At 39.9% G+C, this 138,560-nt stretch overlaps 1 protein-coding gene and 1 non-coding gene across 5 annotated transcripts; one reads left to right on the top strand and one right to left on the bottom strand.

The window, feature by feature from the left end:
• Nucleotides 1-30,046: 30,046 nt before the first annotated feature.
• Nucleotides 30,047-92,389, bottom strand: EDNRA (endothelin receptor type A). 4 transcript variants are annotated; one of them, XM_029235543.1, is made up of 8 exons: nt 92,293-92,389; nt 85,553-86,039; nt 57,679-57,806; nt 44,416-44,614; nt 40,053-40,205; nt 35,591-35,724; nt 34,820-34,928; nt 30,959-32,559 (listed from the first exon to the last, which is right to left on the bottom strand). In XM_029235543.1, the coding sequence occupies exons 2-8, from the start codon at nt 85,970-85,972 to the stop codon at nt 32,419-32,421; spliced, it is 1,284 nt and encodes a 427-aa protein (XP_029091376.1). In that variant the 5' UTR covers nt 85,973-86,039; nt 92,293-92,389; the 3' UTR covers nt 30,959-32,418. The 4 variants fall into 4 exon arrangements, 3 of the variants coding, with proteins under 3 accessions (XP_029091376.1, XP_029091374.1, XP_029091377.1); XM_029235541.1 differs by lacking the exon at nt 92,293-92,389 and adding an exon at nt 90,229-90,571; XR_003795616.1 differs by lacking the exons at nt 35,591-35,724; nt 92,293-92,389 and adding an exon at nt 90,229-90,571 and having other exon boundaries at nt 30,047-32,559.
• On the top strand, nt 80,297-80,403 carry LOC114903312. Its single transcript, XR_003795699.1, has one exon. It is a non-coding gene; the product is annotated as a U6 spliceosomal RNA (small nuclear RNA).
• Nucleotides 92,390-138,560: the final 46,171 nt, after the last annotated feature.

The raw sequence follows: 138,560 nt of genomic DNA, 5'->3' as shown, positions 1-138,560 counted from the left end.
CTAAAACCAGCACCTGGGTCTCCTGCCCCATGAAGTACATGGCTGTGTGCAGAGGGCGGAGGTCACGGGTGGGGGAGAGCTCTGAGCTAAAGACAGGACAGTGATGTGATTTTCCTGTTCACTATTGTTAGAGAATAGTATTTTTAAGTGGCAAAATCATGCCTCTGATACAAATGTTAAGATGAACATGCATTATAGATTTTAACTCATCAGTTGTTGAGGGAACCAGTAGGATGTTATAGGCTGAAAGAATTCAAAGTAACACACATATACAAAGACGGATAAGAAATGCTGCTGAAATGAATTAACAAATAAATGCAACATGGCGTAGATTTTATTGAACTCATTAATTATTCAGGGAACTTGATAAGAAGCTACAACTGGTTGAAAGGAGAATTCAAAGTACCACACACTTATACAGCAACATAAGGAATGCTGAAATGAATTTTAACATTAACAAACACATGTAATATGGATCTATCCACAGGCAATAATCAATTGCTTCTATCTGACACAACTAATTTGCATTTGTGTGGACAAGAATCGTTTGTATTGTTTTCAGCTTTCTACAAATTATAGAGTTGTATAGCTCAGAAACAGTAAAGGGCAGATATAATCAGGAAAGGTACAATGAACGGGACACACAATAATCTTACTTATTTTTTCCAGTCCAAAGTCTTACATAATTTCTCCCAACAGAAGTGTATAATGGGAGCTGAAAAAGATGCTCCTTCATCTCTTTCGGCTTGCAAAATTATTAGCAGTGATGAAACCAAGCTGGTAACATGGGAGGAGTCAGTGCTCCAGTCAAGGTCCTGCTGCAGGCGCTTTGGGTCAGGGTGCTGCCGCCGCCACTGCCGCTGACGGACCTTGCCACCAGCATTGCTAGATGACCCATATTGGACTACCCCTCAGGATTTAACGTCTAGGGCAGGGGCATCAAGTTGGCTCAGGTTCCACACTCTCACTCCTGCTGCCACGGGCGAGGGAGAAGGAATATCTTGTCATTTGTTTTCACTCTGGCAAGCCGAGGCTCACAAGTGGGGACTTCTCTCCAAATAGGAAGGATATGTGATATGTTGGATAGTAAAAAAAAGGCAAATATTTATTGCAATTACTATACTAGGGATACACAAAACAACTGGAGAGGCTCTAAGCTTTTTCTGGAGAAAGATAATACAATGAAGTAGAAAGAGCAAGGGTGTGAGACCCAGATGTACCTTGGGTCTATGCTGGGCTCCACCATTTACTAGCTAAGTTATTGTAGGAAATTTACAAACCACTCTGAATTCCAGTTATCTCATTTACACCACTAGTACTATCTGTCTCACAGATACCTAAGACTCTACATGATCTGGTTAATTGCTGTTTCAGTGACCTTATCTACTACTGCTCTTCCCTTGCTAGCTCTGCTCCAGCCCTACTGGCTTCCTTGATGTTTTTTGAGCATACAAACACCCACCTGCCTCAGGCCCTTTGTGCATGCTGATTCCATATATCTCCCCATATGACTTGTTTCCTCACCTCTTCATTCAGCTCTGTTCTCAAATGTCATCTTGGCTACAGGAATGCTTTCTCTGACAACCCTATTGAAAATTTCAAAAATTATAATTCCTTCCACCTAGTACTACCTATCCCTTCTTTTTGCTTTCTTTTTCTTGGTAACATTTGTTACTTGTCTGTCTCCCTTCTCCAAGTCTGTGTTTACACGGCTCTATCCCCAGCACCTTGAACAATGTCTGGCACATAAAAAGGTGTTCAGTAATATCTGCTGGATGAATGAATGACTGCAAAGTGCGTGGCATACAATAGGCACCAATAGGCTATTTTTTTAAGTCAGGCTTTTCTTTCTTTTCCCTTTCCTTGGCCAGCTACCCACAAGCTGACCTGCTTTCCCAGAGGGCTTCTGATCTAGTAATAGAATTTTACCAGTCCAGGACCTTAACCTACAAATTTTCCAGCTAATCAACGTAAGACAGCCAGAATATTACAGTACTCATTTTAGCAGTGATGTCTGGGGGTTCATACTCATTCTGCCCCTTTGTCCATTAATGTATCTGAACTATGGTGGTGGTACCAAATGGTTTATATGGAAGCTGTGCAAAAGCTTGTAAAATCACCTGAGAGACACAACATCTGAACATTAGGAAAGCTCACTTATTAGTCAGGATTCTCCAGAGGAACAGAATCTTTCTTTCTTTCCTCCCTCCCTCCCTCCCTCCCTCCCTTCCTTCCCTCCCTTCCTCCCTCCCTTTCTCTCTCTCTCTCTATTTATTATAAAGAATTGGCTCGCATGTTTATGGAAGCTGACGGTCCCAAGATTTACAGGGTGCGTTGACAAGGTGGAGGCCCAGGAGAGCTGATGGTGTAGGTTCCAGTCTGAGTCTGAAGGTCTGAGAACCAGGAGAACCAGTGGTGTAGTTCTAGCCTGAAGGCTGGCAGGCTGGAGACCCAGGAAGGGCTGATGTCTCAATTAAAGCCTAAAGGCAGGAAAAAAGCTGTTGTCCCAGTTCAAAGGCTGTCGGTCAGGAATTCTTTTCTTAATTGGGAGATGGTCAGCCTTTTTGTTCTTTTCAAGCCTTCAACTGATTGAATGAGGCCCACCCACACTAGGGACAACCACATGAGAGAGGACAATGTACTTCCTTCAGTCTACTGATTTAAATGTTAATCTTATCCAAAAAATTCCCACAGAAACCCCCAGAATAATGTTTGACCAAATATCTGAGCACCCTATAGTCCAGTCAAGTTGACATATAAAATTAACCATCTAAGTCACTCTTTTATATCCACCATTAATTCTTTTTTTTTTTTTTTTCGGTACTCAGGCCTATCACTGTTGTGGCCTCTCCCGTTGCGGAGCACAGGCTCCGGATGCGCAGGCTCAGCGGCCATGGCTCACGGGCCCAGCCGCTCTGCGGCACGTGGGATCTTCCCGGACCGGGGCACGAACCCGCCTCCCCTGCATCGGCAGGCAGACTCTCAACCACTGCACCACCAGGGAAGCCCCACCATTAATTCTTTAGTGTCATGGTACAGCTGTTATAAAGAAACTGTGATGATGACAATATCCCAAGTAAAAAGAGATATAGGTCAGCTACCTTATGTAGATAAACCCTATTTAGTATAGTGTAAAGGCTCTTAACGTTGAAATTAGCACAGAGAGACTAGAAGCAAAATAAAATCAAGATTGCAACAACTTTATTCTAGTTACTAACTAGAGATTTGGTCTTCAGCAATTCATTTCACCTTTTGGGAATTTGCTCTCTTCTTTTGAAAACTAGGTGATTTTTACTTTTTTATTTACTTTTTAAAAACCCCCATTTTATTAATTTATTTCATTTTCTATTTAAAAATTTTTTTGTTTTTAAAAAAATTTTTTATTGAAGTATTAGTTGATTTACAATATTGTATAAGTTTCAGGAGTGCAGCACAGTGATTCATTCATACATATATACATGTATATTTATATATATTCTTTTTCCCTCATAGGTTATTACATAACATTGAATAGAGTTGCCTGTGCTATACAGTAGGTCCTTGTTGGTTATCTATTTTATACATAGTAGTGAGTATATATTAATCCCAGCCTCCTAATTTATCCCTCCCTCCCACCCCCCTAGGTGATTTTTAAAGATCCCCAGCAGCCCCAGGATCTTGGGTTCTTGAAGAATGAATAAAAGGGGTAGTCTTGTGTGTTGGCCAGCAGTGTCACACACAGTGACACATCCTTGAAGTTGTGTGCATGGTGTTACCTGTATTTGCAACCGAATGACAAAAATAATTCAGCCTGGCCTTTATTTGTTCCCAGTCAGTGGAAAGTAAACAGTTCATCCTAGGAAATATCATGTCTTCTTTATGAATGTCCTCACCCCGAGTCTCTTCCTGCCCCAGTTACCCTGCCCTCACACGGAATCCGAAACGGCTTCCCACCTCACCTGATTAACTTTGATCAAAATGTATTTATGCCGCAATATTACCTCAGCCAGACTTTGGAAATTTAATCTTGTCATTTCCTTTTTTGAAGTGAAAGACTCAGCCCTGGTCTGTAAGAAAATGTGGAACTCTCCAGTCCCCAGAATTCACATTTTATTTAAATCAATGGATCAGGAAGACTTGAATACCAGTTTTACTTTGCAGAATGAGAAGAAGGAAGGTCAGAAGGAATGGGGCATAGCTTTCCCACACTGCTTTCCCCAGCCCCACAGTGAGGATGGGGGTGAGGAGTCAGGTCCAGATTGCTGGTGGGAGTGCAGGAGCGCCACCTGCAGGCCCTGGGAAACCACACCCTGGGGCAATTGAGCCACCCCCCCTTTTTTTTTTTTTTTTTTTTGCGGTACGCGGGCCTCTCACTGTTGTGGCCTCTCCCGTTGCGGAGCACAGGCTCCAGACGCGCAGGCTCAGCGGCCATGGCTCACGGGCCCAGCCACTCCGCGGCATGTGGGATCTTCCCGGACCGGGGCACGAACCCGCGTCCCCTGCATCGGCAGGCCTACTCTCAACCACTGCACCACCAGGGAAGCCCGAACCACCTCTTTTAACTGACTCTGTCCTCCCCTGCCTCTCCCCAGGGTCCTCGGATATGTTCTGTGTTTTCTGATACAACAAAATTCCTTTAGTTTGAGTTTGGGATGGTAACTTAACTGTTTTAAAAAATGCATCCATGGATCTCTTATATTATTAATCCATTGCTGCATAGTTGGGTCATTGGAACATATTCCCTTTATCAGGAAAGATGTTTTTGCCATATATAGAAAGTCAGTGCTGCTAAATCCGCTAAAGAAGCCTGATTGCTAAGAGGAGTCAGAGTTCAAAATAGAGTAGTGAATTTATTGAAAAGTTTAAAAATTGGCCTAAAAGTTTACACAGCGTATTAACAGTGGTTGTCTCTGGTATTTTAATTTTCATCTGCATTTATCTTCCCCCCCCCAGTATGAGCAGGTGTTATTTTTGTAAACAGGAAAAAACAGCATTAAAACATTTACAGAACAAACCATTTTATTTTAAGCAAATGCACTTCAGTGAACACCAGCACAATGAAACCTTTTGGGAAAAAAATCAAGAATAAGTTTGCAGTTGAGAAGACGTTGCACGTCCGTTTTCACAGATCTGCTGCCCAAGAATTGTGAAAAATTTTGTCCCCTTGAGTAAAGCTTACATCTCACCTCAGTTCTGAATAAGATATTTCCTTATCACATTTGGAATATTATTAATTTTATTGCTTTTTTTGTTTTGCTTTACGTAACTCCTTAGAAACTAAATATTGTATTAAGTGGGACTTAGTTTGCAAATTGTTTTCCTTATTAGGAGAAACCCAATTTCCTTGAAATAATAAAGCAATTATCAGGAAGAAGAAGAATATATTATTTCCCACATTACTGTAACATAGTTATCTTCCTTGCTTTGGCTCATTTATTGTAGAATTGTCTAGATGCCCAGGATTTCCGATGAGTTCAGTTTTACTGTGTACCAAATTTCTGAAGATGGTAATAACAACAAGGACATGTGATTACAACAGCAGTAACATGTGCTTAGTGTTTTACAGTTTACGGAGCACTTGTATACATATTCTCAGATGATCCACAGTATTGTTATATCCCAATAAGGAAACTGATTCTGAATGGTCAAAAGGTCGGCCCAGTGTCAGCAATGCATGGTAGGCTGAAAAAAAATTGTGCACTTTAGAATTAGACAGACTTGGATTCAAAACCAAGGCCAGGCAGGGACTAACTGGCAAACAAACCATTTCTCCACTTAAAGACCCGTTTTCTTCCTTTTTCCCAAGGACATCTTGAGATAATCAACGTTAAGTGCCTACAGTAGACTTCCAGGCACAGAGTGGATTCTCGATAAATCTTAGTTCTCCTGCCTCTTTCCTTTTACCAACTGCATCCTGGGTTCAGATCATCATTTGGGAAATCATTTGGGACCTCTTGGTCATGGAGTGTCTGGCCTCTCTGTTCTTTCTTGTTAATTATACTGAGGGACTCTCAGGCACCTTCATGCTCTGGTAGACCAGGACCCTAGGAGAACCAGGTGCCTACCCTTGGCACCTTGCACAGTACCTAGCACATAGGTCCTTGATACACGTTTGTTGGGTGAATTATTGAGCTATTGAGCCAATGCATGTTTAGCTCCTGGAAACAGCACTTGGGACACCCTAGGGTGCCTGACCCACTTAGGAGTTTGCTCTGGCTGGTTAGCTGCACAGTGGCCTGTGAAGCAACCCCACCCCCTTTCTGCCTGCTTTCTGCCTTTCCAGTAGAGGTCAGATAATTTCTACCCTCCATTCCGTCTCCATTAATTTGAATCTCTGATACTGGTGACAACGGCCCTCTTGCCCATGCCCCAGGGATGGTAGTCCCTGACATGGTGGCAGAGGTGGGATAGATATGAATGTCCTCCATTAGAACAGCCATGAGCAGGAGCTGTAAGAGTAGGGGTTTCTGAGGGTATGTTTCTTCATCCAGGCCTGTTGCCCCTTGTAAGCACTGAGGAAAGGAGAACGTTTTTTGTTGTTAGTTCAATGCAAATCTTTCTTCATTTGCCAGTAATCTCCTCCCATTTTCCACTTCAGGACCATTTTATCAGTTTTGAGACCTCTAATTGAATTACGTCTGCTTTCAGCACAGGGCAAAAGGAGTTGGCACAAATACTGATGAAGTCTTGACAGGGACAACCCAAGAGAGAGACCACTAAAGAGGACAGGCTTTATACAACTTGTTTCGAGATCCTTCTGTTGATGTCTTAAATCTTGCCTCTCTATTTAAAAAAATGTATTAAGACTTTTGGGACCACTTTTCAGGCTTCTGTATTTAAATATCTATCATAATAACAGATTTCTATAGCACATTATAACTTATAGTGTACTTTCATACACATTATCTTGCTTATTTTTTCACAGCAGCCTTATGTGTTAGGTAAAGCAAGTGTTACAAAATCTTCACATCGTAGGTGAACAATCTGAGCTTCAGAGAAGTTGGATTAGAAGTTCATTAGAATTAGAAGTTCATTCCACTATTTTGTAGTAGAGCTTAAATTTGGGTTGAGGTATTTTTCTCCTAGAACCAGGATTACACATCATGCTGTCTCATGTAGTATATAGTACTCATGATCTGTGTTGTTTTGAGATGGCCACCCTTCCTTGTCTTTCTGCCCAAAGTAAAACTAAAGAAAAGTGATAGAACTTTTGAAATCATAGAGAACCTTGTGGAGGAGTTCTGAATCTGGGGGGGCTGAGTATGCGAATGGGGAAAAAACTGCAATTTTATATTCACTCACTTCAAACTAGACAATAAGCATTTCCTTCAATTATGAACATAGGCAACACACCTCCGTAGTTAGCCAAACCTATGATTTTGTGATCAATAGAAATCATGGATATTTTCACATCATATTACAGTTATTGGTAGATCTTTCAATATATCACCTATACTCATCACTACCTTGAAGTGATGATTGTTATTTGTCCTGCCACTAGATCTTATTATTTAATGTGTTAATACAGAAGACATATGTTGCCTTATCACAAATTTGTTTTTAAAAAATATTCTGTATTTTAATGTAAATGGTATTCTTGTATTGTTTTTTCTTTTTAGGGGGTGCAGAGTTGATCCCTAAACTAGAATTCTACATCCAAGTAATGTTTACTGTCATATGTGTGGGTGAGGATATGTGTGTGCATTCACATACACAGGCATGTATGTTGTAGCTTTTCTATTCTCCCTAGAAATCCATTCCATGTATTTCAAAACTGCATTTAAGAATATTCTTCACTGGCCTCCCAAAGGCGTGCATGATCCCCAAAAGATTAAGAGCCCCTGCTGCGGTCTGAATGTTTGTGTGACCCTCCAAATTCATATGTTGAAGCCCTAACCCCAATATGATGGTATTTGGAGGTGTAGCCTTTGGGAGGTAACTAGGGTTAGATGAGGCCTAGAGGGTGGAGCCCCCGTGATGGAATTATCGCCTTTACAAGAAGAGGAAGATGGCCCTCTCTCTTTCCACCATGTGAAGAAACAGCAAGAGGGTGGCCTCAGCAAGCCAGGAAGCAACTCTTACCAGACACTGAGTCTGTGGGCGCCTTGATCTTGGACTTCTCAGCTCCAGAACTGTGAGAAATAATTGTGTTGTTTTTTTTTTAGCCACTGAGCCTATGGTATCTTATTATAGGAGCTCAGAGCAAGACAGCCCCTTGCACCAAAAAGAATTAGTCACACAGGTGGAGTTGGTGGCACAGCGTTCATTGGACAAAATATCCTGTATTCAGGTCTCACAAGATTCTTGTAATACTACTTAGCAACATTTTGATATCAGAATTGTTCCCAACTAGCTATTAGCCCCATATCAGACTCAGCTAGTTCTAAGATATGAGAATTAATAGGTTAAACTATTAAACTGTTTAATACTACAAATTAAAGTGCTTTCTTGGGAGCATGACTCTAGAAAAACTTAACCGAGACCCATTGCCTCATAGGCCTTGGCATCTTGACAGATAATTCCCCCCTTTGGTAAAGACTCTAAAGCCACAGTGAATGGCTTATGTCTCACTTTTTTTATGTCCTGTGGGTTTGTGGGGAGGGATGTTTCTTCCTTTAAATGTCATTTTATTTATTTTTTTCTCTGCACATAAACATTTCTCTTTGGAGAGATCAAAAGATATAAATTATATTGATTTATTTACATTGAATGCTTTTATTTGGCCTTGTATGCATGCTGAGTGCTCACAGAAGTTATTAAATTAATGAGTCTGGAGACTAAAGTCTTCTGTTTATCTACGTATTTGGGAAACAGAAGATCTCTAAGACATTTAGTGTAAACTTGCCTGCACTATGTAGCTAATTGCCTCAAACTCGACCCAGGAAATTCTGGAGCTTCATCTATGAGTCTATCATAGGGCCATAAAAACACTAGTTACCACTCTAAATCATTGTATAAGGAGGCCCTTCCTTTTCCTGTCATCCTTTTACCCTCTCCCCTGGTGTTACCAAGAGGCCACAAATTGGTATTTTGTGACTTTCCCTCTCCCAGATACTTACGGTGGCCATAACCATCTCCTCTCCAGCCCTTCATAAATTCATTTTATTCTTCCCTTTACCTCTTCTCTTAGTCCTCATGTAGCTATTTTCCTCTATATTCATGGTATTTATCAATTGCTTCCTGAACTAAACAGAAAAGTAGAGAAGTGCCAGCTTACCCATAATAATAATAATAAATAGTTAACATATGTTAAAAAAAAAAAGTAGACAAGTGGATTTCCAGTAACATTCTGTGAAGCTCCTTTCCCCATAATCTGATCCAGGATGAGGAGACCCTGGTCCTTCTAGCTCCACTTCTACCAGAGAAACTTTTATCTGTTATATTTGTCTGAACACTCCTAGTAAAACTTCATTTGAACAGAGGGTTCTGTGGGTAAAGGAGTTTAGAAACCATTGAACTAGAGAATGTTCTTAGCAAAGTTTACCACTACACTTTGACTCTGGTACAGGCTAGGGGAAAACTTTAATTGTCCAGTTATCCAATGATGTACACCATGATAAGTGTGTAGTAATACCTACTATGTTGGCCCCTGAAGCCGCATGTCTATGTGGACAAAAGGACAGAGCTATCTGGTTAGTTATTCGTCTTTGGGGACTGTACTGGGCTGAATAGTGTCCCTCCAAAATCCATGTCCACCAGGAACCTCAGAGTGTTACCTTATTTGGACATAGGTTTTTACAGATGTTATCAAGTTAAGATGAGCCCATATTAGATTAGATTGGGCCCTAATCCAACAACTGGCATCCTGATAAGAAGATGGAAATTTGGGCACAGACACATAGACATACAGAGGGAGAACACCATGAGAAGTAAAGATCTGGGGAAAGAAGGTGGATGGACCTATGAGTGTGGGCACAAAAATCTTTGGACTTACAACAGTGTCTACTAGGAAGCATTTATGGCAGAGAAGGCACCGGGCAGTAAGTTGGACAAAATGATGCATCTGGTGGATGTCAGCCAGACGCTGTTGGTGCTTGTGCACTGGGCCCATGAGTGCAGTGGCCGTGTGTTCCAATGATCCTTTGCGATGTAACAAACCACACCAAAATTTAAGGGCTTAAAACAACAATGATTGTTTTGTCTTTTAATTTTTCCTGATTCTGTGGATTGCATAGCTGGTTCTTCTGCATGATTGACTCCGGTTGAGCTAGGCCTATTGTCTAGGGAGCTTCGGAGCTCTTCCACAAAAGCCCCTTGATTTAGCCAGAGCGGGCTTCCTCATAGCATGATGGTCTCAGAGTATCTTCTGGCTTTTTAAATGGTGGTTGGCTTCTAAGAGAAAGGATTCCCAAGAGCGTGAAAATAGAAGCTACTGGCTTCTTGCTGCTAGTAAGTCATCCCAAAATTTAGTGTCTCAAACTAAAAGTGATTTATTGTTTTTTATCATCCTGTGGGTCAGGAATTTGGGCCAAGCTGTGATGGATGGTTCTTCTGTTCCCTGTGGTGTCAGCCATGCGTTTTGCTGCATTCAGTGAGAAGCTGGTCTGGTTTTGTGGTCCAAGAAGTCTTACTACTTGTCTGGCACCCCAGTGCTTTTGTGCTTCTCTGTGGTCTCTATTTTAGTTCAGGCTCATCATTCATTCGCCTAGATCAAGTTTTGTTTAGCAGAAGATGGGTTTTCATTCACTGCCATTAGTAGTGTCTTATGACCTACAGTACCTGATTTACTGACATGGATTCTCCATGACATTGCCTTGGACCAAGTGACCTAATTTGGGGGCAAAGGATGTGTGTCCATGGGCTTATGACCATAAGATCCATGAGTACTACAATAGACCACATCACTGGGAAGCAACGGTCTGATAAAATGTTGGAAAAATGTATTACAGGATCAGATAAGATGAGAGCTTGGAGACAACACCCTGTGGGCTTGGGGCACTGTCCCCCAATTCTGAGATGCATAATGCCACGTTCTTCAGAGGGTCTCCAGCAGGACCAGATTCTAGTTACCTACAGATGTCATGAGCTTAAAATAAACCATTTGCTGACTTTTCTTTCTTCTCTCTCTTAATTTTCCGTCTCCTATATTATGTTTCCTAGAGTCACCTTTCAAATAAGCCACCTGTCCAAGTCTGTGTCTCAGGCGCTGTTTTAGAGGGAAGCCGTATTCAGACCCTGCTTAAGATGTATTACTTTTTGCTAGCATGAAAAAAATGGAAATTGACATTGTTGGTATACAACTTGCTTTTCAGATAACTTTTTGGGTAGATTCCCAGAATTGCAATTGTTGGATCAAGATGTGTAGATTGCACTTAAGGCTCTTGCTATGTCCATTGAAAATAGTGTTATTTCTAGAACAAATTTGATCTGTTATGTCTCGCTTTCCTTGTCAATTTTCATTTCTGAAGTTGCAAGAAAAAGCTTGGGAAATCACTGGCTTGCTTCAAAAGTCATGAAATAGGAGTACTTGAAATAATGGTTCTCATGCCATGTTTCATTAGTCAAGTCCATTTCTCACTAATTGACAAAGTACAGCTAGAAACAGCTAAATACAGTTGTCCTTCACAAAAGAAAAGTCTCAGAAAAAAATATGTTCATGTGAAAGGAAATTCTGGGACTCTGAACACTTTCTGATAAATCATTTCAATAAAATTGCTGTGGGTGTTAGGGAAACAAATGAAAGTCTCTTCTTACTTAAAGGCTTTACCAGGTAATAAAGTATCACTTAAACCTTTCGTCTTTTGATGGGGGTGGAGTTTATGAAGATAGAAAGCAAAAAATAATAAGCTAAATCAGAAAATTCCTTTCCCCCCTCAGATTTATAGTGTTCATTTATCTCTCTATATATAAACCACATCCTTTGGCTCAAGAAAAATGGACCTTAAAAATAGTTGACTTTCCTGGTAAGTGATGTTTGTTAGTGCAATGGAAAACTCCACTAACTTTGAAGATTGAGAACTTAATTGATATCAAAGTTGTTTTTAATATGAGTTCACATAAGAAATAATGTGAAATTTTTAAGGGGAAGTTCACAAGTGCCCCAGAAGTGTATTATGTTAGTGTGTAACTTAAGCTCTGGTGGCTATGACTAAGGTTAACAAATTATAGGGGACCAGATTGTTTTAAAACCAGTATACCACTCACATATTTCTGATTACTTAAACATTTGTCATTAAAAGAAACCAGATTTTGGTTCAAATGGACACTAAGTCCTCTTCTTCTCAAAGTTCCAAAATAATAGAAAATATACCTTACAAAAGAATAAGACCAAAAAAATCACTGAAAAGTGAGGACAAGTACCATTAGCAGCAAACTAGAAGATCTGGAGAATTCCTGATTGAAAGCAGAAGGTGTTTTATTGATGGAAAAGGCACAACAGAGGAAAAAGAGAAAAATGCAATGGCAAAGAGTTTAAGGATATTTATTGGTAGAAAAACTTGGTAAAATGCCCAGTGGGGACTCAGGGCTGTCTCAGTGGGCATGTGACCTGTACAGTGGCAAAGTGCCTATGCTTGGAAGAGACCTCTACTTGGTTTAATGCTCTGACATTGTCTTGAAATTCTTAATAATTTTTAAACAAGGGACCTTGCATTTTTGTTTTACATCAAGACCTGCAAATTATATACTGGGTCCTGTTACTACTGTTCTTCCACCCGCTAAATTGGGGCCATGAGGAGCAGTTGCTTTACTCTTAGGCCCAAGTTAACCATGGCTTTTAGTTAACAATGGGCTTGCATGAGGCTCCTAGAGAGATCATTCTGAGCAAAAAGTAGCACAGAATTTAAGATAACTGTCGACTTGTGAAACAAAACAAGATGAAGAAGAATGAGGAGGAGGAGGTAGAGGAAGAAGAAGTTTTCTAGGAGTAAAATAAACTAAAGAGTCCTTCATAATTTGATATTTGAAAGTGTTCTTGGCTGCTCACCCATATTGGCTGCCTGGAAACACCCCTCTGTCCACTTACCTACTGTCAGATTCCAAGGGAGAGCCCCCTGGAGAAAGGGACCCACACAACTAGAGAGAAAAACTGTCTCAGTTCCCTATGTTAACTAATGTCATCCACCATTGATAAATATGAATAGATAACAGCTCACCAGACACAGGAGGAAAACAAACAATGGGCAGGGGAAGACTAAAGTTGAAACAATAACCAATCCTGGAGAAAACAGATAATTCAGGGAACAGAAGAGAATTTTCTAAATTCTAAAGACTATCCTCAGAGATATTTAAGAAAATATTGTGTCTGTCAAAACCAGGTTGCTATATAAAAGGAGAAAGCAGAGTTTAAGAAAGAATACACGTAAATTAGAGAAAGAATGCCCCCCCCCAAAGTGTATGGACTAGCTGAGTTATAAAATTAATGGGGAAAAAGATCACGTTGATAGTTTAAGGATAAAATGAGATAAGCTCTTAGAATTTAGAACCAAAAAGAAAAAGAGATGGAAAATATACGAAATCTTTTCCTTTAACTCCTATGCCCTGCTTTCTTGAGTAAAATAAAAATACGAGTAAATTATAATCAATACATTTCCCTGAATCTTAAGGCTCTATAGTTTTCAGATGGCAAGGGCTCACAGAGCTCCAAGCAAAGAACAACAACCAAAACAGAACAGAAAAGGACGTTAATCTGTTTTGTTCCCAGCTATATTGCTTGCACTCCTATATCACTTGTTTGGTAAAAACTTGTCGAATGAATGAATGAACAGATGAAAATATCCCCATAAAGCCTCAAAATCCCAAGGGAAAAGAGAAGAATCTCGACTGTGACCAGAGAGAATAAAAGAACATCTTACTCCAAAAGAATAAGCATTTGATTGTTAGTAAATGTCTCTTCAACATCTATGGATCCTGATGACACAAGCAATACCTTCAGAATTTTGAGGGAAAAAGATTTTGTACCTAGAGTTCATTACACAGCAGAATTATCATTCCAATATGAAGGAAAAATAAAGACATTTCCAATACTTTCAAAAGAAAGACATTTTCTCCCATCTGAAAAAATTACCTAAGGTTATTCACTAGGAAAAAAAAAAACAAACAAGAGGAAGATACAGAAGCAGCAGAAGCCAGGAGTTCAATGATAAGTGATTGCAGGATGGCACTTGTATAGAGGCTTAGAAAGCAATAATCCGTAACAGAACAGGAAGACAGAGGCTCTGTAAAGAACATCTTTAAGAAGAAAACTATTTCTAACCACAACTGGTGTTATGAAAAACACAGAGCATCTTAATATCATGAAAGCATATTTCTCTTCAGCTGTCAAAATAATAAAAGACAATTAGAAGGTAAAATGCTTTATCCCATACATAGTCCAATTATATACCGAAGCAAATTTTACTCCTCTTTTGGCTTGTAGGGCAATTTCTAGATAGTTCTGCCTGGTCCCATCTTGGCTGGAAGATGAGGCTTTCTCATTATGTTACTGTCATCCCCCAAAGTATTAGTCTCCAAAGGTTGATGAGCATTATTGCAACTGGATAGTCACTGATGATGAACGGCGAATGCTCCTCGGTTCATGGCCTGAGTGAATTCATTTTGCTAATATTCTGTTGAAAATTTTTGCGTCTATGTTCATCAGGAATATTGGCCTGTAGCTTTCTTTTCTTGTAATGTCCTTGTCTGGCTTTGATATCAGGTTTTGCTGGCCTCAGAAAATGAGTTTGGAAGTGTTCCCTTCTCTTCAATTTTTTAGAAGAGTTTGAGAAGAATTGGTGTTGATTCTTTAAGTGTTTGATAGAATTTCACCAGTGAAACCAGCTGATCCTGAGCTTTCTTTTGTTAGCAGGGTTTTGATGGTTGATTCAAGCTCCTTACTTAGTAGTGATCTGTTCAGATTTTCTCTTTCTTCATGATTCATTCTTGGTAGGTTGTATGTTTCTAAGAATTTATTCACTTCTCCTAGGTTATCCAGTTTGTTGGTATATAATTATTCATAGTCATCTGTAATGATCCTTCACATTTCTGTTGTATTGGTTGTAATGTCTCCTCTTTCATTTCTTTTTCTTTTTTTTTTTTTGGCCACACTGCAAGGCATTCAGGATCTTAGTTCCCTGACCGGGGATCGAACCTGTGTCCCCTGCAGTGGAAGCATGGATTCTTAACCACTGGACCGCCAGTGAAGTCTCTCCTCTTTCATTTCTGATGTTATCTACTTGAATCTGCCAAAGCTCACTCTCACTGCTGTTGTGAGCATGCACAGGGAGCTGGCCATGGGGTGGAAGGTGCGTGTGTGGGTGAGGTGTGTGGCGTGAGGCATGCTGGGGGTGTCTGAGGGCCACTTGGGGACATCTGAGGCAAGGTGTCCCCAGGTGCTTGTGGGCGGGCTTCCTGAAGGAGTCTGTGACATGGGTGGTAGGATCTGCTTCCCTTTCATGCCCTCTGAGAGTCTTATCTGCCTCTCTTTCTGTCACTCCTCACTGCCCCCAGTCGTACATCTCACGATTCAGTACTCTTTTGGTGTGAGCAGGAAATGGGCCTCTTTGGCAGCATCCTGCACAGCTGGAGAAGCCAGGTGCTCACTCACACATTCCCTCTCCCTGCACCGTCCCCTCCCACCCCTCCCCCACCCCTTGTGGGAGGAGTCACAGCCGAGGGCTCTCAGGGCCTTAGGCTGTGCTATTTTTCAGGAGGGGTGGTGCAGATAAAGTCAGGCTGTTCCTCTTACCCTCTCCAATATGTCCAAACTCGGATTTTTTTTTTTTTTTTGGCTTCAGTGGTGTGCTGGCACTTCTCTGCTGAAAACTTGGACTTCCACGAAGACTCTTCCATCTGTGGGTGGCTGTCTAAGGCAGTGTTCTCCAGGGGCTCCCAGACTGTGTCTGAGAGTAGCTGGAGCTGGTTCATGGGCCACTTCAGGGTCCACAGCTGGGACCAAGATCTACATGCCTATTACCCAATGCAAAGTGGTGGGAGGTGGGGCAAGAGTGTTCCTGGGTCCCTTGGCCTATGGTGCTGAATCCCACAGCTCCCACAAAGGCACTTTTGTCTGAGGGTGAGTGCTACATTGTTGTTGGAGTAGGCACTAAGAGTGGGGGATGGGTTGTTTGGCCATCTTGCCGAAGTCATTCCTAGTTTGAATAATTTTGGAGAGCTCTGGGGCTTAGGGGCTGTCCCAGGTGGTTTGGTACTTGGCTCTGGGGTAATTAAGGCAAGGAGTTAGGGTCCCTGAGTTCCAGAGCCAGATAAAGGTGGTGGTGGAGTGTGGGCTTGGGATTAGTTGGCTCGCATATGAAAGGTGTGCTTTGCAGGCCAGTTGTTTGCTATTTTAGGAATTAGCTAATGCTAAGAGAGGCAGTAGGAGGAGAATAAGAAACCTCTTTTATTTTACCCAATTAGGTTCATCCTGTTTAGTAAACTGATGAATTCATATGGTGTTGTTTGAGTCGTGGGCCTGGGTTGGGGAGGAAAGATAGACTTTAATTTTTCCTTTTATAATTATTATCATGTTCATGTATTCCTTTTATAAACCAACAGGTATCACTTCAAGAAAAAAGATAATCTTGCAAAAGAAAGCGAAGAAAAAGGTTGTAGAATCCATATTTTTGGGTTTCCCAATGCAAAAGACTTCATAAAAATTGCTACTGTTTGTCTTGGATGAAAACTTTGCATCTGATCTTTCACCACTATTTAATTTAGCATTTATCAAACTCTCTGCAGGATGCAAACTAGTTCATTTCTTTTGCTCTCTCTCTCTTCCTCCCTCCCTCCCTTCCTTCCTTCCTCCCTTCCTCCCTCCCTTCCTTCCTTCCTACCTTTTCTGCTATTTTTCACTTAAGCAGATTTCCAATGACCTGAGTACCATTGGAAGTAGATCTATCATATCTAGAGTGATAACTAGGGTTATCATTCTTAACCAGGACACATTTGAATGTGAAAAGGAGCACTATTAATTAAGAATTACCCTGGGGCAACAGGCATAAACGGGAATAGTCTTGGTCAAAGTGGAACATATGTTCACCCTAAGCAAAGCTCTTCTTCATTGGATCCCCCTGAGTGGAGGAAGAAACTTCAAACTCTGCAGAAAGGCACACAGCCCTGTATGATCTGGCCATAGGCTATCTCTCATGTCACTCTGTGCTTCCAGTGCCTACTTGGGCATCATATAACTGCTTGTAGAGCCATCTCTGACCATGTACCATCCCCACCTGCAAGCTACACTCAACTCTATGCTTGCTTTGGGACTTTGCCCATGCTGCCCTTCTCCTGGAATGACCTCTCTCTCCCCACCTACGATGCCTTTTCCTACTTTAAGATTTTGTTAATTTCCTTCATAAGAGCTTTGAGTGGCCTCCTCCATGCTACAATGTGCTTATTTATTTATTTATTTTTATTATTGTCTGCCACGTTGTTTATACTTGTCTATTGGATTCTTTGTCCCTACACTAGAGTATGAGCTCCTCCAGGGCCACAGCTGACTTTGTCTGCTCCTGACACACTATTAGACACTTAAATATTTGTTGAATGAATGAATGAATAATACACTTCAGATACACTTTCTTAAAAGCACAAGAGTCTTTAGAAGGCAGTGTGACTTATTCTTGCCCAGAAATCCATGGCTGTATCCACCTAGAACATCCTTTTTACTTTTTCTTTTGATCTTAATGATATCATTAATGTAAAACATGCTACTCAGATTAAATAATTATTTTGGGAGGATGGGTATTGGAAGCATTGAGATTTGAGACCTAGTTTTCAAGATCAGTTCTTTCTTTCATATATCTGTGTTCTTTTCTGGTTTCACTTTTTCTTTTCTTTTCTTTTTTTTTTTTTGGCCACACTTTGGGGCATGCAGGATCTTAGTTCCCTGAACAGGGATGGAACCTGGGTCCCCTGCAGTGGAAGTGCACAGTCCCAACCATTGGACCGCCAGGGAATTCCCTGGTTTCGCTTTTTCTAGAACCCTTTCAAACAGGGTGACTCAGGGCTGGGACTTTGAGTTTTAATTGTTATGTTTTTTCCTGACATCTAGCAGTTTGAGTTGCAATATGCATATATATGTGGACTGAGTTAGCTATGCATATATATGTGGACACTTCCTGGGTTTAAAAGAAGAAGGATTAATGATTCTATAACTGCTTATGGAAGTTGTAAAGATAGGAAAGGAATTATCATAAGAAGGGTAGAAATAACTACCTTCAGTTTAGAGTAGGGGGAATATTGCCATGTTGCCTAGCCTCTGATTTTATGACTCAGGGAAATTAAAATTCTGACCTGATAGAGTACACAGTCTCTAGAAAGAACAACAACCTAAATATCTATCAGTAATGTGCTAGCTAAATAAATTATAGTAAATCCATACAGTGGAATATTATGGAGTCATTTAAATTAATAAGCTATATCTTTAAGTGCTGACTTAGAAATAGGTATGAATACAAAATGTATTAAACGGAAAAATGTAGATAATATGTAAAGTATGACACAATTTTTGTTAAAAATATATAAATGTGACAAGATACAAACATTCAACTCTTCAAGTTATTTTTTAAAAATTTTCATTTTTAGGTTACTGTAGAGTCTTATGCAGTTGTAAGAAATAATAGAGAGGGACCCCACATGCACTTCCCTCCATCTTCCCCAATGGTAAAATCTTGTATAACTACAGCACAGTATTGAAACCATGACATTGACATCAATACAATCCACTGACCTTATTCAGATCAAACTATTTAAAATTAATTTCTATTTTAATGAAAATTATACATGTACTTTTAAAAAATTGGCACTAAAGACTCGCTACTCTTTAGTACTAAAAGACTTAGGTTCTAGTTATCTATCACTGTATAACAAACTACTCCAATATGTAATAAGTTAAATCAACTGTAATTTTATTATGTCTCATGATTTTGCCCATCAGAAATTCAAGCAGGGCTTGGCTGGGTGAGTTTTCTGTTCCACATGGCGTTAACTGGTTGTGGTCCTCTGGTCTGGTCTGGTCTGGCGGTTTGAAGACAAGCTTCATTCACGTATCTGGTGTCTTGGTGGGGTGGGTAGAAGGCTGGGCTTAGCTGGTTATTTCTCTCTTAGTGCCGTCTCTGGGCCTCTGTATGTGGCCTCTCGAGGGAGTGGTTGGTCTTCTTACATGTTGGTTCAGGGGTTCATGAGCCACAGTGGAAGCTTCTAATCAGTTATAGGCCAGCCCAAATTCATTCATGGGAATGTGAAATAGACTCCACCTCTCCATGGGAAGAGTGTCAAAGAATTTGTGACCATCTTTAATCCACCATAGCTAATAATGAAGAAAAGAAGATCCCTGCCCCATCCTTTACCTCTCCTGAGACCTGCTCCCCAGAGGCAACCACTTTCAACTTTTTAACTGTTTTTACTAGTATTTAACTCCATATTTTTGAACAATGTGGTTACACTGCATTTCCCTAGATTTGTCAAATTTATACATTATCTTTTGGCTTCTTTTCAGGGTAAATGAGATCTTACCTCAATCAATCTCCCCAGCCCCACCCCGCCCCCATCTTACACACACACACACACACACACACACACACAACTATATTTTTCCTTTCTCTGATTACTACAATGGAGCAAGGTCATAATTTGGACAATATTAGATCATCTACTAATTCTGTCTTTTTCCTCTGGAGACAAGACCCCCTTTCTGTCCTCCTGCTGTCATCTGGACTGGTTGCTCTAGGCCAGCTGCTGCTCAGCTGTCATCCTGGGACTTCTCTTCATCTTATTCTGGGACGTCTCTTTGTCTCTCTACAGTGTTGGAGCCTCTGTTTTTCTGGATCCCACATTTTATCTTGGTTAACCATCTTGTTTTACTAGCGTCAATCTCTCTTGTTCACCAAACTGTCTTAGGTTTATCTTTTCTATTTGGCATTGGTAGAAGTCATTTGTCTTTCTGGGGATGGGAATGTTTGCGTGACCTTCTCCAGCATGGGAAGCAAAGCTCTCTCTTCCCTTCCAGGAATGGGAGATCTGGAAAAACTGTTCCTGCTCCTGAAAAAAAAAGAACTGGTGCTATGGGACCTAGGTTCAATGGATGATCATGACTCTACCTATTAGCCATTAATACTGTGTTAGAAAAAGAGAAGAGAGAACTTTTCTGTAGGGGCAACAGGAGAAGAGGGAAATAGGTTTAACTGGGAGAGGCTAAGGAAGGGAGAAGAAGTATATGGGGGGTGTGGAGGTGAACACAGGGCTTGGAGAGCCCTGATCACTGCCAGAGAAGTTCAGGGTCACGCCATCAATGGTCCTGGTCATTGGGGAATTTCATATTGCCGGCCTCAAGTGTCCTGCCCGTAAATCACACAGCCACTGTGGGTGTGGAAGCAATGCCCAGCCGAGTCTCCTCTCCTTGACTCTACAGCACATAGAAGAAGCAACTCTCTTATCTGCACCATACCTCTGCCTCCAGGACAAGTAAAGATCAAAGGAATCCTCGGGCACCCAGTGAGGAGGTTTGTGAGTTGAACTAAGCATGCTTGAGCTTCTCAAGCTGGAACATTAGGAGGGGACACTTGCACTGTACATACAGAGTATGGTTAAACTGGAATCAATCTAAAGTCACTGTGTGACAAGTTTAGCTTCTCTGTTTCTATACCTGACTTCATCTTCCTCTGCACCTACTTAAATTGCTGGTGATTGTAGAAAATCATTTTTTAAAGCTTACAATCAGAAGGTAATTTATACTCGTATTCAAGCAATTTAAAATTCAAACTCCCTCCCAGAGTTGTTTCTCTTCTGGAGAGTTTCCCTTCCTTCTCCTTATACCCAAGATGGTGTCTGGGTGCAAAAGGGAGCTTGTTTATCTTCATAGCTTTGGGGAAGGTCTCCTTGCCCAAGTGTTACCATTCTCTCTGTTTTCCTATTGCTCACCGCTTGAGACACAGCCTCACCTCTGCAGGGAGTGACCTCTGTCTTCACTGCATCCACTGCTGAAATGTCCAGCCTTGTCCTCCTGGCTCTCTGGCAGACTCTGTCTCACCTGTGGTCTTCAGTGTCATTGCAACTCTCTCTAGTGACCCAAGGGCAAGCTCCCTCGTCTTGACTCTTGGCTAGCTTTCATGACATTCTCTGGGAGCAAGTGGAACTTCTGTATCCTTTCTGCACTACATAGGAAAGTATGGGAGACTTGAAGATAGTACAATCCTCTCTCTCTAATAACTCATGCTTATTCCTCCTTTGCTGCAGACACCCATGTTGATTTAGGTCAGCAGACACTCTGTGAGGTGGTCTGTTTATGTGTTCCAAATAGGAGCTGTAATGCACTGGACCTTTTTTCTACATAGGGCACGATTCACCATCCTGAGGCTTCTAGCTTGTCTCTCTTGGCCTGGTTTCTGTCTCCATAATCAACAAACCCCTCAACTGGCTAAGTCTTAGGAGTGTAGGGTAGGAGCATTGAAACCCTGAATAACCCAGGTGGGGTGTGCACATAGTTGCCCCCAGACTTTCCCACTGCTCATCAGAAGAGCATGTATTCTCCCCACTCTGGTAGATACTTCCCTCATCATGTCTTCCATGTGGACTTTTGTTCTAGATGGTATCTGCTATCACTTCCCTTCAGGTGATTAAGCCTTAATGGTGGAAGGAGCTTCAGGGACAAAGGAAAAGAAAAAAATCTGGAATACTACAAAGGAAAATGTTCTGGGAGGCAATGAAAATGATTTCTCTCATGACCTCTTTTTAAACCCACTCTGTAAGTTCAGTCCTATACCTGTTCTGTTGAAATCTTGGGTCAAGTCCATAATTTTTTGGGTCACTCTTCAACAGTTAAAAAGCCCTTTGTTAACAAGAACAGTCTCATATCAAAGTAAAAATGAACAGGCCAGTGTAATAATCAAAACCTTTTTCTTTTTTTTGGCCGCACTGTACGGCTTGCGGAATCTTAGTTCCCCAACCAGGGATTGAACCCAGGCCCACGGTAGTGAGAGTGCCAAGTCCTAACCACTGGACCGCCAGGGAATTCCTGTACTCTTATCAAATTGTCATTATATAGGTTTTAACTCAAAAATCGTCTCCCCAGAAAGACCTTCTCTGACCATCCTATATTAAAAGTAGCCTTAAGGTGGTCTCCTAGCCATTTTTTATTGTTTCGCCTTGATTTAATTCATTTAACATATACATACCGGGGGCTTCCTCTGTGCCATCCAGAATTATTCCAGGCACTGGGTATATTACAATCAACAAGATAGACCAGATCCTTTTTATATAATGGAAGGGACTAGACAGTAGACAATCTTAAATGAGCAGGAAAAATAGCATTCAGCGATATGTGCTGTGCAGAGAATTAAAACAGACTGGACGATAGAGTGAGGGGGTGACTAATTTACATTGTGCGGTCAGGAAAAGTCTCTCTGAGAAAGTGACCTTTAAGCAATCAGAATGACAACCTTTTTCTTGTTGCATTCTGTGTAATCAACAGAGGCAAGAGCTCGTAAGATCCTACGTCAGGCAGCATCAATTTCAGATGAGAGTACTCGAGTGTTACCACACAGTGTTCCCTGGAGTACTGAGACAACCTGGTGGGATGATGACTCATCCCAAGTGTGGTCAGAAGTTACGCCATTATTTTGCCTGAACTAATTCATTGTTCAGTAGAATAGTAAGTTCCCGTGACCCTTCAACTTTTTGATTGTAAGAGACCATGGGATGCTGGGCTGATGACAAAAGCGTGTGGCTGTACCAACTAACTAAGCCCAAGGTATTGTGCAATTTACAGTATAGAGCAATTGCTGAATACCTGCAGGTGATGCGGAATCTGAGAAACAGAGGGTCAACGTGGAAGAAGTACTGAACTCCAGGTCGAATTAATGAATTGTGGAAACGGAGCATTCAGTGGAGTGGGAGGAGTTACAAAAAGTCTAGCATTTTATAGATTCTCCATGGATACACAGATGAAGGGGAGGAAAATGTGTTAGACCACTTCAGGGTTTAATCTCCACCAGCCATCCTGACTGATCTATTTGGAAGACTGAGAGAGACTCTTTAATGTGGAACAGCTATGAGATTAGGAAATGTTTGTAAAATAAAGGCTTTAAGGCATAGGTATATGGATAGTATTATTATCCAGCTTAATGAAAATTTATTTTCCCTGATAGATTCTCTGAGAAGGCATGTAATAAAATGATTTTAATTTATCTTAAATATTTATTGCATAACTGTGATGATTAATTTTATTTTTACTTGATTGGACTAAGGGATGCTCAGATAGTTGGTAAAATGTTATTTCTGAGTGTGTCTGTGAGGGTGTCCCTGGAAGGGATTAACATTTGGTAGACTGAGTAAAGAAGGTTGCTCTCAGCAACGAGGGAGGACATCACCCAATCTGCTGAGGGCTTGAATAGAACAGAAAGATGGAGGAAGGGTGAATCTTTTCTCTCTGCTTGAGCTGAGTGATCCATCTCTCCTGTTCTTGACCATTGGAGGCCCTGGTACTCGGGCTTTCAGACTCAGGCCAGGACTTATGCAATCCCCCTCGATTCTAGGGGCTTTGCACTTGGACTGAATTATACGACTGGCTTTCTTGGTTCTCCAGCTTGAAGTTGGTAGATTGTGGGACTTCTCGGCCTCCATAATCATGCAAGCAAATTCCTGTGATATATCTCTTATATGTAGCTATGCGTGTATGTTGTATTGGTTCTGTTTCTCTGAAGAACCCTGACTAATACAATTGGTAAATTGAAGAAAGTTTAACACTATCATCACCAAAAACCAAAGATAAATTTTCTCTTTCTATGTATATGCTGTTTACAGAGCAACACATGTTCATTACAGGAAATTCATACAGTTATGGTTTCCACTGGCAGCTATGGACAGCCTGGAGTGTGGATGAGATGGTCTGACTCTAGCTGTAGGTCAGTCTTCCCTGAGTCCATCTAGCGAGGAGGTGACCCAGCTGAAGAGTTCATTCAGACAGTGCACTTGGGTGGGTATCTTTCCAGGATGTTCCTGTAAGGTACGATTTAAAAGGGACACTCTTCTACCTATAGTACAAGCAGGCCTTTCCTTGTTCTTAATATGGACAAAGGACATTCATGAGTAGAAACTCATAGGAAATCACATGTCTGAAGAAACAGATGCTGTTGATTATTCAGTGAGGAAGAATCCTTCTTCCTTTCCAAGGCTGCTGTTTGCTTCTCCTCTGGGACCTTGATCCATCAGTTATCTTCTTTTTTTCATCCATCTGTGATCTCTTCCTATCATGGGCCTAATTCTACTGTCCTAAAAATGCTGAGGTTGTCTTTCCCTTGAAGAGATAAAAACCTTTCCTTCGGCCCTGCCTTCCTCACGCTGTCATCTTAGCTCTTAGTACTCTCACGGGAAAACCCTTTGAAAGAGTGGCCTGTGCTTGTGACCTGCATTTCCCAACCCACAGCTGACTAATCTTGTTTCCCATCTCATTGATTTCCAGCTTCATAAATGACCTAAACCTTCCTTTGGCGGCCACTTGGGAGAGGCACGCTCTTCTAAGGGCAATAGCAGTGGAATTCCGATATGAGGAGTGTTTGGATACACAGAAAAACTTAACAGCCATGCTCCAAAGAGCCTGAAATGGAGTTCCTAAAGTGGTCAATTGGGCCTTCACAGAAAATGGGGCTGAGGCTGAGGAAGTCTGGATTGCCAGTTAGCAGAGAGCTCTCATACACACTCAGGTGCCCCAGACAGAGAAAACCTGAAAGAGTGGTTTCAAATCCCAGATGCCATTTAGTTTGCTAAAGAACCTGACATGTTCAATGTCTGCAATTTGCCATTTAAGTTCAGCAGTGAGATAGAAATGTGTGCCGTCTTTGGTCAGGTTCTTCCAGAAGGAGACCTTGAGCCAGGGATTTGGGTGTCAGTGGTTTGTTAAGGCACAGCCCCCAGAAGAAACCAGTGAGGGAGTAGAAGAGGCAGCCTGGGGAAAGGGAATAAGCTCCCTCACCTTTCTTAGGGTGACGTTTCAGGTGAGGCTGCTCTCCGGGCGTGCTTGCTGTTTACCCCACCGGAGACACAAGAGCTGGGCTTTTGCACTCACACGCTGGTAAGTCCTTGGCCACAGGTCATGGTGGTGATCGAGGTGGATGTAAAATTCCCAGGCTCCTCTTCTTCTCCTTACAGGCTAGAGGGCTCCAGTGTCCAAAGGCAGGCCACTGAAAGTTACAGGAGCAAATACTAGCAGAAACACTGAAGGTGGGGATGGGTGAACAGAGCTGGTATAAAGGATCCAAGAGAATCTGGTCAGGTCTCCAACAGTGTCTGCTACAGAGTCCTAGAGGTATGTCCCCCTCCAGTGTGATGGCGACCGTGTAAAGAGGAGCAATATCAAGGCACCCAGAACCCTGAAATCTTTAATAATGGATCAACCCAGGACTGGTGGGGCCATTGTGGAGACAATCTGGCAGGATGTATGATTCAGCTGCAATCCTGCTTCTCTTTAATTTTCCTAAAGAAATCACACACGTCTCCATGGAGACTTGTAAACAGATGTACAGTCAGTGTAGCTTGGTTGTGGTAGCAAAGAACTGGATAAATTAAATGTAAGATATTGAAGGGTAAGACATTATATATATATAAAATGCCCCATGTAGAGGGATTTCTCCCCTTGCATATATGGATCATTCATTAATTATTGTTTTGTTCTGTAAGGACTTTAAATATATCCTACATCCATTTTATATATTATTTTTTATAATTTGAACAGCAAAAATTATTTTTAGAGAAAAGAATAAAAATCAAGGGATTAACTGAGCTAAAAATGTGAAAAAGCAGCAGAAAATAAGGAGGAGCAGGATATATGAACAATATCCTTAAAGATGGAGAAAAGAAGTGGTGCAGCTGTTCTCCTTTCCCCCTTTTTCAAAATTAATTAATTAATTAATTAATTAATTTTTGGCTGTGTTGGGTCTTTGTTGCTGTGCGTGGGCTTTCTCTAGTTGTGGCGAGCGGGGGCTGCTCTTCATTGCGGTGTGTGGGCTTCTCATTGCGGTGGCTTCTCTTGCAGTGCAGTACGAGCTCTAGGCGCGGGGACTTCAGTAGTTGTGGCACATGGGCTTCAGTAGTTGTGGCTCACGGACTCCAGAGCACAGGCTCAGTAGTTGTGGCACACAGGCTTAGTTGCTCCGCGGCATGTGGGATCTTCCCAGACCAGGGCTCAAACCCGTGTCCCCTGCATTGGCAGGCAGATTCTTAACCACTGCACCACCAGAGAAGTCCCTCCTTTCCCCTTACTAAGGCCACATGGGTTTTCCTTTGGGAAGTTACTCCCCCCTACCCTGTCCCAACTTCAGCTCCAGGAGTTGTCCCTTCTTGGCCTAAGCTGGTCAGCAGAATTCCATCCCTCCCAAGAGGGGTTTGATTGAGAGTGAGTGATCCAGGCCTAACCCCATTGGGCTGCCTAAAATAGAGAAAAGACTGGACCTGGGAGATCAAATTTTCATTATGCGCAAATGTTTGCCCTGAAAAGCCTAAAAAGGCACATATGTTCCCTTTACTTGATCGCATTTAGTAGATTTTCTCATTTCAGGATCCTTTAAAAGACAAGAATTTAATTGTAGTGAATCCCAATTGTCATACTCTGAGAGAAATAGAGAGGTATATGTCATGGAGAAATGGCTTATTCTGTAAAAACTTGTGTCAACGGAGGGAGACAAGCTGTGCCTTGTAGGTGCCTGGGGCCTGTGGTTTGGCTGATCACGTGATACTACATAGTCTGGGCAGCGTCCAGTACTCTCTCCCATCTGGGACAAATCTGTCACACAACGCCAAGCACACAGTTGCATCCACTGTCATGGAATCAAATTCAAATAAAAGATGATCAGTTCCATGTACATAAATTAGGTAAGGAGACTGTGTGGATTAGGACCAAAAAGGAAAAATCTGTGGAGTTCTCTACATTCCCTTAGGAAGATTCATGACTCTTCTGATTCTATCTAGGGTGGCATTGCTGTTCCTAATTTATTACCTCCCAGGAAGAAACACGGAATCAACTGAATATTATTGATGCTAAAAGCTTGGGAATCCATGAGATATTAGGACTTCTGGCTTCATCAAATCAAAAGTGAACTCTGTTAGCATGCTTCATGGGGAAAGCTGGCTTTGCAGTTATAATGTTATTTTCAGTTCTTGATTATTCCCTGATTCTAAGAGCTGTGGCCTGTCTCCCTTCAGTTTTAGAAACAAAAAAGTAGAAGTATCAGTGAGGACCAAATATAGATGCTGGTTTTTCTTTGTTACTACTTAGAGAAGAGTGTGACAGAAGCTTCTCTAATGTAGGATTATTAAAAAACACTGGGATTTTTCAATGTGAAGACTCCATTGGAATTTCAGAAAAGATCAACTGCATGTGGTGGACTTGTACCTTGATTTAACTTTGCTTGTTTAAAGTATGGAGAAAAATCAATAAGTACAGTACTGTGCTAGGTTATGTTATAGACAAAGGAATCAGAATTTCAGGCCAAAACCTAAAAAGGTTTTGGAAGACTGACTGCATTTTCTTCACGCTACACATGTATAGTGTTTAATACACTCTCATGGACTAACAATACTACTAAAAATAACAATAGAGGTAATAGACTAGTGAAAGATTCACATGTGTCTTGGTTGTTTCTTGGACTTAATCTCCAATTCGTTTCGCTACTGTAATAATTTAAAATATCCTGGGTGAGTTTATTTTTGGATGGTGAATAACGTGTATTTACAGACTTTTAAAAAGCTCCTAATGTAGAGACAATGCTATATTGCTTATCGTAATGCCATTGTCTCAGCAGTGACATGATTACATTGGCTAAAATAAGAACTGTAGAAGCAAGAGCCCTCACACTGTGCTCATTGATGTCACTCGCTGAAGTTTAAAGAATTTTGACTGCTTTTGCCTTTGTGCTATTACCGTCCCCGATGCTGTTGGCTACAGATTCACCACTAAGCACTTCAGTGCATGTATTTATTTATACATCCGGTTTTACATTCCCAGCAACTAGCACAGGGTAATATGCTGTTGCTACATCTGTGTTGAGTGAAAAGATAAATCAAGAGGGAGGGGAGGAGGGAAGGGAAGGTGGAGCACAGGGGATTTTTAGGGCAGTGAAACTATTCTGAATGATACTATAATGGTAGATTAACTGTCACTCTCCATTTGTCAAAACCCATTGAATGTACAACACAAGGAGCGAACCCTAATGTAAACTACGGACTTTAGTTAATAATATCGTATCAATATCGGTTCATCAAATACACCACACTAATACAAGGGGTAGAGAATACGGGGGACTGTGTATGAGGAAGCAGGGAAAAGAGGGCATATGGGAACTCTCTGGACTTTTCAATCAATTTTTTTTGTAAACCTAAAACTACTCTAAAAAACATAGTCTATTAATTTAAACAACAGCAATAAGAAGAGATAAATAAAAATAACTTAGATGAGATGTTCTTAGACCATGTGATTGTAAGCAACAGAAAACCAAATTTATCTAGCATGGGCACAAAGGTAAATGTGTTCGTTGGCTTACTCAAGCCACGGAAAAGCAGCAGGGCAAACTAGACCCAGGGACTTAAATGTGCTTTTTCATCTCTGTTACACTCTAGACTGACTTTCTGCACAATGCCCACCCTCCCAGGCTTGCAACAGTGAGAAAGGGCTCTTTCTTACTATAGTTGTTAGTAGAAAACTCCCTAGGGGTTGCTGATCAGCCTAGCTTGGAAATGTGAACACCTTTAGACCACTTATGGGGGTTGAGAGAGAGGCTCCAGTTAGAGTATGGTGTTTCCAAGGCTGGAAACAAGTAGGCATGTAGGATCTGATTGCAGTTATCCCGGCAAGAGATGTTGGTGGCTCAGAAAAGGGAGGTGGGAGGTGTGTGTGTGTGGCGGTGGTCGGGGTGGGGGGGGGAGAGAAAAAGAGGGAGAGTCAGATTCTGGAGGTAGTCTGAGGATGTGCCTGTCACAATTTTTATTGAGAAGTTGGGTATAAGCTGTGAGAGAAAGAAGTGGGACAGGACTTTTGCCCTGACACCTCAAAAGATGGGCTGTGATGGTTCATTTTCTGTGTAACTTGGCTGGGCTAAGGGACAGACACCCTGTAGCTAGGAATATATTCTTTCTGGGCGTGTCTGTGAGGGTGTTTCTGGAAGAGATTAGCGTTTGAATCAGGAGACTGAGTAAAGCAGATCTGCTCTCACCAGCATGGGCAGGCATCACCCATCAGTAGACGGCCTGGAAAGAGCAAAAGGAGGAGGAAGGATGAACTTCCTCTGTCTCTTCTTGGGCTGGGACATCCATCTTCTCCTGCCTGTGGACACTGGTGCTTCTGGTCCTCCGGCCTTTGGACCCTGGGACTTAACACCAGCGAGCTGTTCACGGTTCTCAGGCTTTTGACCTCAGACTGGGAGTTTTACCAGCAGCTCCCTTGTTCTTCAGGCTTTAGCATTTGGACTGAATTATATTCCTGGCTTTCCTGGTTCTCTAGCTTGTAGATGGCACATCATGGCATACATATCTCAGCCTCCATAATCATGTGAGCCAATTCTCACAGAGAATCTTCTACGTATGTATGTATGTACGTATCTATCTATCTATTCATCTATCTATCCTATTGGTTCTGTTTCTCTGGAGAACCTTGACTAATACATGAGCAGAGGAATATTACAGCAGCACAGGTTAGAAGGATATCAGGACCTTAGTTTCAGATATAGTAAGTCTATTAGTCCTCCAGTTGGAAATGTCAAATAAGCAGTTGTATGTAGACGAGTCTTTCCTCCAGGTATCCACCTGACACATTGTTTATTGATCCTAATTGTTTATTGTCCAACTCCTTCTTCTAGAACACAAGCTCCACGAGAGCAGGCATTTTGCCTGTATTGTTCCCTGCTATATCCCCAATACCTAGAAGAACTCCTGGTGCATAGCAGATGCTCAGTAAAATTCACAGGAAAGATGAAGGAAGGAATGAATGGGAGAGTTAAGTGTTCAATACAGCAAAGTTGGTTGAGAGTAGAATACAGTTAGGAAGCATCTGTTTGAAAGTAAAACTGCTCACCTGGCTATTACTAGGCAGAGGTTTGCGATAGGTATTGTGTAACAAACGTTTCCTACATAGAACTATATACAAATGAAGAGACACCTGCAAGGCTTCTGTAAACTTTTATTTTATATTTATGGGCCACTGCCAGTGCAGGGCCTTGGCTTCTGGCTCATTTCTACAGATTTACTTGAAAAGATGTGATAAAGGTAGAAATTGGAAATATTCCTACTAGTCAACCACGGTCACTTACTGGTCCATAAACAAAATGCACATGGAAGCCTGTGTGGTTATTCAGAAATCTATGACTTTTTGAACTTGTAAAATGCATTTTTAATATGCAAGAGACAAAGCATCTTTAAAAAAAGACATCTGTCTAAACAAAATGGTGTGAACATATGGCTTACATTATAGGGATATATCACTGCATGTGACACACCAGTGGGCTAATGGAATTTGACTGCTAACACGTAAAGGAGCCCTGCAACTGGATGGCTGGAATCTGATATCATTTTATACATGACTGTGCTAAAATACAGCCCAAAGAATCGGCTGAGCTAATTTATTATCAGCAATCTTTCTGGCGAAGTCTGATAGAAACATCTGCCCACTTGTCAGTCTCATCACCACGCTGAGTTGGGAACTGGGACAATATAATACTTCAAATGTTAATGACTTTTGCTCCAGCACAGGAAAAAAATATAACCCCAAATACTGCTTTTTCCTAACCAACCAACCAACGAACCAAAACCCCATTGTCTACCCATGGCTCGTCCTTTTTCATGCTGCCTGCCACGTTCCATTTGTAATAGTAACACTGTCACAAGATTTATGAACACAGACAGATTAAAACTGACTGAGGCTGGTTGTCGAGAGGAACATCTACCTAGATTCCACTTAGAGTGTGTGCTTTGGCACAACTGCTGGGCATTAGTATTAGATTACATGAAGTCCATACAACCGTCCCACCACGTGCAAACACCACACCCACGAGTGCATTCCATAGAGACAATCACAGAAAAATTGGCTAAAAGAACTGTATGGTTGTTTATATATATATATATATATGTTTATATACACACAGTAAAAGATTTTCTGCTGTACTCACAGTCTGTAAACATCGTGGAAAATGCCCAGCAGAAATCACTGTGGGCCTCTTGAAATGGTGACTATGTGAGGAGTTGGGGTGAGGGAGGTGTTTATGTGCATACTGGAAATCCAGAGAACCTTAAGTTCATGGTGGCAATTATATTTCACTGACATGATAAACTCAGCTGGCCTCTTTGAAATTATGTTTCCTATATTCCTATGTGAAAAAGGGAATGACCAAAAAAGTCTTACTGCCAGTTAACATTTTAAAAGCAATCAAGAGACTATGAGGTGGTTTGTATACATATATATGTATATATGTATGTACATTTGCATACATATACACACGTATACATGTTACTAAAACCAAAAATAAACCTCAATGAAAATTTCCAAATCTTCTAAAAATACTCAGTCCTTTTCTCCTGGCTGTGCTTTGGACTTCTGTGCATTGCACTGAAAGTCTTGGGCATAGTTAAATGACACATACATTTAAATTTTAGTATATATTGATTTTACATAACATGCTTCCATTAAAAAAATTGGGCTCATGAAAAATAGAACTATTTCATTCAAGCATTATTTTTAAATTTAACATAAAAATATGCACAAGGTCTCCTGTAATGAAACACCATTAAAAAAGAAAATATAGATTCTTAAAAGTTGTTTGAATAGCAGCTATTAAACTGCCATATGTGGATATCGGTCTGTGCTTTAAGTTCTTGTAAGCTCTTGCAGCTTGAGAATTTATGTTTTAAAAATAAGCCAGTGACATGAGAAACATTAACCTAATTGCTCACCTGAAGTCCATTTTATGTCTTCTTCTTTTTTGGGGGCAAAATATATGTAAATAAGCTCAAATCATCATTTGTATAGGCAACTATGCTGTTAAAAAATACTGGCACTGAATGACATTTCAAATAAAGGAGACTTAAACCCATACCATGTTTGGCCAAAAAAACAAAATTACTTTAAAAAAATAGAAAACCTTGTTATAATTTCTAAGCTTTTCATGGTGACCAGTTCTTATGGAACGTTCTACAGAACCGCCATGAAAGCTAGCCACGTACTCGAAAACTCTATTTTCATGCAAAGATAGTGTATATCCTTCTGGTTTAACTGAACAATCTCCTTTCCCCCGCCAACTCCCACCATTTTTTAGGGCTGAATATAACATGCAGAATATGTAAATTAGGTAAATCAAAGTAAGATTCGTTGAATTTGTGGGTATAAACCAGTCAACCCTTCAATGTTTTGGAAAACATTTTTCCAGGGGGTGGTACTGAGTCATGGGAGAAGGATGGAAGAAGAGATTTCTGGAGATGCAGTTGTTGTGTTGATTTTTTTTTTTTCTCCAATAGTATTTGAAGTATATTGATGAATGTTCCTTAAGATGTTTAGTTTATACTGTCCTTGTGGCTGCTCCTCTCTGTGTTATGGTTGTTTTGTTCATGGTTCTTCCATTGGATGCTTGTTCCATTCATGGGGACTGAGGTCATCAGACTCTTGGACTGGTAACAGCAGCAGCAGAGGCAAGACTGGGAGAAGGAATAGACTCGAATTAAGACGAGGCTACCAGGGCTTCCCTGGTGGCACAGTGGTTAAGAATATGCCTGCCAATGCAGGGCACATGGGTTCGAGCCCTGGTCTGGGAAGGTCCCACATGCCGTGGAGCAGCTAAGCCTGTGCGCCACAACCACTGAGCCTATGCACCTAGAGCCCGTGCTCTGCAACAAGAGAGATCACTGCAATGAGAAGCCCACGCACCGCAACGAAGAGCAGCTCCCGCTCACTGCAACTAGAGAAAGCCCACGCTCAGCAATGAAGACCCAACGTAGCCAAAAATAATTAAAAAAAAAAAAGATGAGGCCACCAACCTGTTCCCTGCAGAACCTGGAGGCCTACCAACAAGGGGTGAATGTCTGTAGGCATTTGAGGACAGAGTGTGAGCCTTACTAGTAATGTAGGGTAGGGAGTTTGTAACCTCTAGGGAGAAGTTAAACAGTTTATTCTAGTGCAAAGCAACAGATCCCTTGTTTCTTGTTTTAATTTATTCACCAAGTCAAAGAAGAAGGGAAGGCAGTGTTGGTGGAGGGAGAGTGTTCAATGATTTGGGGTGGGCATGAGTGGAAAGGGCTGGGAGGGTCCTGGCATTTCATTTTTTTAAGTGTTTTTAAAAATCATTATTATTTAAAAAAAAATATCTATTTATTTGGTTGTGCTGGGTCTTAGTTGCGGCACACAGGATCTTTCAGTTGCGGCATGTGGGAACTAGTTCCCCAAACAGGGGTTGAACCCAGGCCCCCTGCATTGGGAGTGTGGAGCCTTAGCCACTGGACCACCAGGGAAGTCTCCGGCCTGGCATTTCTTCAGTGTGTACCACCTACTTGGCTCTCTGCATTGGCCACCTCACCTGATGCTCTTAACAGCTTTTGGGGGTAGGTGCTATTTTCCTCATTTTATGAATGAGAAGAGGGAGGCTTAGAGAGGATAATAAGAGGCAGAACTGAACTTAGAACCCAGGACTCTCTCTATTGGGCTCTTCCACCTGGGTATGCTGCCTTTTTATGAAGATCAGTCAAAACTGTGTTTAATGTCTGAGGGTTTGCACCCTGATTTTTTCCCTTCCCCTCTAGTTAATGTGTAAACTAATTAGAAACTGATATTAACTCCAGATTACATCATGTATCTATTATGACCTGCATTTTAGTCAATCTTTCTTAGGGCAGAATCTTTCTTAGGGCATTTCATGACTTGTAAACATGACCCACTCGACTTCAAAAGTATGGCAACAAGAACTTCCACACCAGGTTTCATCAATTTCTATGATTTTGTAAAAAAATATTTGTCTGTTTCCTTCTAGATTATAAGTTCCACAAGGGCAGTCGCTTGTGTTTTTCCTCTCTTCTATCCCTAATAATAAGAAGCTCGTAATGAGCACTCTGTTGTCTCAAGCACTTAACATATATTAACCCACTGCATTCCACCTTATGAGATAGATACAGTGAGCATCTGATTTTACAGATGAGCAAACTGAGGAAGCAGGAGGGGTACCACTTGGAACTGATAAGACAGTTAGCTAGTGCAGAGCTGTGATCTAAATCAAGATTGTTGGCTTCCAGATCCTGCACCCTTGAACTCTATGCTACTCTTTCTAATACATACCATAAACTGAAGTTAAACATCCTGGCCAAAGATAACAGAATCCAGTTAGGATTAACTTTATGCTAAAATCATTCTAGGAACTGGAAAAATGACACCTCAATAAGAAGTGCTTGGAGCTTTGGGAGGACATGGGTTGGCTTAGCTATGGGGAACTTTGAAGAACGGAAGGAAATTGATTTCGAATTAAATTACGTTAGTTCAGATTTCCAGATCCATAAACATTTACTTTCCTTGAAAAGGCTATTATTAAGTGTACTATTAAATAGCGTTTAGCAGGAGATTTCTTAACAATGAGTTTATGTTTTGTTGAGATCATGAATAAGTTTTATCTATTCTGTTGGCCTAGAGCTCAAGTTGGAGTATTTCTTTTTAAAGCAGGACACTAAATTGGCATGTTATTAAGTTAGCTCTTTTTGCTTTAACCTCTGAATATGTTGTTGTCTGAATAGATATTGCTTTTCTGTTATGCTGACAACTTGACCCTCTTTCTGGGTAACAAAATGTGATTTTTCACTTCTCTCCTGAAAAGTACAGCTAGCGAAAGTGATATTTACAACTGGAATGAACCATGCCTGTTGGTTACTTAATATGCTCATTTGGTTGTTGTTAAAAAATGCTTGCAAAACGTCTTACCTGGAAACAATTTTTAAATTTCTTGCTCACAAAATATAGAGCTATTGGGTTTATACATGAATTCATGGTTGCCAAGTTAATACCGATGTAATCCATGAGCAGCAAGAAACTAGAGCAAAAGAAAATAGAGGAGATAGATTAGAACATGTTTTCAAATCTGCTAACTAGCATTTATCTCTAGAATAAGCATTTTTCTTGCCCAGAAGCCATTTCTTATAGGTGGCAGTCAGAATTTTTTTTTTTTTAAGTCCTTGTTTTTTTTGTTTTTGTTTTTGTTTTTTTCTTCGGTACGCGGGCCTCCCACCGCCGTGGCCTCTCCTGCCGCGGAGCACAGGCCCCGGACGCGCAGGCCCAGCAGCCATGGGCCACGGGCCCAGCCGCTCCGCGGCATGTGGGATCCTCCCGGACCGGGGCACGAACCCACGTCCCCTGAATCGGCAGGCGGACTCCCAACCACTGCGCCACCAGGGAAGCCCTTAAGTCCTTGTTTAAATGGTAATTTCAGTTCTGCAGAACATTTACACATATACCCAGCACTTGGTTAACCCAAACTATTATGCACAGCCCCAGGAGGGGAGCAGCAAAATTACTGATACGGCTTGCGCAAATTTTTGAGATCAGTTGTGGGCTATGTCAGCTAAAGAAAAACAATCAACTTTGCAGTTTTAATTTTCAGGGCTATTGAAAATGTAGAGTAGGTGGTTTTGTAAAAGTCTTATAAATATGAAATCAGAGAAACTCCAGTTTCCTCCTGAGTACAGAGGATCATACCTAAGTAATTCACATCGGTTCGTGTCCATTTCATCATACACGGTTTTCTTCAAAATACGGCTTAAATGAAGAGGGAACCAGCACAGAGCGAAAATTACGACCAAACAGAAAACTGTTTTTGCCACTTCTCGACGCTAAAGGAAAGTGAGGGAAAAAAAAAAAAAAAGACAATAAGTTTAGTGTTTCTCTACTAGAGGAAAGAGCTACACAAAAGGAAGTAGTAAATTGGGGAAGAGTAACTCGAAGAAATGCCAGAGCAGCCTGCCCCTCACCATGCCTCCACCTCTTCAAGATTTGGAGTCCAGGGAATTCCCTGGAGATCCAGTATGTAGGACTCTGTGCTTCCACTGCAGGGGGCACAGGTTCCATCCCTGGTCGGGGAACTAAGATCCTTCACACAGCACAGTGTGGCCAGAAAAAAAAAACAAAAAGAAAAGAAAAAGAAAACATTTGGAGTCTAATTTCTAAGCAAGGAGCTGCTAGTGATTCTTTTGGGGCAGCTGCCAGGAAGGATGTTGGTCTCAGGCTGGTCAACAGGGCCAAGACAGAGGTTCGATGGTGGGCAGAGGTGGGGACTGGCTGGGGTTGAGCCAACACCGTGGCTGGGTCTGTGTGTGTGTGTATGTTGAATATGTGGGGTGAGGGTTAGTTAAAAGTCTCAATAGCAGTTAATTCACCAGCATTAATGACAGCATGGCAGTCAAGGTGACTGACCCTAGCATGATAAAAAATGGACAAATCTAGGGAATTCCCTGGTGGTCCAGTGGTTAGGATTGTGTACTTTCACTGCCGAGGGCTGGGTTCAATCCCTGGTTGGGGAACTAAGATCCCGCAAGCCGTGCAGCATGGGGGGAAAAAAAGGACAAGTCTAAAAAGATATTTGGAAAACAAAACAGGAGTAGGAAACAGAAAAGAAAAGGGAAGAACAACGTGTTTTCTCCATTTCTTGATCTTGGAGAAACCTGGCATTGGGATTTTTTTGCTTTTAAAATTCTTTCATTAATGACATGGGCATGTAGTTTCCAAGGATATATTGTTTACAAATAGAGGGATGAGGATAAAGGATTATCAGCAATGACGATTAGAAAAACTGGGACATGTTGACCCTGGCTTGACTCCAATGGCAGGTTTACATGCTTTGCGGTCTGCATAGGATCAGCAAAACCATAGGTTAAGAATTATCTGCAACCAGTCATTTGTGTGCATTGTACTTGAGTATTACAGGGCATGCGTTTGGAAGCCCCACTGGGAATGTAAAATGCAACTTGTCTGTAACTGGAATCACTTAATGTCAAAATAAAACTGATTGAAAACAGGGTTTGGAAGGGTAATGCTGGTTCAACCTGAAGCATATAGTGTTAAGTATGGGAAGCCTACAATAAACCCACATGATTAATAGAGCCATTTAAAAAGATTTCAGGGCAGTTGTCACAAATTGTGGCTCTAGTCCCAAGAACTGGGAGTTCTTTAATCTTTCAGAGTTAGCTGGCTAGTTAGCTGGGCTATGACTTCAGAGAATGTATAAACTGAACGATGATTGAGAGAAATAAAGGATTCCTTTATTTATTAATCTACAGGAATGGGGGATCATTTTAAAGGGCCAATTTTGTATACACAGAAAGCCAGTGTGCCCAGAAAAATAGAAAAGGAGGGTATTGGGGAGAGGTTACATCCCCTGTGCACATCCTCAAAGAGGATAACTTTTTAAAAGGTAATATTAATACGTTGCCATGACAGTCTGATGTTTGGTTAATCAATATCCATTCTTCTGTTTTCCTTACTATCAGTCAGATCCTTGATTTTGTCACGGCAGCACGGGAGCCTGGCCTCCTTATCCGCATAGTTCTCACCAATTACACTAAGTAGAAACCGTTGTGTGCAGTTTCTGGAAAAGTTACTTAAAAGTGGGGGACAGGACTTCCCTCGTGGTCCAGTGGTTAAAGACTCTGCTCTTCCAGTGCATGGGACACGGGTTCATTCCCTGGTGGGGGAACTAAAATCCCACATGCCGCGGGCCGTGGCCAAAAAAAACGTGGGGTATACTCCTTTGGCGCACACACACTAATGTGATCAGTGTTCTTCCCTTTCTTGTGCCTGGATAGAAGATATAATGGTAGAGCTATAGCGGCTGTCTTCCAATAAAAATGGAAAGGTCAGTACACCAGCAGAACCCTGGCTTCTGAGTCCCTGGACCACTGAGCCAATGACATCTGAACTTCTTGCCATGGGAGAAAAATAAACCCCTACTTGGTCTCCTCCCTGTTATTTTGGGTTTTCTGCTACCAGCATCCAAACACAATCCCTAACCGATAAAAGGTATTGTTGGTATAATGAAGAGAAATTTGAGAAAACCACACAAGAAGCAAGACCAAAAGCCATATTGGTTATTGGACAGGGTGGCAGGGTCTTTCACTCTGAGCTAGCTTCCCTGCCATCCCACTTGAAGGCCTTCCAGCCAGGCTTGCTCTCCTGCTGTTAGAACCTGCTCTAGCTTTGAGTGAGACACGAGGGAATATCTATTGCATGGGGACCAAGTCTTGGGTTCTGATCTCCATTTGGTTGAGTCAATCTCTTAAACACCTGTATAATAAGGGTAATGCCTGTCCAGTTTATCTCACAGGGTGTTTGGAGGAATCAAATACCAAAAGGACATGGAAATGCTCTTTAAAAACTTTAAAGAATGCTATGAAAATGTGAAGCAGCAGCATCTTATTACCGCTCCCAATCCCCATTCAATTATTTTTAGAGCAGTTGCCACTCGTAGCTTAAATAGGCTCAATCGTGGTGCTTGTGCAAAATCAACATTTTAAAACACTGTTTTTCATAAATCTATTCTAATTAGTTATCTTCATTGCAAGAATGAGCCATAATAATTGCTTAATATGTTTCACATCTGGAGTACTTGAAACATTCATGCCTGGATGATGTCATACTAAAGTTTCTCAAGATAATTTTCCTGTTAAATTATAAAAGATAATAGCTACCATTTGTATAACATGTTAGATTTTATAAAGTATGTGTATGCACATTAATTCCTTTGATTCTCATAATAACACTGGATCATGTATTATTATGTCCAATTTACAGATAGGGAGCTGACGCTCAAAAAAAATCAGTCCTCTAGCTGAAAAGTGTTGCCAATGAAGAATGATGCTTGTTGTATGGTCATCATACAGGGCAGATTTCCAGGCTCCATCAACAACTCACATTAACTTTTGGTGTGGTTCATCATCCTTATATACTTGTCTGTTGAAACTGAAAACTTACCCATAGTCCTAGTTTTACTCTTTGAATTAATATATATCAACATTTTCTGACTAAACTATGAGTTGGGTTCTATTAGACACCGCACATGCATTAGGTCATCCCTTTGATGTATTATTATATACATTTCATTTAAAATTTTTAAGACTCAAAATTAAGTTGGTATTTGTACAGAAAAGTGCAGGTATTATTATATACATTTTCTGAAGAACTAGAAGTTCAGAGAGATCAAGCAATTTTCCCAGTGTCACAGAGCCAGCAAATATAAGCATCACAGTTTTATCTGTTCTGTTTCCTGCCTGGGAAGGACCAGTAGCGTCCTAATGACATGTTCAGATTTCTTCTAGAACTTTGAGCCCTCCAAAATGTGGCTTCTTATGTACCCAATCCCGTTTCCTATCATGAGTCTTACCTTAGATGTTGCTCTAATGAGGTCCATCTTTTTTTTCCAGTTCCCCAAATGCACGGTGCCCATGCTGTGTTCTACTAGACCCCTGTCCACCCACCTGAAATGCCCCCTGTCCTCTTCTTCTTCCCCATGGAACCCATTTATCCTCCATGAACAGTTCAATCCCCCTCATACAATTTCTCCATGACTTTACTCATATCCTCCTTGGCTTTCTATAGCAAAGGCTACTTTTTACCACAACTTGTGATTCTATTTTCCAATTATTTCATGTTTGTGTTTAATTTCCACAATAAGACTGCAAAGCCTGCCCGTGGAGAAAGACATATACTTCTTTTTTTGTCCTGGCACAGTTCCAACCCCAGTTCAACGTACTGCTAATCACAAACACGCATGTTTGATACACTCTAGGCAAAATAAATGAATAGTTTCTCTCTGTTTGGGCCCTGCCCGCAGGGCCACCATACAGACAAACAAGACAGTATTTTTTTTTTTTTTTTGCTGTACGCGGGCCTCTCACTGTTGTGGCCTCTCCCGGACACGCAGGCCCAGCGGCCATGGCTCACGGGCCCAGCCGCTCCACGGCACGTGGGATCCTCCCGGACCAGGGCATGAACCCGTGTCCCCTGCATCGGCAGGCGGACTCCCAACCACTGCGCCACCAGGGAAGCCCTGACAGTATTTTTATTTTTAGGAAATCAGGCTAAATCTGCGAAATACAGTATTCATAGGCCTTTTGTTGTCAAGGACAAAACAGTGTTGGCCACATCTTCACGATCTTATTAGATTTACCTGTTTCAGGTGTTCACTGAGGGCAATTCTCAGGCTGCCGTTCCTTCTGTTTAACATCTCACAAGTCATGAGGGTGTAGAAGATCGCGGTGCACACCAGGGGCATGCAGAAGTAGAACCCAAACAGCCACCAGTCCTTAACATCTTGGTAGAACTGGAAAGAGAAGAGAAGGGAGAGAGGAAGAGGAGCATTATAATGAAAATTAGCTGTACAGCACCTCTGGTGTCTTCAACATTTTCACGCTTGCAGATATGTTTGTATATTCATGCTCTCTGGTTGTGGTAATGGGCTTGGAGGTGGTAGTCAAAACAACTAAATTGGAAACTCCAGACATTATCTTGGCTTTATAATAGCACACAAAGAAATTGCATTAAAAATTGTCCTGACAAACAGCGCTATTCACCATAGCCAAGACATAGAAGCAACCTAAATGTCCATTGACAGATGAATATACAATGGAATATTGCTCAGCCATAAAGAGAATGAAATAATGCCATTTGCAGCAACAAGGATGGACCTAGAGATTATCATACTAAGTGAAGTAAGTCCGAAAGAGAAAGACAAATATCATATGATCTCACATGTGGAATCAAAAATATGATACAAATGAACTTATCTATGAAACAGAAACAGATTCACAGACATAGAGAACAGACTTGTGGTTATCAAGGGAGGGGAGGGAGGGATGGATTAGGAGTTTGGGATTAGCAGATGCAAACTATTATACATAGAATGGATAAGAAATAAGGTCCTACTGTACAGCACAGGGAACAATATTCAATATCCTGTGATCAAACATAATGGAAAAGAATATGAAAAAGAATGTGTATATATGGATAACTGAATCACTTTGCTGTACAGCAGAAATTAACACAACATTGTAAATCGACTATACTTCAATAAAATAAATTTTAAAAATTATCCCAACAAAGATATTTTGAATAAACTGAAGTTGGTTTTAATTACACAGGGCAAGAGCCCTAATCAATAAAAAGAGCTCCCTTCCAAAGCTCATAAAACATGATTTTGAGACATACAGACAGACTCTTATCTTTGTTGGTGATTCTCAACATTTTGCTAGTGCCTGGTTCCCTTCTGACTATTGTGGTTAGAGTGTACTTAATGTGCCTATCTAGTTTGGAAACAGTGAGGGTTATGACTGGCTTATCTGTGGAGTTCTGGTTACTGGGCATTAACCCTTTGTCTGGTATGTCTGCTATGTGACCTCGCAGCCAGCCAGTTTGAGCCATCAATAACTGTGCCCTTTCTCGCTCTCTTTTAATACTTACCACCTGGAAACTATTGAGGCCGTGTAGTTTATCTGAAGGCATACTGAGCATTATCTCCCTGAGGACAGGATTTGTAAATACCAGGATTACTCAGTTTTATGAGTTCTTGAAAGAGAAAATATAATACCCAATAAGAATGGAAATTAGAAAATTACATCTAAATTCTTCGTCCCACTAAATTAATCACCAGTTTGGGAAGAAATGCTGTTCCTTTTCTTATGCTGTTTCTCCAGATTGTTTATTTACTAAGGATAACGCAGCCTCCTGTAATATCTCAGTTCCCACAGTAAAAAGTAATCACACTGCTCTGTGAAAAACTGGAGAGTTTCTGAATATAGAAAGAGGCCCAGTGGGCTGCATTTATAACATGTCTATTAAAATATTCTGTAAATGGTTCCTGAGGAAAAGAAGTTCTGGGCAGGGGTTCTTAAATATTTTTATGCCATAGATCGCCTTCTGGTGTAGACTATAATTCTTTCTGAGAATAATACTTTTATGTGCATGAAATAAAATATGTAAGATTACAATGGAAACCAATTACATCCAAACACAGATATCAAAATATGAAAAAGAAAGTTCTGATGTAGTAATATATGTGTTTATTAACAAATTAAATCACAGATCTAATGGTGGTTCTATCAGAATGTAGAAGCAATGATGAATGTAAATGATATTTCGAGATTATACAACTGTTATGTGGTATGAAATGTCTGTTATTTCTATTAGTGAAAAAATCATGGTACTGCTAAATACTACTGTGGTTTGTTGCCTACTTTCATATTAGAAGGAAATGATAAATTTCAGTTAGAAGTTAGTGAAAATAAACATGTAATTTCCTTTCCATTCAAGTTTACAAACCTCTGAATTCTAGCCTCAGGTTAAGTGCAGACTCCCAAAGGAGTTGGTTTATTCAAATCTGTTTATACAAATATATTCCTATTCACATCACACTGTAGAAAGATTTTAGCACTGAACTTAAAAAAACAAACAAAAAATCAGAAGGACTCTCTCTTCATTTAAGTGCAACACAAACACTCCTTGGAGGACCCCCTTCCTTTGTACCCCCTTCTTCTGGGTGCATTGCTGGCTGGGTGTGACTGCCTAGAAGCAGCTGCGGAGGGCCTGGAAGCTGACCCTACCTGGAGGGGACTGGATGGAGTTCCCTGCCCCTTCCATGGTAGAGGCCTGTTGAGAATGGGGTCACACATTTCTTTTGAACTGATGTCACCAGCAAGGGTGTGAAGGGACCTCCCTCCAGTCTAGGTTAGAGCAAAGTTGAGGAGGAAAGAGTGGAAAAAGAGGGGGAATCACATTAGAGAAAAAGAACAGGAGGGGAAAGAGAATCCTAAAACTTTAGACTTGGAATGAAATCTTCAAAATCATCAGTTCAAACTCATACCCTGTACTGCAACCCTCCGGGCGCCCGCCAGCCACAACGCTCCCGCCAGCCTGAAGGGCAGCTACTCTTAGCTTCACCTCTAGAAAGGATATGCATCCTTGTGAAGAAACCCGTTTCATTTTGTCCAGCTGGAATGGTCAGTAAGTTCCTCTTTTTTTTTTTTTGGCCATACTGCGCGGCTTGCGGGATCTTAGTTCCTTGACCAGGGATTGAACCCATGACTTCCATGAGTGCTAATCACTGGACCGCCAGGAAATTCCCAGTGAGTTCCTTCTTATGTTGAGCCTCTTCTCTCTAATGTTTTAGTCAGGGTTTTCTAGATTGCTCATTCACACTGCCCAAATTCTGATAGCCTTCTACTACTTTGCTTTTCACTGTGGAGGTTGACTTCATAAAAAAGTCAGTGGCTCAGCAGAAGACTTTAATTTTAAGGTTGCTAGTTTGGCTGTGTTCATGAGCACTTTTAATTTTGAAACAAGAATTTCCAAGCAGGATAACTGGTCAACTGTAAAACCACTAATTGTGTGAATTTTCCATGGAAGGAAAACATACCTTAAGAGGTCTGTAAATGATTAAATGTGGAATCTGAACTGCATGAAACTTACATCAAAGTACTAAATTATGCTGATTTAAGAGAAATAGTTATTCTTGGTTTTCCTCCTCGTTCTACATGTGACTAGTTTTGCAGAGGAAATGTGCATTTTAAATGTGTTCCTAATACTCTCAGTTATGTAATTAAGCTTTTCAGAAACATTAATGCGGTCAGGTGTATTAAGCAACAGTTGAACTTGTTACACTAAAATGCTTTTTAAAAAGTTCTGCAAATTTATATTACTTGGGGCTTCCCTGGTGGCACAGTGGTTAAGAATCCGCCTGCCAGTGCAGGGGACACGGGTTCAAGCCCTGGTGCAGGAAGATCCCACATGCCGCGGAGCAACTAAGCCTGTGAGCCACAACTGCTGAGCCCGCGTGCCACAACTACTGAAGCCCGCGCGCCTAGAGCCCGTGCTCCGCAGCAAGAGAAGCCACAGCAATGAGAAGCCTGCGCACCACCACGAAGAGTAGCCCCTGCTCTCTGCACCTAGAGAAAGCCCGTGTGCAGCAATGAAGACCCAATGCAGCCAAAAATAAATATTTTTTTAAAAAGAGAAAAGAAACCAAATAAAATAAAAAATTTTTAAAAATTATTTATATATTAGACAGAATCTGTACTAACATAAGCACACATGAGAATGACTTCCTACTTTGAATTAGTAAATCTGTCTTTAAAAACTGTGTGAGCAATGTGCATTTCCCCAAGTAACATCAAATAAGCATCAGCGTGTCTGTCAGATGGAAATGGTGCTGTACTCCTTGTTATCAAAACAAATAGCACTACATGCATACACATCAATCTCTCTTTCTTAGTAAATCAGTTTCAGAATTCTGAGTTGTTTGGTGCAGAGCAACAGTTGTGTCTACAGTTGTGCTATAATACAAGAGTGAAAACAAAATAGTTGTTTTATTCAAGAAGCTAAGCCCTGGTTTAACATCTGCTTTTCATGCAATTAAAGAAAATTTGACTGAACTAACAGAGTAAACCACACTCGGCAGTGTAGAGATAGCAACAAATCTTGGTGATGGTAAATGAAGACCTTCTCCCCTCCCCAGTTAATTTCCTTTAAACTTTTCATACCTCCATGAATTTTGACGTGGCATTGAGCATACAGGTTTTGTGCTGTTCACCCTTGTATTCAAAGGGCACCATGACGAAGCCGATTGCTTCGGGGATGGCCAGGATAAAAGAAAGGATCCAGATGGAGACAATCTCAATGGCTGTGACCAAGGGAATCCCAATTCCCTGAACACGACTCCAGGAGGCAACTGCTCTGTACCTAAAAAAAAAGGGGGTGATGGCACCAAGTGGTTAGGAAATTTTAAGTTTATTTCAATTAAATGAAAATTATAAATGCTGGAAAGATCCTTCCTTTGGCCAGTGACCAACCATTAGCTTTTTAGGAATTTTCTGTGAGTCCTGGTGTGAAAAACAAGTGGGGCTATTAAAGGTTCTACCCATTTGGAGTTCAACTGGCTGGCAGGCCTGAGTCTGAGATCTTCACTTGGGGCCCATCGAAATCTCCTGAGAATTTAGGATGTGGCAGCAGAGATGGGTGTGCTATGTTTATTAAGCTGGGGGGAAAATTGGATGATGGAAGGGGTAGTGAAAGCTGCTGGTACTTGTTATGGTAATGTCTTATTTCTGTTTCTATATTAAAAAAACTTGAAATATTATCTATGAAGTGGATCTAGATATCCTTAAGTGAATAGTGACCATAGATATTCCATTGTTTTCTCCCTTCCTCTACCCTCAAAATATGATCACAGTGGGCTTGTACCAGGTGGCTGTTTTAGTAAATAAATATTTCTAATAATTATATTTGAAAATGTCAAAGAATAACTATATCTCTCCCATATGACCCTGTGCTAGACTATATAAAACTGAGCTAAAGATAGCTTGGTTCCTAAACTTTAGGGTTTACAGTTTAATAGGAAAGAATGGTTCATACAGAAGCATAAGATATAAATATAACTGAACAATCATGCCAGTCAAAGCACTAACTGGGGGACTTCCCTGGTGGCGCAGTGGTTAAGAATATGCCTGCCAATCCAGGGGATACCGGTTCGAGCCCTGGTCCGGGAGGATCCCACATGCCGCGGAGCGACTGAGGCCGTGCGCCACAACTACTGAGCCTGCGCTCTAGAGCCTGCGAGTCACAACTACTGAAGCCCGTGTGCCACAATTACTGAAGTCCATGCACCTAGAGCCCATGCTCTGCAACAGGAGAAGCCACCACAATGAGAAGCCCGCGCACCGCAAAGAAGAGTAGCCACCGCTCACCGCAACTAGAGAAAGCTCGCGTGTAGCAACGAAGACCCAACGCAGCCAAAAATAAATAAATAAATACATTAAAAAAAAAAAAAGCACTAACTGGCATTAAGAAATTGTGTTTGCCTTATATTTTACCTGAATATTTTATGATAATAATCACATTTACATGTTAAGTCTAAAGAAACTTTGGTTTCAGAAACTATGCTCTTTGACATGAGATGATGGTCTGGTGCTGCTTTCAGACTTACTATTAAGAAGGGACCTGTGGTACAATATTTTTGTGACTTCATTCTTGAAATTTTTGCTGCTGTTGTAATGGAAAGGAAACATTTTCTTTTAATAGCTTTCATTAGACAGTGCCAAAAAAAGACTGCAAAACAGACCAAGGCGTTGAGACAGGTGCACATGGGTTTGCAGGCCAGGCAGCTTAATGGGAAAGATTAGTTAGCAGCGCCAAGGCAAGATACAAGCTACCCATAGCCACCAAAATGAGCCCCTATCATTTATAGTTAGTGTTCTGTCTCAGTACAACTAAAACGTACACCTGTGAAAACACAGCTCCTAGGAATTATGCTACCTGTTCTTCACTGTAGATTAGAAACTATAGTTTTGGTATGCACGATGATGCCACGTGGCATATATACAGCACATTTTGCTGGAGAAGTGTTTTGCAAAAGATTTTTAGGATAAATAAGATTGGTGTACAATAAGAATCTCTGAAAAAGTCCAGATTAGTTCAGAATGGAATAAAATACAGCTATGCAAACAGACCATGAAAATCCTTTTACGATGTAGCCAACACTGCATTTGAAAATTTATGGTTATTGCCAGTTGGATGAAGACTGCTATATATTCTGCTTTCTATTTCTGTTTACTTTTCTTTGCTGCCTTATTAGACTGGCAGCCTGATGTCCAGTAAAAGCTAAAAGGAACGGAGACAGAATGTCTATATCCCAAGGCTGTCAATGAGTTATATCTGTTTCTTCTCCCCTCCTCTTATCAGGAAAGGTGATGTAAATAAAACACTTTATCTCTTAAGAGAGAAAGCCAGATTTCTTAGGCAGGATTGGAGATAGAAGGTGGTTTAGTAAGAAAATGTGATCTACACGTTCTAATGATAAATATATTCACAGACCAGCTTCATTTTATAATGTGCCCATGAGTTCCCAGAATATGACCTATCTATAATCCATTGTGAATTCAACATTTAAAAATAAATAGAAGTAATTTTTAGTGCCTAGTTGAGCAAATGATTCATAATCAGTCTGCTCCTTCATTAACCCACATGACTGAGAATTAGAATATTTCCCATTTGTAATCACACTGATCTTAATAACATCTCCATGAGATGAGAAAACAACCATAAGAGCGGTTGTGATGCTGGAGGTGCAGAAAGGTGTGGAAAATAAGAAATACTGGATGTTCCCAAAATGATTTTTATTTGTGTGATGATGACACAACAGATCATACACAATATGTTCTCCTTACTAGGTGTGATTATGAACAGCCTGCCAACAAAAACTATTCCGGAAATAATCCCTCCTCTTTAAAATGCTTTCTTCACTTGGCTTTGACCACATTCTGCTAGTTTTCCTCCCGCTGATGGGATTGGCCACTCCATCTCATCTCCTTGGCTGGATCATGCCCATGCCTCAAATTCTTAGTGTTGGATTTCTCCTTGGTCCTCGCACCTCTTTTCTTTTCTATCTACACCCTCTCTCTTTGTGATCTCATCTAGTCTCACGGCTTTAGTATCATTTAAACTCTATATGCTGATAATTAATTCTCAAATTTATAACTCTAGCCTAGAGCCTCACCTCTAACTCTAGACTTGTATATCCACCTGCCTACTTGAGGTTTCCACTCGGATATCTAATAGGCACTGAAACTCACCCAAACCAGACTCCTGGTCTTCTTCCTTGCCCCCTTCCTTGCCTTCTCTCTAGTCGTTACCATCTCAGGCCCAGAACTTTGAAGTTAGCCTTCCCTCCTCTTTTTCTCTTCCACCACACATCCAATTCTTTAGCAAACCTTGCAACCTCTTCCTTCAAAACGTATCCAGATGCAACCACTTCTCACCATCTCGCCAGTTACCACCTGCCTGGATTATTGTAATAGCTTCCTAACTGGTCTCCCTGTGTCCACTTCGCCCTCCTGCAGTTTGCCCTGAACACAGCAACTGGGGTGAGCCTGTTAAAATGTAAGCCAATCATGTCACCCCTCTGCTCAGATCCCCCAGTGGGTTCCCACCCCAGTGGGAATGCCTACAGGTGTCCTCAGAGCTCCCTCCTCACTTCCTTCAGATCTTTACGCAATGGTGTCTTTTCACAGAGGCCTTCCCTGAATACCCTATTTAAAACTGCCAGATTCCCCTCCAGATGTACCCTGTCCCACTCAGCCTGATATTTTTCTCCATAGCACTTACTACTATGGGACCAATCAAATATGTTACTTATTTATTTTGTTTATGGTCTATGTCCACCTCTCCCTTTTGAATATAAGCTCCATAGGGCAGACATCTTGCATGTTGGTCACAAGACCTACAACGATAGGTGCTGAATAAATATCTGTTGAATTAAGAATCTTTCTTTGTTCATTTCCTTACCATGCATTTGTCTTTATTGGCCAAAGCCAATATACATTCCAAAGAGTTTCTTATTTTTCAAGCCAGCCCTGAATCAGGCAACAGATAAAGAGCTAATACTTTCAGAATCCTAGAACACAATAATTTAAAACCAAGCAGGACATCTGGGCTGAAATTTCTCCCTTTGTGTTCTCGTTGGGAACCTGAGGAGGGGTGTGTCACCAAGTCCTCTGCCTGGTCTCCAGTGAATGTGGGGCGCCTGGGCCAGGGCTCTGGTCTGCCAAGTCCCAGGGGAGTCTTTTCCCATGACACCACCGTGAACTCTGTCATGTGACATGCCAAAATACAAGAATAAATTACATGTTTTGTTTATGTAAAGATGTTTGTTACTGTATGTGTCTATAAATAGATTTTTACATGTTTTCAAGGCTAGAGGCATTAAATGCATGTCTTTCAATCTTTAAGGTACGATCTGGGAAACTCATTAAACTGAAAATAAATATTATTGAATGTACTTTAAAACAGTGTAAAAGAAAACTTCCATTCAAAAGATCACTTCAGCAAAATCTATTTTCATTTCTTCTTATTCTTTGCCCATTTCTATTCTCATAAGTGTAGTTTGAATATAATTATAATCTTGTCAGTTACAATTTTGTTTTTGGCTTTATTTGCTTTTCATGTTTCTACATAGGCATGGCATTTATTAATTTCAAAGCTACCCAGTATAACAAGATATTGATACCATTTACCTAAATCTTCCTCCTATGATCACATCATTTCTAGTGTTTCAAGGTTGTGAATAACATGCCTATAAATATGTTTGCACGTACAGATTTTTTTTTCTTTTTGAATTATTTTCCTGGGTTAATTATCTTGAGTGAGATTACTAAATCAAGGGGATGAAAAAGTAGCTTAAGTACCTTTAAAAAATGTTTCTCCTAAGTGCCTGTCAATGCTTGCCTTCATTAAAATTTATTTTTCTTCAGTTTTGCCACTTCCATAAGGTAAAGTGGCACTTATATCCTTATGTCTGCATATCTTTTTATTTTATTTTATTTTGCGGTACGCGGGCCTCTCACTGTTGCGGCCTCTCCTGCTGCGGAGCACAGGCTCCGGACGGGCAGGCTCAGCGGCCATGGCTCACGGGCCCAGCCGCTCCGCGGCATGTGGGATCTTCCCAGACCGGGACACGAACCCGTGTCCCCTGCATCGGCAGGCGGACTCTCAACCACTGCGCCACCAGGGAAGCCCTGCAAATCTTTAATTGAGAAAACGTGACCCTTTGTAATGTTTGTTTATGATTTGTGTCTCCTATGTGTTAGGCAGACCAATTGCCATACAGAGGTTTGGGAGCAAAATGCCAGCAGGAAGAACTTTAAAGAGAAGCCAGGTGAAGTGGATTAAAAGATAGCTGCAGGAAGGAAACCATAAACAAGACGAAAAGACAACCCTCAGAATGGGAGAAACTATGTGCAGACGAAGCGACTGACAAGGATTAATCTCCAAGATGCACAAGCAGCTCATGCAGCTCAGTACCAAAAAAACAAACTACCCAGTCCAAAAGTGGGCAGAAGACCTACATAGACATTTCTCCAAAGAAGGCATACAGATTGCCAACAAACACAGGAAAGGATGCTCAACATCGCTAATCATTAGAGAAATGCAAATCAAAACCACAATGAGGTATCACCTCACACCGGTCAGAATGGCCATCATCAAAAAATCTACAAACAATAAATGCTGGAGAGGGTGTGGAGAAAAGGGAACCCTCTTGCACTGTTGGTAGGAATGTAAATTGATACAGCCACTGTGGAGAACAGTATGGAGGTTCCTTAAAAAACTAAATAGAATTACCATATGGCCCAGCAATCCCACTACTGGGCATATACCCTGAGAAAACCATAATTCAAAAGACACATGCACCCCAGTGTTCATTGCAGCACTATTTACAATAGCCAGGACATGGACGCAACCTTAATGCCCATCGACAGACGAATGGATAAAGAAGATGTGGCACATATATACAGTGGAATATTACTCAGCCATAAAAAGAAATGAAATTGAGTTATTTGTAGTGAGGTGGATGGACCTAGAGACTGTCATACAGAGTGAAGTAAGTCAGAAAGAGAAAAACAAATACCGTATGCTAGCACATATATATGGAATCTAAAAAAAAGAAAAAGGTTCTGAAGAACCTAGGGGCAGGACAGGAATAAAGACGCAGATGTAGAGAATGGACTTGAGGACACGGGGAGGGGGAAGGGTAAGCTGGGACGAAGTGAGAGAGTGGCATGGACATATATACACTTCCAAATGTAAAATAGATAGCTAGTGGGAAGCAGCCCCATAGCACAGGGAGGTCAGCTCGGTGCTTTGTGCCCACCTAGGGGTGTGGGTTAGGGAGGGTGGGAGGGAGACGCAAGAGGGAGGGGATGTGGGAACATATGTATATGTAGAGCTGAGTCACCTTGTTGTGCAGCAGCAACTAACACAACGTTATAAAGCAATTATACTTCAACAACAAAAAAAGAAAAATTAATAATAATAAAAAAGAAAGATAGCTGCAGATATTTGGACATTTCTTCAGTTGGGTCCTTCATCTGGGCTGGCCTGCGGCTCCTTTGACCAGCTGGGCACAGCTGGAACGATGCTTTGTCAGTTTCATGCCTGGCCTCTGAATGGAGCAGCAGGTTCCACCCTGGAGCCCTGAGCCCGCTGGAGGGGTGTTGGACAGCCCTGGACTTCATGGAGAGGGAGATGGGCTCCGCTGAGCTCAGATGTCCAGCTGTTCTTGCCAAGGGGCCAGTCATGTGAGTCTTGGACCCATGAAGCAAGCTCAGTGGCCAGCTGAAATCCACCGTGAGACCACAGTCGAAGTAACAAGGAGCGGAAGAACCGCCCAAATCCCTGACCCACAACATGGTCAGATAATAAGTAAATGGTGGTTGTTCTAAACCACTAAGTTTGGGGGTAGTTTGTTATCAAAGAAAAATGAGGTAGCAAGATTAACCAGTCACCTGATCTTGACAATAGAAATAAGATAAAAGAACGAATAACTATGTGCGACAGGGAACAGACCCCCAAATGAGATCCCAAGTTGCCCTACACCCAGCGTGAGAGGAAAATCATAGCACCAGGAGAATAAGGAGGAACCAAGCCCGAGTCTAAGTAAAAATGAAGTTTTTTAGAAAATCACTTCCATGCTTTCTTGAGTTAGGATAAACCTTTGAGAATATCATAGAGACCACTAAGCAATTACTTGAAATGAGGGATGAAGACCTGGCTTTGAGTTTGAGGCAAATCAAAGTGCATTAGTAATGGATCCTTACCGCTTTCCCAGGTATCTAATTACACATCATCTGGAGTAGTTGTTAAAAGAGTTATATCTGTTTTACAGCCTCTTTCCCTAGGCAACTTTTAGGTACAATCTGGAGCTGTACCCAGACCTTTTTTACTGGTCTGACCCCCATCATTTTCTGCTTTAAACATGACTGTTAACCTTACAAGGAATAGCACTGAATTCCTCTTCCCAATCCCTGCCGCTTCTTTTTTTCCCCCTGAAACAAACTCAGAGTAACCTGTAAAGCTTGTCACTTATGGCAGGTAAGAATACCTATTTGCACTATTGGTAATGGCTGGTTATTCTTGTTTTGTTGGGAAAAATTCATTCATTTTAGAAGTATACTGCTGTAGCATTAGACAAAACTATTTCACTGCTAAAGCTTGGATAGAGGTCAAAATTTGTTTCTAAATTTCCCCAGTCTTTTTCTGAAATTCCTGTTTTATCTTATTCTTAAGTAACTAATGATGTGAAATAAAAATAAATAATAGATTTGAGGAAGAATTAGTGAAAAGCTTTAATAAGACAAGTCCATAGTTGAAATGAACATGGGAAGTCATCCATTCTGGTACAAGGGATGCGCTTTCTCTGTCTTGTTTACCTTATTCAGATTAAAAGCCTGGAGTAAGGAAGCTAGACTTTTTCTTTGATCCTAAAATATTAGTATTCACTGAGCAATCAATGAAGTAATGGAGAAATTGTATAAAACTTGGATGAATAGTTACGTTCATTATTTTCCCTCAAAAACAACAACTCTGAAATGAGACATAATCATCATATTTAAAAAACAAAACCAAAAAAATCACGGGAACTCTTCCTGGGCCGTAATTTGATTCAGCTCATAGAATGAAAGCAGGGATTCCCAAATTGCAAATTGTTTCATAACAGGTTCCAATTTCCCTCTTTTTACTCCTTGCTTTGTTTTTGTTTTTTTAAATAAAGGCATTTTCTTATTTTTAGAAGAATATAATGCAACCGAATCAAGATTCAAAGCAAATTGTATCTTATCTTCAGAAATCAAGTGTGAATGATTCATTCTCTAGTGTGAAAGCTTTTGAAATAGAAATGGCAAAATAGATTCCCTACATACTGGTCCCAAAGTTGAGAGTCAGTACCAAATGAAATGTAAAAATAATAAAGAAAGGACCCAGGGAACAAAGGACGGTGAGTTGATTACCCAGAAAAAACCTCCTGGATTCAGGCAGACTTTTGCGAAAGTGGAATTTTAAAACGGTTCTTCTCGTTGATCTAAAACTGAGGTTAAGTCTTAATGAAATAAACGCTTGACATTCTTTTTTCTTTCTTTTTTCAAACCAAGAACATTTCATGTGCTACATAACTGACAGCTTGTGATTGAACACTGAGTTAATTTTTCTCCATGCATGAGGTAGGGGAGGACATGGTGTTGGTGAGGTATTCCTACACCAGAAACAGGAATCTATGACCTAATCCCTCCATTTCCCCATCCCATCATCTCCCACCACCCCCTTCTCCCTGCCTACACGTAGGGTTTATACTGGGGAGATTGAAGCTCAGGAAGATCATCCTCTGAGGTTCCCCCAAGGGAGAAAGAGGCAGCAGAACAAGGTGAGCTAGAGAAGGAATGGAGGGTGTTGATGATTTAGGTGGCTGGGGAATCCAACTGCCTGAACACTTCCCTGTGCACTTCTTTCTCCCTGGTTCCCAGGTCATTGTCTTCACAACCATGGAAACTCCTAAAGAACAGCAGCCAGGCCTGATTCTTCATGTCTGTACCTCATACTCTTCTTGCCAAGTCTCTCTGTTGAACTATATTATGAATTATGCTTCTCAATCTAGGGATAATTCATGATACAGTATATCACTGAGGAATAAGTGCCCTAAAGTATTTTTCAATCAAGAAAAAAATTTATTAAATAGATTCATACGAACTACAAAAGGGACCACTATACCATGGCACGTAACACTATTCAGAGCATACACTCTAATTTTTGTAACAAGAAAATATATTGCAGGGATGAAAAGTTGCCTATATTTCTTATCAAACCAAGCAAATTCTTTCCTCTCCTTGGCCTCTCTTTTCATCAATGCCTCTCTTCTCAGAGGATTATACCCAGCTGCCTTAAAAAAGGTTTTACTATTTATAGGAGCCAAGCATCTTCCTTGTCTTCCTTCTCCTGTTTTTCATTCTTGTTTGTCATGGGCTGTTCTTGTCTGGGTTTGGTTAGATGTTTCCTCGGAGGTGCAGTTTTCTTAGAACACTGAGTGGCCCTTTCCTAAAACTCGTTATCATCCTATTTTTACCTAAACTTTGGGACAAAGTTTAATTTTTTAAATAAAATGCTGTTTTCCCAAATTTGATGGTGCTTTTGTAAAGGCAAGAGTAGGCATGGAAGTAACTCTGAGCTGGGCATGTACCTGTATTTCTCCACACACACACACAGGCCTACATATGCTTGCGTTTTAGAGCTACCCAGTCATAAGAAATTAGTGTTAATTTAAAATAAAGGTCATAGGAATGAGCTGGGCAGATGAGAAAAATAAAATGTAGGGAATAGCATGAAGTAAATAAGGAAAATGGGTCACAGAAAATAAAATAAACTTTCATAAGTCTTTTTCTGCTTGCAGAAGAATGTTACATCTGTTACTCTATCCCTTGACATAACTACTACTAATATTTATCATATTTCTTTCAAGGAATTTTATATTCATATACTTATACATATAAATTGCATTTAACATCCCTATCCATTTCCCTAATACAAGGCTGCTTTCAACTTTTTCTTTAAATGATCTTGTAAAGCATGGGTTCACAACCCCTGGGCCACGGACGGGTACCAGCCCGTGGCCAGTTAGGAAGAGGGCTGCACAGCAGGAGGTGAGTGGCGGGTGAGCGAGAAAAGCTTCGTCTGTATTTACAGCCGCTCCCCATCGCTCGTATTACTGCCTGAGCTCCGCTACCTGTCAGGTCAGCGGTGGCATTAGATTCTCATAGGAGTGCAAACCCTGCTGTGAACTGTGCATGTGACGGATCTAGGTTGCACACTCCTTATGAGGATCTAATGCCTGATGATCTGAGGTGGAGCTGAGGGGGTGATGCTAGCGCTGGGGAGCAGCTGCAAATACAGATTATCATTAGCAGAGAGGTTTGACTGCACAGAGACCATAATAAATCAATTGCTTGCAGACTCATATCAAAACCCTATCAGTGAGTGGCAAGTGAAAACAAGCCCAGGGCTTCCACTGATTCTGCATTATGGTGAGTTGTATAATTATTTCATTATATATTATAATGTAGTAATAATAGAAATAAAATGCACAATAAATGTAATGCACTTGAATCATCCCCAAACCATCCCCCCCCACCCCGCCTCAGTCCATGGAAAAACTGTCTTCCATGAAACCGGTCCCTGGTGCCAAAAAGGTTGGGGACTGCTGTTGTAAGGAACATCTTTGTACCTGATTTCTTTGTTCAAATTTTGGATCATTTCCATAGAACTGATCGTGAAAATTGTAATTACGGGGTCAGAAGGCAAAAACATTTGTAGGACTTTAGTTTCTGGAAGGACTGTTCAATTCCCTACTACCACCAGATTTTGAGAAACATGCTTTTTAATGAGAATTTCTTTGATAATATGAACATGATTCATATGTTAGTCATTTTAATTTCTTCTTTGATGATTTTTATACTCATGCCCTTTTTATATGGAAGTAGTAAGATTTTAATTACTATTTGTATGGCTTCTGTAAATACCAAGAATATTAACATGTAGTTTTGCTGCAAATATTTTCCCTGGATTATTGCTTTATTTATTTGTTTTTTAATTTTATGAATGTTTGATATTCATGTTTTAAAATTTTATGTCCTGAAATGCATTTATAGTTTTATTCAGATTTTCTACCATCCACTTTAGGTTCAAAAAGTCTTCCTTTTCTAGAGATCAAAAAGATATTGGTTTATTTTCTTCTATTGCTCTATGGTTTGAGTTTTTGCATGCTTGTGCATAGTGGTTAAGAACACACACTACTTTTGATTATGGCTCCAAAACTTAGTAGCCAATTGGCCTTGATTAAGCCCTTTCGACCTTGGCTTCCTCATCTGTAAAATGGGGATAATTATAGCACCATCACAGGTGTTGTTATAAGGATTAAATAAAATAATTTCTGGAAAGTGTTTTTAACAGGGCCTGGTACATACTAATACTCAATAAATGGTAATAATTATAAATATTATTACTGATATATAGTACAAAATAAGGCTTTAACATGTTTTTCCCCCACATGGTACATAGCACTGTTTATTGATGAATCTTTCCTTTCCCCATTAAAGTGATTTCAGCCTATAATATGTTCTTGTACACTCTGACACCTGCTTCTGTTTTTCCCATTGATTTGTCAATGTGTTTATGTGTGTGTACCACATTGTTTTAAAGCTGTAGCTTTATAACATTTAAGAATATCATATAGGAAGAATATGTGTATAGGAAACGTAATTCTTTTAAAAATTGTCATGATCATTTTCTTATTTCTTTTCCCCATATGGGTTTTAGAGTTATATTATAATTTAAAATTTTAATTGGATATTATAATGAAAATACCTAGCTACATCTCTAAATATACAACTTGATAAATACGGGTAGGAAAAAATTTTTCATGTATTAGTAATATAATAGATATAATTTAATGACTTTAATTTTTAGATAATACAATACTTTAGTTACAAGACGAAATGATATTATTGGGGTGCTAGGAGTGGGAACAACAGAATGAGAATTCATTAGTGAATAAAGTCCAGATTATAAATGCTTGCTCAATTTTTTAGGACATGGTCACAAGTAGCATGATCTATTATTTGTCAAGTGAAAGTGATACAGTGGCCATCTATCGTATGTAAATATTTTTATGCAGCAGCCCTTGACATCTGATATGATGCAGAAGAAACCTATGTAGACCTCAGGTTTTCCTGGGAATCACTGTGAATCCTACTAATAGGTGATGAAATTATTTCTGATCTTTGTGTTTACCACTGCAGTGGTAGCATTTTTGTCAATAGCATTACTGCAATTTAAACTACTAATGGAATTTTTTTGTTTTAATTTCAGCAATAAATTTATTTTTAATAACACTACTAAACATTTTGTTTAGTGTTTCACAATTATTATAACCATAAATTTATAACAAGGATACCATTATAATTTTCTACTACCAATGGAATGAGTATTTTTATGTTTTAACAATAACACTTTTGGTCCTGAAAATTAATTGTCAATGATAAATAATGAATATCTGTAAACACTAAAATGTTCTTTAAGAAAGTGGGGCTTTTATTTCTATTATGATGGGACTTAGGTCCTCTGATAAAGTGATTGTCAGAGTGTGAAAGGAAAAATGAAAACCTCTTGTTTGTAGGTAAACCACCTAAATAAGACATTAAACAGCATTTGCAAAGGATTATTTTCAATATAAAAAAGCACCACAAAACGTGTTATAGAGTTCCTAACTTCATTTTTTATAATTCCTGCTATGAAAATTAGAAGGTATAGAAAATACCTTCTAGAAGTTCATGGAATTCAGAAGGACTTCTTTCTTGACGCCTTGACATCCATGTTTGAGAAGAATTCTGGAAAGACTCTGAGATACTTGATGGTTTTTTTCAGAGTTGGATCAAGGGGTGCTTCTGTTGTCCTCTTTTTAAAAATTAGGAAGCATTTCAGGTATTCAGAAAAGCATAGATTAGAACATAATTCTGAGTACTCACCACTCAGTTCAACTAATCAAGCATTAGAAACACAATTGAACAGTATCTTCTTTTTCCTAATGAGAAATCTACCATTGAAAATACAGAATGTGGATGTCCTAGAATTTCCTTTTCCAACATTCATTCCATCTAACATGTTCCTTTTTCCTTCGTTGCCATAAGGATGTCAAATGGATATAGTTGGTGAAATGCTCTCGGTACAAGTTGCCTGAACCAAAGATGGCTGGTAATCAACAACTGTGGAAAGCAATTCTAAACAGTAGAGCAAGATCGCTAGTATTTTCATTGCTGGGAACTAATGAACAACTGTCTTGAACACCAGTTCTCAAGGCTCCTCGAGTTCTCTTCTTTCTGACAAAACTGCTTTTCTCAACCCAACAACAGAGTAAAGGGAAAGAACCACGTTACCTGTCAACACTGAGAGCGCAGAGATTGAGGACGGTGATCCCCACTGAGGACTTCTGCAAAAAGGGGAACAACTTGCAGAGAAATACGCCAAAGTCATTGTGATCAAAAGGCCAGCGCCCAGCCAGCAGCTGAAAACAGGAAAGAGCATGGTAAGAAATGGCAGAGCCAGCATGGGGTACATGGACACTTATATTTCTAATTAGGCTTCCAAACTTCTAAATTGTATCGTTCACTATGCTTTTCAGTTAGTGTGGTAGCAATAGAGTATGATCATCATTTTTTTTTCATATTTTAAAGCCTCAGCAATTTTTTAATCCTGAACAATGTGGAGAGTAATAAATATCATAACAAGAGATAAAACTTTGATCTTATAGGAAGTAGTCGTGCCGCCTGATTTTCAAAGAGGAGCAAGATTTGGGGGTTTGGATGACGGCTTAACTGAGAAGCAGGCAGTCATCTCTGATCAAGTCTTACTAAATCATGAGTGAAATGAATCATTTTCAGCTAGTGGCATTGGGAGATTATATTATCTCCTGACAAGCAGCCAAAGCTCTGAATAAGATGTTCTGGAGAATACTGGGAAAGTGAAGTGGTTTAGAATGTACTGGCCTTGCCAGCTGGTTAACAGCTAAAGCCACTTGAAACTCACCTTTTCCTCCATGCTTAACTTGCTGCCCTGCTTCAGCAGGTGTGACACCAGTGGCCTATCTTTATTTAGGCTCAGATTTTCCTCTATCATACAAGAAAATGTGGTTACTGTGACCTGTTTGTAGCATTCGCAGGGACATCTATTCTTCCATGTTGACAATTTGAAATTTTTGCTCCAGGGAGAGGGTGATGACCCCCTAGTGGCTGTGATGAGTAGCAGGAACATAAATCCTCTGTGAATTGCTGATATCTAATTAGAGATATCTAATTAGGTATCGTACTAGAAGCATGGCCTTAAATAATAGCTCAGCTACCTAAAAGGAGGAAGCCTCTGCTGAATATCTATGATGCCTTTTCAAGAGTAAAAATGGTATTGATGTCCTTTCTTATGTTTGCTTAGTGACTCAGAATTTAAACGTACTCCACTCAACAGGAGATAATACTGTACTAACTTGACAAACTTCTTTTTTTTGCAGAGTACCTATCGCCATAGTAACTCTAAGTTGACCTTCCAATTTCGTTCTACCATTTCTAAGAGAGTAAGGTTTAATTTCATGGTTGGCGTGGTCATTCATATGAGTCCATGGAAAGAGGATAGGAAACTATTACCCGAGAAATACAAAATCAGAACTTATGCATTTTGTGAGTTTAGTAACATAGGGCTATCTATAATTCTATTTTTTATGGCTAAGATCCTGTTTGATTTAATTTCTGATGTTCTCTCTTTTTGGTTTTCAAACATATTTCCCTTCTTCTGAGTAGTTTTCTAAAAGACCTTTTCCTTCAATCCAGCCCTACTGCTGGTCTCTTCTTCCTCTCACTCTAACTGGTCTTGGTTGGTGTCTTCTCAGAATTTCCATAAATACCTTTGTCCAAGGACAAGCAGTAGGCTCTTCACAGAAACACTGCCCTAAACTCTGACAGTTCTCACGAAGCTAAAAAATAATTATACCGTTGCTGATTGCTACTTATGAATGCCTGATGCAAGTAAACACATAAAACATTATTTCTGAGATGCAAGTAAACACATAAAACATTATTTCTGAGATGAATCACCCCCTAAAAAGAAAACCTGAAAATTACTTTTTACACAGTGGGAGTTTAGTATTTTGTCCCAGAACTGTAATTCTCCACTAAAGACTAGAGAGATGTAATTAAAATGTGTAAGGATTGTTATAGGATAAGTTTTGGAACAGTTGAATTGTTATGGTTGGTTCATTCCCAGAGACAGAGGATCCTGAAATCTACGTGGATGGATTTCCCAATTCACACATCCAACAATGAGGGAAAAGAAAAGGATGTTTCTGGCTTAACAAGGGAGACTCTGAAATCCTGTGCAGGTCTAAGTAACAAGTGCTAAGAAAAATGATCTGGGAGAACCCACAACAGAGCATGTATTGTTTCAGGCCCTTCCAATCTCAACTGAAATTTTTTTTTCATGCTTGCTTAAACTTTTAATTAGGATTAGGTATAAAGGAAGCACCCAAGAGAAAGATATCATGGAGTTGGTGAGCACCAAATAGATCACAGAATTGTCTTTCTTTGACACAAATAGGTGTTTGGTTATTTTTGTTGTTCTTTTTTTTTTTTTTTTTTTTTTAGTTTGCCAGCATTGATTCTTCTTGGGAATTACTGACAAAGGAGAATGAAAGAAATCATTAGAAAAAAATTTTAGGTACAATCACAGTGTAGACATCCCTGACGTATATCCACTTCATTCTCAAGGGATGTATGGATAGTAACTGTTCGCATGCTGCCAGCAGGAAATTAGGGTCCTACCTGCAGGCAACTTCTCTTTCTGGTTAAAGCTGGCTTCCTCAAAGAGGCCCTGCTTAACTACTCAATCTCAAGTAGGACCTGCTTGTTAACCTCTTTAATGGAACCAATATTGGAGTAATCTTAGATTCAAAGACTCCTTTCAGTCCACTCTGTCTTAGCAAGAAAACATATACAAAAGGAAGACATCAAAGAGACATAGAGTATAGCTCACCTATTTTTCTCTTATTTAGAAGAGGCATTTTGGAGCTTATGAAGGACTACGGGAAATGTATCCTTTCTGTTATTTACTAGCGTTTAAAATGGAAAATACAATATTTAAAATGGTAAAAGTTAAGCTGTATAAAAACTTGTATAATGAAAAGTTAAGTCTCCCTTCTATTCAAGACCCCTTAATTCCCTGCCCAAAGGCAACCACTGTTAATTATAAATTGTGTTTTCTTCCGGAAAACTCCCTATGTACATAAATCCTGTTTTTTTTTTTTTAAAGTCAGAACATTATGGAAATAATACCTTCCAGCAGTCTTTTATGATTTTGTTTCCTAGAGCAGACTTCTGGGAAGCAGTTCTATTGCCTAATTAAAATGTTTTGATTTTTTTAAAAGCACGTTGAGGAAAACCACTTAGACTAGGATAGGAAAAGATAAAGAACTACTTAGCATAAAGAGACCATGGTAAAAGAACTAGTTGATTTCATTATTGTTAACAAGCTAATATCAATTCAATGAAAGAAAAACCAAAGCATTCTGACAAACTAACAAGTCAGATTGGTTCAGGGGTAAATCTGGCACCTTGGAGCAGTCATAGCTTATTTTTGCCATAAGAGGATCTGTGCTTTTATGTAACCCTCATATTTATAACTGCCTCATATTTATAACAGTACCTCGTATGTAGTAGGTGTTGAACAAATTAATGATTTCAACTCACTAATTCAGGGAAATATTTTCACATTTTGAAATTTGATAGCACCAATTTTCCACAGAAAACACATTCATCTTATAATTTACTTTCTATTTAAAAGTCATTTAAAAGTATCTGAAAGTAGTATTTCCACTCTTTATGTTGAGACAAACAATGCACCGTTCAAGTAGTTGTTGGAGGAGATGGGAGAACATAGTTCTGTTGAAAAGTCCACGGTAAAGAGGGGCTGCCAAACACTTTGCTTGGAGAGCCCTCCCTTTGTGCTGAGACAGTCCAGCTTGATAAGAGCCGCAGAGCAGGCACCTGAAGATGACGCCCGTCCTATGGTCCAATCGGGTTCTCAAGTGGACCAGGAACAGCCCAGGGCAACCTAGGCAGCAGAGGCTCATCTGCTGAGCATGGATTTTGCTTTAGGACTTTTCTGAGGGGACTTTTCTGCAGCTGAAACATAATTAAAGTCCTGATCTCCACCTGAAAACGAAAGCACTACTAAATGGCACAAATTAATGGAGAAATTCTGTATTTGTGTGGCTGATTCGGATTGTGGAAAAATCAACATAAAATTGATAGGATGCATTTTTTAACCTGTCGAACCAAATTTACCTAAGGACTTGTACCACATGATCCACCAATAGGCACCCTGTTTTTAGAATGACTAGATCCAAAAGCAGGATGTCTGGCCACTACTATATTTGGTACAAAGCAATTTCTACTTAGTTGTGATCTTTTATCGATGGTATGTACAACGTACCTGCTTATGTCAGCTTTCTGGAACATACCTGACAACCAGAAAGTAAGCAAAAATGTAAGGCGCCAAATGGTTGCTGTGAAATTTATGCCCTGAAGTTCACGTCCTTGACTTATGGGTGAACAGTCTGAGTCTTCCCCGCAGGTTGATTTGTTTTTACTTTACACCCATTTTTATTGTTCTTTTTAAATGGTTCTGTTATTTGTGCATTGCACATCCAAAGCTACTCATTAATACGAACCCTCCTGAGTAACGGTTCTCAGCCTTGGCTGTACACTAGAATCATTGAGGGAGTTTTAAAAATACCAATGCCCAGGCCATGCCCCTAGATGACTGCTCTTCATTGTGGGGTGCTTTGTCTCCCAGGGAACATTTGGCAACATCTGGAGACATTTTTCGTTATTACAAATTGTTGGGAGGCTACTAACATCTGGTAGGTAGAGGCCAGGGATGCTGTTAAATATGTTGCAATGCACAGTCCAGGCCCTCTAATGAACAGTTATCTAGCCCAAAATGTCAGTAGCGCTGAGGTTAAAAACCCTGTCCTAGGGCTTCCCTGGTGGCGCAGTGGTTGAGAGTCCGCCTGCCGATGCAGGGGACACGGGTTCGTGCCCCGGTCCGGGAAGATCCCACATGCCACGGAGGGGCTGGGCCCGTGAACCATGGCCGCTGAGCCTGCGCGTCCGGAGCCTGGGCTCCGCAACGGGAGAGGCCACAACAGTGAGAGGCCCGCGTACCGCAAATAAACCCCCGAAACAACAACAACAAAAATCCTGTCCTAGGCCAATTAAATCAGGATCTCTGGAGTTGGGACACAAGCCCGGAAGTTTTTAAAGCTTCCAGGTGATTCCAATGTACAGCCAAGGTTGAGAATCACTGCTTTAACACACTTGTTTTCAAGCTTCAGCAGGTTCAGCATCATCTGGAGGGCCTATTAAACCACACAGCTGCGCCCGCCCCCGCCCCCCCCCCCGCCCCCCCCGCCCCCCCCGCCCCGAGTTCCTGATTCAGTAGGTCTGAGGTGGGGCCTGAGACTTTGCACTTGTTTTTTTTTTTTTATTTTGACTGCGTTGGGTCTTCACTGCTACACGCGGCGGCTACTCTTCGTTGCAGTGCGCGGGCTTCTCATCGCGGTGTCTTCTCTTGTTGCGGAGCACTGGCTCTAGGCACGCGGGCTTCAGTAGTTGTGGCTCTTGGGCTCAGTAGTTGTGTCTCGTGGGTTCTAGAGGGCAGGCTCAGTAGTTGTGGCACACGGGCTTAGTGGCTCCGCGGCATGTGGGATCTTCCCGGACCAGGGCTTGAACCCGTGTCCCCTGCATCGGCAGGCGGAGTCTTAACCACTGCGCCACCAGGGAAGCCCGTGGCTTTGCACTTCTAATGAGTTCCCAGGTGATGCTGATGCTGCTAGTCCACCAACCCCTGCTTTGAGAACCTCTGCTCTAGAGATGCCATGATCAGTAAAAAAATGATAGTGACAGCCAGATAGTGCAGGATGAGCAGAAAATAGAATATAATATAGACATAAATAAAAAATCATAATGGCTTGGGGCCACATAGTTTGCATGCCTCTCATGCCAATAGTGCCTAAAGCCATCAGTGTAGAAAGGTACAGCTCAATAGCAGGTGCCCTAACTGGTGTGCATGACTCTCATGTCCCAGGCCTCACCAGCTTGGCCTTATGAAATAAGGCTGTTCTTTCCTTAAAATCAACTTAGATTGTCATTTCATAAGACTTAGGTTCAAATACAAGATTTATCTGTTAGCAACAGTGACCTTGGGTAAGCCACTTACCCATTGTTATGTCTCATTCCTGTATTTGTTAAATGGGGTGGCTTTCATACCTGCCACAATGGTATGATGACCAGCTGGGAGGCTCAAATGGGACAATGCTTATGAGAGAATCCACAAGCTGAATGTACACTGCACAGACGTTAGTTATTTTGAACTGCTATAGTTTGTAATTATAAACTGAAATGTACCAATTATTCATGACCATGAAGAAAAGGATAATATAAATGAATTTACCCCCTCTTTTTATCCATTCCAGATGCTAATGCCATTACTTGGATATTATCTTTGTTATTGTCATGGCATCTTAATAATGCGATAAGTAAAACCAGCGGTGCATTTTTCTTTGTGCTAATTTTCTTTCCAGCCCATCCGGTGAGGATGAGGGCTTCTTCTCCTTCCCTTCGTCCCACCCCACCCATCTCAGGAAGGAATGAGGGATTTATGAATATAGTCTGTAATAGCTGGAACCCTCAAAGTAAATAAAATGTTCTCTTCCCCCTCAACATGGATTATTGTTGGGTCATTGAAGCTGGACATGATGGACCAGGTACCAGTCTTCAGAAAGTGGGGTTCTGAGGTTTTCTTTCTTTCTGGGGCAGGGGCTGGGATGTAGAAGTTGGTACATAGTCGAATCACCAGTAAAGATGTTCTACATCTCCCAACAGTACAGACTGGGATGGTAATAAAGCCTGTGATGCCCAGGACAGGCCTTCCATGAGAACATGTTTTCTGGCTGTTGCAAATCTCAAATTGGTTACAATAAAATAAATCACTTTGCGTGACTGAGAATGAATTTTGCCTTTCCCTTATGCTTTAATTGCTTCCGGATTGAGGCAGAGTTTTCACAGAAATCAAATCAAATAAATAAAACAAAACCCGTGGCTTCCACCCTACCCATACACTTTTTCCTTTGACAGGTTCCTCCTGCCTCCCAACCAGCCCAAGAATTTGGAAAGCATGACATCCTTAGAGCAGAGCAGACACTCCACAGATGTTCTCGACTCTGGGTGCCCTCCGTGACCTGGGGGGATGGAGAAGCACTCCTTTTAATGAAAGCAAGTGGCTTGGTGTAGTAAAGAGCGTGGGCCCTGAAGCTCGACTTCCTGGGTTGGACTGAATCCCAGCTCTGCTATGTTTCACACCATGTGACCTTGGCATGTTGGTTAACCTCGCTGCTTCTCAGTTTCCTCCTCTAGAAAATGGAAATGGTGATGGCAGCTACCTCACAGGGTTACTGTGCGTGACAGAAGAGACAATCCATAGAAAGCAGTTAGCAGAAGTAAGTATCTGGAAGTGTGAGCTATTTGCACGGCCTGTGGTTATCAGTCTCTACTTTCTGTCTGTTTTTTCCAGTGAGATTGTGAAGGATGGTCATCCAGGTTACCAGGTACAGGGGGGTGGCAGACCCCACAGGTACAAAGGGCCCCATTCACAAGGAAATGACTACCCAGAAGATGAACAGATGTGACGGTCCCTAAAGAAGCTGCAAGCAACATTCTGTGGGAACTCAGCCAAAGAAGGCTCCGGAACCCGGCTGCCTTGTACCCTACATGACTTATGCAAGTGAACTGTGCCTCAATGAAAACTGGAGATGAAAACTATGCCATATGGTTGACGGGAGTGTGAAATGAATTAATCCAGGAAAAGCCCTTAGAACAGGGCTCGACCCGTCGCAGGCTGTAAATGTTAGTTCCTGTAAGAGATGGGTTTTGAGGAACTGCTCCAGCTACTCTGCACTTAGATTAGAAAACTTGAGGTTGTTGCTACTACCCACTATTCATCTATTTCACCGTTGAATATTCAGTGTTTCGGTGTTGGCTGAGGTCTTAACTTTTTAGAATCTGAAATACATAGATGTTAATAACAACCAGGTGAAGGAGAGAAAAAAAAAGAGGAAAAAAGACTTTTAATTTTTTAAAAATTTATTTATTATTTATTTTTGGCTGCGTTGGGTCTTTGTTGCTGCGCACGGGCTTTCTTTAGTTGTGGCGAGCAAGGGCTACTCTTTGTTGCGGTGCGCAAGCTTCTCATTGCAGTGGCTTCTCTTGTTGCGGAGCACGGGCTCTAGGCGAGCGGGCTCAGTAGCTGTGGCTCACTGGCTCTAGAGCACAGGCTCAGTAGTTGTGGCATGTAGGCTCAGTAGTTGTGGCGCACGGGCTTAGTTGCTCCGCAGCATGTGGGATCTTCCCGGACCAGGGCTTGAATCCGTGTTCCCTGCATTGGCAGGCAGATTCTTAACCTCTGCACCACCAGAGAAGTCCCGAAAAAATACTTTCTAAAACCAAGTTCCAAACCCAGGAAGGTTATTTCATTAGAGGAAAGATGGTTCACCCAAGATATGGGCTTATTATCCCCAAGAATCTCAGTCACCTGAAGGCTGGGAATGAAAAGAAATGTCTCTGATAAAGCTGCTGTAAGGATGCCAATCTAGAATCAAGGGATTTATGACTTCTACTTTTTTGGTATGCTTAAAACCAAAGGATCATTGGATGGAGAAGAATTAAATGTTTTTCAAAAAGAAAAGTTAGAAGCACTCAGTATCAAAATTGTATAGGTTAGTGCCAAATGTATGTGTCAGTATTTTAGGATTTAATTCATAATGGAGAGAAGAGTTACACTGGAAAGAATGAAACCGGCTTTTCCTGGATGGAGAAAAGATAGTTAATTATAGAAAATAAGTGCTCTGACCTGGACACACAATAAGACCCAAAACCTATTGAAAAAATGTTACTGTTTATTTTAATCAGCACTCTCTATGGTAGTACATGCTAGTGCTTATTTAAAAGAAACATGCAGGCGAAAACAAAGCAGAACAAAACAAAACAAAAAACAGACTGGTAATGATTTCCACATGTAGATTTAGGTAGTAGCCCCAAAGAACTTATCAGGAAGGTGGTAATAAGTAGAAAAAAGCAAAAGCCAACGGCATATTTGAAAGCATGCTGCCTATTTAATGATGTAATGTGTGAAATCTTAAGAACTGAGGTTAGTTCTTCATTGTAAAGTATGTCATGTGGTCACAATTATCCTGTGTTGATGGAAACGATGACCCAACTAAGATACGGTACGCGGCACGAAGAAAGTGATACCATGTGTGTCTTTTGGGGAAAAAAGAACACTATTGATGCTGAAGCTGATGTGTTACAGTAAATAAGGTTGAGGTGATTTTGAATATTTAATAACAAATTCATTAGGAAATAAGACAATTTGCAATAGCTGAGGTATAAAGTGAATTAGGAAGACATGCTCAAGATGGCTGAGTTACCAGTCATGTAATGATGCTTCACATAAGAATGACATGCATGTAAACAATTCACCCACTAAAGTTTCAGAAGAGGGAAGGATGTAATATACTGCAGGGAAGTTAGAAATTCTGGCTTCCAGCTCTAGCCCTGTCAGAAATCTTTGGGCTTTGCCTTCCTCCTCTGCCATATAATCTCGTTCTGGCCCAACATTTCTTATCTCTAAATTCTCTGCCAGCTTTTAAATTGCATGATTTTTTTTTTCATATCAGAACTCCAGTCTACAGCTGGTTTCTCTGAAACTATTATCAACTCCATTTATCCCTAAACTCGCTTAACCTCAATCCCTCCCTTCATTTTATATGAATAATTTTGTCTTCCCAATTTCTCTTTTATTCTTCCCAACTATGAATATTTTAGTCCTTTTTGCCTTTCTTTTTTCTACCCAATAGGATGAAGGATGTCAGTACCTGTGAAATCCCATAGGTGAAGTCCTGAGACTATTTATTTACCTCGAATGTATGAACAGTATTTTATTCCTCTCCAGGGAGAAGCTAAAATATACAGAAAATTTGCCCAGTGAGCTATAAGCACCATACTGTAAATCCGGACTATAAGTAAAATGCAGGAAAAAACATTAGGTAAGTGGCTATTTTAAGCTTCCAGTCAAGGGTCTGTTATAAATCATAGTGTAACATTAAGAATTAAAAGATTTGAAAATGAGTTTGATCCTACTTTGTCTTATTTCCAGTCATTTGGAAATGAGATAACATTAAATTGTATAAGTCAAGAATAATAGATTTTAACCTAGTTTTACTTCTCAGTCTTGATATTCGACACATACTGTATCTCCATTATAAGTATTTTGTTTATTTTTAGTGCTACCTAGAACAGAAAACATACAAACTTGGGGTCTAATGTAATTAGCCTACTAATTAGCTGGGCTTCCTTTCCTAGACACTTGAGTACTGAGAGAGACTTGTACCATTTCCTTGAGATTAGGGCCAATGTTCTATTTCCTTTTCATCTCTCTCAGAACACTTGGTACATTGTTTTACATGCAGCAATTGTCTAAGGAATAGTGACTGCCATGAAAATCAGTGACTTAAGCAAATGTTATTAAGACAAGTTTGGTAAACAACATTTATCTTAAATATGAAAAATTATAGCATTTTAGACTTTGGACAGGTGCTTAGAGACCATCTAGATCAGTGGTTCTCTAAGTGTTGCCTGAGGACCCCTGGAGATCCCTTTTCACGGTTCAGGAGAATCTTTCATAGGACCTGCAAGATCAAGATAACGCTGAGATGACTGCCTTTTCTACTGGTTGACATTTGCACTATTGGTGCAAACTGTTCTGAGAGTCATTGCATTCTTCGCCATCACACACTAGCTGTGGAAACAAGTTGATGCTGCAAGTGTAATGGTGAGGACTTCAGCAAGGTCATAGGCTACCACAGCAATATACAAACATTGGTTGCATTTGTATATACTAGAAATGAAAAATACAAAAATGAAATTGAGACAATTCCATTCAAAATAGCATCAAAAAAAGAATAAAATACTTAGGAATAAATTTAACTAAAGAAGTATAAGACATGTTTGCTGAAAGCTACCAAATACTGGAGAAATCAAAGACCTAAATAAATGTTTTTGCATTGGAAGGATGAGCATTGTTAAGATGGCAATTTTCTCTAAATTCATCCGAAGAGTCAATACAATTCCTAGGTAAATTCAAGGAAATTAGCAAGTTGATCTTAAAATTTATATAGAAATGTAAAGGACCCAGAATAGACAAAAATTTTTTGAAAAAAAAATCCAACAAAGTGGGACTTATAATACCTGTTTAAAAACTTACTATAAACTACAGTAATCAAGGCAGGATGGTATTGACATAACAATAGACACATAAGTCATTGGACTAGAAAAGAAAAGAGAAATAAACCCTTACATTTATCATCAATTAAGTTTTAACAAAGGTGCCAAGGCAGTTCTTTGAGGAGACGATAGTCTTTTCAATAAATGGTGTTGGGACAATTGGATATGTATATGCAAAAAAGTGAACTTAGAAGCTTACCTCATATACTACACAAAAATTAATTGTGATCATAGATCTAAATGTAACGGCTAAAATTATAAAACTGTTAAGAAAACATAAGAGATTTTTTTGTGATTTTGGCTTAGGCAAAGATTTCATAGATATGACACAGAAACATGTCCATAAAAGAAAAAAATTTGATAAGTTGGATTTCATCAAAATTTTAAAATTTTGCTCTTCAAAAGACACCATTTAGAAAATGAAAAGAAAAGCTACAGAGTGGGAAAAAATATTTGCAAATCATATATCTGATGAAGGATTTCTGTCCAGAATATATAAAGAACTCCTACAATTAAAAATATAAAGAGAAATAATTAAAAAGAGTAAAAGATTTAAATAGACATTTCATCAAAGTAGAAATACAAATAGCTAAGTATATGAAAATGAAAAATGCTCAGTATCATTCATCATTAAGGGAAAAGTACATTAAAGCCACAATGAGCTACCACTACACATCATTAGAATAGCTATAATAAAAAAGACTGACAATAATAAGCTGGTGAGGATGTGGAGAAATTGGAAGCCTCATATAATGCTGGTGGGAATGTAAACTGGTACAACCATTTTTTTGACATTGATATGATCCAGTGATATTATTCAGATTTCTCCCGTGTTACTCATTGATTTGTTTGTATTCATGCAATTTTATCACATGTGTAGGTTTGTGTATCGACCTCCAGGCAAGACATGGAATAGGTCCATCACCACAAGGACCCCTTATAATGACCTCTTATAACCACACTCCCTTCCCCTCTCCCTTGAACTCCCTAGCCCCTGGCAACCATTAATCTGTCCTCCATCTCAATAACTCTGTCAGTTCAAGGATGTTATATAAATGGAATTATAGTATGTAATCTGTTGAGATAGGCTTTATTTTTTCCACTCACCATGATTCCCTTGAGATTCATCCAAGTTGTTGTGTGTATCAATAGCTTGTTCCTTTTTATCACTGAGTAGTACTCTATGGAATGGATGTACCATAGTTTATTTAACCACTCACCCACTGAAGAACATCTGGGTTGCTTCCAGGTTCAGGCTATTACAAATAAAGCTACTAAGAACATGCCTGAACAGGTTTTTGCATGAACATAATTTTCATTTCTTTGGCATAAATGCCCAAGATTGCAATTGCTGGGTCTTATGGTAATTGCATGTTTAGTTTTATAATAAACTTGCAAGGTCTTTTCTAGAGTGCTTCTACAATTTCTCAGTCTCACCAGTGATGTATGAATGATCCAGTTTCTTCTCATCCTTGCCAGTATTAAGTGTTGTCACTATTTTTAAATTTTATCCATTCTGATAGGTGTGTAGTGATATCTCACCGAGGTTTCATTTCTGCATTTCGCTAGTGGCTAATAATGATGAACATCTTTTCATGTGTTTATCGACCAGCTTTATATCCTCTTCAGAAAATTTTCTGTTCATGTTTTTTTGCCCATTTTCTGCCTGGATTGTTTGGTTTTTTGCTGTTGAATTTTGAGAGTTTTTAATATGTTCTAGAAACTACTCCTTTGGTTAGACATGTTGATTGCAAATATTTTCTCCCAATCTGAAGCCACTGTAATGAGAAGCCCGCGCAGCGCAACGAAGAGTAGCCCCCGCTCGCCGCAACTAGAGAAAGCCCGAGCACAGCAACAAAGACCCAAGGCAGCCAAAAATAAATAAATAATAAACTTAAAAAAAAAAAAAAGTAAAAACAGGGCCAGGGCAGCGGGTGAGATGCCGCAGGGGTGGATAAACTTTTTCTGTAAATGGCCAGATAGTAAATATTTGGGGCTTTGCAGACCATCTGGTATCTGTCGAAACCATTTTTGTAAGCAATGGGTATGGCTGTGTTCCAATAGAACTTCATTTATAAAAATAGGCTTTGGGCCAGATTTGGCTCATGGCTGTAGTTTGCCCACCCCTGGGTCAGAGAATCAGACAGGATCAAGCCAAAGTGGTGAGTACTCAGTGCTTGCAAATTAGGCCCTGGAATATTACCTTAATGTGCAAACTTCCCCCTGGATTTACTTTCCCCCCTTTACGGTGACCCAGGAGCTGGAAGCATTTTAAGGTCACTCCATGAAACCAATAAAAATATTACTGTGAAGGTAACTATTTCCTCAGAACAAAAAGCAGGAAAAATTTCAACAAATCCTCTAAGTTTAAAGGCACAATCATAAGACTGCAAAGCCCAGTGTTCACAAAGTTCACTTCTTGGCAGTATGTATTCAGGGTCTTGTAAGACCGCCATTGAATTCCATTTAAAATCTACTCAGTGGTTTTGGTACATAAAATTTCTTTTATGTGATGTTGAAATGCAAATTTTGGTGTTGATGTTAGGAAGGATTTTCTTTTAGATCTGTCTTCATATGCTACAATTTGGTAAATTTCTATAACAACCCTCCCTTACCATTTTGTCTTAGAATAATGTGGTAACCAGATTACAACTAAACCTCCAAGTTTTACCTAGCAACTGGCATCCCAAAATATGTCATTTAACAAAAATAACCTCAGAGAGATTGTCTGGAAAATTTCATCAATCCAACTTAAACTCTCAGAACATTTACTGTCTGAAATCAGTGCTTTTTAATCTGTGTTTCATGGGGTGTTTTAAAGTTTTAAAATAAATGGCCATTTACTGCAGCAGTAATGGAAAATGCTGAAACCTAATTTTATTTCTGTGTCTCTTGAGATTAATTTGATTAATTTTGGTTTAGCTGTATATATTACTTTAGAGAAGGAGAGATGACAGTTTTTCTGTTTTTAAAGAAAATGTTAATAGGTGTTTTACATTCAAAATGTTATTTTTTTCAGTAAAATTGTGTTCAATGGTCTCAAAAATTTCAACAGAACACTGGACTATAACATTCGCCTGGCATTCAGGCTAACTTGATGGAATATATGTATCCTCACACAGAATGCAAGCCACTCAGAGGCACAGCTGTCCTAGATTTCTTTGTGTTTTCTATAGACACTTAGTAAATGTGTGAGATGATTTGGGGATTATCCAATATGAAGGCAGATAATAGATTTGCTTGAAAGGCCAAGAAGAATTATAATGAACAAAGTTCAGACATATGCCACACAAGCCTTTAGAGCTTTTAGAAAAGAATTCCGTCTAGGAAATTCTGCCTAGTTCCCAGTACTGTACCATGCCCTGGTGGTTCTCCAAAATTACTGATCAAAATATAAAAGGATTATGATCAAGATTTATATTAAAAGCATTTATTTAGTATATAGGTATATATGTTGATATTTAAGTGTTATATATATTTATATATACATGTTAAGTTTTATATATCTGTATATATTTATTTTTTCAGCAATCTATATGCACACAAAAAGATGCATGTGAGAAGGTCCATAGATGCACTCTTCATATGAGCTCAAATTTGGAAACTATTTAAATGCCTACCTAAGTAGAATGAATAAACACATTGTGGCATATTCAGACAGTGAAGTGCTATACAATAATGAGAATGCATAAGCTACAACTAAACTCAACAGCATGGGTTACTCTCACAAACATAGTGCTGATCAAAGGAAGCCAGACAGAAAAGATCATACGTCATATGGTTCCATTTACATAAAACACAAAAGTAGGCAAACAAATTCATGCTGTTAGAAGTCAGGAAAGTGGCTGCCTTGGGAGTTTGGATAATTAGTGACCGAGGGACTTCTGGGTGCAGGTAATGTTCTGATTCCTGATCCTGGATACACAGATGTGTTCATTTGGTGAAAATTCATAGAGCTGACACTTAACGTACATTTTTTTTTTGCATGTATATTACACCTCAATAAAATGTCGAAAATGTTTACAAAGTATTATGGCTCTTAAATGATGTAACACTACCCTAAATTTTCATAAATTTACCTTCTATAAGAACATCAAATTTGTGGAAACAAAGGAAATAGGCAGAGAAACACAGCATTTGTGACATACATGACATCATTTTGAAAGAAAAACGCTGGAGTATTCTAAACATTTTTGTTTTGTGAAACTAAGCTAAAAGTTCACAGTGGCCAGATTTTTAAAAATACACAGACATTCTACAGAATTGCTTTATCTGACATAAAACTCATGTGGGATGGGGCATAGTATGCTATTCAATATTTGGCAAAGAGATGTGTGCCCATTACCTTTTATATTTTGAAAGGAATGATTTTGGATATTTTGAACATGTTCAGTATAGTTTGCTTTTAAAATTAGGGATATTAGGGACTTCCCTGGTGGTCCAGTGGTTAAGACTCCACACTTCCAATGCAGGGGGCACGGGTTCGACCCCTGGTTGGGGAACTAAGATCCCACATGCCGTGTGGCATGGCCAAAAAAAAAAAAAAAATTAGGGATGTTAATAAAGTTCCTTATTCAAATAGCTTCAGATTTAATGAAACCATTTCATTAAACTTCATTGTAAATTTTTTTTTTAATTGAGGATTTCTAGCTTATTTTATTTTATTGAAGTATAATTTACAATATTACATTGGTTTAAGTTGTACAGCATAGTGATTCAGTATTTTTATAGATTATACTCCATTAAAAGTTATTACAAAATAATGGCTATAATTCCCTGTGCTATACAATATATCCTTGTTGCTTATCTATTTTATACATAGTAGTTTGTATCTCTTAATCCAATGCCCCTATCTCCCCTCAAACCACTGGTGACCACTAGTTTGTTTTCTATATCTGTAAGCCTGTTTCTGTTTTGTTATATACATTCATTTGTTTTATATTTTAGATTCCACACATAAGTGATATCATACAGTATTTGCCTTTCTCTGTCTGACTTACTTCACAAAGCATAATATTCTCTAGGTCCATCCATGTTGACACAAATGGCAGAATTTCATTCTTTGTTTATTGCTGAGTAATAATCCATTGTATATATATACAACATCTTTTTTTTTTTAATTTTTATTTATTTATTTATTTTTGGCTGCATTGGGTCTCCACTGCCGCGCGCGGGCCCTCCCCAGCCGCGGTGAGGGCCACCCTTGGTTGTGGCACGTGGGACCCCCACTGCAGTGGCCTCTCTCATTGCGGAGCATAGGCTCCAGGCTTGCGGGCTCTAGAGCGCAGGCTCGGCAGCTGTGGCACACGGGCCCAGCTGCTCTGCAGCATGTGGGATCCTCCTGGACCAGGGCCTGAACCCGTGGCCCCCGCATTGGCGGGTGGATTCCCAACCACTGCGTCACCAGGGAAGCCCTACAACATCTTTTTTATCCATTTATCTGCTTCCATACCTTGGCTATTGTAAATAGTGCTGCTATGAACATTGGGGTTGCACATATCTTTTCAAATTAGTATTTTCATTTTTTCCAGATATAAACCCAGGGATGGATCATATGGTAGTTCTATTTTTAGTTTTTTGAGGAACCTCTATACTGTTTTCCATAGTGGCTGCACCAATTTACATTCCCACCAACAGTGCACAAGTGTTCCCTTTCCTCCACATCCTTGCCAGTATTTGTTATGTGTAGACTTTTTGATGATGGCCATTCTGACAGGTGTGAGGTGATCTCATTATTGTTCTGATTTGCATTTCTCTAATAATTAGCAAAGCTGAATATCTTTTCATGTGCCTGTTAACATATGTATGCTGTCTTCAGAAAAATGTCTATTCAGGTCTTTGGCCCATTTTTTGACTGGGTTGTTTATTTTTTTGATATTGAGTTGTACAAACTGTTTATATATTTTGAATATTAACCCCTTGTTAGTCATATCATTTGCAACTATTTTGTCCCATTTCATAGGTTGTCTTTTCATTTTGCTGATAGTTTCCTTTGCTACACAAAAGCTTTTAAGTTTAATTGATCTCATTTATTTATTTTTGCTTTTATTTCTTTTGCCTTAGGAGATAAATCCATAAACATATTGCTATGATTTATGTCAAAGCATATTCTATGTTCTCTTCTAGGAATTTTATGGTTTCAGGTCTTACATTTAGGTCTTTAATCCATTTTGAGTTTATTTTTGTATATGGTGTGAGGAAATGTCCTAATTTCATTGTTTTACATGTATTAATAGCTGCCCAGTTTTCTCAGCACCACTTATTGAAGAGACTGTCTTTTTCCCACTTTATACTCTTGCCTCCTCCTTTGTCAAAGATTAATTGACTGAATATGTGTGTGGGTTTATTTCTGGGCTCTTTATCCTGTTCCATTGATCTGTATGTGTGTTTTTGTGCCAGTACCATACTGTTTTGATTACTGTAGCTTTGTACAGTAGTATAGTCTGCAGTCAGGGAGGGTGATACCTCCAGCTTTGCTCTTTTTTCTCAAGATTTTTTTTGGCAATTCAGGGCCTTTTGTGGTTCCATATAAATTTTAGAATTACTTGTCCTACTTCTGTGAGAAATGTCATGAGTATTTAGATAGGGATTACATTAAATCTGTAGATTGCTTTGGGTAGTATGGCCATTTTAACAATATTAATTCTTCCAGTCCAAGAGCATGGAGTATCTTTCCCTTTCTTTGTATCATCTTAAGTTTCCTTCATCAGTGTTTTATAGTTTTCAGAGTATAGGTCTTTCACCTCCTTGGTTAAGTTTATTCCTAGGTATTTTATTTCTTGCTTCTTTTTAAATATCATTTGAGACATATTCCCAAATGTCATCCATTATGCTTTCACATTACCCTTTTAATTCCTATGCATCTGGTCAACTCCTAAGGAGGAAGATCTAGAAATGCAACATTTAGTTTTATCAATAAAACCAGGTGTTTGTACGCCAACTGAAACCTTGGGATAGCCATAGACACTCACTTTTCTGTCTCATGCCACAAATTGCCTAGCCTTTCCAATGATAACTGGATGAGACACCAGTTTAGCAAAAAGTGTTCCTCTGGGAAGATAAGCAGATGTATATGTCTAGGCAATCAGTCCATCAAAGAACTTAACATTTCTTTTCATTTTTAAAAAATTTTATTTTCTGGCTCCCTTCCGTCAGTTGATCTCACCAACATGACAATGAGTATGGAATACAAAAATCTGTTTGACAGATGTTCCCATGCAATCTGCAAGACTTAACAACGTAAATGCTATTCTGGAGAGCAACCTCTGTTTCATACACATCTTCCTTTATAGTGTGTCACTTCTGTCTTAAATAAGCAACTAAAGAAGTATTGGGTTTAATGCAGGAGAGAAAAGGGGATGACTATTTTTGAACACAGTCCTTGAAAATATATTTCTGTACTAGGGAGGACATCTGGATGACTATCAAGTTTGCCTTATGAGGCATATGGAAGAGAAGCAATGTGGCAGCTTAGCTAACAGCATGGCCTCTGGGATCAGACTGGATCCAAATCCTGGCTCTGCAACTCGCTAACTGTGTAGCCTTGAGGATATTCCTTAAACACTATGCCTCAGTTTATTCATTTTCAGGCAACAGTCATATAGGATAAGTTTACTGTGAGGATCAAATGAGTTAGCTTGGTACAGAGTAAATAGTAATTAGGCTTTAGGTCATGTTATAAATTGGTATACATAACATACTTTAAGACTGCATATTTTTCCTTCATCGATTCAGGAAATGCTTCTCAGCACAGTAGCCAGCATGTTTTTGTTAAAATGTAAACCAGATCATGTCACTCATCTCCCCATAACCTTCCTTTTTTAAAAAAATTAATTTCTTTTCGGCTGCTTTGGGTCTTCATTGGTGCGTGTGGGCTTTCTCTAGTTGTGGCGAGCGGGTGCTACTCTTCATTGCAGTGCATGGGCTTCTCATTGTGGTGGCTTCTCATTGCGGAGCACGGGCTCTAGGCACGTGGGCTCAGTAGTTGTGGCACACGTGCTCAGTAGTTGTGGCTTGCGGGCTCTAGAGCACAGGCTCAGTCGTTGTGGCATACAGGCTTAGCTGCTCCGCGGCATGTGGGATCTTCCCAGGCCAGGGCTCGAACCTGTGTCCCCTGCATTGGCAGGTGGATTCTTAACCACTGTGCCACCAGGGAAGTCCTGCTCATGACCTTCTAAAAGCTTCGTATCTCACTCAGAGAAAAAGGCTAAAGGCTTTATAAAGGTGTATACATAGGGTGACCATGCTTCCTATTTTTTCCAGGAGTCTTGGTTTATGGCTATTGTCCAGATGCAATTATTGATAGTGTCTACTTTCACTCTCAAAGCATCTTGGTTTGGACAATAAATTATATGGTCACCTATTGTTAGGCCCCACGTTATCTGCTTCTCCCTATCACCTGCCCTAAGCCAGTATCCCTGTGATCTCATCTGTTACTATTCTCCTCCTTCCACTCAACCACCATGGTTTCCTTGCTGCTCCTTTAACCCTCCAGGCACATTCCTGCCTCTGGGCCTTTGCACTTGCCATTTCCTCTGGCTGGATGCTCTCACTTTGGATAGTGGCACGGTTTGCTCCTTTTAAGTTCTAGTTTTTATTCAGTGTCACCTTGTATTGAGCTCTTCTTCAGCCACTCACACTAAGATGAATACCCTCTTCCTCTTCTTTTATTTCTCTTCCCTATTTTACTTTTCTCCTTAGCAGTTATCTCACATACTATATATTTACTTATTAACTTGCCTGTTGTCTTGTTCTTCTACTAGAATGCAAACTCCACGAAGACAAGGATGATTGTTTTTCTTCACTGCTATTTCCCCAGTAACTGGTATATAGTAGGAGCTCAATAAATATTTATGAATGAATAAATGAAGAACATTCAGAGAAGAGAGACCTGATGTAACTGAGTAACCAAATGGCCAATCAATTGCCCATCCGCATTACTTTCTAGTATAAAATTTGATCTAAAAAATATTGGGTTGGCCAAAAAGTTCAGTTGGGTTTTTCCGTGAGATGTTACGAAAAACCAAAATGAACTTTTTGGCCAGACCAATAATAGGACTCCCGTGTTTAAGATAAGTGTTATGAGAAGCATGATTTGAGTAGATTCTGTTATCTATCCTAGTCTCCAAGTAAGTCGTGATGGCAAAAAATGTGGATGAAACTTTTAGAGAAGTTTAAATTATACAAAGTAACCTCTAAATTTCCACATCCACAAAAATGGTATTAAATCTGAGGGCACACTTGATTTTTCTTCTTGAGTTCAGGATCACTGGGGATTTCAAACCTTCCAAATTTAAATAAATATTTTAGAGCATGTGGTTTTGTAAAATCTTTGATGTTCAAATTTAAAAATAAGGCTACCAAATATTAACATTGAATGATATGTTCAGTTCTATTATTGAGTTTAATTTCAACTATTAACTTTATAATGAAGGAAAGTTTTTCCAAGAAAAACTAGACCTAGTTAAAAATAAAACTGTAGCTATAGAAAGCAGTTACTCTAGCTCTCAAGAGAATACGGTAGCTCCAGAAAGCAGTTGTAGAATTTCTGGCTGTATATCAAATTTATTTCGACAGAATTTCTTAGAACATTCCTTACCTAACCACTCTAGTCTTCAAATCAACTTCAGAGACAGTAAACTTCATACCTCCTTTCATTTTAGTTCACACACGCTTTACACGAACTGTATAAACTTTGTGTGATAATAAAAAAATAACACTCACATGCTAGCAACTCAAAAGATAAAGACACTCTAGAAATATTTCAGAATAAAATAGCCAGGACATCTGCTTTTACTGCAGAGTGCTGGAATTACTGCAACATTACACACACACACACACACACACACACAGAGTGTATATGTGAAAATTCTTTTCTCAAAAGTAAAACATTTAGGCATCACTATTATACAGCAACCTCTTCTGTGATCTGAAGTGTCTGATGGAGGAATATCTTCAACCACGATGCTTTACACAGCCCAACACCTTCCTAATGAGAAGGGGACTGAATCCATCTCTCCCTCCTCAGCCATGGGAACGATCTTGCAGTTACGGATGGTTTCCATCCCCCATCCTTGAAACGGGAATAACTGTGCTGTGAACCAAATGCTGAGGGCTAGCCCAGTAACCTCACATGAGAATAATTACTTAACAGGACCATGAGAGAAAGCAATGAGGTTCCCAGACACAGGAAACGAAAAGTCAGAAGGGGAGGTAGAGTTGGAGAGGGTTCTGAAGCCTTTCCAGACAGCAACTTCCTTATAACAAACAGCAAGTTGGGTAATAAATGTATCACTCTGTTATTTTATATGTACATATATCCTTAAGTCAACTGGTTAGCATAATGAACTTTTGCAATGTGCTTGTGTTTTAGCCGTGCTAGAAGATCAACATGTTTCCTGTTCTCTAAATTAGTAACTAAAATCTTCTGTGATATGAATGTTCATTTTGATATTCCAAATCACTTGTAGGTTGAATATTTCAATCAAAACCACAATTACAACTATGCTCAAAAAATGCATATTGCACAGAAATCTTGAAAAGTGACTCTTCAATTGGTTATATGTACCGGAGAGAGAGGAAATCAAACAATATGATTCCGGAACCACAGAACAAGAACTCTTGACTTCTAAAGACAAAGGGACAAGGGGAAAACAACTCTAGGTTGACAGATTTTTCACAGATTTATGGACCCTGAGACATCCCTGGTTTGCAGGAAAAAAGTAGAGATTCAGTGAATTCAAAAAGCAAGTCTGCCTTTAGATCCGGAATTGCATGGGAGAAAAACATTCTTACAGAGGCAAATAGAGTATTTGAGCAAAATGAGTATTTTGCTCATGCATCAAATATTTTGAAAGCTGGGCACAGTGCTGGATGTGGAGATACAATGATAAATGAGAATCATGGCAGTGTGCCTCAGGGGACTTGCAGTCTAGTGGGGCAGACAGGCAAGCGAATTGGCAGGGACAACAGAGCGTGTGTTAGATGCTCTTAGGGGGTTACTAGAGGGTGTCATGGAAGCACACGAGAAAGGCACTGACCTAGTCTATGTTAGGGATACTTGCCAGACAAAGAGGTGCTTCAGCTGAGATCTGAAGAATAAAGTGGAATAAGCCAGAGAAGGCATGAGGGAAGATATTCAAGGTAGAAGGATCATCTTGGTACTCTTGGTTAGCTGGAGTGAAGAGGGGTAGATGAAAAACATGAAGAGAGAGGTGCCTGGAGATGAGGCAGGGTCAGAGCTATCTAACAAGACACGATGAGCTGGAGTGCAATGCACCTTCAAGGGACAGAGAGCTTGGTGAAGGGACACATTTTCTCTCTTAAAATTCAGGGAATACAGTTTCTATGCCTAATTTTACGATTATAGTGCTATTACTGGAATGCCTGAGAAAGGCCTGTTTTTATTTGCTTGATGATGAGTAAAAGGCAAACATCTATCACATATGCAACGGCATGTAACTGGATCAGCTTGGGGGAGTAGTATGTGCAGACCACAGATAATACCCTATGCCTTGTCTGTAAACAAAGAATCCCTCTGACAAATCAACATCATCACCATCATCAATATTTTAATTTGAAGGTCTCAGAAAAATCTGGTTACAAGTATATTTTAGTGCTCCCTTCAGGAGCACATATACTAAAATTGGAATGATACAGAGAAGATTAGCATGGCTCCTGGGCAAGGATGACATGCAAATTTGTGAAGTGTTCCCATATTTTTTACTTATCTATGAAACAGAAACAGACTCACAGACATAGAGAACAGACTTGTGGTTGCCAATGGGGAGGGTGAGTGGGGGAGGGATGCACCGGGAGTTTGGGGTTAGCAGATGCAAAGTATTATATATAGAATGAGATAAACAAGGTTCTACTGTATAGCACAGGGAACTATATTCAATATCCTGTAATAACCTATAATGGAAAAGAATATGAAAAAGAATATATATATATAAATGAATCACTTTGCTGTACACCAGAAACTAACACAACATTGTAAATCAACTCTACTTCAATTAAAAAAAAGAAGTTAATTTTAATCATATCAAAAAGCATTAATTGAACAGCTACTATGTTTGAGGCATACAACTTAAATGTTGTGATATGTGTTTATTACAACATATATATGTGTTTCTTGATGTGTCAAGAAACAACTTTTGTATGGCTGCCCCAACAGGATGGATCCCAGTTGCACAAGATGTCAAAGGCTGTGTGAATATGGAGATAAACTGGCTTTGTGTGAATGTCTCTGGTTTCCACATTGCTCAGATCCTCTGCCAGAGCAACATATTGGGAATCTTGGCTTTTCATTGCAAAATATTCCTGATAATTTCATACAGAAATTTTGTTTATTTTTCATCGTTGTCCTCAGGAAGAGGTGGTTGCTTAGAGTAGACTAAAGTAGTCAACAGCTGATTACTGGATGTATCACTGGCTGCTTCGTTTGTTCTCAGAGATCTGCTTTACCCCACACACTAAGTGGAGACATTATTCATCTACAGTATTATCTATGACGTCACTGGTTCCAACTCCCTGCTGTGCCAACATTTCTATGTCAAGTCGTTGGGCTCAACTGCCTCTCTCTTCCCATGACCATCATTCTCATCCTCTCCATTCTACTTCTCTCCTACATATATTTCTCCACACTTCTGTTTCCACTTAAGAGGCTAAGGTGCGGTGGTTTATGGGCATATCCGTGTGCACACCTGGGTGACAGTTATCTTGAAAGCACATGACACCAAACTTTGGCCCACCCATGCACAAACATCACTTTTAGGGTTTCCACTCTATTCAAAATTAAAACCCATCTCCCTATAGATGACACTCTAGCGCATAAATAAATCATTAAAGAATATGATTATTAAATTCTATACTTCTAATCTATATTGGCATTTAGTCATTGGGGGGCATTTTTGGATTCTAAACACAGATACAATGCTTTAATTATTTTGCCATTGTAATGAATGTAAATATTTTATATACAGATTAATCTACTTGCCTAACTTTTTGCATTCCTTGAAAATTCAGGATATCAGATAGTGTAATTTCTTGACAAATTGAATCCATCATCAGGTTAGGTTACAAGTGTGAACATTTGAAAGGGTCTACTAACTCCTTTTCCTTCCTCTCTCCTGGTTTTGTCAGTCTGCTCATGAAATTAATGATATGTTTTTTGCACAATTCCAAATTAGAGTAATCCTTTGATAAATAATACCATTTCTTTAACATTGCCATTTGAAAACCGAGAAGGTAATTGGCATTTATTTGCATCTTTTGGTTCCTTCTGGTTTACATTTTATTGTCTCAGACTGTCCAATTTTTATCACCAGGTAGTGTATGTATGTGTGTGTGTGTGTGTACGTGCATGAGTGTAAACAAGGGCTAGAGGAATTTCTCTCCACTTTCTGGGTTATTTCTTCTCTATGAAGTGTATATAACTCCAGACCTAATTCATTTTTTAATTTAGGATCTGTACATGCTTCAGCAGCAGCAATTTGGCGACTATATCCAGCCTCTCTGAGAATGACATTTAGGGCAGAGAATGTTACTTAGGGGTAGTGATGACATTTGGACAAGAGCTGCACATGCGTGTTAGGAACCAGTAAGAAGCAGGAGCTCTTGGGGGTTTCTGAGCAGAGCAGCACTCGATAAGTACAAGCAAAGTCCAGTACAGCCTGGCAGAAGAAGTCCTGAAGCTATAGAGATCAACTAGGAAACTTGGAAATTCAGATGTGTAGTGAACCCCTCTTCCATGCCCACAGACGATCCAAAGCTACCCAGCACTAGCTGCACGGGATAATGACAGAACAGAAACAGCCTAGCCATCTGATATACTTGCTGCATTGATTTTCAGTTGTGTTTTACAGCATATCAATATATGAAACAGTTTCAGTACAACTCTTTCAAAGTGAGAGAAAGATAATAAAATGTGAATAGAAAGAACACTTTATCATGTGCTCTCCTTTTTCTTGTAATATTACTAGAGTCTAATCAGCAAGTCTCACTTGCCCCAAGATTCAATCTTCATACTACTTTCACTCACTCTGACTCTAACCTAGCTCAGTGCAATGTTCTCCCTCTGGAGACACCTTAAAACTGAGTCTAAAAGCAATTGATAGAATTGTTAAACACAACGACCTGTGCAATTTGAAAACTTATCTTTCTTTGACGAACATAGCAGATCTTTTAAACCATTCTTCTTTCAACCTAATTCTAATAATATGGGAGATAAAGAAGCTTCATGCATCCCTTTAATAGAATGTTCTTCAAGTCTATGCATTTTTCATCAGTACCTAAACATAATGGTAAAGTGAGACTGGATGGCTACTACTTTGCCCTGCAATGCAGAGGTAGCTTGACATGGTCAGAGGGATCCACAGGTCTGATATATGAGACTCCAAAGCATCAGACTCTTAGAGCAGGAGGCAGCTGTGGAGAAAAGGCATGAGGACCTAGAGCACACATTGCTTAGAAGGATTTCTCTTGACTCTCCTGGGCAGAAGTCAGAGAAACAGTAACATCTTATGGTTTCCTAACCTAGAGGAATGGACTGCCAGGAGGAAGTAGAAATAACGCTCAAATATTGTGAGGCTTTTCTGTTCGCTCCAATGCTTTTCTCTTTTCCTCTGGAAGAAGATTGAAATGACTAAAGAGTATTTATTTCTTTAACCCCAAAGGTTTACTTTCTAAAATTAATGTTGGTTAAAGGACTCATTACATGAGTTTTAGAAAAACAGGAATTATACAAATGTACTCCTGCTATGAAAAAACACATCAAACTGTCCACATTGTTGAGAACTACAATAAGGTATATAAAGTATTGGATTCCCAAGATGGAAAAATCATAAGGTCAAATAAGGAAGTGTCAGTTTTTTTCCATTGTTGTATGAATGTAAAACAAAGTTTTATTGGAATTTTCACCAAATTTGGAGATATTTCAGATGATCTGACTTAAAATGTTGCTACGGAATAGAAATGAAGTTTAGTCTCGTGAATAGCATGTAGCACCTCAAAGAGATAAGCAAGGCTCCTTCTCAGCAGATATGCTTATGTCAAAAGCTGCTTTTGCACATGGTCAAATGGGAATTATTAATCAGAGATGGTTATGTTATTTTCCTGAGCCATAATGGGTTGGTTAACTAGTTGTGTAAGTGTGAACAAAAAATGTTTAATACCCCGCACTGTGATTGTGAATGAGTCATGTCAACATTTTCAAATCTCTTATTAAAGAGAGATGTCCTGAGGAAGTCGTGTTGAGTATGTGTAATATTTCACTAAGAGAAAATCAAAAACTTTTTAAAAGAAAAAAAGTTCTGTAGCATATGCTAAATATTTAAAATTATTTACACATTTTCAATTTTGCCTCCTAATTTGGTTCTGAAATCCTGCTTTGAGTTCAAACAGAAAACACATGTATTCATGCTCTTCTGTGGAAAGAGATGGTATGTGATTTAAAAAATTTTTCTTTTTAAAAAATTTTTGGCCATACTGCGCGGCATGTGGGATCTTAGTTCACTGACCAGGGACTGAACTCATGCCCCCCGAGGCCACCACTGGCCTGCATTGGAAGGTGGAATCTTAACCACTGGACCACCAGGGAAGTCCCTTAATTTCCCCAATTTTGTCTAATTTCCCCAATTTTGCAAACAGTGTATTGGAGTAATTTTGCGATGATTTTTCCTTGTAATGTTCAAAATTTTCATCATTGTTTTCATCTTTATGGTTAGACCACTGCTTTTTCTGGTAGGCTAGTATCATTTCACCACAGTTGGAGTGTATCTACTTGAAACCAAGAGGCTACTATTTCACTTAAAACTTATCATGTCTTCAACTGACAAACTTTCCATTTCAAGTCATATTTCAGAATATTCTTGCTCAGAATAGTTTTGTTTCTACAGATAATACATAGAAGACAAAAAACTAAAGGCTGAGGAAAGTGTTTTCCCTGTGCTAGGAATAAAGACATTTCTAAAACATCTGACACAGATGATGAAATTTCATTTGAATTTTAGCTCACTTGAATTCTTGCAGCAATTTCCCCCACACAACCACTAGACCAAATATGGAATAACTAATTCCTTTTGGCTTTAGTTGTTTTGGTACTAACTAGTCCCTAGAGCAAGGTGATCACACCAACAGTGGGTGAGTTCTCTTCCTCTCCCACTCAGGCTCTAACTTTGATTGTCTTTGGATCCTTGTTGCCTAGCTCTGCAGCAGGCACACAGTAGGTGCTCCATGAATGTAAGCTGAAGCAATGCGGGAGGCAACAGTAAACTGATGCTTTTAGTAATGCTGCTCAATGAGGTCACCACTGGCCTGCCATCTCGTGCACCCGTTATCCCTAAGTTGCCCTAACTGTGGAAGCCAGCATGACCTTTGCCTTCAATCATCCAGACAGTCAAAATAAAATAAGCCCTTCTCATTTCAAGCCATACTATGGATATCGGGCTTCCGAATAGCATCACATTGAAAAGGTAACCGAAACTGAAGATAAATTTATTTTAAGTACTTTTTGGGCTCAGCAGGTCTTACCCTGGAAATGGAATGTCAGAAAAATCCAGTGATCTTCCCCAGATTGCCCATCTACCCAGCAAGCTCACGGCTGGCATGAGAATCCCATTCATGCAAGACCATGACTTTGAAGAGTCATCCCTGAAATACTATTTTGTTAACAATTAAGTTAGAAAGTCAGTGTCACATTTAACAAACAATAAAAATTTCAAATGTCACCCAGTTTTAAGAGAGTAGAAATGGGTCTCAGTAAAAATACAGACTGAAATTCCAAAGGACAGAAAAGTCTGCAGCACCTCTCTCAACTGTGGAATCAGAGCATATGTTCCAACCTGCAAATGCATTTGTGGTTACTTCCTACCTTAAATACATTGATAGGGAGATCAATGACCACATAGATAAGGTCTCCGAGGGCAAGGCTGGCTATCAGTGCGTTGGGGCCATTCCTCATGCACTTGTTCTGGTAAATGATCCTGAGCAGGGTTGCATTCCCCACCATTCCCACGATGAAAATAGTACACGATATCACAGTGTTAATGTATTTGAAAGCTGAAGTAATCTTAGTCTGCTGTGGGCAATAGTTGTGCATTGAGCCATTGCTGGGGAGGGCCAAATTCGTGGGTCTATGTGTGGTAACCATGAAGCTGAGTTCTGTCCCACGAAAAGTGGTGAAATCGTCCACATGGGTGCTTAGATTTGTGCTGTAGCTCTCAGGATTATCACTGATGACACATCCAACCAGCGCCAACCCAAACAACACCCTGAGGCAAAAGGTTTCCATCTTGATGCAAATTTGAGGAAAGGTCTCTTATTCTTTTGCTTTGACAACCTTTTTTTTTTTTTTCTACCTGAAAAGAGAAAAGAGAAAAAATAATTTTGGTTACAAAATCCAGCTGCCAATAAGACTGTAGTCAATGATAATTACTGCTTCAATTAAAAAGCAGGATGTATCTGGTAATTAGATAAGATATATCTGTGTCAGGTTACCCCATGGAAGAACAAAAGAAGCAAAGATCAAAGCTCTACTAGGGCAAGTTATATCTCTGTATCCTGCCTCTATCTCTGTCTCTGTCTCTCTCGTTTTTGTCCATAGCTATACTTACATCTAGATTATAATATGAGGACATGGCAGTTTTTCCTTTGAGTAGCAGAGAAGAAGTTACATTACACCTAGGCTGATAGAATGAATTACAAAAAATCTTCACGAGTTGAGATAACAATATTTTAGTTATTTTTTTTCTCCATTACACCTAGGCTGATAGCCTGAATTACAAAAAATCTTCACGAGTTGAGATAACAATATTTTAGTTATTAACGGAAGAGAAGAGACATTATATGCTGAGTGAAAGTTATGTAGTATTAAGGCATAAAATCACCAAATTCTGTAATTAACAATTCAGTATTCCAACATGTGTGCTGTTTTGCCAATGGCAAGTAATGAACATGAAAATAACATGCAGTTCAGGTAGCCATTTGAAGTGTTATGAAATGTTCATTTAAAAACAGAACTCTGATTAACACCATCAATACATTTAACAGTCTTAGTCATTTAAAAGTGAGATAGTTGATAAAGACCAAATATTTATTTTATTGAAAACCTGGATGATTACTGTGTACAATCAACATCTTCTGACAGGAGTTTTTCTGCTCTTCCATTCGTCAGAAATTATTATCAGGATATATGCCAATGAATGAAACTAGGAGTAACAGACTTTCTCAGGCCAGGCATACTATTTGGTTTTCCAAACATCCTTTATACGTCCTTTAAACATCCTTTATAGCTACATTGATTATGACCAGTCACTGTGCTGAGCACTTCACATGCGTGATGCCCTGTATTCCATACAATGACCCTCTGAAGCAGATACATGGTTCCATTATAAACACAGGGAAGCACAAGGTCAAGTAGCTTGTCAAGGCCATAGCTGGTGTGGTGCTGCTGTGATTCAAAGGCAGGTTAGTCTGACTTTGAGCCTGAGCTCTTAACCACTAGACCGTACTGTCTCTCATTCTCATGACTTCTTAGCATCTAAAGTGTTTTAACAATGTTTCCAGCATTTTGAAGAAGCAATAGACTTTGGAGGTTGGTTAGATATTTTCAAAAGACCTTTTCATTGTTTTGTTTTGTTTTGTTTTAGTCACTTGCAGAGAGCAGTGGTCCTTCTTGTTCAGGAAGTCTAGGTTTCTACTTGAAGAAAAGATGCTGGGAAAATGAGGGAGGTTGGTGGTAACACAACAATTAAAGGTAAATAAAAACGGCTCTTCCCGTTTTAATATTTTGTATATTTTCTGTGAATTTTTGTGAATCTTTAAAATGAAGGCCATAAGCTCATTTATGATGATGTGGTGTGTGTGTATGGTGAATACACCCAGGTCACAATTTAAATTTTAAGAATTGTGTCCTTTTGAGTCTATTCATGGTTTTAGGAACTCTTAGGAATTTTGACAGTTATCTTGGTTATCAACAAAGTTTAGGGCTTAGTCGATATATGGATGAAATAAGATTTATTCAAGTTGTACAGAAGGTCTAAAATAAATATAAGGTGCAAATACTGCATACTTCTGCCTTCCCCAGAGATTACCCCCCAGGAACCTGAATTAATAATAACATTTTACATATAGTATTAATCTATTATATACAGTATTTGTTGTCAGACTTGAGCTTTACAACTCTAGGTAAGCAGGGACAATATCATGAGGAAACTGAGCCTTGAAGAAGTTGTCACATTTTTGTGGCCAAGAAATGGCAGGACAGGTAAAACACCTCACTCTACTTTGCTCATAAGACTTGACTCAGTCAAGCCTTAAAATATCAATTTTTCTAAGCTAGGGTCATACTGGGCATACAGTTCTGCCTAGACTTAATTATAAGTAGTTTGCAGTTTTTTGGGTTTTTTTTTCCTGCTTCTTACAGTTTGGAGTAACATTTGACCAAATGTTGATAGACCTACGAAACGCCACTATTTCCATTCCACCGTGGAGACCAGAACTCTAAGAACAAAGCATATTGTCATCCTCCCCTTCAGATCAGAGATGGCAAAAAGGAAATCCTTCAGTATTTTGTGCTGTTTAATGACTAAAGCCTCCCAGTTGCCCAATAGGAATGAACCTTCAGAAAGAGTTTTCTTAAAAGTAAAAGAGAGAAGGCCTTTTCCAGAAATGGAATGGCTCTTTGCCCATCAGAGTCTGCTAGGAGGCTATTTCGTGAACTGACCTGTCTATCTATGGTGGGTTGACACCACTCACAAAAGTACCACTCGTGTTTGAACGTCAGCACATTGGTTTGCTTGGTGAGCTGATTACCTCAGGAGCTGAGAAGTCTTATCAAAGCTGTGGGTTCTTATCAAAGTGTGCGCCAGCTACCATGAAAACTACTTTCTTTCCCCTCCAAGAAGGACGCCACCACGGAAATCATTTCTGAAGACATCTCTTTCAGCTCTCTACACATATGAAACTGCAGAACTAAGGGATACCTGGCAAAGGCACGTGGCTGCCATGCCATCATTGGGTGAAAATACAAAACCAAAGGAAAAAACCCTTTCAAAGGCATGTTCCTCCAAGCTTATTTCTCTAAGTCACGCTGTACTTCAGATCATCAGTCATAATCAGTCATAGCTCTAGTGAAGCACCTCAGGTTCAGACCTGAAGGACATGGTTTATAGATTCAGCATTCTTCATATTTGGGGTCTAAGGATTTGCTGGAGTTCAAAAGCTACCATTAAGGGCTTCCCTGGTGGCACAGTGTTTGAGAATCCGCCTGCCAATGCTGGGGACACAGGTTCGAGCCCTGGTCCGGGATCCCACATGCTGCAGAGCAACTAAGCCCTTGCACCGCAACTACTGAGCCTGTGCTCTAGAGCCCACGAGCCACAACTGTTGAGCCCGCGTGCTGCAACTACTGAAGCCTGCAGGCCTAGAGCCCGTGCTCTGCAACCAGAGAAGCCACCGCAACGAGAAGCCTGCACCACAGTGAAGACTAGCCCCCCACCCGCCTGTGCGCAGCAACAAAGACCCAATACAGCCAAAAATAAATAAATAAAATAAATTTATTTTTTAAAAAAGCTATTATTAAGCAAGAGGACTGAATCCTTTGTGCTTTAACAGTTTAACATCTCAGACTCCCAGGATCAAAGTTCACTCGTAATTAGCAATTTGGAAATTCCGACCTTACCCACAAGGCAAGAGTTTAGAGCAGGTAATTTACAAGAAACGACTGCCAAGGTGTTTCTCAATTACTTAACACAAAACAGAGGGAATGGGAGGAGTCATAAATATCTACAAGAGGAGGAATAAACCAAATAAACTTCGAAATAAGTTTTTTTGGTGGGTCTTGCTCGGTGGGTAAGAAATTAGTAACTCTCCTGACTGACAACGCCTGACTTTAATATGCCTCCCAGCCCACCCCCCTCCGCCGTCTGGTCTATCCGGGAACGCCATTAGGATGGTGTAAACGGAGGCTGATTATCGGGAAACAGCCCTTGTTCTCGGCACGTGAAGGGCAACAAGTGTCCATGAAAGGAGGGCACAGAACAAAACGCCCAGACCTCCACGGGCAGGTTTCCAAACTCGTTGCCCTGGGGGTTTTCCAGACACATCTGTTCCTCACACCCAGTGTCCTTGGCTACCCTTGGCATGACCCGGGCGTGCGGGAGAAGCAGGCTGCGGAGCAAACTTCACAAGTAGGCTCTTGAGTCAACAACAAGGGCGTGAGGTTCCACAAAGTTCTCGCAAGCCTCGCGGAAAGGGAGACCCGGGGAGAACTGCTGGTTTTCTTTTGACTAAAAATCCGACGCCCGCCTGGGAAGGCTGAGGGGCTTTGGATCAGTTTCCCAAACCCCCAACGTGACCGGAGCGCACCCCGACCAGGAAAAGCGCCCGCGCCGCCTCGCGCCCTCTGGCAGGTGATGCCAGCCCTGGTGCAGGAGGTGCAGGCGCCGGGCTACAACGCTCCAGGCTCGCCTCTCCTCCCGACCGAAGGGCCCGCCGGCGTCTCCCCTACCCAGCTTGGGACCCCTAAAGAAAAAGAGTTGCACCGACCGTGGAGCTCGGCGGGCGCGGACGGCTGCCCGGTCCGCGCGCGGCGCCTGGGCGAGAGGAAGCCGAGACGGCGAGGGTGGGTGGCGAGTGTCCCGGGCTCCGGCGCTGCAGCGGCCCCGGCTGCACCACTGCCTCTGCTTCGCAAAACTTCCTGGGCACGGCTTCTCTGGGGAGGTCCTCCCCGAGCCGCCCGCCTCCAGCCACCCGGTGGGATGGAGCTTCTCCACCTCCCGTCCGCAATCGCCAGACCAAAGGGATGACTGTGCGCGCGCACGAGGGCTCGCAAGAAAATGCAAACTCCGGAGGAACACGCCTCCCGTCTGTCCTCCCCTTCTCCCAAAGCTCCCAGACCTTCTACTCCACTCTAGGGCGGCAAGAATGTCCAAACCTTCCAGCCCTCCAGGGATGCAGCCACTATAAAGCACTAGGCTGCCGCCCCCTCCCAGGCCCTGAAGGGTAGGAGTCTTTTTAACTATTTCCTTTCTGAAATGAAAGTGGTGGTGATGGGACGGTGATCGAGGAGGAGGGTAGTTTAACAGACAAGACTCAGAACTGAGGAAGGCCTTGCAGAGAAAACTTTCCTTTCCCAGTAAGTGCAGGCAGATTTGATCTGGAGGGAGCGACTGCAGAGTCAGGATCCGAGCGTGGTTTCTGCTCTGCGTTCCCTGCCCCTTTGCTTGTCTTGTACGTTCCCCCTTAAGCTTATAGCAAGTAAAAGAGCCAACGTGGACAGCAGTTTACTGGATCAAGGACGTTTTGTTTCTATCTTGTCCCTTGAAGCCAGCACCCCAGGGCTACCTAGTACTGGCCCAGGGCAAAGCAGGAGCCCCTGGAGAGATTGTGGAAGGGTCCAGTATGTGGCTCCGAGAAATCCATGATTCCTCAAGAAATCCAAGCAGGGAGGATGCAGATGCTGCAGAAGGTGGGTTTCAACATGTCTATACCATAGAGAGTTTATCCTAAATGGGGTTGTGGGAGAGGAGATGAGGGACAAAGGCCATTGCCTGTGACAGGTGAGAAAAAATCAAGGCCCCTTGAAAAGGAAACCCTTGTACATTGTCGGTGGGAATGTAAATTGGTGCAGCCACTGTGGAAAACAGTATGGAGGTTCCTCAGAAAACGAAAAAATAGAACTACCGTATGATCCAGCAATCCCACTCCTGGGTATATATCTGAAGAAAACTGAAAACACTAATTTGAAAAGATACATGCACCCCAGTGTTCATAGCAGTGTTACTTACAGTCACCAAGATATGGAAGCAACCCAAGTGTCCATCAATAGATGAATGGATAAAGAAGATGTGGTATATATATATATATATATATATATATATATATAATGGAATACTACTCAGCCATAAAAAAGAACAAAAATTTGCCATTTGCAACATGGATGGACTTGGAGGGTATTATGCTTAGTGAAATAAGTCAGACAGAGAAAGACAAATACTATAGGTAATCACTTATATGTAGAATCTAAAAAATAAAAAAAACTACTGAATATAACAAAAAGGAAACACACAGAAATAGAGAACAAACTAGTGCTTACCAGTGGGGAGAGGGAAGAGGGGAGGGACAAGATAGAGGTAGGGGATTAAGTATAAACTACTATGTATAAAATAAATAAGCTACAAGGATATATTATATAGCAGTATTTATATATTATATAGCAGTATTATATAGCAGGGAATATAGCCAGTATTTTATAATAACTTTAAATGGAGTATAATCTTGAAAAATTGTGACTCACTATGTTGTACACCTCTAACTTATATAATATTGTAAATTAACTATACCTTGTTAAAATCACAATATGAGACAATATTTAATAACCTGAGTAAATGTTCAATATCAAGAAAAGAATAAGAATAAAACATTCTATGGAAAAATATAATCGAGGGCTCCTTAGAGAAGGCCTTGCCCGGGAGTCCTTCAATGCATTGCTGGTATGAGGCACATTGTGCAAGTGTGAGTTTGGAGTCACATTATATTACAGACTGTTCTGATTACCAGCTGCAGCTAAAGAAAATCACCCTAAAATGGTAGTGGTTTAAAACAACATACCTTAGTCATCAATCTGCAATTTGGGCGGGACTTGGCTGGAACAGCTTGTCATCTTTGCTGGGCCTGGAGGCTCCACTTCCAAGAGTTTGCTTTCTTGGTAATGAGTGTTAGGTTTTCTCTCTGTGTGTCTCCCTGCAAAGTGGTTTATGTTTCCTCACAGCATGGTGGCTAGGTTCCAAGAAGGAGTGTCCCAAGAGACAGGAAATGGTAGCTGCCAGTTTCTTAAAGTCTGGGCCTAGAAACTGATATAGTGTCACTTCTGCGAATTCTATTAGTGAAGCAGTCACAGATCCTAGATTCAAGGTGAGGGAATACAGACCTCACCTGTCAATGCAAGGCGTGTCAGAGGATTTGAGGGGCATTTTGTAATGCTATCAAAGAGATCCACAGAACACCACTGTTGAAAGGGACCTTAATAGTCACCTAGTCCAATGGGCTGGGTATTACCCTGTGCGTTAATCTGTTCTATCTACAGCTTCCTCACATTGAAGAGTTGGCCAGAATAATTAATAGCTTTTATAAGTGCCTTTGTTTGCATTAAAAAAAAGGTGCCCCTTTAGGCACAGGGCTTGGCAAGCTGACAATATTTTCAGGGAAGAAGAAGTCCTACACCAGCGTTCAAACCTTGGCATGTGGAACGTGTGCTGGTTTTTAGCCCCCATTCACCCTATGACCAGACACACTTGGACAGTCCAACCTGCACAACTGAACATGGCAGTCTATCCAGTCTTTGGTAGAGCACATCTATCAGCCTCTACCTCCTGGGACAGCTCATCCCACTGTGTTGCAGGTCTAATTGTTCAAGGTCTTTTCTTCATACTCATTAGGATGGCTATGATCTAAAAGCAGAAAACAAGTGTTGGTAAGGATGTGGAGAAATTGGAACCCATGTGTGTCGCCGATGGGAATGTAAAATAGTGCGGCAGCTGTGGAAAACCATTTGGAAGTTCCTCAAAAAATTAAACAGAAAATTACTGTGTGATCCAGCAATTCCATTTTTGAGTATATACCCAAAATAACTGAATGCAGGGACTTGAACAGATATTCATATACTTATATTCATAGCAGCGTTATTTACAATAGCCAAAAGATGGAAACAACCCAAATGTCCATCTATGGATGAATGGACAAATAAAATGTGGTATATATATGTCACCTGAAATATTATTCAGCCTTATAAAGGAAAAAAATTCTGATACATGCTACAACATAGATGAAACTTGAAGACATTATGCTAAGGAAAGTAAGTCAGATCCAAAAGGAGAGCTATTGTATGAATCCACTTATATGAGGTAGTTAGAATAATAGTCAATATCTTAGAGACAGAAAGTAGAATGATGGTTACCAGGGACTTGAGGGAGGGAGGAATGAGGGTTTATTGTTTAATGGGTTTCAGAATTTCAGTTGGGGGTGATGAAAAAGTTCTGGAGGTAGATGGTAAGGATGGTTGCACAGCAATGCGAATGCACTTACTGTCACAACCATACACTGAAAAATGGTTAAAATGATAAGTTTATTTTAAGTATATTTCACCACAATAAAAGATATTCTTAAGAGATATGGGAACATATGTATATGTAGAACTGATTCACTTTGTTATAAAGCAGAAACTAACACACCATTGTAAAGCAATTATACCCCAATAAACATGTTTAAAAAAAAAAAAAGATATTCTTCCTGACATTAAGCTGAAATCTGTCTCCCCATAATATTACCTTTAGATTGGCCCTATAAGTTCATGAAAAGTTTTCTGTCTCTTCTGAGAAAGAGCTTCAGATATAAACAAATATGTTTATGTGCATCACCAGCACAGATCTGCCTTTATAAGACATTGGGGTTGCCTCATTCTAGGTGAGAACAACATGAACTTTAGTTGTTGAAGATTTATTTTCTCATCTTCTCCACTTTACTTTCGGGAAAATGACTCCAGTGGATTTAAACCAGTGGTCAGTCAAAGTAACTACCTCCAGTAACCCCTCTCCCTATAGCCAAGACTTTAAATACTTGTCTCACTATTGTATTCCCTGCTTTGTACTTTTAATGAACATATAATTCACATATTTGACTAAGTTTCTCAACTCAACTTCCAAAGGTTATTTCTTTTCCCTGAAAGGTGGGTTGGAAGCAATCTGCAGGTCTTCTGGGTTTCAGGGAGACTTTCTCAATCACACTTGACTTCTAGTTCATGCGGCTCATTAAGTGGAGCATTACTGTAATGGTATTTACAATGGTTTTTCTCAGCATCACATTATCATTATTGATTTCCTGAACAATAATTGCAGAAGATTAAGAAGTACTCAAGATATCACTTAAAAGCCAACTTTTCATGTGTCCTTGGGGGTAAATGTTCTTATGAATTTAAGTTTCTTGATTCAAATGTGCAGATCCATTTCACAATCGCTAATTCCTTAGCTCCTCATATCTGAACTGCAATAAAGGATCTGAATTGCACAGTATTTGCTAGGAATGTTGTGTTCACTTTAAGGCTCCCTGGGGGCAATAAAACATGATGGGTTCAGGGAAGAACCACAGAGATAAAGAAAGACTGGACAGCCGGTTGTGAGAAGAAAGATGGAGAGATTGGGGAAGTGTACACTTCCTGAACCTGTCACGGCAGCGCTGGGCAGTATCATGGCTGAGACTCACTATTGGCAGAGAACATCACTGACCTGGAGGAGAAAAAGCAAGCCTTGTGATTTGAAGGTCCATTTTTAATTAAAATTCACCATAGGCAGTTTGTTTCCAAAAGGAAGTATTCCAGAATGCTAGGTTGTAGAGGGGTTGCTGAAGATTCTAGAAGTTTTCTCACTGCAACAATGTTGCACCTGGTGGTCAAGACTGCAGGGTATCTCATCAAGATATACCGAAGGCATAATTATGTAGCCAGTGTTTTGTAAACTGCTGGCGGCCTCATAGGAGGGCTGAAAAATCAGTGTATCTTAGCATCACTAATGACTGGATGAGCAGATATTAGGTGTCCTCTGATTACATATTCCATCTGGCCTGAAATGTTTAACTTGAATCAAGACTTTAGCTATTCTTGTTTCCAGGAAAGATAGGAGATAAACACACAAGTTAAACAAATACCATGAAGAAGCAAATAGATAAATCCAGAAAGTATGACATTTTACTCTTCAGTGAATTAATCAATAAAAAAGGGATATTTTTCTAGATTATAAGAGGCTTAAAGGAGCACAACAACCAGTTACACCATCCTGGATTGGATCCTGGCTTGGAGAAACCAATTATAAAGGACATTTTTTTTGAGAACTGGGAAAATTTCGATTTGGACTAGGTATTAGATGTTATTAAGAAATTACTAATTTAATTAAATGTCATTATTTGGGGCATATAGAAGAATGGTCTTATCTTTTTGAGATTCTTTTAGGGGAGATATAATTTACTTTTAACTACCAAAGCAGAAACAAAAATGACAGGAGTTAAAAAAAAAAAGAAGAAGAATAAAAAAGTACCTGAAGTCTTGGCACATAACAGGAGCTCAGTAAATGATAGATCTTTTCACTTTCATTTCTTCCTTCCTTGTTTGTCTGTGAGGTGACTGGTAGAGCAGAATAAGTAGCATCACGTGACAACCTGGCTGACTTCAGGAAGGTGTCATAGCAGTAGGGCTAAGGCCAAGGAGACCAGTGGCATCCAAGGAGCTACAAGGTAAAAGATGGAAGGGGATCTGATGCCTTGCATTGGCCCAGAGGAGACCAACCATCCACAGCAGAGTTTAATGTCGATGCTGCAGCAGGGATCCTTAACAAGATGGAAGGGGCCTGGGACTTCCCTGAGATCCTGCACACTGCGTGGTGAGGCAAAAAAAAAAAGGAAGGGACCTGAGAGTTCCAGAGTTTGTGAGTGAGGACAGGCCAAAATGGGTACTATCATGAGGTCATTATGACTCTGACTCTTGAATGTTCCTTAGGCTGATGTGGGCTCGGGAACTGTGGGTTGCACTTGCAATCAAAGAAGACAAACAAACAGAAAGCCTGATCTTGAATGAAGGAGACAGTGAAAAGAGGTGCATTGGGCTGCTCCCCCCAGGCCTGCAAGCCCTGTACTTGCCCAGCCTTGAGATCGAAGACAGAGCCTGGAGTCAGTGACAGAGACATCAGTAGTTTAATGATGGGAATCTTACATGTCTGAGCAAAAGGGTCCTGGAGTGATACCCCACCATGGACAGCAGACAGCAGGCAGGACACGGCAACAATCTTCACTCCTGGGAGGAATAGGGAGACTACTACTTATAGGGGGAATTGACTCATCGGTTACCAGGTAAATCAGCAGAGGGACATGGCCCTCTTAGACCCTCAGGCTAAGTACCTTCATGGGCAGAGGTCTTCCTTTTGATAAACTTGTTAAAATTTTTAAAATATTTATTTATTTGGCTGTGTCGGGTCTTAGTTGAGGCACATGGAATCTTCATTGCAGGATTGGGGATCCTTCCTTGCAGCGCAAGGGCTCCTTATTGCATGGCGAGGGCTTCTCTCTAGTTGTGGTGAGGGCTCTAGAATGCAGGCTCAGTAGTTGTGGCACACAGGCTTAGTTGCCCTGTGGCATGTGGGATCTTAGTTCCCCAACTAGGGATTGAACCTGCATCTTCTGCATTGGAAGGCAGAGTCTTAACCACTGGACCACCAGGGAAGTACCTTGGTAAACTATTGTAGGGGAGCCATTCTGATCTAAAGACTAGAACAGTCACTAGCTCAGGCTGGGGGCAAGTATGTAGGTATTTACTGATTAGGCTCTATGATTAAGAGGGAAGTTCAGTTATGTGAGTAGAGTGTAAATGAAACAGGGATGGGTCGAGCAGGGTATGTACAGAGAGCAAGAGAACAGCCATCTTGAATGGCCTGGCCATACAAAGTGACAGCAGGTCTCATGTGTAGTAACTTCAGATCAGAAGAGGAAAAGGCCATTAACTTATAATTTTTGTTTAGATATGTCAGGGTAACATGAAAGACCCTGACATTGGCAGAAAAGATTGGTAGGTGTCCTGTCTAGTGCACTCTTCTGTGTTATCTATGCCTTTCCTCATCTTTGAGCTATTTTATGACTCTGTTAATTGTAGAAAACTGACAGAAATGCAAGTGATTCTTGTCCACAGAAATGAAAATTAATTTTGACTGGTAGAGATGTAAGTGATTCTTGTCTTGTGGATGTTGATGTTGTCAGCTGGGCTGCCACCATAAAATACCCACAAACTGGGTGGCTAAAACAACAGAAATTTATTTTGTCACAGTTCTGGAGACCTGGAAGTCTGAAATCAGGGGACCATTATGCTCAAGATGTGGTGAGAGCCCTCTTCCTGGCTTACAGATTACTGCCTTCTTGCTGTGCCCTCACATGGCAGAGGGAAGAAAAGTGAGATAGATAGATAAGAGTACTCTGGTATCTCTTCTTTTTTTTTTTAAATAAATTTATTTATTTATTTTTGGCAGCATTGGGTCTTTGTTGCTGTGTGAGGGCTTTCTCTAGTTGCAGAGAGTGGGGGCTACTCTTTGTTGTGATGCACGGGCGTCTCATTGCAGTGGCTTCTCTTGTTGCAGAGCATGGGCTCTAGGCACATGGGCTTCAGTAGTTGTGGCACGTGGGCTCAGCCGCTCTGCACCATGTGGGATCTTCCTGGACAAGGGCTTGAACCCATGTCCTCTGCATTGGCAGGTGGATTCCCTACCACTGTGCCACCAGGGAAACCCTGGTGTCTCTTCTTATGAGGGCACTAATTCCATCCTCAGGGCCCCACCCTCATGACCTCATCTAATCTGAATTACCTCCCAAAGCACCATCTGCAAATACCATTACATAGGAGGTTAAGGCTATAACATATGAATATGGGGGGGGGGGGACACAGACATTCAGCCCATATCATTCCACCGCAAAATTCATGTTCTTCTCACATGCAAAATACATTCCTTCCATTCCAACAGCCCCCAAAGTCTTAACTCATTCCAGCATCAATTCTAAAGTCTAAGGTCCAAAGTTTCACTTAAACGTTATCTAAATCAGATATGGGTGAGACTTAAGGTATGATTTGCCCTGAGACAAAATTCCTCTCCTGCTGTGAATGTGTGAAACCAGACAAGTTATGTATTTCCAAAATACAATGGGGAGATAGGCATAGGATAGACAGTTTACTCATATGTAAGAGGAAGTTGTAAGATCATATTAACTATAGGCTTTTTTTTTAATGCTTTATGATTCTATGATTATCTTATAATGATTTTAGGATCAAAATGGATATTTAGGATATAAAATGGACTTTATATTTAGGATATAAGATGTCTTTATTTATCATTGATCAGGATATGTGAAAGAAAAGCTTTTGGAAGATTAATTTGGCAGAAGTGTTTCACATATCTGAATAGTAACTAGTGGCAAGAAGACAGGTTAGGTTGGTGTATTATTTTAGTATGAAGCATGTGGTAGAGAATAAAGTGGTGATGAACACTGCTTTGGTGGTTTGGGGATAATGTTTAAGGCACAAATCCTAGAGACATTTAAAATGAAGAAGACTGATGTAGCAGCTAGCTTATGCTGTATAACAAATCACCCCAAAACAACACGTTGGCTTAAAACAACAATTTTTTACTAGGTCATGATTTTGTAGGTCAGCAATTTGGGCTAGGCTCATCTGGGTGGGTTTTTTGCTGGTCTTAGCCAGGCTCATTCATGCCGTAGAGTGCCCTCACGTATCTGCAGTCACCCAGCTTCTATGGCCTTGCTAACACATTTGGCTCTTGGCTGGAGTAAGGGGTTAGTTATCAGTGTCATGTGTTTTTCATCATCCAGCATGTTATCCTGGCTCATTCGCCTGGTGGTATCAGTGTTTCAAGTGCAGCAAGAAAGGGCAAGCCCCAATGCTCATGTACTTTTCAAGTACTGGCATCATGTTTGCTATTATCCTGTTGACCAAAGCAAGTAACATGGTCAAGCCCAGAGTCAGTATTGGTGGAGACTAGCCAAGGGCATGAAAAGAGAGAGAGACAATTATTGCAATCATTTGTGCAAAGAATCTAATGCAACCCAGAATTTTTTTTCTTGCGGGGTTGGGGGGGGTGTGAGGAACAGATTGGATCTATGGGATGAAGTTAGAAGAGACTAAAAAATGACTCTAAAATTTCCTGGAGTGAGCTCAGAACAGTTCATCAATATTTATTTAGTAAAAACTGTGTATCAGGTTCTGTGCTAGGAACAGAGATTTGAAAAAGCAACAACAAATAAGACATGACCCTATCCTAAAGAAGCCTCGGGTCTAATGGGGAAAAGATAATCTGCAGCTTAAAAACAACACAGTAAGTGTTAGGATAGACCTATTTGCTAGATAAGGGGCTGGGAAACATTTTCTGTAAAGGGATATCTAGTAAGTATTTTTGGTTCTGTGGACCCTACAGCCTCTATCACAACCAGTGAACTCTACTGTGATCGCACAAAAGGAGCCCTAGACAATATGTAAGCAAAGTGACCAGGTGAGAAAGATGGACAGTGAATCCATTAGGGTGCCTAAAAAGGGAAGCCAGGTTTGGGGGGCAAGAGGGGTTTATGTGGGAAGAAGAAGAATTCAGTTTTTAAATAGCTTGAATCTAAGGGCATATGAGGGCTTCAGGCTTGAAATTAAAGCATGTAGAGATCAGTAACTGAAGCCAAGAGTTGGATGCATTTCATTTGGAGACAGAATGTGAAAAAGAAAAGGGCAAAGAAATGAGGATGAGCTTTGTACAAAGCATTCAGTTAGAAGCTTGTCAATCAGAGAGAATCACCCGAGAAAGAACCAGAGAAGAAGGGCAGTGTCTGTGACACAAAGAAAGAGGAGAGTTTTAGGAATGAATGAATGGTCAAGAGAGGTCAAAGGGAATGAAGAGTGGGAATGGGTCATGGAGATCGGCAATAAGGGGGATATTGTTCTAAGGCTGTCAAGCTGAGCCTTTAGGCAAACTTTTCTGCTTCACACACATTCAAAATACCTTAGTAATTAGAAACAGTGCAAAAAGACATGCAGAAACATTGCTAAGTAGTGAGTATAAATCTTTTTGCTAAGTTTACTTTCATAATAGGTGGAAGAAAAATCAACACCATCTGAAATTAGCATGTGCTACATTAGCCTTTATTTCAAGACTTCTTGGTAACTTTTGGAAAAGGAAAATTATTTTCTTGGGAAATAATTTTTCTATTTTTATATGGAGGTGAACAATGACAAGGAAGCTTGCATGTCAGGTAAAGCCTTTTATTGATGCTAATTTCTAATTTACATTTTTTAAAGGTGAATATGTTTTCCATGGCTTTATCTGAATGCTAAGTTAAAACAACCTACATGTCCATCAACAGATGAATGGATAAAGAAGATGTGGTACATCGATACAGTGGAATATTAATCAGCCATAAAAAAAGAATGAAATAATGCCATTTGCAGTAACATGGATGGACCTAGAGATTATCATACTCAGTGAAGTAAATCAGATAAAGACATATCATATGATATCACTTATATGTGGAATCTAAAAAAATGATAGAAATGAGCTTATTTACAAAACAGAAACAGAGCCATGGACTAAGAAAACAAATTTATGGTTACCAAAAGGGAAAGGTGGGGGGAGGCATAAATTAGGAGTTTGGGCTGAACATGTACACACTACTACATATGAAATAGATAATCAACAAGGACCTCCTGAATAGCACAGGGAACTCTGCTCAACATCCTGTGACAACCTAAATGGGAAAAGAATTTGAAAAAGAAGAGATATATGTATATGTACAACTGAATCACTTTGCTATACACCTGACACTAACACAACATGGTAAATCAATTATACTCCAATATAAAATTAAAAATTAAAAAAAAAAAGAAAGAAACAATAACTGAGAGAGGGAGAAGGCCAGCAGGCAGAGGCGGGAGAAGCAGCCAACGAAGGTGGGAAGGCTGGGGCCCCAGCGGTGATGAGAAAGGGCCCTGGGAGAGCCACAGGGATGCCCTGATAGAAAGAGGACGCAAGGTCCGGACCTGCACGGGCTTCAGGGAGCCAGAGGGACGCGCGTGCGCGGTTGAGCAGGGAAGCGGCACTCCCTCGCCCCCTCCCCACGCACCGTCTCCTCGGGTTTCCCTCCATTTCTCGCATCTCCTTTCCATTGCTGGCTCCTCCGGCCTTCTTCTGTGAGGGCTCCAATGAAGGTTCTGCCACCACCCCTGCCTGCCCTCGTGCCAGACTGCAGATTTCATGGTTTCTGAAGTCTGCCACCCACCATCAGCCCAGAGGAACACGCCAGGTCAGGACCAGAGCTCAGGCGTGAATCCTTCCCCGAACTGCCCGCTCCAAATCTCCAAAGTGTGACCTCAAGTTCAGGGCCCAGGTGGGTAACAGGGTGAACCATCTGTCTGTAGGCTGTAAACCAGAGCTGTAAGACAGGTCTAGTCTTTGAGAACCTCACTAATATGCCAAGGGCTGAAAGAAGGTTTCAACCCTCAGAAAAAGAGGTGAGAGAACTGCACACCCTGCCTTCCCCGACATGTGTTTGGTGCCTTTGTTGGATTTTGATTCTCAGTGTAACGTGCAGCTGGGGCTTGTTCCCAGCCACCACGCCCCACCAAGGTTAACAGTTTCAGTCTCTAGTTACGATTAGAAAGGCACCTGAGATAGGACATTTTTTGTTGAAATTGATGCCGAATCTGGCCTCTATACCCCGACACGGAAATAAATCTCTGAGACAGAGTTTTGGGTGAAGTAGAAAAGGATAGCTTTATTGCTTTGCCAGGCAAAGGGGGCCACACCAGGCTAGTGCCCTCAAAACTGTGTGTCCCTACCTGGAGGGGGTAGTGAGGAGTTTTATAGTGATGGTTCAAAAAGAAAGGTATGATCAGCTCATGGACATTTTTCCGATTGGTTGGTGGGGAGGTAAGTGGGAGTCAGCATCATCAACCTTCTGGTTCCAACTGGTCTGGGGGCTACGTGCCTGTGGGCAGTGTACCTGTTACTTCTCTTACCTGGTAGGGGTTTCAGTATCTGCAAAACAGCTCAAAGATATTATGTGTATCCCTTGAGGGGGAACCAGGACCTGCCCCAAGGCTGCGCTATTGTTTCTTGACTGTTCCTCCCTTGTCTCCGCATCTCCTTCCTTCCCTGATTAGCAACTGTTTGAACCTGCACATTGGAATGCAGGGAAGGTCAGGGAGGCTGAATGAAGCCTATTTCCTGTAATCAAGAAATTGGTGGTGGGGGGGGGGGGGAAATTCCCTGGTGGACCAGTGGTTAGGACTCAGTGCTTTCACTGGGGGGGCCTGGGTTCAATCCCTGGTCAGGGAGCTAAGATCCCGCAAGCTGCACAGAGTAGGAAAAAAGAAAGAAAGAAAGAAAGAAATGGGGGACACAGAAAGACTTTTGTGGTCAGGAGCCCCACGGGGTCCTGCTTGGTTTCAAAATGAGGAAAAAGGAGCCATTAGATGGGACAGTGAGTTGGGTTATGGAGTGTTGACGGCTGGATCAAATAGATGTGGGAGATTTACCAGTGAACAGAATATAGAATCCAGAAATTGCTGTGTACGTGTAAGTGTTTAGTATAATCATAGTAGCTCACATTTGCTGAGTGCTTATGTGTCAGCTACTGGAGCCATTTCTCAGGTTATCTTATTTAAGTCGCTGTAAGTTAGGCACAATGACTCTCTTGGTTTTACAGCATTACCCAGAGCCATTACTGGTAAGTGTTGAAGCCAGGCAGTCTGACTCCAGAAGTCTCAGTGGTATCAATAAATTATCTGTTACAAATCATTCGTCAGTGGGAAAAAGGTTATCTGAGGAATGACTAAACACTGGGGACAGGCTTTACACCTATTTCATTTGTTAAATAAATACTGGATGAATCAATAGTTTAAATGTAGAGAATGAAACCATAAAAAATACTACAAGAAAAAAACCAATAATTGAGACTTCTGGCTTTTCATGTATATTTATTGATGACATTTAAGTATCTTTAATGCAGAGTGTATTCTGTCACAAAGCTTTCCAATTTTTTTCATCTTAATTTGTCAATCAAGGCTTTAGGACTACTACTTACATGTCCAAAACTGGGTGATGGGTTTTGTGCTGTAAAAAATTTAGAATTCAGATTTCAGAATTCTCTCAATGTGCCATTGCCAACAGCTCAGTCATCTCTCATGGATGAGGTCTCCTTCCCAGGCACTCTTGTTATCCCTCAACTGGAAGACTTAGAGGTGGCTTTGCCTAAAGGAGGGTGGATGGATTAGACAGCATCTCAAGGACATTTGTCGACAGCTTTCTGATTTGATTATTTTTGGGCGGACATCTGTATTTGTTTGCTAGGGCTGCAATAACAAAATACCACAGACTGGGTGGCTTCAGCAACAGAAATTTATTTCTCACAGTTCAGGAAGCTGCAAGTCTGAGATCAAGGTCTTGGTAGGTTTGGTTTCCTCTGAGGCATCTCTCTTTGGCTTGCAGATGGCAGCCTTCTTGCTGTGTCTTCACATGGTCTTTTCTTCTGTGAGTATGTGTATGTCTTAGTCTTATCTTCCTACAAGGACACTGGTCCTATTGGATTAGGGCCCACCATATGATCTCATTTTGCCTTAATTACCTCTTTAAAGGCCCTATCTCCAAAACAGTTGTTGAGAGTTAGGAGTTCAACATATGAATTTTAGAGGGGACAAAATTCAGCCCATAAATACATCTAATGCTTGCACTCTGTGTCTTGGAATGGCAGCATGATTTTGCAGCCATGGAACCCCTGCATTCCAGGCCTTGCTCCCACTTGCTGCTTCATGTACTGCCCTTTGGGTTTGAGTGATTTAAAGAAAAATGTTCACAGTTTGCTTTATGTGCTTCACAAATGTATATATTTCTGTGGAAGTATTTTATAGTAAATCATAGACATCATAACCTTCACTTCTAAATATTTGATTATCTCAACTATAAGAACCTTTTCCTATTATTGGAAGAATTTATTTGCAATTTTATTAAATGTTTATTTCTTCTCAAACATATGAATTCAATTTTGATATTTTCCTGATGCACTTATTTTTAGCTGTCCCCTTTTAGTCAAGTGTGCAGAGTATCTTCTAGGTTGGTGTTTCATCAACATTTTATCATTGGCAAAGTGATCTGTGGTTAAGTAGCATTTGGAAATGCTGGTGTTAGGTGAGTCTCAAGGATGTGGTGATGTCATTAGTCACCATTTTAGTCATACTATGTTGCTGGTAGTCACCACAGGGAAAGTTTATTCATGCTATAGTTTTGTGATTTCTGTCCATGTGAGATTTAAAAAAAATTATGCCTTGAGGATATTGCATTTTAGACATTGCTTTTTTAAACAGCATTTTAAGCTCTTTCATATTGAGCCCTTGCCTACTTTATTCCTTGGAGATACTCTTTTGTTTTTCATTTCTGGGCTGTGGTAATATTTCCCCAGAACATTAAAAAAATTTTTTTTGATACCTGGTAGGAACTAACTGAAGAGTCATATAAATGACTCCACCCCATCCACTCTTCCTGTCTTTATTCAGAGCCAGCTGTATATCCTTAGACCCACATATAGTTAACTTCCATCAACACTCCCATCCCAGGACCCTGTGAGTATTTTCACCGTTTTCTACCTTGAACTACGCGAAACTAAAACACCTCATCTCTTGTCTTATCTCTCCACAGCATTGCAAGCTGAAATCCTACTAGTCTGTATTTATCATTTGTTACAGGTCAGACCCTAATTTTTTTTCTTTTTTAACATTTATTATTTATTTTAAACCATTTCTTAAAAATTGAAGTATAGTTGATTTACAGTGTTGTGTTATTTTCAGGTGTACAGCAAATTGATTCAGTTATATATCTATATCTATATCTATATTCTTTTTCAGATTCTTTCCCCTTATAGGTTATTACAAAACACTGAGTAGAGTTCCTTGTGCTATACAGTAGGTCCTTGTTGCTGATCTGTTTTACATATAGCAGTGTGTATATGTTAATCCCAAACTCCTAATGTATCTCTTCCCTCCCTTACTTCCTCTTTCCCCTTTGGTCACCATAAGTTTGTTTTCTATGTCTGTGAGTCTGTTTTGTAAATAAGTTCATTTTTTAATATCCCACATACAAGTGATATCATATGATATTTGTCTTTCTCTGTCTGACTTACTTCACTTAATATGATAAACCCTGGGCCCTACTTTTGAGCCTACATGTTCTCTGAATTTTGTCAGACAAATATATTTGACAACTCTCAAGCAAGGCTCTCCATTTCTGCCCTCTCCTGCTGTCTAGCCTTGGCACTTACCACCCACCCTGACCAGAGTACCCTCCCAGGTCCGTTTCAGAAACACACTCATTCTTCCATTGCAACCACTGACTCACCTCACTTGTGAGCTCTTTCCACATGTGGCCAGCTGAGTCCACTTATACTTATACTACAGGGGTTAGAATGTATCCATTTTCCCTGTCTTCTAGATTACTTAAATGCTTATTTATTGCCCCCCCCCCTTTTTTTTGGTTTTTCTTATTTAGGCTTTAAAATGGAAAAGAATATAACAGATACAGTCCCTGGTCCCTCAAATTTTATTTCATTTCACTTCATTTTATTTATTTATTTATTTTAACATCTTTATTGGAGTATAACTGCTTTACAATGTTGTGTTTGTTTCTGCTGTGTAACAAAGTGAATCAGCTATATGTATACATATATCCCCATATCCCCTGCCTCTTGCATCTCCCTCCCACCCTCCCTATCCCACTCCTCTAAGTGGTCACAAAGCACCAAGCTAATCTCCCTGTGCTATGTGGCTGCTTCCCACTAGCTTTTAATTTTACATTTGGTAGTGTATATATGTCAATGCCATTCTCACTTTGTCCCAGCTTACCCTTCCCCCTCCACGTGTCCTCAAGTGCATTCTCTATGTCTCCGTCTTTATTCCTGTCCTGCTCCTAGGTTCTTCAGAACCTTTTTTTTTTTTTTTTAAGATTCCATATATATGTGTTAGCATACAGTATTTGTTTTTCTCTTTCTGATTACTTCACTCTATATGACAGATACCATGTCCATCCACCTCACTACAGATAACTCAATTTCGTTTCTTTTTATGGCTGAGTAATATTCAATTGTATATATGTGCCACATCTTCTTTATCTATTCATCTGTTGATGGGCACTTAGGTTGCTTCCATGTCCTGGCTATTGTAAATAGAGCTGCAATGAACATTGTGATACATGACACTTTTTGAATTATGGTTTTCTCAGGGTATATGCCCAGTAGTGGGATTGCTGGGTCATATGGTAGTTCTATTTGTAGTTTTCTAAGGAACCTCCATACTGTTCTCCATAGTGGCTGTATCAATTTACATTCCTACCAACAGTGCAAGAGGGTTCCCTTTACTCCACACCTCTCCAGCATTTATTGTTTGTAGATTTTTTGATGATGGCCATTCTGACTGGTGCGAGATGATATCTCATTGTAGTTTTGATTTGCATTTCTCTAATGATTAGTGATGTTGAGCATCCTTTCATGTGTTTGATGGCAATCTGTATATCTTCTTTGGAGAAATGTCTATTTAGGTCTTCTGCCCATTTTTGGATTGGGTAGTTTGTTTTTTTGATACTGAGCTGCATGAGCTGCTTGTATATTTTGGAGATTAACCCTTTGTCAGTTGCTTCATTTGCAAATACTTTCTCCCATTCTGAAGGTTGTCTTTTCGTCTTGTTTATGGTTTCCTTTGCTGTGCAAAAGCTTTTAAGTTTCATTAGGTCCCAATTGTTTCTTTTTTGTTTTTATTTCCATTTCTCTAGGAGGTGGGTCAAAAAGGATCTGGCTGTGATTTATGTCATAGAGTGTTCCGCCTATGTTTTCCTCTAAGAGTTTCATAGTGTCTGGCCTTACATGTAGGTCTTTAAACTATTTTGAGTTTATTTTTGTGTATGGTGTTAGGGAGTGTTCTAATTTCATTCTTTTACATGTAGATGTTCAGTTTTCCGAGCACCACTTATTGAGGAGGCTGTCTTTTCTCTGTTGTATATTCTCACCTCCTTTATCAAAGATAAGGTGACCATATGTGCCTGGGTTTATCTCTGGGCTTTCTATCCTATTCCATTGATCTATATTTCGTTTTTATGTCAGTACCATACTGTCTTGATTACTGTAGCTCTGTAGTATAGTCTGAAGTCAGAGAGCCTGATTCCTCCAGCTCCGTTTTTCTTTATCAAGATTGCTTTGGCTATTCGGGGTCTTCTGTGTTTCCATACATTGTGAAATTTTTTGTTCTAGTTCTGTGAAAAATGCCAGTGGTAGTTTGATAGGGATTGCATTGAATCGGTAGATTGCTTTGGGTAGTATAGTCATTTTCACAGTGTTGATCTTTCCAATCCAAGAACATGGTATATCTCTCCCTCTCTTTGTATCATCTTTAGTTTCTTTCATCAATGTCTTATAGTTTTCTGCATACAGGTCTTTTGTCTCCTTAGGTAGGTTTATTCCTAGGTATTTTATTCTTTTTGTTGCAGTGGTAAATGGGAGTGTTTCCTTAATTTCCCTTTCAGATTTTTCATCATTAGTGTATAGGAATGCTAGAGATTTCTGTGCATTAATTTTGTATCCTGCTACTTTACCAAATTCATTGATTAGCTCTAGTAGTTTTCTGGTAGCATCTTTAGGATTCTCTATGTATAGTACCATGCCATCTGCAAACAGTGACAGTTTTACTTCTTGTCCGATTTGGATTCCTTTTATTTCTTTTTCTTCTCTGATTGCTGTGACTAAAACTTTCAAAACTATGTTGAACAGTAGTAGTGAGAGTGGGCAAGCTTGTCTTGTTCCTGACCTTAGTGGAAGTGGTTTCAGATTTTCACCATTGAGAATGATGTTGGCTGTGGGTTTGTCATATATGGCCTTTATTGTGTTGAGGTAAGTTCCCTCTATGCCTACTTTCTGGAGAGTTTTTATTATAAATTGGGGTTGAATGTTGTCGAAAGCTTTCTCTGCATCTATTGAGAAGATCATATGGTTTTTAACCTTCAATTTGTTAATATGGTATATCACACTGATTGATTTGTATATATTGAAGAATCCTTGCATTCCTGGGATAAACCCCACTTGATCATGGTGTATGATCCTTTTAATGTGCTGCTCGATTCTGTTTGCTAGTTTTTTGTTGAGGATTTTTGCATCTATGTTCATCAGTGAGATTGGCCTGTAGTTTTGTTTTTTGTGACACCTTTGTCTGGTTTTGGTATCAGGGTGATAGTGGCCTCCTAGAATGAGTTTGGGAGTGTTCTTCCCTCTGCTATATTTTGGAAGATTTTGAGAAGGATAGATGTTAGCTCTTCTCTAAATGTTTGATAGAATTCACCTGTGAAGCCATCTTTCCTGGGCTTTTGTTTGTTGGAAGACTTTTTTTTTTTTTGCGGTACGCAGGCCTCTCACTGTTGTAGCCTCTCCCGTTATGGAGCACAGGCTCTGGACGCGCAGGCTCAGTGGCCATGGCTCATGGGCCTAGCTGCTTCACGGCATGTGGGATCTTCCCAGACTGGGGCACGAACCCGTGTCCCCTGCATTGGCAGGCAGACTCTCAACCACTGTGCCACCAGGGAAGCCCTGTTGGAAGACTTTTAATCACAGTCTCAATTTCAGTGCTTGTGATTGGTCTGTTTATATTTTCTATTTCTTCCTGGTTCAGTCTCAGAAGGTTGTGTTTTTCATAAAATTTGTCCATTTCTTCCAGGTTGTCCATTTAATTGGCAGATAGCTGCTTGTAGTAATCTCTCACAATCCTTTGTATTTCTACAGTGTCTGTTGTTACTTCTCCGTTTTCATTTCTAATTCCGTTGGTTTGAGTGTTTTCCCTTTTTTTCTTGATGAGTCTGGCTAATGGTTTATCAATTTTGTTTATCTTGTGAAAGAACCAGCTTTTACTTTTCTTGATGTTTGATATTGTTTCCTTCATTTCTTTCTCATTTATTTCTGATCTGATCTTTATGATTTCTTTCCTTCTGCTAACTTTGGGTTTTTTTTGTTGTTTCTCTTATTGCTTTAGGTGTAAGTTTAGGTTATTTATTTGAGATGTTTCTTGTTTCTTGAGGTAGGATTGTATTGCTATAAACTTCCCTGTTAGAACTGCTTTTGCTGCATCCCATAGGTTTTTGGTCATTGTGTTTCATTTTCATTTGTTTCTAGGTATTTTTTTATTTCCTCTTTGATTTCTTCAGTGATCTCTTGGTTATTAAGTAGTGTATTGTTTAGCCTCCATGTGTTTGTATTTTTTACATATTTTTTCCTGTAGTTGATATCTAGTCTCATAGTATTGTGCTCAGAAAAGATACTTGATATGATTTCAATTTTCTTAAATTTACCAAGGCTTGGTTTGTGACCCAGGATATGATCTGTCCTGGAGAATGTTCCATGAGCACTTGAGAAGAAAGTGTATTTTGCTGTTTTTGGATGGAATGTCCTATAAATGTCAATTAAGTCCATCTTGTTTAATGTATCATTTAAAGCTTGTGTTTCCATATTTATTTTCATTTTGGTTGATGTGTCCACTGGTGAAAGTGGGGTGTTAAAGTCCCCTACTATTATTTTGTTACTGTCAATTTCCCCTTTTATGGCTATTAGCATTTGCTTTATGTATTGAGGTGCTCCTATGTTGGGTGCATAAATATTTAGTTGTTATATCTTCTTCTTGGATTGATCCCTTGATCGTTATATAGTGTTCTTCTTTGTCTCCTGTAATAATCTTTATTTTAAAGTCTATTTTGTCTGATATGAGAATTGCTACTCCAGCTTTCTTTTGCTTTCCAAATGCATAGAATATATTTTTCCATCCCCTCACTTTCAGTCTGTATGTGTCCCTAGGTCTGAAGTGGGTCTCTTCTGGACAGCATATATATGGGGCTTGTTCTTGTTTCCATTCAGCCAGTCTGTGTCTTTTGGTTGGAGCATTTAATCCATTTACATTTAAGGTAATTAGCGATATGTATGTTCCTATGACCATTTTCTTAATTGTTTTGTGTTTGTTATTGTAGGTCTTTTCCTTCTCCAGTTTTTCCTGCCTAGAGAAGTTCCTTTAGCATTTGTTGTAAAGCTGGTTTGGTGGTGCTGAATTCTCTTAGCTTTTGCTTGTCTGTAAAGGTTTTAATTTCTTTGTTGAATCTGAATGAAATCCTTGCTGAGTAGAATAATCTTGGTTGTAGGTTTTTCCCTTTCATCACTTTAAATATGTTCTGCCATTCCCTTCTGGCTTGCAGAGTTTCTGGTGAAAAATCAGCTGTTAAACTTTTGGGGATTCCCTTGTATGTTAGTTGTTGCTTTTCCCTTTCTGCTTTTAATATGTTTTTTTGTGTTTAATTTTTGATACTTTGATTAATATGTGTCTTGGCATGTTTCTCCTTGGATTTATTCCGTATGGGACTCTCTGTGCTTTCTGGACTTGATTGACTATGTCCTTTCCCCTATTAGGGAAGTTTTCAACTATACTCTCTTCAAATATTTTCTCAGTTCCTTTGTTTTTCTGTTCTTCTTCTGGAACCCCTATAATTCGAATGTTGGTGCATTTAATGCTGTCCCAGAGGTCTCTGATACTGTCCTCAACTCTTTTCATTCTTTTCTGTTTATTCTGCTCTGCAGTAGTTATTTCCACTATTTTATCTTCCAGGTCACTTACCCGTTCTTCTGCCTCAGTTTTTCTGCTATTGATTACTTCTAGAGAACTTTTAAATTTCATTTTTTGTGTTGTTCATCATTGTTTGTTTGCTCTTTAGTTCTTCTAGTTCCTTGTTAAACATTTCTTTTGTTTTCTCCACTGTATTTCCAAGATTTTGGATCATCTTTACTATCATTATTCTGAATTCTTTTTCTGGTGGACTGCCTATTTCCTCCTCATTTGTTTGGCCTGGTGGATTTTTTACCTTGCTTCTTCATGTGCTGTGTATTTCTCTGTCTTCTCATTTTGTTTAACTTACTGCGTTTGTGGTCTCCTTTCTGCAGGCTGTAGGTTCATAGTTCCCATTGTTTTTGGAGTCTACTCCTAGTGGGTGAGGTTGGTTCAGTGGGTTGTGTAGGATTCCTGGTGGAGGGGACTGGTGCCTGTGTTCTGATGGATGAGGTTGGATCTTGTCTTTCTGGTGGGCAGGACTGCGTCTGGTGGTGTGTTTTGGGGTGTCTGTGAACTTATTATGATTTTAGGCAGACTCTCTGCTAATGGGTGGGGTCGTGTTCCTGTTCTTTTTTAAAAATTAATTAATTAATTAATTTTGGGCTGCATTGGGTCTTTGTTGCTGTGCATTGGCTTTGTTTAGTTGCAGCCAGCGAGGGCTACTCTTCGTTGTGGAGCGCCGGCTTTTCTCTGCGGTGGCTTCTCTTGTTGTGGAGCATGGGCTCTAGGCACAGGCTTCAGTAGTTGTGGTATGTGTGCTCAGTAGTTGTGGATTGAGGGCTCTAGAGCACAGGTCAGTAGTTGTGGTACATGGGCTTAGTTGCTCCATGGCATTTGGGATCTTCCCAGACCATGGCTCGAACCCGTGTCCCCTGCATTGGCAGGTGGATTCTTAACCACTGCATCACCAGGGAAGCCCCGTGTTCCTGTCTTGCTTATTTTTTGGCATGGGGTGTCTAGCACTGGAAATTTCTGGTCGTTGTTTGGAGCTGGGTCTTAGCTTTGAGATGGAGATCTCTGGGAGAGCTCTCACCAATTGATATTACATGGGGCTGGGAGGTCTCTGGCTGTCCAATGTCCTGAACTCGGCTCTCCCACCTCAGAGGCTCAGTCCTGACACCTGGTCAGAGCACCAAGACCCTGTCAACCACACAGCTCAGAAGAAAAGGAAAAAAAGAAAGAAAGAAAGAAAAATAAAATAAATAAATTTATTAAAATAAAACAATATATTATTAAAATAAAAAAAGTAATTAAAAAAAGAGAGCAACAAAAGCAATAAATAAATCCACCAACAATAACAAGCGCTAAATCTCAACTAAGATAAACATATAAATCAGAAAGTAGTCAGTTGCATATAGCTAACCCTAAGTCTACAGTTGCTCCCAAAGTCCACAGCCTCAATTTTGGGATGATACATTGTCTATTTAGGTATTCCACAGATGCGGGGTACATCAAGTTGATTGTGGAGATTTAATCCACTGCTCCTGAGGCTGCTGGGACAAATTTCCCTTTCTCTTCCTTGTTCGCACAGCTCCTGGGGTTCAGCTTTGTATTTGGCCCCGCCTCTGCATGTAGGTCGCCCTCTGGTATCTCTTCTTCACCCAGACAGGAGGGAGTTAAAGTAACAGCTGATTAGGGGGCTCTGGCTCACTCAGGCTGGGGGTAGGGAGGGGTATGGATTGTAGGGCAAGCTTGCGGTGGCAGAGGCCAACGTGATGTTGCAATAGCCTGAGGTGTGCTGTGTGTTCTCACGGGGAAGGTGTCCCTGGATCGTGGGACCCTGGCAGTGGAGATCTGCACAGGCTCCCAGGAGGGGAGTTGTGGATAGCGACCTGTGCTTGCACACAGGATTCTTGGTGGCTGAAGCAGCAGTCTTAGTGTCTCATGCCCGTCTGTGGTGTCTGCATCGATAGCCACGGCTTGCGCCCATCTCTGGAGCTCATTCAGGTGGTGCTTTGAATCCCCTCTCCTCGCTCACCCCAAAACAATGGTCTCGACACTTAGGCAGTTCCAGACTTTTTCCCAGATTCCCTTCCGGCTAGCTGTGGCTCACTAGCCCCTTCAGGCTGTGTTCATGCAGCCAACCCCAGTCCTCTCCCTGGGATGTGACCTCTGAAGCCCAAGCCTCATTTCCCAGACCCACCCACCTGGTGAGTACTGGTCGGCACCAATCCTCTGTATGGGAGTCTCTCCACTTTGCCCTCTGTACCCCTATTGCTGCGCTCTCCTCCATGGCTCCAAAGCTTCCCCCCCATCCCATGCCCCCGCCTCCATCAGTGATGGGGCTTCCTAGTGTGTGGAAACCTTTCCTCCCTCACAGTTCCCTCCAAGAGGTGCAGGTCCCATCCCTATTCTTTTGTCTCTGTTTTTTCTTTTTTCTTTTACCCTACCCAGGTACGTGGGGAGTTTCTTGCCTTTTGGGAAGTCTGAGGTCTTCTGCCAGCGTTCCGTAGGTGTTTTGTAGCAGTTGTTCCACATGTAGATGTATTTTTGATGTATTTGTGGAGAGGAACGTGATCTCCACGTCTTACTCCTCTGCCATCTTGAAGGTCCTCCCACACACACATTTTAAAAACTAAAAGTATGACCATGCGTAGCAATCATGCTGCCTACCTTAGGATGGAATATTTCCAGGGTAGGGATTGGAATTTTTTTTGTTTTTGAGGGGTGTAATAGTTTGCATTGAATTCACTTAACTTTTTCAAATTGCATTTATAGCCGACATTTTTAAAGCCTCATAGCATTCCTATAAGAAAAGTAGGGCAAGTATAGGCAAATCTTATTTTCTTACCAGAGTTTCTCTGGAAACTGCATCATAAAATGAATCATTGTAAGGACATCCTATTTCCCCCCAAAAGAAAATGTTAACTTTTGAGATTGCTTACCTTACTAAAGACTCCCACCTATCTTAGAGCTATTCTAAAAACCGTATAGTAGGTTCTCAATAAAAAACCTGACAAAATGCTTTCATATTTTTTTCTCACTGAATTGTTCTTAAAAATAACACCCAGTGACTTTCACCTTTACTCTCTTCAACATCCTCAATTTATTCAAAGTTATAAGTGTGGTTGCTTGATACCAGATGGTGGAGGTATCCATCCTTGAGAGACACTGGACCTCCTAACACTTCATTGACAGCTATCAGATATTGAGACTCCTCACACTTTATTGATATCTGTAAATACTGTTACCAGGCTATAAGATCAGAAATAAAAAATAGAACATTATCACAGCAGTACTACAACTGGAATAAGATAGTATCTTGAGGACTTCCCTGACGGTCTAGTGGTTAAGAATTCTCTGTTTTAATTAATACAGTTTTATAGTTTGTTTTAATAGTTGCTAGGGAAAATTCTCTCATAATTATTCTTTTTCAATGTTAAGTTCTTTTTCTGTGTTTTAATTAACACGGTTTTATAGTTTGTTTTAATAGTTGCTAGGGAAAAGTCTCTCATAATTTTTCTTTTTCAATGTGAAGCTCTTTTTCTGGTCATAGTTTACAAATAAACTTTAAAATCGATTTTTCAAGTGTCATTGAAAATAGTTTGGATTTTTGTCAGAATCATACTGAATTTGTAGCTATCGATTTGGCCAAAATGGATACATTTACCAATAGAATATTCCTATGTGTAAAAGAATAATGTATTTTGATATTGCTTCAGATTTTCAAAAAATTTTTCAGAAATATTTAATAATTTTCTTAAACCTTTTGGTTTGGTTATTCTTAAAAATAAGAATAAATGCAAGAATATGATTTTTTATTTCATTTAATGGTATTGATTTATGGTGATGTAATTATTTTGGTATATCTATCTTATATTTTGATCCTTCAAGAAACTCTCTCATTACTTCCAATAATTATTTTTCTTTTTTTTTTTTTTTTGTGGTATGCGGACCTCTCACTGTTGTGGCCTCTCCCATTGCAGAGCACAGGCTCCGGACGCGCAGGCTCAGCAGCCATGGCGCACGGGCCCAGCCGCTCTGCGGCATGTGAGATCTTCCCGGACCGGGGCACGAACCCGTGTGCCCTGCATCGGCAGGCGGACTCTCAACCACTGCGCCACCAGGGAAGCCCCCAGTTCCAATAATTTTTAATTGATTATCTTGAACTATAACTATTCAAAGCATTGTCTATTTTCTTTCTAATATTTCTGCTACATTTCGTTTCTTGTCTTATTGCATTATCTAGGAACTTCAAAATAAGTTTGAATAATAGTGAAGATTTGTCTTTTTCTTAATTCTTATCTTTTACCCTCAAGAACATCATTTGCTTTATGTTTCAAATACATTCTCTTTATCAAATTAATAGTTTCCAAATAGTTTCCTTCTATTCTTAGCTTACTAAGAGTTACAAAAAAATCAGGAGTGAATATAAAGTATGTGTGTGTGTGTGTCCATCTATCAAATGGTTCTTTAATATGTTAACATACTGAATTCTGTGAATTAATTTTCTAATGATAAACCAGTCCTTATATAAGCCATATTTAATTATGATGCTTTGTTCTTTTACTCTATACTAGAATTGATTCACTAATATTTTAGTAAGAATTTAAAAATTTACATTCACAAGTGAAATTGGTTTATGGTTTATGGTAAGAGCTGTAATCTCAGATGCCTAGAGGAGCCAAATTTGTGTAAAAAAATTGAGTAGATGAGGCTCACAAAGAGAAGTGGAGACTGCGGTAATAGGAGAACGGATGTTGGGTCTCATAACGTCTATTCAGCATTTAAAAATGCTATCTAAACATAATCATTGGCAAGAACAGGTATGGCCCATAGAACTCAGCTAGTAGCATTTAGTATTTGTGTATGTATTTGTGCTAGCCTTACAGAATGAGTTAGGAGGCTTTTAAAAAAATGTATAGAAACAATTTAAATTAAATAGAGTTTATTGGTTTTATTGAGACAAATTCACCCATTAAATGGTCTGGACCCAGGACCCTTTTGGGGGCAAACATATTTATTTAATTTGTCCTAAAGTTATTATCTAATTTGGGTTTACAACTTCTTCTGGAACTCTGTATATTTATGTTTTCTAGGAGCATAGTGTTTCATATAGAATTTTTAAATTTCTGTGTAAGCAGACATGCTTTCTTTTAGACTAAGTTAGCTGGGAGCAGCTGTGCAAGCTGAGACCCCAGGCTTGCCAGTGCAAGAAATGTTTAGGTGCAGAAGTTGCCCCCTTTCCTGGGGGTGTGTGTGTGTGTGTGTGTGTGTGTGTGTTGATTGTGGGTGTCTGGAGTTACCTCAGCCTTGGCTGTGCTTCTGTTTCTTGCCCTATGCTAATAGCCCTGCTCAGTTAGATCTTCTGGAAGCAAATATCCAGCCAGAAGATTTCCATAGACAGGGAGATTCAGGGACAGAGCTGGCTCAGGTATTTTATAGGTATTTCTTTAATTGCTTACCTTGATAATCTCCTCATCATCCACTCTGCCCCTCACATTTGTGGATTCAGAACTTACAATTTCTCTGTGACGAGGCCTTAGAGATGAATGTCTCTTTCATGGTTGCCTTTCCCACACCTATTTTGTGTTTCAGTTTTCTCTGGTTTGGATTTCCATCAGTCTGATCTCATCTGCTTTTTATTTCCTCAAAGTTTCTGGTCTACTGATTATAGTTTTTCTTGTTTCCAGTGCTGTTAGGGATTTGTTCTTTAAAAAAAATCTTTTTATATTTTCAAATGGGTTTTGGGAAGGAATGAAAAGTAAACATATGTGTTTTTTCTGTCACCTTGAACTGAAAGCTTTGTGAGCTCTGTATAATTGCTTATTACTTTATTAGACTCTTATTCAGTCTCCATCCTAACAAACATACACTTTTTTTCTCTAACTGTTGGGAAGTTAATATTAGATAGAGTTTTTTTATATGGTTTAACATTATGGTATGAAGTATTGACTAGAAATATTTCTTTAAATCACTTCTAAATCTTTAGACTCCTTATTATGTTTGAACCATGAACTTATTTGAGCATTACAAGTTTTGTGGTTTAAACATTTTTTAAAAAAGTTATAAATGCTATGGCCTTTGCAGTAGTCCATTCAGTAAGGCCAGTATGGAATTCAGTTACTAAATCAGCTGAGAAAGGATTGATATATAACCCACTGGAAACAGGGACTGTACAGTTGGATTCACTGTCTTCTGCTCAGATACACAAAGGGGACATAAGAGATGTCATGAAAGGCTGTGGAGTTGGTGTTTGAAGTCATATAATTGGGTTTTGCCTCTAGCATTCTGAATTTTGGGACCTCGAGCAAATCCCTTAAATTTCTGAACCTCAGTTTCCCCATCTGCAAAATGGTACTGATTGTATCTGCTCATCCTTATCTCGAAGGTTTTGAGAAAATGAAGGTGAAGCTCCTTTAAGAAACCAAGTTAAATAAATGTGAGTCAGTTATTAAGTGTTCTTATACCTTACCAATGACTATCTTCAAAGATGTTTTTAAAATCATAAAATTCTTGACTTCCTTCAAGGTGAGGACAACTTGAATTCAAACATTTATTATTTTTTATTATGAAAATGAGACCTTTTGTCTGGGAAAACAAATGCAGAATAATAAGTTCTTTGTTTAATAAAGTAGAACAATTCATTAGATCTGATGAAAAATAGAGGTTTCATTTCTAATAGAGGTTTCATCAGTGTTTCAAAATTATGTTTCCCAAAAGGAACCAATTTGGAGATGTTTTCATAGAAACATCTGGATAGTGGGTTAGAAATGTTTAGAATGTGCCTTGTCTAAGTGTACTTAATTTATTTTGGCTGGCTAAGCCTTTTCTCTAGAATAGATATTTAGGACTCACCTTTTCTTGGTTAGTTTCTCCCAATAACTAGTGTCACCTGAAGAGACTCATTCTGTTAATCAGAATGCCCAGTCTGGCAGCCTCTGTGAGTCAGTCTTCAATTTGAGAATTCTGCCAGGCAGAAAATTGTTAAAGGAAAAAAAATTGAAGTCAGGCCATGAAAACTCAGGATTCATTTGTACCCAGCTAATTCACCAGGGAAAATAACCTTGGGGTATATTTATTGTAGAAGAAAATTAAGCATTCTAATGGATCAGGATCAAGCCTTTGGAAAAAGAGAGGGGTTCATTAACAAAAAGTCCCTCTCTCCTATCCAACCTTCCTGTGACCTGAAGTTATGGAAACAAAATGCTCCAAAGAACAAATACTGTTGAAAGTTTGTTTGTGGTGGTTGAAGGGGAATGGCATGCCACAGAAATGGAACTGAATAACAGATGCCTTATGGAAAGTCCAAGACTGTCCTCTTCGTGTAAGACAATCTTTTCTAACATACGTATTTAAGATTATAATTGCCACTTTAAGTATCACTTTATTGGCATTGTGCTAGTTTTATATGTAGTATTTTTGTCAACATTCAGTTCTAAGTATTCTGTAATTTCCAGTATACTTTGTATTTCTTCAATTAATTATTTAGAAGTATGGTTTTCAGTTTCTCATTGTATTTTTACAGGCTTTTTTTATTAACTTTTAACTTCGTTACATTGCTGTCAAAGAATACTATCTCTGTAATATCAATTCTTTTGTACTAGATGAAGCTTCCTTTGTAGTATAGGCATGGTTAATTAAGATTTCCATGAGATCCTGGAAACATTTAAGGCCTCCAGACATCTTCTCTACTTAGGTCCTTTCTTTCTGTCTATTCTATGAGATTCTTGACCAGTGGTTCTTAAACTTTAGTGTACATCTGCACCACTTGGATGACTTGTTAAAACACATATTGCTGGGCCCCAATGCAGAGTTTTGGGTTCAGTAGGTCATGTGTGGTTGAGAACTTTGCATTTTTAAGTTTCCAGGTGAGGCTGAAGCTGCTGGTCTTGGGACCACACTCACAGAACTGTTGGTACAGACCATAATGCCTCCTCTATTTCTCATTACTTTGTTGTCCACTACCCCTGATGTTCAGCTGACAACTCATTTTTGATCTTTGCTATACTAACAACTCCACATGTTTGCTGGGACTGTTTCACCCAAGAAACTGAGCTCTGTTCTACAGCCTGACTCCAACTTCTGATTGTTCCGTTCCCTTTTTCTAGACCTTGAGCTGTAGCTCTGCTGATCAATCTCATCATGGGTTAGTAATTTCCAACCCTCATTTCACAATAGAAAGACCTTTCCAAAGATATATGTTCAGGTTCTCTCCTAGAGATTCTGGGGTATGGACTGGACATGTATGAATACTAAATGCTTCATAGTTCATTCTAATGTGTAGCAAGGATCAAGATTCACTGACCATATGGTTTGGCAGTAAAGGCTTGCATTTTTGGCTTTGTTGCCTGCTGTGCCATTACTTTACTTATCGGAGAACATATTAATATGTGATGTCTCAAGAGTCTCCAAGTGGAAGCCTTAGCCCATTAGAGGAGATGTTGAAGTCAGGAGACAGACTGAGTCTGGATATAGATGTGGAATTAAGGAATTATGAACATACAAATTAACATTGAAGCTATGAGAATGGATGAGCTGTCTGTAGGGTAAAGGATGGGAAAGAAGAAAAGAGGGTCAAAGACTAAGCCTTGGGAAATAGAAACATGGAGTGTCAGAGACAGAAGTAATACAACAAAGAAGCCATTTGTGTAGGAGAACCAGTGACTTCAGGGAAATGGTCAATTTAATTCATCATTGTCTTTGTAAAATCAACTCTACAATTTGTCAATATGACACCATATTTCTATTTGTCTAGGTTGAGTTCAGAGTCATCTTTTGTTCTTCATTTTTTTTCTGACCCCTCAGGTTCATTCAGTGAGATCTGACACTTCTTTTTGTAATGTTTCTCATTCATTTCTTCCTTCTCATTGCTGCTTGTCCTAGTCTTTATACCTGCAAACCTGACTTATAATGAATGTCTGCTAACTAGTCCTTCAGCTGTTTGAATCCATCTTGAACATAATAGTCAGTCATCTTTCTAAAATGTCATTTTGATTTTTCTGTTTCTTGCTTAAAAGTCTCAGAGGTTTTGTTGTTGTTACCAATAGCTAATCTTTCCATTCTTATATTTCTCCACTTCTGGCAAACTGTGACTTTTCTCACCTTTTTGCTTTTGCTCATCCCTTTCCCCACCAGTCTCCCCTCCATTTAGTGAAATCTTATCAGTCCTTCAAGACCCAGATGAACCAACTTTCTTTGGTTTTGTACTTTGAAGCCAGAATGTGTGGATTCAGATCTCAGCTTTGGTATAGTACTTACAAATTGTGTGATCTTGGACAAGTCACTTAACTTTTCTGAGCTTCAATTTCCTCAGCTGTAAATAAGGATAATATCACCTGTCTCACAAGTTGTTGTAAATATTAAATGAATTAATACATATAAAGTACTTAAACTAGCCAGTGCACGTGATAAACACTTTTCCCATGTGAGATATATATATGGTGGTGATGGCAAGTTTGATGATGACGATGATGACGCCATGAAAAACAAGTCTTTGAGCATTTTACATCACCCCTCTTAACTCAGCATTTATTGACTAAATTACTCATTGGCAGAATGATGTCTTTTCTTGTGTTGGTAATTATCTTTTAAATGATTTAAGTATCATCTCCTCTTTTAGATGCTAAACTCCTTCAAGAAAATGGGAGAATCTTCCTGACACTACTCTGTAAAGATTTAAAAGGGTCGAAAAACATCTTATAGCTAGTGTTTGAGGACTGAAAGGAGATTGATAATGGTCACCAAGTGAAAAGTCAAGAAATCTGGTTAAAAAGTAGAACCAAGTACCTCTGCCATTTTCCTAAGTAGATCTTGGGGCATATGCTGATGTCAAAAATAAACATAAACCAAAACCCCGTTCCAGGTATTTTTTAGTGACTTTTAGTGACTTTTTAGTTTGAACTTTGAAGCAATGAAAGAAAGAACTGAAACGTATTCTTATATTCCCTGCAAGTATTCAACAATAGGCCTCATTGGCTGGAACATATAATTTTTTTTTCACAAAAAAAGGTTTGTGTTTTTTTTCATTTGAGAAATACACTTCCTGGCTGCAATTTAAAAATAACAACCAAGGGTATAAGGCATTGAAAAGGATCTATGTTATTATAGCTGCTAGGATTTGGCTAGAATAAGGGAAAATGTATCAAGAAGCACTGGTTGCCAGGAACTAATGATTCTGGTATTAATTGTCATGTCTGGGCTAAATTGTCTTCAGAGACAGTGGTTACAGTAACAAAGAGGTAATACTTATTTACTCCAAAGAGTAACGTGCTCAGTCTTGACAGTCTTATAATGAATAAAACGTTCAAGAGATTCTTTAGGTTTATATTTAAATAGAATCTGAAACACTATTCATTAAATTTAGGAGAAAGTCTTCAAGTGACTAGGCCAAAAGCAAGTAAAAAATTCAGGTAATATATTTTGGAAATTTAGGTCAGCCAGGGTTGTGCTTATCCCCTGTTTATTGTTATAAGTAATCACCCAGCCTTGCCTGACATGAATTTTCTTTTCTAAAATGACTATAATAGATTTTTTTTTTTTTCCAGAGAAGAGGTCTATTGCAAACACGCAGTGTGATCTTGAGTTAGAACCACTTTGGGCCTCAGTTTAACTATCTATAAAATTGGAGTTGAATTCAATAATTTCTGAGGGGCATAGCTACTCCATTATACTATGTCCAATGGTACATAACAGCAGGGGCTTTCTTTGCTGTTTTATTTGGCTATCTATATTTCTTTTCGAGCTCCCTAAGCAGAGATTCCTTTCTTTCTTTGCTTCCTTCCTCCTGTCCCCATGTCTTTTTGTTTCTTTCTCTCCCTTTCTTTGTTTCTTTCTTTTCCTTTCCTTCCCTCCCTCCTTTCCTTCCTCCCTTCCTTCCTTTCCCTTTTTCTTCCTTCCTCCCTCTCTTTCTTCTCCATCCCTCCTCTCTCCCCCCACCCTTCCTTCCTTTTTTCCTTCTCTAACTCTTTCTCTGTCCTCCCTGACCCCCAGTCCCTGTAAATGCCTCAGTAGTCTTTTTTTTTTTAAAAAAAATTATTTATTTGGCTGCACTGGGTCTTAGTCGCGGCATGCGGGATCTAGTTGCCTGACCAGGGATCAAACCCAGGCCCCCTGCATTGGGAGCACGGAGTCTTAACCACTGGACCACCAGTGAAGTCCCTGCCTCAGTAGTCTTTGTGGAAGGCACTGTGCTAGGTATTTGTTCGTATTATGCCACTTACCTCTCCTCATAACTCTGTTGTTATCCTTATTTTATGAATGAGGAACGTGAAGCTTGGAGAAGTTTTGTAACTTGTCCCATATCACAGAACAGTGAGTGGTAAAAGGGGATTCACATCCAAGTGCGTCCAACTCCAAATCCAGGCTCTTTCTATCTGCTTTTCTATGCTGCTGCTCTGCACGTTGTCTTTCTCTCTTCTTTCCTTATTTCTATACCTAATCACCTATCCTGTCTATCCCTTTTGTTTCCACTTTAGCTGTGTTAGCAATAGTCACAGGCTTTAAATCCTCATGTGGATGTAATTATTCCTGTTCTTACACAACATACACTTGATCTATTATATATTCTAGAATTATGCCCCTAAACTCTAAGTAACCCTTGGATCTCCAGAATATCTGTAGTCTTTGTAAGTTTTTCTTCCTATTGGTTCTTGAGTTCTGCTTTTAAAGCAGGATTTTCAGCAACTTTCATTTCTAAAATTTACCTTTTCCTTGAAAATCTACCTGCATATGTTTCTTGTGTCCCTCATAGCTGACATCCTTTCCCTTGATATCTGCACTCCCTTGTTTTGTCTCTTGCTATAAGCCTTTATTTTTCACTTCTTAATCTTTTCTATAATGCTTTTCCATGTGCCAGTGTTAGGCTTTGATGGAGACACTTTTCTCCATCATTCCAAGGAAGAAGAATAAAACCATTCCTCTACTTCTGACATTAAAATGGAAACAAACCCACTGTACTCCAAAAAGCTTTGGACTATAGTAAAATATCTAAGCTATTTTAAAATCCCATTGGAACTATTATTCTCTGGAGAATGCTCACTTATTTATGAAGGTAGAGATGGTTCCTTGTATCCCTTAGTAGATTTGAAGATGAAAACCAGTTCTACCAGGTGTCACCATGGACTGGCATCTGGCTTTGATTAAAATGGTAAAGTTGCTTATAAAAAACTAAGAGAAGGAAAGACTTTAACATATTGTCCACGTTCTTATACATTTTTCTACAATAATTCAATTGTAGCATCAGTCACAGACATATTAACCTCTCATAAGTAAGAGATGAATTATACATTTATGCCAAGATAAAAAAACAACACTCTCTCAGAAATACAAATGCAGGCTCCTTCCACGAGACCTCAACTGTTATCAATTATTGTTTAATCTAGTGATGAATGCCTTTTGGAAAATTTATTACCAGAAACAAAGGTTTTCTCCCTTGAAGGCTTTGTATGCTTTCTTTCATTGCCATTGTATAAATCACTGTGTTTTCCTTTTGGTCTTGACTGCCAAGAGGCTTGGGGCCAGGCGTGGAGTTCAATCACAGTAACTGTATTATCCTTTGTGGTTAGGATATTTGTTTCTTTCTCCTTTTCTGGTTTTAATTTCTATTCCAACAGTGTTTATGCCCGACTAACAAAAAGCTATATCAAATCCCCACACCCTCTTTTGACTAGGCAAGAAGTAATAATACATAAATAATAATGGATTTACTTCTTCAGATAAAGTACAGTCCATTTGGATTTTTCTTTCAGAGTCAAAACTGTGCTTCTGTGTTCTACTTGTCTGACAGTCATTTAGAACTTGATTTAACTTTGCAGTATAACACACATGTGCACACACTATACAGCAACCCTGTAACCAAGTCTTAAGTTTCTTCTTCTTGATCAGGAAAGGAGGAAGGGGTTTTTCTGTTTAGCTCTTTGAATTAGCCATGGCCTCCAGCTTTTCAAAGACCCCTCTTCTGAGTTGAAGGGTGACGCTCTTTTCTGCTTCACTTCCTAGTGGCTGACATCTGGGGGTGGTGGGTATGCGAGTGGGTGAGGGCAAGTTCCCTCTTTCAATCTTTCCCTTTAGCTACCTTTTTGGACCAGCCAGGAGAAAATTCCCCTATCAGCGTAGTCATTTATTCTTCCCCAAATTTGTTTCTTTAGCTAAATTATTATTCTGTTTAGCCTAGTGAACCCAAAGTTCACAACCTGCTTACAATCTCTGAGTCTTTGCCAGTATTCTTAAAGAAAAGTATATATATATATGCTTTTATATTTTATTACACATAATATACAAAATGCATATAATATAGGTGTAATGATATATATTACACACACACTTATACATATTCACACATACATATTCCAAACAATATTAGAATTATCTAAACTTAAAAAGTGTTCCCAGTCCTACCATCTCAGTAGATTATACTATATTTCAATATTTCTATTTAAAAAGCCAAACTTTTTGCATACTTTAAACCTACTGAAGCAAAATGGAATTATATTTAAATAAATTTATGAAAGAGTACTCTTACAATCTATGTTAAAGAGTAAAATCTTTTTTTGATGAGCAGATGTTCATATTTATAGAACCTTGCTTTTTTTCTGTCTCAGTTTTCACCTCTTTCCATCATCTTGGTTAGCTTTTTTTCTCTCTTGTTATCAGCTGTATCATTTACATTGGTTCCATGTTGGCTTAATGTATATGTTAATGTTGGCTTCATACCAAATGCCAAAGTCAAAAAGTTTTGATAAATAACCTTGCCTTGCATTGTGGAACACCTTTCCTATCCAGCCTATCACTAGCAGATAACCATGGTATTGGGCTAATTCCCATGAAATGACACAACATTGAATTTGGCATCCTTGTCAGCAGCTCTTGTCCACGAGAAGTGTCTGCTACCTGTGGCTGACTGTCGTGGACTTTAGTCAAGGGGATACTTGCACTCTCTCTCAAGATCGAATGTCTCAAGATTGCATATTTTGAGAGATCAAGGGACCCTGACCTTTTCTTTCTTCTTGAGAAGTGGACAGTCCCTTTTCCTCCCTCTCTGGAGCAATGACTCCTGGATGGGTCCCAGGAGCTCTCTCATTCCAGCCCACCAGCTGGAATAGAGTCCTTTACTTTAACTTGACTTGGATAATTTTGATGACTGATTCTCTTTTTTTTTTTTGTGGTACGCGGGCCTCTCACTGCTGTGGCCTCTCCCGTTGTGGAGCACAGGCTCCGGCTCCGGACGCGCAGGCTCAGCGGCCATGGCTCACGGGCCCAGCTGCTCCGCGGCATATGGGATCTTCCCGGACCGGGGCACGAACCTCCGTCCCCTGCATCGGCAGGCGGACTCTCAACCACTGCGCCACCAGGGAAGCCCGACTGATTCTCTTTAAAGGGTTTATCTTAACTTAAAAGAACAAAGTTTCTGCTTCTAGAGGAAAAGATCCAACAGACTATCTGAACTTCCTTGATAGAATAAACCCAAATCTCGGGGCTCGCCCTCTTCCCTCCTCCCCGCTTCTTGCCTTGCCTGAGCCTTTCCTGCTTCCACAGCTGGAGCTGCTTGCTCCTCTCCTCTCTGAAACCCCCAAACGTTCAGTGGTAGTCAAGGCTTGGAAATCTTACTTCTACAAAAGTGGGAGTGTAGACAGCACCTCCAATTCTAAAACAGGGATAAAGGAGACCTGACTTACAGTCCCTGCTCTGCCATAAACTACTTATGGAACCTCAGGAAAATTACTGAATCTCTGAGATTCTCTTTCTTCATCTATAAAATGAGTAAAAACTACCCTCACAAGGTACATAAGAATGGAATGTGGAAGTGTGTGCAGAAGAGCTTTAAACTCAATTTATTCTTTTATTAGAGTCTGTGATGGGGGAGGTGGGGAGTCACAGTTGACCGCTGCACTTGGCCGGGGAAGATTCAGTGGCAGAGTTAGAAGCTGCTTCTTGCAAGAATGAGGAATTTGAGGCAATTCTGGGAGAGTGAGCACACCTTGGTTCTTGCTAAATTATCCCCTTCACTGGACCCCCTGTCCTTTTCTACTTCTCTATGTCATTTTTCTAAGGACATTTTCTCCCTGGTCTTTAGGGTCCCATGGGCTAATGACATTGTGCTATGCTACGGAATCCCTGAGCCTTCAGAAAAGTTGTTTTAGCAACTTAACCTGGGCTTGTGAAACTGTCCTTCTTTGGAGCTATTGCCTTTTCCATCCCATGACATCTTAAACATTTATTTGGGCGTGGGGCATTAGGTGGTGGAAAAAAATGACACACAGTAAATTTTTTGAGTCAGAGCTCACAAATAATGAGAAAGATACAAGGAACCCCAATCTGAAATGTGATAAAGGCTCTAATTTGGGTAAAGACAGTGCATTCTGAGAGTACAGAGGAGGAGAGATTAAATTCTCAGTGATTAGAGACATGATAGGGAAATGATCTAGAAGGCTTATGGAAGATATGGGATTTGAGTGGTAAGTACGTAGCAGACAGGACTTTTGATAGGTCTAAAAATGGGAATGGGTTGGATTAATTCAAAGGGAAGGATGAATTTGAGAGGGTAGGTGAAGGTAGCAGGAGATAAGTCTAGAATATAGAAAGGTGGATAGAGGGCCAAGTTGTAGCATGGGCATATTCTATTTTTTTTCCACCCCATATGAATGAATTTACTACTAGTTTCATTTCAGTGAATTTACATTGACTATTGGAAACTAAGTCCCTTTAATCATATACAATTCTTATACTCCCTATGAAACCCAATTATGGTGGCATTTGGTCCATGGAATCTTTCAAAGTCTGCATGGAGTGGAAACAAACCGATGCTTTTATGATTTAAGATAATTGTGCTTTTGCTAATCTTTTCTCATTAGCAACTGAGGGTAACTGGTAATCATAGATTTTAGTGGTGTCTTGTGGAATAAGCAGATGCAAGGAATATGGCTGGTAATATTCTAAGTGAGGCTCTGTCTCTGACCAAAATGCTTAGAAAAAAAACGCCCCAAGGATTATGCCAAAGCATGGCAAAAAAATTGCACTTGGATTGCAAGGTGGATATTAGAACCTGTGATTCACAAAGTTTATGGTTAGACTTTGAAATAAGTGGTAAAGGAAATCAGTCCAGAAACCTGCTCCCTCAATATTTAATATTGTGAGGAGGAAGGATTTCTATAGATTTATAACTTAATTTCCTCTTCTCAGATAATACCACTGCAGTCTATATATTCATCAGTTCTGAATAAAAAATTAGGAATAAAGGCAGAAGGAACTTTGTAGTGGGAGTATAAACTTATATCTTTCATAGACCATGAATTCCATGGTCTGAAAGAATTATTTTTTTTTCTAGAAGATGAGCAAATTCCTTTCTCTTCCATATACCAAAGCCAGGGACAAATTCAAGTTTAGCAGGCTGGAAAGGCTCTTTTAATGAAAACCCTTTTATCCTTTCATCAGTGCTTGTTCTTTGAGATGCTCAGAGTAGTTGACAAACATTTATTTTCCAGATTTCCCAAGTGATCATATAATCAGCAAAATGTAATTTCAATTTTCAGTGTCTTGGGTGCGCTTTGGCGAGGGAGAGTTTGGGGAAAAGAGAAAGGCCAACACTTTCCATTCTCCCCTTGTCCTAGAGCAGTCTCAGTGCTGACATCAGGTGTCCCCACCTGAAAGCTCATGGCGACTTTGCGATTGTCCACAAACTGAACTGGACAGGTGACAGGTGGCCCCCAGAGCTGAGTCTGCCTTGATTACAGCATCACTATCATTACAGTTTCCACTGGTGTTGCTGTTGAGTTGGAGAAAAGAAGCAAGAAGGGGAACAGGTAGGGAAGCCTCAAATGCTAGGCACCCTGAGCTAAAGATTTTACATAACCTCTGTGCCCCTGTACTGGTTAATTTTCTGTGTCAACTTGGCTAGGCTATGGTGCCCAGTTGTTTGGTCAAATATGAATCTAGATATTTCTGTGAAGGTATTTTTTACATAGGACATTTAAATCAATGGCCTTTGAGTCAAGTAGATTTCGCCATAATGTGGGTGGGCCTCATCAAATCAGTTGAAGGTCTTAAGAGTAGAGCCTGAGGCTTGCCACAGAGGAAGGAATTTGCCTTCAGACTGCCTGCAGACTCAAAACTACAATATCAACTCTCCCTGGGGTTCTAGCCTGCTGGCCTACCTTGTGGATTCAGACATGCAAGTCCACACCATCACATGCACCAACTCCTCAAAAGAAATCCCCTCTCTCTAATAATAAATCAATTATTAATTAATACATATTAGAATATAAAATTTAAATTTCATATATATAGTTCTAGCTCCCTATATATCTATCTATCTCCTATTTGTTCTGTTTCTCTGGAGAACCCTGACTAATACAGTCTTTTTTATTTTTTGGTGGTTGTTACTTGTATTAAATAGTCAAGAGTTGAGTATTTCAGAGAGAGCTGAACATAATGTGGTGCTCCACATACCTAGACTTTTTTTCTCACTGGTATTAGTTTCCTCATCAGGTCATGAGATAGACTGATAAAAGTTAAGGGTAATGAGAACGGCTTTGGAATGAAGCACGCAGAGTATGGGGCCTATTCTGTTAAGCTTCAGCTGCTCTCTGTTACCCATCTTTCCCTTTTAGCCCATGAATGTTACGTTCCATTTGAGGTTGAGCTGTACTGCTCTTTGCTGGGAAGAAAGAATGTAAGCTGCTTTTATTAATGGGTATCATGTTGTCCTGACCTATCCTTCCTTTTTTTCTTTTTTTTCTGAGCAAAGGTGGCTGGAATTTTAGCTAGTTCAAGATTTCACTTTTTGATTTGTTTTAAAGTGGAGTAAACTTTATAGTTTATTCTTTAAATTTTTGTTTGGTAACTGAACCATCTCACTGTTCGATAGAACTTTCTATGGTAATGGAAATATCCTTCCATGCTCTCTGATATGGTAGCCACTAGCCATATGTGGCTGTTGAGTACTTAAAATGCGGCTAATGTGGCTGAGGAAATAAAATTTAAATTTTATTTCATTTAAAGTCATTTAAATTTAAAATGAAATAGCCACACAAGGCTAGAAGTTACCATATTGCACAGCACAAATCCAACTGAGTCTTCATACATCAGTTTCCAGTATTTTTTTTTTGTTTTTTTTTGCGGTACGCGGACCTCTCGCTGTTGTGGTCTCTCCCGTTGCGGAGCACAGGCTCCGGACGCGCAGGCTCAGCGGCCATGGCTCACGGGCCCAGCCGCTCCGCGGCATGCGGGATCTTCCCAGACCGGGGCACGCACCCGTATCCCCTGCATCGGCAGGCGGACTCTCAACCGCTGCGCCACCAGGGAAGCCCTCCAGTATTTTCTTTTAAAGAAAGAATTAGAAAATTTTATTTGAGCCAAATTTGAGGATTATAACCGGGGAAGAGCATCTTGGAAAGTTGTGAGATCCAGTTTTTTTGTTTTATCAATTTTTTAAAAGTGGAGTATAGTCGATTTACAATGTTGTGTTAGTTTCTGCTGTACAGCAAGGTGAGTCAGTTATACATACAAGACTCAGTTTGTTTTTACTCAAGTGTATTAGTTAGGGTTCTCCAGAGAAACAGAACCAGTAGGAGATATAGAGATAGAGATAGATACCGGTAAGAGGAGATTATTATAGGAATTGGCTTATGTGGTTATGGAGGCTGAGAAGTCTCATAATCTGCTGTCTGCAAGCTGGAGAGCCAGGAAAGCCAGTGCTGTAATCTGAGTCCAAAAACCTGGGAATTGAGAGGCTGATGTCCAAGGGCAGGAGAATATGGATGTCCCAGCATAAGCAGAGAGAGCAAATTTGTCCTTCCTCCACCTTTTTGTCCTATCCAAGCCCTCAACGGATTGGATGATGCCCACCTGCCAGGGGTGAGGGGTGATCTTCACTCGGTCTTACTGCTTCAAATGATAATCGCTTCTGGAAAAATTCCCACAGACACACCCCAAAGTAATGTTTTTCTAGCTTTCTGGACATCCCTTTGTCCAGTCAAGTTGACACATAAAATTAACCATCATACCAACTAAAACCAAGTCTCCTTCTACATATCAAATTATTGACAAAAATATAATAAATAGCCTTACTCCTGTAATTGAGGTCCTCGGACCAGCAGTGTCAGCACCATCTATCAGTTTCTGTTAAGTGTAGAATCTTAAGCCCCACCCTAGACCTTCTGAATCAGAATCTGCATTTTAACAAGACCCTCAGTTTATGAGCTCATTAAAGTTTGAGAATTACTGATTTAAACCAACCATATAGTCTTAGTTCACAGATGGAGGTGGGGGGAACGTGGTGAAGATTTTACCCAAATCATTTGTGTGACTTCTTCTGAGGACCCTCTCTACGTGCCTCCCAAACTCAATTTTGGAGTTCAGGCACCTCCAACCCTGGTTCTGGCATGACCTTTTAAGGGGAAGTATTAGAATCTCTCTACACATGTTTTTGATTTTTCAAGATGCTACATTTGCTCACAAACATCTTTTTTTCTTGCTCTCTTGGAGTAGGGGGTGGGTAGCATGTTTGAATCTTAGGACTTTCCTGAAGTGAAAAATCATTGCTTCTGAATCAGTACCTACTTGTGCTATGTGATATCTTATGCAATGTATCAACAGTTCATTGATAAAAGAACTCTCCAAAGTACAAATCAACCTCTGCATTGGATTTCTGTTTACTATCAAATCAATTATATCTTATTAATAGCATTACATACAATACATGTTGAATGCTCTATGTTTGTACTGTTCTATCATTATTTTGGGGGGTGAAAATTGTAGCATATAATTGAGGCTGGAGGTGGTGAATTTAACATTTACTTGATTTTAAATTAAATCTTTATCCCCTGTAGGCACTGGTAACCACAACCAGTGTGATAGAAAAGTCAGATAACTGCTGTTATGAGTCCCGCAAGGTCTTTTGGTCCACAAGCCATGTTAATGTATTAGTTAGGTTCTAAAAACTATTCTGAACTACTAAACTTTTCTGACCTATGATGGGTGTCATGTAAAGCAACTTATACCAAAGCTGTCCTGTCTTTTTAGGACATAATGAGATACTAGGTAGTAAATCATGCTTACTTCGAGTTTTACTGGCACAACTCTAAAACGCCACTGTAACTTTATAAAAGAACGAACGCCCAAGCGCAAAGAAGGATGTTGTGCTGTGATTTTGTCTTGGCCTCAATCTTGGTACCTTTTTGTGTCTCTACCTGTGTTCACTTTTCTTTCTCACCTATTTCTAATTCATATTATTTTGCTACACTTTATGCATCTTTGTAAGCTATTTTTTGGTAACAAAGTGGGGCTAAAAATTAACAAATGATAGTTTGGATTACAAGTCAAGATTTAGTTAATCTGGGTCAAAATTAGGAATTGCCATCAGGCCCATGGCTTCATCCACTCCATTAGGTTAAGCACACTCTGTATGCAAATATTAGTACAGGGCTTCCCTGGTGGAGCAGTGGTTGACAGTCCACCTGCTGAGGCAGGGGACACGGGTTCGTGCCCCGGTCCGGGAAGATCCCACATGCCACGGAGCGGCTGGGCCCGTTAGCCATGGCCGCTGCGTCTGCACGTCCAGAGCCTGTGCTCCGCAACGGGAGAGGCCACAACAGTGAGAGGCCTGCGTACTGCAAAAAAGAAAAAAAAAAATTAGTACAATGCTTTCCTTCCATAATCTTAATAGGGAGCAGATGGGGAGAAGACTGAAAGCCTAGGTTAAAATTTAGCCCGAGGTTTGCAGTCTGACATTTTGAATCCTGGGTTCATGTATTTTTACAGACGAGATAACAACACTGACTCAGAGGTAGCTGTCTCTCAGAAAGGATGAGGTCTCTATTCTCCTCCTAGGAGATGGCTTGGCAGGTTAGAAGCACCCACAATGTAAGATTCTGATTACTGTAGCCACATTCAAGGTGAAGTGTTATGAATTGGGGTGATCTGGCCCCAGATTTTTTTTTAACATCTTTATTGGAGTATAATTGCTTTACAATGGTGTGCTAGTTTCTGCTTTCAGATGTTTCATATAAACATGTATCAGTGGCAGGTGCTGTGGGTGATATTCTTTAATAGGTCCAATTCCAAAACGACTTAACACGTGGAAGGAGATTAAAAAGACTCTCCTGTGCTCTGACTGGGGGTCCAGTATATATCTGACTCCCCTGAAGTACCTGTAGGTTTCCTTGTGAGTTCCTTTCCTTGAGAATTTCAGTAATATAGGTTCTTTAACTGTAGAGTGGTTCTACTCATACCCACAAAACTTCTCCCAGCACTTGCACCTGTGGTGGCCTTCAATGTGCCATGATTCAAATGTGCAGTGGCTGCCCAGACCAAGAACTGGCCCCGAGAGCCTGACCTTGAATGTGAGTAACCTCTGTGCCTCTTAGTATCAATTGATTTCAACATACTTATCCTAGGCATTCGACAACTATGCAGCAGAAAATTGAAGTTATCTAAAATGCCACTACTCAGAGATAATGGTTTAAATTTTTGTGTATTTAATTTCAAAGGTCTTTGGCGGGGGGGGGGTGTTTACACATATACACACACATATTCACTTCCATATGAATTATATTGGTATTTACCAATATTCTACTCTTTAATATGAGAAATAAAGTAATATGGGATAATGGATGTTATTAAATATTTTCTGAAAACAGGATTTTTTTTTTTTCTTTTTTTGCGGTACGCGGGCCTCTCACTGTTGTGGCATCTCCCGTTGCGGAGCACAAGCTCCAGACGCGCAGGCTCAGTGGCCATGGCTCACGGGCCCAGCCGCTTCGCGGCATGTGGGATCCTCCCGGACCAGGCAACAAACCCGCATCCCCTGCATCGGCAGGTGGACTCTCAACCACTGAGCCACCAGAGAAGCCCTGAAAACAGGATTTTTAATGGCTGTATTCTTTCCTATTAGATGGATGTTGCATTACCTTTTGAACCATCTTCTTATTGTTGGACTTGGTGTTTTTCAATTTGTTGCACTATAAATAGTACTTCATTGCGACTGTTTCACATGATATGAATTCTTTCTTGATACATATTGCTAAATTTAATTCCTGGAAGGCTGTGTCAATAATGTTCCCAGTGGCAGTAGCTGAAAATAGCATCCCAGGACCCTAGCAAGCACTGAGAATTAACATTTAAAAGATGCCCATTGGGTGAAAAAGATGAATTGTTTTAACTGATAATTATTTTAGTTGATTGTTTTAGTTTGTACTTTTTTCTTTTTTTTAACTTCAGTATAATTGGTATATAACTTTATATTAGTTTCAGGTGTAGAGCCCAATGATTCAATATTTGTATATATTGCAAAGTGTTCACCAAAATAAGTCTGGTTAACATCTGTCACCAGGCATAGTTACAAAACAATTTGTACTTCTTTACATGGTCACATGGGAATTTATTTTTAAATATTGCAGTGTTGAAGTTTTTGTTTAAATACACTTGTCTATTTCCCATAATCAGAGTTACAAATGTTTATTGCAGAAAATCAGAAAATGCAGAAAACAATATAGAAGAAAAGAAGTCACTTATAATCCACTCACTCAGGAGTAACTGCAATTGACACTGATGCCTAGAAGGCCCTTCATATTCTTTTCTGCGCCGACATAAACCCATGCCGCAGCCATCCCCGCTTTCTTTTCTGTCACCAAAATGGAAGCAGGTACCATTTTTGTAATCTGATCTTTCTCACAGAAAAATATATTGTGGGAAAAACCAACAGCATGGTGTGGTTAGGAACCTGGCCTTGGAAGTTCAACTCCCTGGGTTGGCATCTCAGTTTTGCCACTTATAAGCTATGTGACCTTGAACAAGTTGTTTAATTACTCTGCATTCGTTTCCTTATTTGTAAGGAAATGGGGACTGGGAATAACTGAGAATAATAATCAATGAAAATAATTTACAGTCTATTCACACAGTTATCATCAACAGCAAATGAAATAGAGCATGTAAAAAACACCCAGAACAATGCCTGACACATAGTAACACCCAAGTGAACTTTTATTAACTTCTCATCTCAACAATAGATGATGGCTAGGAGGATAATTGCATTCTATTCTATCATTGGTGGTATTTGATTGTATCGTCTTTTGTGTCTGTATGATAATTTACCGCAACAATCCCCTGGATTGTTTAAAGTACTTTTCGGTTGTTTATAATTTCTCATTTTTAAACTTTACAATGATGAATGGTGAGTGAAGCAGCACAAAGTGGAAGAATGCTGGCTCTTAAAATTGCTATATCCCTGTGAATCCTGGCTCTGCCACTTACTAGACAAACTACTTAACTAAGCCTAAGAATCCTCATGTATAAATTAGATGTAACAAAACTCTCATAAGGTTATTATCTATTTCTGCAGAACAAATTAGCCCCAAGCTTGGTGGTTTGAAACAACCATTTCATTTGCTCATGAGTCTGTGGGTCAGCACTGGGGCTGGGCTCAGCTTGGGGGGTCTTCTGCTTCTCTCACCCGGGGTCACTCATGTGGCTAAAATCACGTGAGAGCTCAGCAGTGGCTGGATGGTCTCAACTGGCCTCCCCTCGCCACCACGTCTGGTGGTTGGTACTGGCTGTTGGCTGACCTTGAAATCTTCAGTGGGTGAGGGTTTCTTAACAGTGTGGCAAGATTTCAAAAGCAGAGAGAGGGAAATCCTCTATTTGTGATGTGTGCTTTATATCTCATTCTCCAAAAGCAGTGACATGGCCAAACCCAGAGTCACTGTGGGAGGGACGATGCCAGGGCATGGACACAGGGAGACATGGCTCTTGGAGCAGGTCATTGCTGTAATTAATACCTTAGTTTGGTTGTTAGAAGGATTACAAATTAGGTTTCTCATCCTTAAAATGTAGATGACCATAATAGTATCTACCGCATAGAATTATCGTCACATGATCGAATGCATATGTACTATTTTTCAGCGTCTGGAACATTGTAAGTGTTCAATAAGTATTAGTTATTATATTGAGTACTTGCTTGTTTCCTTAGGAAATGAATTGAAGTATGTATTTGATAAAGGCATTGGATTCTATTGGCAAATTATATATTTTCAGTGTTGAAGTTTTTGTTTAAAAAGAGTCATATGTTTCCCATAATCAGAATTATAAATTTTCATTGCAGAAAATCAGAAAATGCAGAAAACTATATAGAGGAAAATAAAAGTCACTCATGATCCACTCATTTTTAAGGAACTTTGGGTGTTATCACTTTTGAAAATCATTGTCACTCTGATGGGTGAAAACTCATTGTTATCATTTACACTTCTTTATTTGTATTTTTTTAATTCATAATTTCCATATATTTTTGACCATATGCATTTTTTTAGTGATTTACCTATTCATTTTCCTTGTCCATTTAAAGGAAAATAAGTGTTTATTTTGGAACAATTTTAGATTTACAGAAAAGTTGCAAAGATAGTACAGAAAGCTCCTGCATATCCCATGTAACATTTTGCCTCACCTTGGTCCATGTGTCACAGCCAAGAAACCAACATTAGTACATTACTGTCAACTAAATTGAAGGCTTTATTTAGATTTCACTAGTTTTTCCACAAATGTCCTTTTTCTGTTCTAGGATCCAGTCCAGGGTATCACGTTGTATTTAATCTTCGTGTTTCTTTTGTTGCCTCTGATATGTCGCAGTTTTTCAGTCTTGGTTTTTCATGACCTTGACAGTTTTGAGAGTACTGGTCAGATATTTTGTGGAATATCTTTCACTTTGGGTTTGTCTGATGTTTTCTCATGATTCTTCCCATCGCATCCTATCAGGGGGCACATGCTGTCACCATGACTTAGTACTTATTAGTACTGAGATATTAACCTTGATCACTGTGTTCTGGTGGGGATTGCCAGGTTTCTCCATGGCGAAGTTATTATTTTTCACTTTCCGTACTCTATTCTTTGGAAGCAAGTCACTAAATTTAGCCCACTCTCAAGGTGGAGGATGAGGGTTTAAGTGCCACCTCTGAGAAGGGAGGTATATTCATTTGCTAGGGCTGCCATAACAGAATGCCAGGAAGTGAGTGGTTTAAACAACAGAAACTTATTCCTCACAGTTCTGGAGACTAGCAGTCCAAGGTGCCAGCAGGTCTGGTGTCTTCTTGCCTTCTTGCTGTGTCTTCCTTGCGTGAGTACATGTAATCTTCTCTTCTTACAAGGACACTGGTCCTATTGGATTAAGGCCCACCATATGACCTCATTTTGTCTTAATTATCTCTTTAAAGGCCCTGTCGCCAAATACAGTTACATTCTAAGGTATTGGAGGTTATGCCTTCAACATATGGATTTTGGGGAGACACAATTCAGCCTGTAACAGAGAGAGTATCTATATATATTATTTGGAACTTTTCTGTAAGGAAGATTTGTTTCTTTCCCTCCATTCATTCATTTATGACTATATATATATATATATATATATCAGCCTGGAATCATGTACACTTATTTTATACTTTGGATTATAATTTAATACCATGTTAATAATTTTGTTGCTCATATTCTTCTAGCTTTGCCACTGGAAACTCTTTCAGCTTGGCTCATGTGCCCCCATCCTTTGTTTTTTGAACATTCTTACTTTCTGGTCCTACAAGATGATACAAGCTCATCCTGTATCCTTTTGTGCTCCAGTCTTGGAATCAGCCATTTCTCCAAGAAGTTCTGGCTCCTTTTATGGGAAAATAATATTTAAACACCAAGATCTGGGCATTGGGTCTGCCCTTTTTTTTTCTGTGGGAATGAAATAATATTCTTATTCATAACACTCTATGTTACTGATATTAACTTTTTGTCTGTCTTATAAGTTACAAATGTTTCTCCTTTCATTAATCAACAAATATTTAGCACTTGCTTTGTGTTTGGCATTGGTCAAGATGCTAGATATACTGAAGTAAGTAAAACAAAGTACCTGACTTCATGGAGCTTATACTCTAGAGAAGGCAATCAGTCGATGAACAAGTAGGAAATGAAAAAATAACATAATGTCATAGCATAAGACCTACAGAGAAAAATAAAGCAGGGTAAGTGCTAGAGAGAAACTGAGGGGATGACCATCTTAGATAGACCAGCTAGGGAAGGCTTCTTGGATCAGGTGACATTTGAGTAAAGACTTGAATGAAGAGAGTAAACAAGCCATGGGGAGAGCTGAGGGGTAGAGTATTCTAGACAGAAGAAATAGGACGTGCAAAGGCACTGAGGTGAGTGCATGCTGGCTGTATTGTAGGGATAGCGAAGAGCCCAGTGCATCTCGAGCAGAAAGAATGAAGGAAGCAGTCACGAAAGATGACATCAGAGGTTGCGAGGGGCCAAATCATGCAGATGATAAACACTTGGCTTTTCTTCTGAGTGTAATGGGAAGCCATGGCGGGGGCGTGGATTCTAAGCAGAGATGTGACATGATCAGATTTATATTTTAAAAGTTGTATCTCTGGCGTTTGTGTGAACAATAGACTAGAAGGGGCTGGGAGTGGAGGCAGGAATCCCAGTTGAGAGACTGTGGCAGCAACCCACAGGAGGGGTCTTGTGGGCTGGGTCAGGGTCATAGTGGCGGAGATAGAAGTAGTTGGATTCAGGCTACATTTTGAAGCAGAACCAACAGAATTTGTTGGTTGACTAGATGTGAGGTAAAAGAAGGAAAGGAATCAAGAATAACTTGAAGATTTTCACCTTAGCCACTGGGCGAATTAAAGATTCTTTTTTATTGAAAAGGAAAACTCTAAAGAGGACCAGGTTTTGCAGGCGGAATCCAGAGTTTTCTGTTGGATATTGGATGCCTAGTGACATTAGAGGGGAGACATCCAGTTGGCAGATGGACAAATGAGTGTGGAGTTTAGGGGAAAGGTGTTGGAAGTCATTCATAGGTACACACACACACACACACACAAACACACACACACACAGGGCTTTAGAGATTAAATGTGGTTTTAATATGCACATTTAATTTATACATAATATCAGTCACTATTTCTGAATAGTAACTTTAGCTTATTATTATTATTTTTTTAACATCTTTACTGGAGTATAATTGCTTTACAATGGTGTTTTAGTTTCTGCTTTATAACAAAGTGAATCAGTTATACATATACATATGTTCCCATAACTCTTCCCTCTTGCGTCTCCCTCCCTCCCACCTTCCCTATCCCACCCCTCTAGGTGGTCACAAATCACTGAGCTAATCTCCCTGTGCTATGCGGCTGTTTCCCACTAGCTATCTATTTTACATTTGGTAGTGTATATATGTCCATGCCACTCTCTCACTTTGTCACAGCTTACCCTTCTCCCTCCCCATATCCTCAAGTCCATGCTCTACTAGGTCTGTGTCTTTATTCCCGTCTTACCCCTAGGTTCTTCGTGACATTTTTTTTTCTTAGATTCCATATACATGTGTTAGCATATGGTATTTGTTTGTCTCTTTCTGACTTACTCCACTCTGTATGACAGACTCTAGGTCCATCCACCTCACTACAAATAACTCAGTTTCATTTTCGTTTCTTTTTATGGCTGAGTAATATTCCATTGTATATATGTGCCACATCTTCTTTATCCATTCATCTGTCGATGGACACTTAGATTGCCTCCATGTCCTGGCTATTGTAAATAGAGCTGCAATGAATATTGTGGTACATGACTCTTTTTGAATTATGGCTTTCTCAGGGTATATGCCCAGTAGTGGGATTGCTGGGTCATATGGTAGTTCTATTTGTAGTTTTTTAAGGAACCTCCATACTGTTCT

Source organism: Monodon monoceros, unplaced genomic scaffold, assembly GCF_005190385.1.
Source record: "Monodon monoceros isolate NGI ecotype Baffin Bay Population unplaced genomic scaffold, NGI_Narwhal_1 Super_Scaffold_20, whole genome shotgun sequence".
In the NCBI taxonomy this organism is placed as follows: Eukaryota; Metazoa; Chordata; class Mammalia; order Artiodactyla; family Monodontidae; genus Monodon; species Monodon monoceros.
This window is presented reverse-complemented; position numbering and strand designations above follow the sequence as displayed.

Coding starts and splice junctions, on each gene's coding strand:
- EDNRA (XM_029235543.1), bottom strand. CDS start 85,972: ATGGAAACCTTTTGCCTCAGGGTGTTGTTTGGGTTGGCGCTGGTTGGA. Junction 40,206..44,415: donor CCACGTCAAAATTCATGGAG/GTATGAAAAGTT, acceptor TTCTCTTTCCAG/TTCTACCAAGATGTTAAGGA. Junction 34,929..35,590: donor AACCGATGTGAATTACTTAG/GTATGATCCTCT, acceptor CTTTTGCTCTAG/TTTCTTGCTGCTCATGGATT.